This window comes from Glycine max, chromosome 15 (genome assembly GCF_000004515.6).
Source record: "Glycine max cultivar Williams 82 chromosome 15, Glycine_max_v4.0, whole genome shotgun sequence".
Taxonomy (NCBI): Eukaryota; Viridiplantae; Streptophyta; class Magnoliopsida; order Fabales; family Fabaceae; genus Glycine; species Glycine max.
The window spans coordinates 51,482,274-51,626,452 of record NC_038251.2 but is presented as its reverse complement, the minus strand read 5'-3'; the positions used below and the strand labels follow the sequence as shown (position 1 = coordinate 51,626,452).

At 31.6% G+C, this 144,179-nt stretch overlaps 8 protein-coding genes, 1 long non-coding RNA gene and 1 other non-coding gene across 15 annotated transcripts; 1 reads left to right on the top strand and 9 right to left on the bottom strand.

Moving 5' to 3' along the window:
- Positions 1–1,873: 1,873 nt before the first annotated feature.
- Positions 1,874–4,722, bottom strand: LOC100805664 (50S ribosomal protein L7/L12). Its single transcript, XM_003546779.5, has 2 exons — positions 4,601–4,722; positions 1,874–2,816 (listed from the first exon to the last, which is right to left on the bottom strand). The coding sequence occupies exon 2, from the start codon at positions 2,737–2,739 to the stop codon at positions 2,086–2,088; it is 654 nt and encodes a 217-aa protein (XP_003546827.1). The 5' UTR covers positions 2,740–2,816; positions 4,601–4,722; the 3' UTR covers positions 1,874–2,085.
- Positions 4,723–25,179: 20,457 nt separating this feature from the next.
- Positions 25,180–26,118, bottom strand: LOC100806726 (uncharacterized). The gene has a single exon (XM_006598583.1). It carries the CDS (start codon positions 26,116–26,118, stop codon positions 25,180–25,182), a length of 939 nt encoding a protein of 312 aa, XP_006598646.1.
- A 7,324-nt stretch (positions 26,119–33,442) lies between these two features.
- On the bottom strand, positions 33,443–37,575 carry IMPDH1 (inosine monophosphate dehydrogenase). Its single transcript, NM_001249198.1, is given in 4 exon segments — positions 33,443–33,855; positions 34,634–34,891; positions 35,387–35,566; positions 36,411–37,575. Coding segments are annotated over 4 exon segments (1,509 nt in total). The 5' UTR covers positions 37,410–37,575; the 3' UTR covers positions 33,443–33,783.
- An 11,007-nt stretch (positions 37,576–48,582) lies between these two features.
- On the bottom strand, positions 48,583–50,957 carry LOC102664721 (extensin). Its single transcript, XM_006598157.4, has 3 exons — positions 50,468–50,957; positions 49,152–50,111; positions 48,583–48,835 (listed from the first exon to the last, which is right to left on the bottom strand). Exons 1-3 carry the CDS (start codon positions 50,553–50,555, stop codon positions 48,804–48,806), a joined length of 1,080 nt encoding a protein of 359 aa, XP_006598220.1. The 5' UTR covers positions 50,556–50,957; the 3' UTR covers positions 48,583–48,803.
- Positions 50,958–69,615: 18,658 nt separating this feature from the next.
- On the bottom strand, positions 69,616–74,918 carry LOC100805124 (zinc transporter 1). Of its 2 annotated transcripts, XM_041009532.1 has the most exons (4): positions 74,031–74,918; positions 73,554–73,703; positions 72,421–72,694; positions 69,616–69,942 (listed from the first exon to the last, which is right to left on the bottom strand). In XM_041009532.1, exons 1-4 carry the CDS (start codon positions 74,652–74,654, stop codon positions 69,935–69,937), a joined length of 1,056 nt encoding a protein of 351 aa, XP_040865466.1. In that variant the 5' UTR covers positions 74,655–74,918; the 3' UTR covers positions 69,616–69,934. The 2 variants fall into 2 exon arrangements, with proteins under 2 accessions (XP_040865466.1, XP_003546826.1); XM_003546778.5 differs by lacking the exon at positions 69,616–69,942 and having other exon boundaries at positions 72,337–72,694.
- Positions 74,919–75,969: 1,051 nt separating this feature from the next.
- On the top strand, positions 75,970–93,656 carry LOC102664505 (uncharacterized). Its single transcript, XR_418604.3, has 3 exons — positions 75,970–76,111; positions 76,860–76,969; positions 93,285–93,656. It is a non-coding gene; the product is annotated as an uncharacterized lncRNA (long non-coding RNA).
- Positions 93,657–98,369: 4,713 nt separating this feature from the next.
- On the bottom strand, positions 98,370–100,701 carry LOC100804596 (uncharacterized). The gene is made up of 2 exons (XM_006598156.4): positions 100,163–100,701; positions 98,370–99,259 (listed from the first exon to the last, which is right to left on the bottom strand). The coding sequence occupies exons 1-2, from the start codon at positions 100,465–100,467 to the stop codon at positions 98,776–98,778; spliced, it is 789 nt and encodes a 262-aa protein (XP_006598219.1). The 5' UTR covers positions 100,468–100,701; the 3' UTR covers positions 98,370–98,775.
- A 5,431-nt stretch (positions 100,702–106,132) lies between these two features.
- On the bottom strand, positions 106,133–113,305 carry LOC100804065 (cysteine synthase). Of its 5 annotated transcripts, none has more exons than XM_003546776.5 (11): positions 113,169–113,305; positions 112,970–113,083; positions 112,782–112,891; positions 112,486–112,543; positions 111,842–112,105; positions 111,634–111,771; positions 111,490–111,541; positions 110,776–110,855; positions 107,126–107,185; positions 106,889–106,969; positions 106,133–106,587 (listed from the first exon to the last, which is right to left on the bottom strand). In XM_003546776.5, the coding sequence occupies exons 2-11, from the start codon at positions 113,000–113,002 to the stop codon at positions 106,498–106,500; spliced, it is 966 nt and encodes a 321-aa protein (XP_003546824.1). In that variant the 5' UTR covers positions 113,003–113,083; positions 113,169–113,305; the 3' UTR covers positions 106,133–106,497. The 5 variants fall into 5 exon arrangements, with proteins under 5 accessions (XP_003546824.1, XP_006598218.1, XP_040865468.1 ...); XM_006598155.4 differs by having other exon boundaries at positions 113,176–113,291; XM_041009534.1 differs by having other exon boundaries at positions 112,782–113,083.
- Positions 113,306–119,940: 6,635 nt separating this feature from the next.
- Positions 119,941–120,024, bottom strand: LOC112999669 (small nucleolar RNA snoR116). The gene has a single exon (XR_003264879.1). It is a non-coding gene; the product is annotated as a small nucleolar RNA snoR116 (small nucleolar RNA).
- A 13,550-nt stretch (positions 120,025–133,574) lies between these two features.
- On the bottom strand, positions 133,575–137,261 carry LOC100805118 (metal tolerance protein 10). The gene is made up of 6 exons (XM_003545887.5): positions 136,993–137,261; positions 135,956–136,068; positions 135,509–135,754; positions 135,236–135,316; positions 134,549–134,779; positions 133,575–134,114 (listed from the first exon to the last, which is right to left on the bottom strand). Exons 1-6 carry the CDS (start codon positions 137,168–137,170, stop codon positions 133,770–133,772), a joined length of 1,194 nt encoding a protein of 397 aa, XP_003545935.1. The 5' UTR covers positions 137,171–137,261; the 3' UTR covers positions 133,575–133,769.
- Positions 137,262–144,179: the final 6,918 nt, after the last annotated feature.

Sequence of the window (144,179 nt, the reverse complement as noted above, 5' to 3'; positions counted from 1 at the left end):
TATGATGCTTTACTTATGAAACCCCTAAGGAATGGGTTAAACTCTTACCTTGGGTCGAATATTGGTATAATACAGTTTATCATACTAGTATTGGCATGACACCATTCAAAGCTGTTTATGGTAGAGATCCTCCCACGCTAGTGAAATACATTCCTACTGGTAATGATTCAGTATCTGTTCATGATCAGCTCTTGCAGAGAGATTATGTCCTTGCTCGATTAAAGCAGAATCTCCACAAGGCTCAACAGTAAATGAAAAAGTATGCAGATCAGAAATGTAGGTTGGAAGAATGGAAGGTTGGAGACATGGTACTGGTGAAGCTCCAGCCTTATAAACAACATTCCATTGCTTTGAGGAAGAATCAAAAACTAAGTCTAAGATATTTTGGCCCGTTCCAAATTATTGAGAGAGTTGGTCCAGTTGCATATAAGTTGTTACTGCCATCTACTGCTAAGATTCACCCAGTCTTTCATGCCTCTCAATTGAAACTTTGCAGAGGTGATCACATTCATCCATATGTTCCTTTACCTATTACCACTGATGACTCTTCTCCGGTTATCAAACCCACTGCTATTTTAAAATCTAGAGTGGCTATCAAGGGTTCTCAATAGGTTCAGCAGCATTTAATCCAGTGGGAGGGCATGGATGAGTCCCAATCAACTTGGGAAGATCACAGCGCATTGCAAAAAGCTTACCCTAACTTCAACCTTGAGGACAAGGTTGTTCTTAATGGGGGAGGAATTGTGAGCAAGTCGGTTAGAGCAGGGGTAAAAGGGGCAGAAAATGGAATGACTGAAGATGGACACGTGGCAGTTGATCCATTGCATCAGGAAAGGAGAAAAAGTTCAAGGCCCAAAATAGCCAACACTAGGCTGAGTGGTTATGATTGGTCCAGCAAGTAGTATTTAAGTGTTGTTAAGAAAGGGGAAAAGGGTGTGAATGATGATGTGGTTTTCTCTCTCTCTTTCTCTGGGAATCATTCTGTTATGAGCATCAACTCCATTTCATTTCCTTGTTATTTCTTTACTGCTACTTATAATTCTGCTAAAGGAATTTCTGTCATATTCCACAACAATACAAATACAAAAGAAATTCATAGTTATTCATTTCAATTCTTTTCATTTACACTCTTTACAGCTTATCACTTAAGAACTCTACAGTTAAGCATATTTAACTTGAAGTAGTTATGAGATGGTGACTTTCTGGGAAGTTTCCTAGAAAGTATATAAATAAAGATAAAATACACAGAAAAGTCTTATATTAGTTTGTGGGTATAGTCAATGATCTTGAGAACAATAGAATTGTGTCAATTGTCGAGGTCTCAGTAAAGATTACCTTCGGAGGATTCTCATTGGTTGAGGGTTCTGACCAATAAAGATGTTGAATGAAATGTCACCATATGAAATATCGTAGAATGAGAGCCACCGAAAAATCGACAATTAAGGACATTACACTAAACTTTCCTCTTTTTACAAACTTCTTTAATAACAAAGAAGCTAAAATCAAATTCATTTGTCATCCAGAAACAATAATGCGAGAACTATTTGTTTTCAAGTAATATTACTTGATAGTTGAGTGTTATCAATAAAGATAGAGGCATAAATTCTAGAGCTCGACACAGCTATTTCATTGCCAGTATCTGTTTGCAGTAGGCATTGTTTGTCACTTTAGAAGATCTTTACAATCGATGTTTAGTTTCCTTCTATGCATGATAACGAAATAAAACTTTCCGGATACGAAATTTAGTTAATAATAGCTTCTTGTATGTTCTGTTCGTATGCTGTAAGTTAATAATAGCTTCTTGAGTTAATTCAGACAATTGGATTTTGCAAACTTGTAGAAAGTAATGTTAATAAATGTTTGCAAATGAATATCGCCCGTGGGAATAATACTTTTATTCCATTGAGAGGGAAATGATGAATAATGTTGCAAACCTGCATAAAATCAAATTCCAGTTTATGCTAAAAAATTAACACACAGTGACAGCACTAGCAAAATTTGCAGTATCCTTGGCCAGCAATCTGAAATTTTCAAAATTTCAGACAACTAAAATATTGAAAGCTGGAAGAAACAACATACATCACTTCATTCCATAACAACTTTTGCACCAAGAGCTTTCAATTTCTCTATTATCTGCTCCCCTTCTTCCTTTGAAACACCTTTCTTTATAACAGCAGGTGTTTTTTCCACTAAATCCTTTGCCTCCTTCAAACCTAAATCAGTAAAGCCCCGGACCTCCTTGATGATTTTAATTTTGGAAGCCGCTTCGTAGGACTCGAGTTTCAATTCAAACACAGTTTTTTCTGGCTTTTGCTCCTCCTTTGCTGCTGTTGGTGCTTTCGCTGCCATTCCAGCCAGGTTTCCAGCTCCTGCTTTCATAAATCCCACATTAGGCATCTCCTTCACTCCCATTTTCTTCATCAGAGTGAGACCCAATTCTGCAGCTTCAGCTACCGTAAGAGAAGCGACCTCATCAACAAGCCTGAAAACTCTCTCTGATGGAGGGCCTCGATGATCATTGGGATCAAATGTAGCAGGATCAAAATCAGCTGGGAGACTTCTTTGATTAATTTCCACTTCCTCTACATCCTCCTCCTCCTCCTCTTTCCTCGCAGGTTGACCAAAATGTCTTGAAAATACATTTAAGTTACTAGCGTTAAGCCGCACTACTGTTGGATGAAGAGGTTGTCTACATAAACCATTGGGTAAATAATGCCTTATTCTTGAAAGCAAGCTCATTCTTGGCCAGTAGTGATAATGGGAAATCAGTCCAGTTTGACACAAATTGTGAATGTCTAATCCAATAAATAATTATCCTGAAAGCAGAACAAAACAGAACAGAACATTTTGTTTAAACATTATCATCCAAATATATCTTATATTGATCAAACTTTCAACGAACATAATCAGAAAACCAGCAAAATCAAATCCTAGAATCACAGTATTTGAAAGAAAAATAGATGTGCAGCAAGAGTCCTCAAACATCGCAATCATTCAGAGCAAATTACTAAATCTAAAAGAAAGATGAACCCGATACCATGCATATTTTCTCATGGCATGGATGATTTCATAAAAGCTAACAGTTGTTGAAGCACTTAGAAACCACTGAAGTCAAATATCTTAACAAAATGAAAATATAAGAATAATGATGAGCATATAGGAAACACATGAAACCACAAATTACACAACGAACAAATTCCTAAACTTCCTTCCTCATACCCCCACAATCAAATCTTATGCAGCTTACAAGTTACAACAATTAACACAACAATGATTAGGTGAGATCGATTACATGGATCACACAATGCCATTAAGCTCAGAAGTAAGTTCTCAACCCCCACCTCTTCCCCACCCTAAAAAATGCACATACGAACACCAAGCTATGAAAATAAAGGGAAGAAAATATTTTTTTTTACTTACAAATTAAAAAAATAAAATAGAACCGACTAGGAAAACTAATACAAGCATAATCTGCTTGTAACTCGTTACAAATAAAAATCCGGAACGATATCAAAGACCCTCCTTTGAGTGGATGACACCATCCCATAACTTGCCATTTGATCTGCAACCTGATTTGCCTCTCTAAGAACATGCACCCAATGAATATGACCAATCTATTTGTAAATATCATGGATACTTATAACCAGCCTGTAGCAAGGACGATAGTAGCAACAGCTTTTTCTCAAAAGACTAACCACACATCTAGAATTCGAGCAAAAACACAAATCTTCCTGAAGCCCCTTTCCCAAGCCAACTTTAGACCATGAAAAATACCCCACAACTCCACGAAAAGAATCCATAGAGCAAGCACCGAGCTTAATTGCAAAGCCACAAATATAAACTCCATAGTCGTCCTGACCCCACAAGAAGCACTTCTACCCACATCTGTGACAGACCCACCACAATTAATGGCCACCGCCCCCCTACAAGGAGGTTCCCACCTTATACTCCAACACGCCTAATCGTGGATTTAGAATCCAACATGCTGACTTCAAGAGCAACCACCGAATCCTGAGCCAACCTAAAAACTTTGTTGATAATACCCTATACAGACAACGTGGTATTATTAAAAACCAATTGGTTTCTACTCCACCAAATTTGACTCAACATGATCCCAAAAAAAGTACTCCACCTCAAGCCATGTGTCACCTTCCCATTAGCAAGATTCAAGTGCAACCAATCCTCACAAACAAAGAAATTATCGCACACATGCCCCTGAATCACTAATTCCAAAATAGCTTTAACCGCAAAATACTACACAAATCATTGAACTTTTGCCACTAAGACAGAACATTAAACTTCAAAAGCAACAAATCATTGTTCCAAGGCGAGCTAATAGGAATCGATTAAACCAAATCCAAGATGCTTAAAAACATAATAAAAGAATAAATCCCATTTTTTTTATAATATCAATTTTTTACATGTAAAACAAACATCATACACCCCACAATCAAATACAAGAGGAAAAAAAAACATTTTGACAAACACCCAAAATTGTTTTCCCAAACTTATGGCTACCCAGAAAGAGAAGAGCTTAAAATCATTGAGCAGAACGAAGAAGCACTAATATGAGCTTAAAATGGAGAACCCCAATTCTTACCTTAGTCATAATCTGAGCTCTCAGTGGCATAACGAAGCCAACGGAAACGCAGTGAAAACTGAAAAGCCTCGTTTCAGTGTGTGTAGGTTTGCAGCAAATTGGGAAAAGAAAAAACCAGAAACAAAAAATTTGAAGACATGGGTTATGGGCTTTAATTGGGTTTTCATTGGGCTAGCCCGAGTATGTTGTGTCAAACAGTAGGGATTTTTTTCTTGCACCAGCCCATTTTTCTTCTACACCCAATATATTTTTATAATTTCAGCATTGCCCTTATGTATAGCCTATACGGATTTGGCAATCCGTGGAGGCCCATACGAATTATTAAAAATATATTTTACAAAATGATTTAAAATTAATAGTTCATGCAGGTTTCGAATTTGTGATTTTCACGTTATTAGCATTATGATCTAACCAATTAAATCAATAGACTAATTATGTTAAAAAACAAATAACGTCACTATATAGAACAATAAATTTTTAATGTATATTTAATACACATATAAGTTTACATGATAAATTTTGTAACAATTGGTACACATATAACCTGTGACTTTCTAATGTATTTTTTTACATATATAAATTTTAAATAAAAATCACAGGTTTAAATAAAAATCATAAATTTAATAAAAATTTATATATGTAAAAAAATACATTATTAGATCAAAATTAATTATTACAAAATTAATTATGTAAACTTATATGTATATTAAATATACATTAGAAATTTTAGTGTTATATGCAACGACATTAATGATTTTTTTTAACATAATTGACATATTAATTTAGTTGGTTAGAGTATCGTGTGAATAACGCAAAGATCATAGGTTTGAGATCTGCATGGCCTAGTAATTTTAAATTATTTTGTAAAACATATTTTTAATATAATAATGGATTGGCAATCTGTAAGCCTCAATCTGTATGGGGTTATATGTAAGGGTATTTTTTTATTTTTCCCTCTCATTGTTGGGTGTATTGGAAAAATGTTGGGTGTAGGAAGAAAATCCACAAATGGCAAAGGGAGTTGTTATTGACCCCAATAGTTTTTATTATTGGCCCCTACAATCCCTCAAAATTTCAAGAATACCCTTCCCCCAAAAGCATTACGACATTGTGTTTCCGTTGCATAAAAGGGTTGCGATTTTTTTGCGCAGCCCGAAGTAGCAAAGCCTTGGGTAAAAATAACACTTGGTGTTATTATTGTATTTAAATAGTAGTTTTTAGGTTTTTTGAAGCAATAAACCATCTACGGCCCGCTGTGCAAAACAATCACACCCCCTTTTGTGCAGTAGAAACACGATGCCATAATGTTTTTCAGGGAGGGAAAAAATAGACAACGAAATCATGATTTCATTATGCAAGGGGAGTTAAAAAATGATAGTACTACAAAAGTGTGATTCCATTGTACAACGTGTACAACAAAATCACAAATTCGTTTTAATTTTGTTCTTGGAAAAAAATGTACAATGGAAGTGTGATTCTGTTGCACATTTTTTTCTCTGAAAAAAAGTACTAAACATAAGTATGACTTTGTTGTACATTGTTTATAACATAATCACTTCCGTTTAGTATTTTTCCAAGATTTTAAAAGTCTACAGAAATTACATGTATTACATACAATTTCATAGAAATGTCAATTGCATATTGAAGTTCACACCATAAAAATAATGGAATACACATTCAACGTTTGTCATGAACAAAATGCCTACTACATATTTTAAGAAAGGTCTCCTACATATTAATACTACATATTTCAATCCTTGGAAAGGTCTACTATATATTGAGATCCTCTAACTAATTGAAATTGTATTGCATTGAAATCTTGTATGCGCTGATTGTGAGCCCTTTGCCATGAGCGGATTTCCTGTGCATAGTAGCTTCTTCATTGTGGTACAACAAGAGGCAAGGGACAACGATCCTTTAAAAAAGAAGCTTCATTATCATACATACAAAAGATGAAGTTAGCGAAAAAAATCAATATTAGCTTACAAAGGTAAATGGTATGTTAGTAGATATTATATAATTGCACAAAGTGATTTCTATTGACAAGTCCAATGGAAATGAGATGGGGCTTTGCTGGCAGGGACTATCAATACCAATGGTGTCAACCCGTTGCAACTCATAGAAAATCAAGTCTCGTGGTTCTCTTGATACAAAGTTGTGCAACTTCTTATACATTAGGGTATTAAAATTGTGCTCAACCACATTTATGCTTTTCTGAAATGAAGCCTTGAGCATAGTATGTTGCAAGACAAACATGTTATTTATTGCATCCCAACTACTACACAAATATCCCATGCTATCATGAAGCAACCTCTTCAATCTAGCATGTGCACCTTCTACCCTATGTTGTAATAAAATGAGATGTGAATAATTCTCGTAATTTAACAAAATAAAACTTAAGCCAAAAAATTAATGTCAAATAATTTTTGTACTTATTTGTTGTTGTGTTTCCAAGATGCATGACTTGATTAGCCTATGCTTGTACAAAATTCTCCTTGAAAGGCGTCAACCATGTTTGTTGGATATAGTCAACAAATGTTTTATAACATACACATTGGGTTGTAAAGCTCTTAAAGTGTGCATTATATGCTACTTCATATGAAGACTACAACAATAGTTCCCAAGCATCCATGATATTTTGTCACTCTTCACCGTTATCCATGATGACTTTGCATTTTGTGCTAACATTATTTGTAATATGGAACAAATATAACAATTTGGTTGAACAAGGAAACACAATTTCCAATGCATTCATTAAAGCAAGATCCCTATCACTAATAATAACCTGAGGCAACACGTTATCTTTCACAAACAATCCTTTCAGCTTGCTTAAAGCCCATTCAAAATAATTCATTCTCTCAGAACTTAAATAAGTAAAGGCAACAACAAATATCATTCTTGTTGAAGTGATACCAATAATTTCCAACAGTGGAAGATGATACTTGTTTGTCTTGTAAGTTGTATTACAAATCAACACTGTTGGAAATGAATTCAAGAGTTTGATGGAATTTGGATGTGCCCTCATTATATCTCCGACGACATCTTCATTGCCCAGTTGTCTAAACCAGTAAACATATTGGTCGCAATCTATCAACTTCATCAGATGTTGTATTTCCGTCCTTGGACCCCTTTCTTAGAGATGATATCTCCAACGTTCATTGTATATGATTTTGATGGTACTGAGATTTTTCTAATCTTGATCCTTGATTGTCAACAAAATTTGACCAGGCTTCACCATGTTTTTCGTCAATTGGTTAACCATAGTTTTTCTTCACTACCTAAATGATCTACATATGAATGATCAAGCAATGTTTCCATCACTTTATGGTTATGAAAAACACATTCAACAATAAGTCTTCACCTTCTGGTTCTCACAAACCTCAATTTTTAATTTAGAAGGACACCCACATTTTCTAGTTCTAGTGGACTTGCACACTAACTTGTCTATGTACTGCTTGTACTTCTTTGCCTCTTTTTCACAACCCAATATAACATATGTTTTCTTTTATTTACTTCAAACTTATGAATGACAATCACAAACCTGTGCTCCTTTCCTATACATTGAGCCCAATTTAACAAATCATCATGCTCTTAAAAAATCTAAGAGAATCGAAAAATTTATTAAATAACAAAACACAAAACACATACACATAAAAGTCTAATGAAATATACCTTATCAGACATGAAATAACTAGAAATGTCAAGATAGCTAGGTTGCACCTAAATATTAGTGTCTTCACCACCCACATTTTCATCATTATTATCCATCATACTATCATTAGGCTCAGCTCCACATAAAAAGTTGGGCTAGTAAAAGAATTGGCTTTCATTATCCATATTTCCCCATCCAACTTGCATTGTAACCTCGTTAGATATAAACATATTCTTATCTATTCACCTACATAATCAATACAAAAAATATAGTTATTTCTATAAAAAAAACATGCACAACAAAATCATGATTTCATTATTTTCAGTGTTATTGCACCACAGAATCATAGCCAATTATTACTATTGCGTAGGGTAAAATTTCCCTTGTATGAGCCTAACATACTTTACGCATCACCTTTCCCTTTTCTCTTAACAGGAAGGCATGTGACCAACTAGGTTCACTATAAGAGAATGGCATTAGGACATGAAATCAGTGCACAAGTACCTTATTAGGGAGGTATTTCTCTCTCATGAGGATAAATCAGTACATCAGGGACATTGGAAACTTTGTGCAGAGGGAGAAAGAGAGTCTTCCTGAAGCTTGGGAAAGATTGCAAGAAAAGATTAGAAGTTGTCAACACCATGAAATTACTCAACAAAGGCTAGTTCATAGTTTCTATGGTGAAGTGTCCTCACACAATAGGACAAGTTTGAATGTTTCTTGTGGGGGAAATCTCATGTTAAAGCCCCCTGTTGATGCCATCAAAATCATTAAAGACATGTGTTCTAACCCTTACAACAACTCAAGGGATATGAGGATTAAAAAGAGAGGTGCCCACCAGGTGGGATAGATGAATCCCAAACTAAATTAGGAAAGCAGATGCAAGCTTTATCATTGAAGATTGAGACACTCATGAGAACTCAAGCTCAAGTCCCCATTACTACACCTCTATTCCCAACTTGTGATAAATGTAGGATTATGCATGGGCCAAGAAAATGCACTATTGATGATAAGTTAGCTGCAACCATGAATGAGATCAACTTTGTTGGGGGTGAGGAAATGATTCTTATAACTAATACCATAACAATTTCAATCAAGGACAAAGCTTCAGGCTGATTCAGGGAATGTTTAGGTCTCAACCCATGCAAAATCATAGGTTTAGACAAGAGGAGAGATAAACCATGCTTTAGTACATGGTCTAAAATGATCAGAGAATGAAGCAGGTCGAGTCCCAATTGACCATCATACAATCTCTCTTGTCACAAAGGCAACTGGGCAATCTTCCTTCACAGTTTGAACCAAATCCTAAGATGGAGGATACCAAAGTTGTGATGATTAAAAGCAAAAGGACTATAAGGAGAAGGAAGATTATCCTCCAAAAGTTGTACATGACGTCCTTACTAAAGAGGACCGAGAACCTGAGAAAAATGAGGTTCCTAATGATGGGAACCCAGTGCCAAAGAAGGAAAGGGATAAAAAGAATGAGATATTAATATCTCATAAGGTAAGTATACCCTTTCCTCTATTGATGTTATGAGAAAAATGCACACCAACCTACCTTTCGTTGAGGCTATTTCATAGATGTCATCTTATGTCAAACATTTGAAAGAAATTTTATCAAACAAAGGAAAATTAGCAAATTTTGGTACTGTGGGTTTTAATGAGGAGTATTTTGTTGTGGTCCTTAGGAAACTGCCCCCTAAGATGAAAGAACCTGGTAAATTTACTATTCCTTGTTTAATAGGGGGTCTTACTTTGATAAGTGCTTGTGTGATTTGGGGGCTAGTATAAATTTGATGCCTTGTTTTGTCTTTAAGAGATTGGGCATAACAAACATAGAGCCTACTAACATCACTATTCACCTTATTGTTTGTTTAGTTTTCTATCCTAGAGGGGCGATTAAGGATGTGCTGGTTAAGGTGGACAAGTTCATCTTTCCAGGTGATTTTGTAATTATAAATGTAACATCCCAATTTTCGTAAACTAGATTAAAAATGATTGTTATTTATAATAAATAGAGTTTTAAAAAAATGATGAGATTTTATAAATAAATAAATAAGGAGATATAATTATTAATTAAAATAATGATTTGAGAGAAAATAAAAAGGGTATTTTATTTATTTGTTTGATAGAGAATAAAATAAAGTTTGTTTTTATAAAATAATAAATAAATAAATAGAGTAAATAATAGGTCGTAAATGCCCCTAGCTATAAATAGCAACATGCTAGGTCAGTTTTTAGACTGACTCCTCAGCCTCCTCTGTTTCACAATTTCTTTTCTTCTCTCTTCTCTCAAAACCCTCTCTTTTTCCCGCAGGCCACCTAACCTGTCTCAGAAAAACGACGATCTTGGACTCGTTCACTGTTGGATCATCGTGAAATTTGAGCACCATGTTTGCAGCTCAATTCCGAGCATTCTCACTGTTGGGAATTTTGATATCATCTTTGAGCTGAGAGAAATACCTTTCGCATTTCAGCATTTTCCTTTCCCGCAGAAACCCAGAATGGTTTCAGTAAAATTACGATCTCGGTTTCGTTAACCGTTGGATTTTCATGAAATTTGGACATGTTGTTCGAAATTCAATTAAGCACACTTCCACCGTTGGGATTTGAGAGATAATATTTCTGGAAGGAGAAAAAGGAATCGCATGAAGACAGTACAAGTGGAGATTTCAATCTCTTCTCCGTCTCTCTGACGTTTGGGAATTCTATCGGAGCAGTCGGAGGAATAACTGAAGGAATCTCAGGGGACCACTAGAGATGCTGCTATCGCTGTCGGAAGACACGTGAGTCCGCTTAGAGGTAAGGGATGAGTTATTTACAATTGGGAATTAGTGAGAACATGTGTAGGGATCTTTAGAGATATCAATTGGAATGAGTTTTGGGGTGTTTTTGCAATTTTCATTTTATCCTTATAATTATTACAGTGAATTATATATGTTTGACAGACCAATTTTTGTGGAATTGATATGCTATTGTGTTGAGCGTGAACCCTATAAATCGAGTACTTTTTCTAATTAATATGAATTGATGAAATAAAGTAAGGAGAAATTTAGAGAGAGATATTGATTTTGTATTTTCTCTTTTTCTTGTTGTTTAGGTTTTTATATATAATTTAAAAAATTAATATCATAATTGAAACTGACCAAAGTGTTCATATAATTATTTAGAATTTGTGCATTGAAAGCTTACTTTGAAATTTGTGATTCAATATGATGTATGCTAGTTTATAGATATAGAGGTGGCTATTTATATTAATAATTTATGTAAATAATATTGTAGAGTGTTATAGTATGATTCCAAAAATTATTAAGTGTTGGAGTTTGAGAATATTATGGTTAAGTTTCATGAACATGTGTATGTTGTACCTTATGAATATCATTGGGAATGTTATGAGATGGTTGATGTGATGTTATGAGATGTTAAAGTGTGGACATGATATTCGATTGTGAATAAGTGGATGTGTTAATACTTGATGTTACATTAATCATATCGTGAGCTATGAATTATACAATAACCCAACCAGTGTTTATGCACAGTGTTAAAGAGAAAGTGTAGGTTCCTAGTTAGGAACCAGTGTTAAATTGTAGCGCAATTGTGTTAAACATGTTTGAAACATGAGTTTGAGGTCGTGGTATTGTATAATTCATGAGCAGTGCTTATAAATGAAATATGTGATGAATTGTGGAATGATATGTTGCCTTGAGATTATAATATTGTTATTGAGATTGAGTAAAACTGTAAAGTAGAACAGGTGTTGAATTGTGAGATACGTGAAAACATGTGATGATGGATTGTGACATTATGAGATGTGAAATTGTGAATGAGTTTTGGTTGTGAATAAGTGTGTGATTAACTCTCGATGTGACATTATTTGTGTTGTAAGCTGTGAATTGTACAATAACCCGACCAGTGTTATCTTGAGAAAAGTGTAAATGCGCAGTGTTAAAGAGAAAGTGTAGGTTTCCTATTTAGGAACCAGTGTTAAAGAGAAAGTGTAGGTTCCTATTTAGGAATCAGTGTTAAATTGTAGCGCAATATGTTGTACGTGCTTAAGACACGAGTGTGAGGTCGTGGGTATTGTATAATTCACTAGCAGGGTCTGTGTGCTAAAATGATTTTAGGGGTTGGACCTGAATCAGGAGGGAGAGGCCCTGACGGACTCTTCGGAGTGTAGGCCTTGGGGGTCCCCGGGTTTGAGTGCTCCTTTAAGCCTATGCTGATCCCATATGGTTGGAGCATTCTCGCAAAACATCGTGACCCTGACTGGTCTCCCTATGATCTTACTTAGTGAGAGTGACCTAACAAACTCATTGTGTGGTGTGTCTTGTTATGTACTCCTAAGCGCCCTAGGGTGGTTTTTCACTGACATGGTACCACATTGCATATAGGCTTGAGTCTTAGCATAACTGTCTCATGCGCTTGCTAATTGTTTATTATGAAATTGATGTGTTATTATGTTTTGATCAGAGCATGTGATTTTTGTGTAATGTGATTGATGATTGAAAAGTGTGATTGATGGATGAAAAGTGAACTTTGAATGACAAAGTGGTGGAATTACATGAATTACGTGTAAGTAAATTTTATTTGGTTTATATGATATGTATATCTAGTTGTCTTGTTTCTCTATTAGTTAGGAATGCGATAAATCACTCCCCGTGTGTTGTTTGTATTTGGATCCTGTGATGATCTTGAACTTTGTGTTCGGGGGAGCAGACGACTAGGTGAATTGATTTAAGGAATCTTGTGTTGAAGGATGTGAGACACAACGCTCTAATAGGATGTAGCATTGGGGTATAGGGTTTTATATTTATTGTATGAAGTCTTAGACGGTCTTACTTAAACCGAGATAACTTTATTATTTATTTGGACAAGTTTGAATATGATGTAGAAGAAAGTGAATGTGAGTCTGTTATCCCTTTGAAAGACTTGTATTTACAAATGTAAAAAAAAAAATACTATTAATTAATATTTGGATTTTTATTCCTTTGTCAGTATATATGTGAGGGGTAAAGGGTGTCACAATAGACATGGAGGCGGATAAAGATGTTCCTATCATATTGGGACAAACTTTCCTTAGTACTTGTGATTTGCTTGTTGAAGTTAGCCTTGGTAGGCTCACCCTTAGATTAGCGGATGAGAGAATAATGTTTAACTTGCCTGATACTTTGAAACAACCTTCCTCATTTGCTTCTTGTAGTTACACTGAGTTTGTTGATATGTCTGATGCATTGATGGAGGGGGTGTTCTCAAGTGTGGGAATGCCTAACCCTTTAGAGAGAGTTTTCACTGATGAAGACCTTAACTGGGATTTGAACCCAGAAGTGCAGGAAATACTGATATTTCTCCACTCTCAACATAATCCTAGACCATCTAGTTTTGAGAGGTTGGAATAGGGAAATGGCCCAAAGCTAAAGCCTTCTGTTGAGAAACCTCTTGAACTGGAGTTGAAGCCCTTTCCTTCCAACCTCAAGTAGGTTTTTCCTAATCCTTCATCTTCTCTTCCAGTTGTGATTTCTACAGGTTTACATGAAACTAAGAAGGGGAAATTGTTGGAGGTTCGAAGAGACAATAAGGAAGCCTTTGAGCGGAGTATTCATGACATAAAGGGTTTGTACCCCATAACTACACCCATAGAATCAACACTGAAGAAAGGTTTCCACCCAAACGGTTATCCCAAAGGAGATTTAATCTAAACATGATGGAGGTTGTTAAAGGAGAGGATGCTAAACTCACTTTCACGATGAATGCACATAGAATCAAGGCTTATTATGAGGGATTCCAATAGATGCATAACATTGTGCACCTTTCCAACCTATGGGTGACTTAACCATCACACGTCTGGCTCTTGACATTAAACAAGCGCTCTCCGGGAGGTAACCCATGATTGGTATCCATTTATTTATGCTTTATCATATGTTTTCTTTTTAAATTATTAAGTCAAGCTACCTTTCAGTACAATGATTGTGATCATTTGACCATGACCCAGGCATTTAGTGTCAGGCATCGAGTACAATTGTGGTCATCTGACCATGGCCCAAGAAGTTAGCATAGGTGTCGAGTACGACATGATCAATTAGTTTTTCAATCTTAACACTTTCGTTCAGTTGTTATTTTAGTAAGCTAGTTTTTTCCATTAGCTTTTTATTTTGTTCTTATTCTATTTTGAAGCATTGAGGATACTGCATGTATTAAGTGTGGGGAGGAGAATCATTGCTCCCTCGACTTTGAGCTTTCTGTTATATATGTAATTTCTTGCATTGTTTTGGTTCTAGTACTATGAAAATCTCTTGGGTTTAGAATTTTGTGTTTTTAGTTATTCCCTTGATAAAAAAAAAATAAGTGTTTATATTGGGGTAATTGGAGTTTTCTTTAGGAGATAACATTAGCATGCATGATTGTGAACTATTCTTAGAGCTACCCTCAAACATGTGAGTTTTGAGCCATGATTCTCTTAGTGTGTGTGAATTGATCCTTTCATTAGCATTGTTCTATTCTCTATTTTGACATGCATATCCTTGAATGAATTTTCAGAAAATATGAGATATTGATAAGTTGTCTTGAGGCCTGTGAATTTTTTTATAAGTTTTTCCCTAGTTGACCACTTTGATCCTAAATGATTATTTCTTTTGGTCCTTGAACTAATGTACATTATAGGTTGTGTCAGTGAATGAATCCTAACTCCTTATCTCAAGTAAAATAAAAATAAAAAAGGGGTTGATGAAATTGTTTTTTACCCCAAAGAAAATAAAAAAAGAGAAGGAAAAAGGAATCAAAAGTTCAAGTGAAAAGAAAGCTCCAAAAATAGGTAAAATTTCCCTTGCTTTCTGAGTGTTTTCATATGATTGAGTAGAGTTCTTTGTTAGCTTGTTTCTTTTAGTACATACATTGCATTACAAACTTGACCCTATTACAACCTAATACGTCTCACTTGTTCTGAATTTTTGGGATTTATCTGAGTTGAATTGATTTATCTACAGAGTTGTGAACTTGTTCATTGAATTGTGATTTTGAGTATGACTGTCTATTTGTATGATACTAAGATATGGTGAGAAAACTAAACTTGAAGCTTTTTAGGACTGTTTGTGTGTTGATTAAAAGCCTGATGGATTCTTGAGTCAATTTCTAATACCCCAATGTATGAGTTTTTACTTTCGAATAAATGGGGGTTTCTGATACATGAGTTCTGACTTGGGAGAATTTATTTTGATTATAGAACTAGAACAATTGCTTGAGGACAAGCAACGCTCAAGTGAGGGGAGGTTGATAAACCATTTTTTGCAGTGATATTTTGTGTCATTTCATGCATTTTCTTGGTAGAACTCACATTTGGGTGCTTGTTTTGTCTTACAAAAGCATAACCTCTCAATTAAGTGAAAAAGTGAAAATTTTCACTTTTGACTGAAGACTTAAAGACTCTATCACTTGAACACGACCGTAGTACATCCAGCATAACCGTGATAAGTGTGATGGCTATGGTAATATGATGATGCCCATCTATAAATACTGTCAATCTTTCGATGACGGTCGTAGTGAACTCACTATAGCCGTAGTCACATCATGATGTCCATAATCAGTTCACTACGCTTTAGAACTTTAACGTCATAGTTTTAGACTATGGCCATGGTGAATTTCAGCACAACTAGTGTGACTCAAAAGAGTTTTAATTCTTAGGAAGCTATAAATTGTGGGGTTGGAGTATGTAAAAGAACCTTTTGTCACTTTTATGAATTAGAGAGCACTTTTGAGGGTTGTAAAGGGTAGGTAACACCGAGAGAATGGATCATGATCATTGTTATTCCCTTGTGCTATTTCTATGCTAATCTCTTATATATGCTTTCTAATTTTGCTTTGATCATGAGTGGTTAATCACCTAGTTAGAAGGTTATCATGTAATTGTCCAATTGTATCCTTTTCTCTATTCTTAATGGAATTCCTCAATGTTTTATGTTAATTAATTATCTTTGTTATTTTTATTGTTTATTTGGGAACTGATCATTAGAGTATTGATTTTAGGGAAAAAAACATCCTTCGACCTTGATCATTGGCTTTGGTTGACCTTAGGAATCGGTAATTAATTGTGGGAGGAATTTCATGAGAGTTGGGATTAGGGGAAATTGGTACTAGTGAATCATAATCCCTGATCTCTTTTAATATCACTTAAATCTTTCTTTTTTGCAATAGTTTATTTGTTTTCTTTTAAAAACCAAAAATCACAAAAATACTTTAATCTTCTTTTAAATTATTTTAACTATTTAGTTTAATAATTTTGACTATATGGGAATACAAAACCAGACTTTTAGTCCATTGTTACTACTACGTAGGGTACACTTGCCCTTGTGCAAACATTACTTTTACGCATCAAGTTTCTGCTGCCATTGTCAGAGACTAGTTGCGGAAATTCCCGAGTAGTTCAATTTTGTTTAATCGAGTAGTTTTTGTTCATATAAATTCTTTCATTATTTATTTCATTTTATGTTTTTTTTACTTAATTTTTTTATTTCTCGTTGCACTTGATCTTCTCCTCTGATTTTTAGTGCATGCAAACCAAGTCCCAAAATTCAATACTATAGTACAAGCCTGATATTAACAAGCTAATCTAGAGACTTCGAGCAAAACTCCATAGAGAGAGAGAGAGCAATGGCAACTGATCCGACTCACACCCTTATGGACTACCTCACTCCTACTTTGGGGGACTGGATTTACTTTGAATAAAATTATAAAAATCAATCACTTTGAATTATAAACTCAATCGTTCATTCAATTTGGTTTAATATTCAAATTTAAAGTGACTTAGATTAGTTGAATTTGTATTGTCTAATAATCTAAGAATTATAATGACAATGTATCAAAATTAAATTTATAGTTCATATATGACTGCATAAAAAATTATAATAAAAAACGTGTCCCTAAAATATTTCATTTGAGATGGATGCTCCCATTTGCCAGTCAATGGCTGAAGTACCTAAAACACACTAGAAAGGGGGAAGGGTTGAATAGTGCGATGGATAAAAACTTTTTCTTTTGAAATCTTTTCTCAAATAAATATCAATGGACGATGGGTTTTGTCCAAGGGGGTAATCACTTTGAGGTTAAAAACCAGTTCACAAAACTTGGACACAATAGTATAAAAGTAAACTATAGAAATGAACTAGTTATATAGAAGCATTAAAGAAAACACATGGGTTTTATACTGGTTCACCCCAACTCTTGGGCTACGTCTAGTTCTCCTTCAAAACTTGAAGGGTTCCACTAATCAAAACTTTGATTACAACCAAGTATTCTCTATGTCACTTCTAGCTACAATAAGTAATCTCTAGGTCATTTCTGACTCTACCCTTAATCTCCCCATGAGATTAAGACCCAAGTATTTTTTGTCATGAAGTCACTCCTGGCTTTCACAAAAATAGATGTTTGATAGAATATGTATTCTAATCACTCAAGGAATGTTTACACAATAAGCTCGGATACAATGGAAACTTGCTGCTTAGCAAAGCTAAGATTCACTCAATTCACTCAAGTTTTTGTCGTCCAACTAAACTGACAGCATTACAACACTTTGTTTGTTTTTACTCAGATGATTCTCTAGTGATTCGACAACTTCATGACAAACATCTTTGAGCTTTATATAGACATCAAAGCTTCAATCCATTGAAAGATCCTAGATAGTCGTTGTCTAATAGCTTGGGTACTTTACACTTAGCATTTTACTGTGCAGAAAGTGTGGGGACCACAGACATCTTCTGCAATGTATCTTCAGAGAAGTACATCTTGGCAGTGTCACCTTGTGCTTAACGATGACTTTCAGTGTACAGTTCAAATACAATGTTAATAGCGCACAACAAAAGGAATAAAAAATATCAAGACAAGACATTTCAGAACTTCCCTCTTGTGTGCTATGGCATGAATTTCCTACTAAACCATAGACATTACTTTCTTATGAAAACTTCTTAGTTCTTGAGGATTGAGTAATTGTTCCATTTCTATCGAAATATAAGCCAAGTGCTAAAGCATTTGTCTTCTTGGGATTGGATGTTGAGTCTAATGACTAATACTTTAACTATAGTCCAAAGCCTTTCTCCTCATGCTTTTTGTTTATATCTCATAGAGATAGATAAACCTGTAGCTTAAGCATGGAAGGTTAACACATAAAATTTATACTTTGTTAAAATCAAAATCTTAAGGACTTAACTGTTTGGTACAATCCAATGTGACTTGGATACAACCAGACTTAACAATGACAGTCAAGTAATAGTGGACTCTATCATAGAGGTCTAGATCCCTGAGAATCCAATCCTCAAAGTATTGAGTATTAGAGATCTGGAATTGCCTTTTTAGAATCTCATAACAATCTAGGAAGGCTGGAGGTACTAGTGTGTCATAGTGCTTTGATTCCTCCTGTGGATGTGGTATTGATGGTTGAGGAACCGAAGCCTCGAGGTTGGTTACTGAGTGTGGGCCATGTGGGGGCATTTGCTCTAAGCACATGAACTGCCCGCACTAGACACGGCTGGAGGAATGGAAATATTGCAAAAGAAAAAATATAAACACGAGAGAGAAGGTTAGAATTAATGATAGAGAAAAAGGGGGCATCACAACTGTCATGGTGGTGACTACGACTGCTATGCTAGGAAAATGGTCCTCGATGAAAAGTCACCATAGGCATGGTAAAGTATAATGGTCATGGTGCCAAGGGATGTTGAGGTACATGAAAAAGAACCACTACTATAGTGAACTGGGATTATAGCCAAGGTGACAAGTGAGGAAGAAGTCGAAGAAAGCATCATGACCGTGGTGAAATGTGGATCACGATTGTGATGGGCTAGAACTGACCTTGGTCAAAAGAGAGAGGGGGGTAATGGTGACTATGCCTATAGTCATTGTGCTTTTTATAGCACCCACCATTTTTATTTATTAAATGACCATGGCCATGGTGGGCATGGGCAATGATCATTATCATCATTGATCGTGATTGCCTGGGTCCTGGTCAATTGACCACGATCGTACTCAACTTTGACGGTGAATGCATGGGCCATGGTCAATTAACCATAGTTGTAGTACTGATAGGTAGATTGTCTTATAAACTAAATTAAAAATGGAATAAAACATAAATTGAATGGATACAAGTCATGGGTTTCCTAATGGAAAGCACTTGTTTAACGTCACGAGCTTGACATGTGATGATGGAATTTCTCAAAGGTTGGAAAGGTGCACATTGGTTTGCACCTATGAGAATCCTTCATGAGATGCCTTAACTCTGAGTATTCATCTTGAAAATGGCCCCATATTGCTTTTTCAGTTCGAGTACTCCATAGGGGAATACTTTTTCTTATTTCGAAGGGCCCACTTCATCTAGACTTCAACTTCCCAGGAAACAAATGTAAGTGAGAGTTATACACCATCACCTTCTTGCCCACTTGGAATGTTCTCTGTCTGATCCTAGCATCATGCCATCTCTTTGTTTTCTCCTTGTAGATCTTGGCATTCTCATAAGCCATAAGTCTGAATTCCATTAGTTCATTCAGCTGTAATAAAATATTCTTACACCCAAAATAAGGATCAAAGTTAAGAAACTTAAGAACCCAAAAGGCTCTATGCTCTAGTTCTACAAGTAAGTGATAGTTTTTACCAAACACAAGTCTATAAGGAGACATACCAATGGGAGTTTTAAAGGTTGTCCTATAAGCCCAAAGTGCATCATCTTGCTTAATTACCCAATCTTTCCTAGATGCACTAAGTATTTTTTGAAGAATTATTTTCAACTCCCTATTGGACAATTCTACTTGGCCACTAGTTTATGGGTGGTATGCAGCTGTAACCTTGTGAGTCACTCCATATTTAGCCAAGATTTCATCAAACAACTTATTATAGAAGTGAGTAATGTTGTCACTAATGGTTGCTCGAAGTGTGTCAAATATGGTGAAAATATTTTTCTTTATAAATTTTATTACCACCCAAGAATCATTAGTGGGGAGTGTTACTGCCTCCACCCACTTAGACATGTAATCCACAACCAACAAATATATATTCATTGTGGAAATGGACCCATGAAGTCTATCCCCACACATCAAACATTTCAAAAACAAGCATGTTATTTAGGGGCATTTCCATATTCCTAGATAATGCCCTGTTGGATCGAGTGGCCTCAAAATAATTAAGAAATGGGGGTTGAATTAATTATTAATGAGTCTTGACTAATTAAAAATTTTTCTTCTTAATATTACTAGATTCAATTAGGTTTTACTACTAAGTTATGAGAAAGTAAAGAACAGAAAAAATAACTTAGACAAAAGTAAAGTGGAAATAAAAAGTGCACAATGGAAAAATAAAGAGTGTAGGGAAGAAGAAAACAAACACAAGTTTTTATACTGGTTCGGCAACAACCCGTGCCTACATCCAGTCCCCAAGCAACCACCGGTTCTTGAGATTTCCAATAACCTTGTAAAATCCTTTACAAGCAAAGATCCATAAGGGATGTACCCTCCCTTGTTCTCTTTGAACAACCAATGGATGTACCCTCCACTTGAACTGATCCACAAGAGATGTACCCTCTCTTGTTCTCAGTATTACAACCCAAGTAGATGTACACTCTACTTGTACCACAAAGGATATACCCTCCGATGTGTTAAGACAAATAATTCTTAGGCGGTTAGTCCCTTAAATCTTTGTAAGCACAAACAAAAGATATCTCAGGCGGTTAGTCCTTTGAAATCTTTTGTTTAAAGGGAAGAGGAAGAATCAAAATAATTCTCAGGCAATTAGTCCTTTGAATCTTTTGGCAAGAGAAAGAGGGAATGAAGAAAAAGAATAGCACAAGTTTTTTGCCAATGAACTTTTCTTGAATAAAGAAAGTATTGAACAAAAACTCTTAGAAGAATGCTTTGAATGAATGAAAGAAATCTGAAAGTTCTTTTTTTTTAAAATTCGTGACATGGTCACATATTTATAGCCATTTGATGGCTCTTGAAAAAAAACAAGTTAAAAGTTGTGACTCTTGACAAATTCTTCAAAACTAGTCACTTTTTAAAAGTTGTGAATCTTTTGAAAACTAGTCACTTTAAAAGTTGTGACTCTTTTGAAAACTAGTCACTTAAAGGTTGTGACTTTTAAAGAAATCTTCAGAAATAAGTCACTTTAAGAATTGTGACTTTTGCTAATTTATTTTTCAAAATAAGTCACTGGTAATCGATTACCATCATAGTGTAATCGATTACACATCAACAGATGTTACTCTTCATGTTTAAATTTGAAAATCAAAACGTTTAGAAACACTGGTAATTGATTACAAGTATTGTGTAATCGATTACACAAGTTTGAAATGATTTGAAAATGTTTTATCACAAGTTGTGACTCTTGAAATTTGAAATCTAACATTTTAAAACATTGGTAATCGATTACATGATTATGGTAATCAATTACAGCTTTGTAAATCAGTTTGAAAAGAATGTTGACTACTGGTAACCGATTACTGCCTTATGGTAATCGATTATAAGAGAGTAAAACTCTTTGGTAAAAGATTTTTCTTTTTGAAAAATTCTATTGATCAAAATTGTGCTATTCAATATTTTGAAAAAAATCTTTTTATACTTGATGTTTTTCTTGAAGTTCTTGCATATCTTGAGTCTTCTTTTGAATCTTTACTTGAATCTTGATTGAATGACTCTTTGATTCTTGAAACTTGCTTAACTCTTGATTCTTGACTTGAGTCTTTGACATCATCAAAATAAACTTGGAAAGCTTTGCTTCCACATGCCCTGGTGCATTGACAACTGTCACAAGTAGCTACAAATGCATGAGCATCTGCATGAATGGTAGGTCAAAAGAACCCACACTAGAGTACTTTATGAGCAATCCTAGAAATACCTAAATGACCTCTAACCTTAAAAGAATGACAGTAATTAAGGATAGAAGATACTTCCTCATAAGCCACACATCGTCTTACCATATTGTCTCCACACACCTTGAAGAGGTATGGATCATCCCAAAAATATTTTCTAGCTTCATACATGAGTCTCTTCTTGGCTTGATAGTTAATGTTAGTTGGAAACACCTTGCATGCTTGCTAGTTCACAATGTCAACATGCCAAGGAGTCTCTGAAACTGCAACTACAATTAGGAGGCTTTCATAAGGAAAAACCTTATTTATTCTTCCATTATTTTTTGGCTGCATGACTAAGAGATTCAATCTTGATAAATGGTTGTTAGTCGTTATTTACGACTAACTTTTATATTGAATAGTTTCATGAAATTAGCATCTTTCCTCCAATTTATGGTTCATTTTTTAGGAATTGTACATATTTCATGTTTAGTTTGATTTTACTCAGCAGATACTCCTATTTTGTGAATTAATGTTGAAATCACTCCAGTTTCAGGCCAAAAGAAGAGAAGGTCAAGCAGCAGGTGTCTCGCTAAGCGAGGCTTATGCGCTTAGCAAGTGACATTCGCAAAGCGAGGCACTCAGCTCTCTTAGTGTGATAGGAAACCCTAGAAGAGGATTAGCTAGAGATATGCTCGCCCAGCGCGCCGCAATGCTCGCCCAGCTAGTCGTTTGTCTCTTCTCACGCTCAGCGCTCCCGACTCGCTAAGCCAAAATTCACTTACTCTCGCTTAGCGAGCTACTCGCTAAGCGAGCCTTCAGAATCTGAAACGTCATGGAGCCTTTAAAACACTGAAGTTGGCATAAAAATAAGATAGGAGTCGAAAAACAGAACCAAGGGAGAAGCTAGAGCGACAAAAACAAGCCTCCAAAGAGAGTTTATGTTAGAGGAGTGAGATTAGGGTTTTAGAGGTTGGAGGAGACATCCTCAACCATTCTTAGTCACTTTCTTCCCTCAAAATCTATCCTTTGTGCTGAAAGTTCATTACTTGTAATGGAAGGCTAAACCTCTTGTTAGGGAGTTCTGCTGAACCTTTGATGTAAAACTCTCTTACTATCTATTTAATATTGTTTTGATGTGTTCATTGCTTCTATCTATGCTTATTTTTGTATGCTTGTGGCTTCATCACCCATTTGTATGTATAGTTAGGTTTTTTAGTACTAGAAAGTGCTTTAAAACCTTAGAACTTGATAGAGCAAGCTAGAAAATTGTATGTCTAGGAATGGAGTGCATCAATCTAGTCCTATTTATGTTGTAATCGTAATGCAACTCTTTTAAACTAAGTTTGTTGAGGGATCAAGGACGAGGTTTAAATAGAGTTAGGCCCATTCACTCGAGGGATCTTGGTTTGGGTAATTTCTCAGCATAAGAACACTAGGATAACATTAAATAGAGAAAAATATTTAACAACATCAAAGGAAATTTAGTAGGATGACCCAACATGCTTTTTACTTGACTGTTTTTACTTCTCAACCTCTAGATATTTTAGTTTGTGTTTAACTAGATTTTTATACATAGATCCAACTCAACATTTACTTGCTTTACACAAATGTTTGCTTATTGAATATACATTTTCTGAGTGAAACAAGATCCCTGTGGATACGATACTCGGTTCTTACCATTTTATATTACTTGTGAAACTCGGTGCACTTGCCGATTAGCATCGCTGACCAGCGGAACAAGTTTTCAGCGAACAATGGTTAGCTACCAAATTTTTAGAACCTTTTTTATCTCTGATTTCCAAGTCAAACTCTTGCAGTAAGAGGATCCATCTGATCAGCCTGGGTCTAGCATCTTGCTTAGACATAAGATACTTAATTGCAGAGTGGTCAATATAACAAATAACTCAAGACAAAACCAAGTAATCCCTAAATTTATCAAATGTAAAAAAATGCCAAAAGCTCTTTTTTTGTTGTGGTGTAGTTCTTTTTGGCATCATCAAGGTTTCTACTAGCATAATAAATGGCATAAAGCACCTTATCCTACCTTTGCCCCAAAACTGCTCCCACAGTTGTATCACTAGCATCACATATAAGCTTGAAAGGTAGTGACCAGTTAGGGGTTGTCACCATATGAGCACTCACTAAAATTTGCTTAAGAAAATTCAATGCCCGTAGGCATTCCTTAGAAAATTCAATGTTGGCATCCTTAGTCAGCAAATCCTTAAATGGCTTAGCTATTTTTGAGAAGTCCTTAACAAACCTCCTATAGAATCCAACATGCCTCAGAAAACTCCTTACAACTTTCACACAATTTGGTGGTTGCAATTTTGCAATCACCTTCACCTTAGAAGCTTTTCCTGCTAACTTTTCAAGCATTCGATTAATAAAGGGAAAGGGAAAGTGGTCTTTTTGGGTGGCTTCATTAAGATTCCTATAGTCAATACACATTCGGCAGCCAACTATTTTTCTTAAAGCTATAAGCTCATTGTGCTCATTTTCCATCATAGTGGTGCCTTTCTTAGGGACACATTGAACAGGACTAACCCAACAACTTAATTACCTATCCTTTAACTACTTTCATTATGTTGGGATTTAGCCTTCTTTGAGGTAACCTTTTGGGTGGAAATCCATCTTTAGTGTTGATTTTGTGGGTGCCAAGAGTAGAGTCCAAACCCTTTATATCATGAATGTTCCATCCAAAGGCTTCCTTGTTGCCCTTTAGAACCCACAACAGTTTATCCTCTGTTTCATGTAAACCTACAACAATCACAACTGGAAGAGAAGATGGTGGGTTAAGAAAAACATATTTGAGATTGGAAGGGATGGGCTTCAACTCTACTTCAGGAAGTTCCTCAACAAAAGGCTTTGGCTTAAGGCCATTGCCATATTCCAACCTCTCAAAACTAAATGATTTAAGACTATAATAAGAGTGGAGAAACGAAAGTATCTCTTCCACTTCTAGGTCCAGCTCCCAGTCAAGATCCTCATTAGTAAGAATCCTCTCAAGAAGGTCGTACATCCCCACACGTGGGAATGCACCCTCCAACAAGCATCATTTATATCAATAGACTCTATAAAGCTACATGAAGCAAACGAGGAAGGTTGTTTCTAAGTATCAGATAAATTAAATACAACTTTGGCACCCCCTAATATTAAGGTGAGTCTACCAAGCCTAACATCAACAAGTAAATCACGAGTACTAAGAAAAGGTCGTTGCAATATGATAGGGGCATCTTCATCAGCCTCCAAATCTAAAATAACAAAATCAATCGAAAATATGAACTTGTCCACCTTAACCAACACATCCTCAATCGCCTCTCTAGAATAGACAACTGAAAGATCAACAAGGTGAATAAAGATGTTTGTAGGCTCTAAATCCGTTATGCCCAATTTCTTAAAGACAGGATAGGGCATCAAATTTATACCACCCCCCAAATCACATAAACATTTATCAAAATAAAATCCTTCTATCAAACAAGGAATAATGAATTTATCGAGGTCTTTCATCGTAGGGGGAAGTTTCCTAATGACCATAGCAGAACACTCATCATTGAAACCCACAGTGCCAAAATTTTCCAATTTTTCTTTGTTTGATAAAATTTCTTTTAAATGTTTTGCATAAGATGACATTTGTAAAATAGCCTCAACAAAATGGAGGTTGATGTGCAATTTCCTCATAACCTTAAGAGATTTCTTAAATTGCACATCCCGCTGGTCACTTTTAACTATATGAGGGAAGGTTAGACTTACTTGAAGAGATGTCAATATCTCCTTCTTCTTATCTCTTTCCTTCTTTGGCATTGAGTTCCTATAAGTAGGAACCTCAACCTTCTCTAGTGCTCGATTCTTTACAGTAAGGATGTCATTTGCAGCTTTTAGAGAAGAGTCTTCTTTCTCCTCAAAGTCCTCTTGAACTTTCTTGCTTCTGGTCATAACAACTTTGGCATTCTCTCTTAGGGTTTGGTCAAATTCTGAAGGAAGGTTGCCTAGTTGTCTTTGGGACCAAAGGGATTGTATGTTGGTAAGTTGAGACTCTACCAACTTCATTCTCTGATCACTTTAGGCAAAACCCACAGTGCCAAAATTTTCCAATTTTTCTTTGATTGATAAAATTTCTTTTAAATGCTTGGCATAAGATAACATTTGTAAAATAGCCTCAACAAAAAGGAGGTTGATGTGCAATTTCCTCATAACCTAAAGAAATTTCTTAAATTGAACATCTCGTTGGTCACTTTTAACTCTATGAGGGAAGGTTAAACATACTTAAAGAGATGTTAGTATCTCTTTCTTCTTATCCTTTTCCTTCTTTGGCATTGAGTTCCTATCAGTAGGAACATCAACCTTCTTTGGTACTCGATCCTTTACAGTAAGGATGTCATCTGCAGCTTTTAGAGAAAAGTCTTCTTTCTCCTTAGAGTCCTCTTGAACTCTTTTGCTTTTGGTCATAACAACTTCGGCATTCTCTCTTAGGGTTTGGTCATATTCTGAAGGGAGGTTGCCTAGTTGTCTTTGGGACAAAAGGGACTGTATGTTGGTAAGTTGAGACTCTACGAACTTCGTTCTCTGATCACTCTTGGTCATATATTGAAGCATGGTCTCTTAAAGAGTTGGTTATCTCTCCTCTTGTCTAGGCCTTTGATTTTTCATCGGTTGAGGCTTATATATCCCTTGATTCTGCTTGAAGCCTTGTCCTTGACTAAAGTTATTGGGGGTACTAATTATAAGAATTGTTCCTTCCCCAAATGAAGTTGATCTCATCCATGGCTACAACTAGCTCATCATCAACAGTGCATTCTCCTGGCCTATGCACAATCCCACATTTATCACATGAGTGTCTCAATCTTTAGTGTAAAGAGCTTGCATTTGTTTTCCTAATTCAATCTGGGAATCTTCATTCTCCACGTGGTTGACGTCTCTCTTCATAATCCTCTTATTCACTGAGTTGTTATACAGGTTAAAACACATATCTTCAATGATCTTGATGTCATCAGCAGGGGGTTTTAACATAAGGTTACTCCCACAGGCAACACCTAAATTTGTCCTATCGTGTAAGGACACTCTACCACAGAAGATGTGAACTAGCTTTTGTTGGGAGAATCCATGATGTGGGCAGCTTCTGATCATCTCTTGTAATCTCTCCTAGGATTCAAGTAGACTATCTTGTTTTCTTTACACAAAATTCCCAATGTCCCTTATGTACTAGTTTTTCTTCATAGGAGAGATACACTTCCTTAATAAGGTACTTGTGCATTGGTTCCATGTGGTGATAATGTTCTTTGGCAATGAACACAACCAATCGCATGCCTTCCTATTAAAAAAGAAGCGAAAGGCATAAAGTCTGATGTATTTAGTTGATACTTGATTTTTTTCATTGTGTTGGTCAACTTAATGAACTTCCTCAGGTGCTGCATAGGATCTTTAGGGGCAACACCACTAAATAGGTTGTTCTCCAACATTTGTAGGAACCCATGCTTGAAGTCAAAAGTGATTCCTTCTAGCATCTTGAGCAGTAAGATGGGATTGGTGTCTCGCAAGGTCGAGGTGAGGTAGTCTATAAAGGTCTGAGTCTGATTAGCTGTCATTGCTCATTCTCTCTCTTCACGGGCTTCTACATGAAGCTTTCAGATTAACTTGTTAATATCAGGTTCATATTGAAATGATGGGTTTTGGGACCTAGTTTGTATGTAGTAAACAACAAATGAAAAGATCAAATGCAATGAGAAATAAAAAAATCAAATAGAAATAAATAGCAGAAAATTAAGTAAATAATAAAAAATTTCTATAAACAAAATTGTTTGGTTTAACAAAATAAACTAGTTGGGAATTCTACAACTAGTCCCCGGTAACGACGCCAAAAACTTGATGCATAAAATATGTAACGCTCGCATAAGGGCAAGTGTACCCTACACAATAATAACAGTGGACTTGAAATTCCGGATATCGAATACAAAGGACCAATTGTATTTTCAATTAGTCAAGTTTATTAAACTAATAGTTGAGGTGATTAAAAAGTGGATGTAAATATTTTTATGGTTTTGGTTTTTAGAAGAAAACAAATAAACAATTGCAAAGAGAGGTTTTGAGTGATGTTAAGAATGACCAGGAGTTATAAATCACTAGTACCAATTTTCCCTAATCCCAATTCTAATAAAATTCCTTCCCCAGTTAATTATCGATTCCCAAAATCAACTAAGCCTATGATTAAGGTTAGAAGATGTTCTTTGCCTTAAATCAATACCCTAATGATCATAGATCTATCAATTTAAGCCAAAGGATAAAATCAATTCTATGAATGATTAATTAAAGATTAACTAATTTATCGGAGATTACCCAAACAATTTGATCATGCAATTTGGTGCAAAACATTCTCTACTTCCAGATGATCACTACTATGCAATTGATTAAATATTAGAATGGTCGGTTTCAAATAAACAATAAAAACAAGGAAGAGAATTAATTAACATTAAACAATGTTGAGTTTCATTAAAAACAAGGAGAGGAGTACATTTGGATAATTCCATCACAAGCCTCGGATTAAAGGGACTAGCTGCACATGATCAAAGCAAAACAAGCAATCTTATGTGAGATACACATAGACATACCAAAAGGTAGTAGCAATGATCAGGATCCATCCTAACGATGTTGTCCACACTTCAAATTACAAAGTTCTAAAAATATAAAAGTGAACCAAAGATCAAAATTACAAAGTCTAGAGACCTATATATAGTTTCCTAAAGATACTAGTCTGAAAAGGCGCACTACAACCATCGTAAATCCGCACGGTTGTGGTCAGAAGTGACATTGAAGCTCTGGGCCATTATGGATTGACTGTGGCCTTCTTGTTTGACCAGAACCCTCATGAATTGATCATGGTCATTGTCGAATCTTTGACGCTATTGATGGAGGGTTGTTGTTATTTTATTGTGGTCGTGTTGTCTACCATGGTCGTGATCAAGTGCGAGTCTCCAAATCTTCATAAAATCATGCAATTTCCAACTCTTTCATTCAATTAAGTGGTTTTACTTCCACAATACAAAACTAATGTCCAAACATGAGTTCTGTCAAGAAAATGCATACAAAATGGCACAACATCACACACAAAATACCACTCAGAAAGTAGTTCATCCCTTCTTTTAAATAATCTCAAGTATTTAGTTTAATAATTTTGACTATTTGGGAATATAAAACAAGACTTTTAGTCCACGGTTACTAATGCGTATGGTACATTTGCCCTTGTGCAGGCACTACTTTTATGCATCAAGTTTCTGATGCCATTGTTGGGATCTAGTTGCGGAAATTCTAGAGTAGTTTAATTTTGTTAAACCGGGTAGTTTTTGTAAAAGTTTTTCCATTATTTATTTAATTTTATATTATTTATATTTTTATTTCTCATTGAACTTGATCTTCTCCTCTGCTTTTTAGTGCATGCAAACCAAGTCTCAAAATCCAACACTACAGTATGAACCTGATATTAACAAGCTAATTCAGAGACTTCGTACAAAATTCTATAGAGAGAGTAATGACAGTTGATCTGACTCAGACCCTTATAAACTATCTCTCACCTACTCTGGGGATTGAATTTACTTTGAATAGAATTATAAAATTCAATCACTTTGATTTATAAATTCAATTGTTCACTCAATTTGGTTTAATATTTAAATTTAAAATGACTTAGATTGGTTCAATTTGTATTGTCTAACACTCTAAGAATTATAATGAAAATGTATCATAATTAAATTTATAGTCCATATATGTCTACATAATGGCAAACTTGTCTCTAAAATATTTTTATGATAGAATTTTAAGAGAAAATGGTGCCCGAATCAAAGATAAAGGAAATCTCTAAATTTAAAAATTACTAACCGAGGAATAACATTAATCTCACTCTAAAAAAACAACTTAAAGTTTGAATTTGTAATTTATCAAATTTGAAATTCTAGATTACTCCACTTAAATAATATTTTATAAATTTGAAGTTATCAAAATTAACTGGAGACAAACTGAGTTTATAAAGTAAAATTGTAATTGAGCTCTCAACCCATTAATTACTCACCATAGTTATACGAAATCGTTTTCAAAATTAAGGGGTATTGCGATTAGCACTACCTAAATTTTGTTATTGCGATTATCCATGTGGGGTGCTTTTTTGTGGTGTTTCAAAATTGCCCCTAGCATAAATCCTCGTTTTGTAAATGAGGGTGAAAAAAAAATTAACAATGAAATTATGAAGTATACAATGTAATTATGATTTCATTGTTAAATTCTTTTTTTCACCTTCATTTGTAAAAAGGAAACACATTTTCGTTCACATTGATAGTTACATGAAAGCATGTTTTCATTGTGCTATTTTTTTGCCAATCCCATTTGCGCAACGAAAACATGTTTTCGTTGTATAACTATCAATGTACAACAAAAACGTGTTTCCGTTGTTATATTTTTCTTATGCACTTTACAAAATGGAAACATGTTTCCATTGTATGCCTGCACAACGGAAGTATGTTTTCGTTTTGTAAATTTTTTTGCGAAAAAATAATGGAAACATTTTTCGTTGTTATTTTTTGTTTGTCAACCATAGTTAAATTGTTAAGTGCCTCATTAAATGACTTGCAATACAATATGCATGGCTTACAACAATTAACAAACTTTATATTCCACACTTACTGAATAAAACATTAGCTAGAGTTTTATCAAGTGTCAAATTGATACACATAATAATACTTAATACAAGAGGAGTTAACTAAAACAATTAATCCTCATTGATGTCTACTACATATTGAGATCCTACAGTTCAATGAAATATCAATGAGTTGAATTCTTGTATGCATTGCAAGTACAGTCTATACCAGACAACAAAATCATGACATGATTTTGTTGTGTGTGAAATTTCAGACAACAACAAAAGCATGATTCGATTGTGCATCAAAGTCGACACACAATAAAGTCATGATTCTATTGTGAGTTTTGGAAAATTAAATATTATATAGGTTGGGTGGTCTTAGGGAGATGAGAGAGAAGAGAAGATGTGGAGAAGTGAGGGAGGAAGGAAGAAGGGTTGGGTGTGTTGTGAAAGAGGAAGGAGGAAGTGAGAGAGGAAGGGAGAAGGGTTGGGGGTGTAGGAAAAAGGGAGAAGTATAGATTGGTCAAATTTCTAAGACTAGTAGTGTCAATAGAAATTTAGGTAGTGGGAATAGTTGTTTCCAAATTAAGAAGTGGTGGACTATTTGTATGAAAAGAACAATGTACAAGGCCCCCAACCCAATATTGATTATAGGACCAATTTGTTTAAACTTATTAGTTGAAATAAGTGTTTATTTTAATAAAAATAAGTAATTTTTTGTTTTTTAATGAGTTTGTCTAAAGGTTTTTGTTTGAAAAAAGAAACAGTTTTATACTTACATTAAGAAGTAAATCCTATATGCTTCTTTAAAAAGCGCTTATATAAAAAATATACTTATTTTAAAGTTATTTTTTTAAGATTAAACAAAATCACCCTAATCAAGAAAACAACCTAACTGGTTAAATAATATAACCGGTTATAAAACTGGTTATATAACAAACAAAAACCAATTATACTAAATTATAACCAGTTTTAGAAAACTAATTTTAGTTTTAGTTAAAATAATCATTTAAAATTTAATTATTTATTAGTTTTTGTTGTTGAAAAAACCAAACCATGAGCACCCCCTAACGATCTTAGAAGAGGAAGAGGAGAAACGGGTATGGAAGGAAGACAAAAACGGTATATATTCGATCAAATTGGCTTATCATGTTATAAAGGCGAACATAGGAGGAGCCAAAGATGTGTTATTCTTTGAGAAGATGTGGGTGAGAGTGAGAGGCATTCCCTTGAAGGTGTAATTTTTTTTGTGGTTAGCGGCTCTGCATAGAATACATTCTCTATAGAACCTAGCTTGGGATATAAGATATCATGGAAAATCTGAAATCTATCTTGAGATGGTGAGATATTACGAGTTTGTTTAAATTTAAAAAAATAACTTTAAAATAAATGTTTTTTATATAAATATTTTTTTAATAAGGAGATAAGATTTGTTTCATCCATAAGTCCCTCAAAACATTTTGCAGTTCAAGAGAGATTTTACTTCCTGCACCTCCCTTTTTGCTTCATGCACCCCAAATTTAAAATATCCCTAAATTACCCTTCTCACATTATAACTTTCCTTTTCCTCAACTTATTTCTCCTAAACTACCTCCCATGCTTACTCCCAGGTTCTTTCCACACGCCATATATACTATTCATTCTTTTCGATATTTACAAGTTTTTTTTGGATTATGCATTCCAAAAGAGGATTTATGGCAAAAAAAAAACCTTGGAATAGGCAATTTGAAAGCCTATTTGCACTGACGGTGCAACTAAACTTTCGAATTGTCTACTCTAAAAATATATTGGGAAAAAAAAAAAGAACTAAAATACTCATTCTAGAATGCATTCAAATGTATGTTGCAGATTATGTTTTTCAGAATGTATTTAAATGTGATGTTTTGTATATTACAAAATGCCACGATTCTCATCCCCACGATCACAATTAGGATGATGTTATAGCCTTATTCAATCTCATGGAGGGTTCCAAAATCAAACTTGTTGAATGGGAGGAAGACCATGTAAGATATTCTAGCGACAGCACAACAGGCAAAGAGCGTGGTGGGGATGATTGACATCATCTTCCCCACGTCAAGTTGGAGAAAGGCCACGTCGATCACAGTACACGTTATCATTGGGTTCAAAGGGTGCAATTGCTGCTCTATCAGAAACCTCTGCTACCATATTGTCGCTTCATCAAAAACCTACTCCAATCAACGCAAATGTGCAAGCCTAAGATCGTGAAGGATGTGCGAGTCCGGGATCCTTTCACAAATCCTTCCATAGTGTGGCTCATCCCCAACCCTAATTTTGCAACAACAGCGTGGTCCCAAGAATGGTTGAAGCAATGCAGGGGTATTCTTGACCGTTTGGATTTTTTGGGAGGTGATAAAAGCCTCCAAAGAGTTTATTAGCTCTAGAGGTCGGAACCAATGGCTTATAGTTTGGTTCGCAGTGGAAGTATATATGGCTGGCCCGAAAGTTGCTCACATTCAGAGACTCAAGAAGAGATGTTGATGAGGTAGCAAAAAGAGTGAAGATTTATCTTGCATAAAGATGTAGGAGATTATCATGCATACCTTATGCAAGGCAGGGCTGGAGATTATCAATAAATTTCTAATTTGCATATATAATTTTTAAAGTACTAAAATAAAATTTGTTTAAAAACTAATTTAAAGAAAACATTTTAAAAGACGAACATATTCAAATCTAAAATACTTCTAAAACTTTGTTAAAAGTCTTATATCAAGTACCATAATTTTTTTTTATAAAGTCTTATTTTCATAAGATAGGAGGAAATTTTTGCAGTACTATGACAGTAACATTTACTTAACAGGACAGAAAACATGCAAAATATATTTAGGAAAGTCTATGACACATTTGACAAAGTCTAATGGAGATGAAAAAAAACAAAAAAAAACCACGAAATCAGTGTTCTTCCTTCAGAACCTCAGGGAAGAAAATTCCCACGATGTTCTATTGGTATAAACTTCAATTCGCTTGACAGAGTAGCAACAAGTTGCCACTAACCAATAACAGTGTGTTCCCTTCTTTTATGCTGAACTGCAGCAAGGGATTATAGCACCGCTTATGATTTTGGATGGTTTCATACTTCAAAAGTATTTCTTTTCATAAGAAACCAGCCCATGAACTCCACCTTCAACCTGTGCTGCTCCACTCCGGACCTGGGAAGAGCAAACCAAATATTAAGAACATAATCGAGTAACACCACATTCTCGAGATGGAAAGTTTTTTTGAGCAATAATTTGGTTCTCTAAAAATTATGAATGACATAAATCTGATCCTTGAATGACATTGCTTTTTACATCAGAATAAACCAGAAAGCTATTGTTACTAGGGCTGCCATCATTCAATGATCAGTTTTTTGTTTGAGGACCAAATTGGGAGTTTACTCAAATGTCATGTCAAATGCACTTTAAACGAAATACTCCTATCAAGCAAAGTTACATGCATGCAAAACAGTCATGGCTTGTAAACATAGTAAACTCAGGTGATTTAAAATTTTACCAGAACACTCACCCAAATGAAGCAAAAGCAAAACAAGGTACTTTTCATCTTTTGTTTTTAAAATCAAGAAGTATTTAGGATCATACAGGCAAACACAGATTTATTTTTTAGTCCTGAATTGCTTTGGATTAATCATACCCGGCAAAGACAAGCTTAATAAACTGCTGCAGTGATTTCTTTTACTCCTTTTCTTGTTTTTCTGGTTTAAGAATGCAACGGCAAACAAAAGGGTTTTATTTTTACACAACTGCATTATCCTAGCTTTTTCACATGGTGAAAATAAAAAACTACTGAACAAAGCCAAATAGATGGGTGCGACAGGAAATAGGCAGACCCTCAACAAATAGCACCACCTTTTTTGATTGTGCAAATGATAAAAACTTCATTAATAGCCAGAGCAAGACATAAATAACTAGAAGAGTGGCTCAACAGTACCTCCAGTCTTAACTCCCTGGATCTTAGAAGGTCATGAGCAGACTGTAGAGAGGAGGCACCGATATCCTGAAACCCTTGCCTGACTGCTTGCAAGGTGTATGGTATGAAATTCAAGACAGAACCCTTATCTTTAACAGCTCCAACAACCCCCTGAGCAATTTTTAGCTTTGCTGTATCACCCAAGTACCTTGCATCACTCCCTTTAGTCATAGCTTCTAGGGAACCCATTCCTCTATACTTTTTGACACGTTGACCATTCTGGTGCAGAAAAAGGTAGTTAGTATTGCATATTAATATATTATTACCATATTTATTCTTGTTTGAGCATGAGCAGGCAAGAACAATTTAGTGAAACTAAGAAAGGAAAGAAAATAATATCAAAAAGTGAAAGTGAGAGAGAGAGAAGCATATTTTCATAAATGTAATAATATTAACATATAGTTCCTAGAGGAACAACAAAAATATTATCTAATTAGTCATGAATACAACATGTAAAACAGTCAGTTATTTACTTATTTGTTCAAATGGCCAAAAGCCAATAATAACAAAACAATGCAATCTTTTCATTTCTAACTAATGAGGTTTCCAATTTTCATCACAATAACTCACTTTTAACTACAGACATTACACAATCTTCCATGTTCTCTACTTCTAAAGAGATTTTCTTTGCAACACTATACTACAATATAAACTTTTACACAAATAAATAGGAAATCACAATTTATACAAGATTCCATCAGGCCATAATCATACCTGATATACATAAGCCCCAGGAGCCTCAAGGCTACCAGCCAAGAAGCTTCCCATCATAACAGTTGACGCTCCCAATGACAAAGCCTTAACAATATGACCAGAGTTCGAGATGCCACCATCAGCAATCACAGGAACACCACTTTTATAAGCAATGGATGAGACCTTGTAAACAGCAGTTGCCTGAAAAGCATAACTCCATAGTCAATATTAAGAATTAAAGCATTGAGTACAAGTTGGAATCAATTTTTACGCAAGAATATGACTGCGGAGAGCTGAAATTCCACAAAACTAGAAATTTAAAGCACAATATTTAAAGCCTACATGCACTTATGGTACTAAAAGAAAAAGAAAAAAAACTCTTTTGCATTCAATATGTAAATTTCATTGTCTAAAGCCAACTGTACCGAAAAGTTCAAATTTTAGGCACTAAGACCCACTGATCTAAAAAGCCTACGTTAAATAAGATTGGGGAATTTTTTTTATTTCTTTTGAATAAATAATAACAAAACACTAACTTACTTTCACATCATTTCCTGTTTTCAAACATCTTTACAAGTAACAGTTAAAATAGCTTCACAAATATTCCAAAAGGGGAAATTTTTTTTTCAAAAAGTAGCACACAGCAAGCATTTCCTTTAACTAAAAAGTCCTTTAGGGAACACCAAGGATCAGGCATGCCACACAAGCCCCATCAAGCGGGTAAGGTGGTAACCATAGACAGCTAGCCTCCTGACAAAGGATCATTGACAAAACTCATAGATTCAGCAAAAACTCATCCCAACACGAAGACAAACACAACAAACCAAGGTTTTAAAAAACCACCATTGATCATGATTTTATCTGTTAAGGTTTTTGGAGTCTCAGGGACCGCAATTGCAGTCACATCATCTCCATTTGTCTGCAATTTCCTAAACCACAACTGTGATCACAAATTAAGACCTAAGAACAAACCACACATCTAAATTCAATACTAAGGGCAACAAAGATCAAAACAGTAATCAATCAATCAACAAATCAAATATACCTGACCACGGCCCACAGCACAAACCTCCTGAGTAGTACAAATGGACCCAGACCCCATTCCAACCCTCAACCCATCAACCCCAGCCTGAATCAGATTCTCAGCCTGGTACATAGTCACAACATTCCCCCCAATCACATCAAGCTCAGGGTACACCCTCTTCACATACTTCACCATCTCCAACTGATAAATTGAGTTCCCTTGAGAACTATCCAACACCACAACATTCAACCCAGCCTTCACCAAATGCTCCAACCTCTCCTTATCGTCCTCCCTCGTCCCCACCGCAGCCCCCACCATAAACTCCCCGTCCGCCCCCACTGTAGCCGGCGCCACCAGCTTTGGGTATCCCCTAACCCTCTCCACCTCCTCCCTCACCACCAAATCAACCACCTCACCATCCCTCTCCAAAGCCACAGCACCACTTTTCTCACTCTCCATAATTTCATTAATTTTATTTAGGTCGGCGTTCCATGGCGCCGGCTTGGGAGGTGGCGCCATGTAGTCCCCAACTCTCAAGCCCTTGTCGGTTTGATTCGTCCAGTCGCTCCTCGCGACATAGCCGAGGAGTTTCCCGGCGGAGGTGCCAGTGTCGGTGACGAGTAGGAAGGGGGAGGCCCCGAAGGCGTCGTCGTGCTCGACCACGGCGGAGGGAGCGGCGAAGGCGGGGTCGGAGAGGATGGGGACGCGGCGGGACTTCGCTCTGCGGAGGATGGCCGCCTGGACGGCGGCGGGGACGTTGGAGTGGACGACGGCGATGCCGCCGAGGGAGGCCATGGCGGCGGCCATGGCGGACTCCGACACGGTGTCCATAGGAGAGGCCACAAACGGCACGGCGAGGGGGAGACGGCGCGTGAGGCGCGTGGAGAGGTCCACGGCGTCGGCGGCGAAGTCGATGTAGTGGGGGAGGAAGATGACGTCATCGTAGGTGTAGGAGAAGCCCTGCGTGAAGAGCTTCTCGGCGGTGAAACCGTCCTCGATCGGCGGCGTAGTGAAGTCCATTGCGGTGGCCGGAGAAGGGAAAGAGGGTTCAGCTAGGGTTTCGCGGTTTCAGAGTATTTAAAAAAAATAAAAAGAAAAAGACAATATTGGTAATTAATACTACTATTTATGGTTTTTTGGTTTACTTGAAATTTACTGTTCTAGAAAAAAAAAAATGGGAAACGCAGCAGTGCTGAATTAGTCAGAGGGATAAGTTCGTGAAGACCATGCTGGATTTTATAGCCAATGAAGTCGAACGAGATAAGTTTAAAATATTCTTTTTAATTTAATTAAACTACATAGAACATTCTCATCCAATGCGTCAATTTGTTTAAATTAAAAAAAAAAAACTAATTTTAAAATAAATGATCTTTATATATGTATTTTTTAAGAAGTATATAAGTTTTATTTTTAAAATAAACAGAAAATTATTTTTTTAAGTAAAAGTAGTTTAGATATAACAAAAAAATAAAAAGTTGTTTATTTTATTAAAATGATTGTTTATTTCAATAAATAAGTTTAAATAAATTTGGTTTACTTAATTATTTATTTTTACATTTGTGTCATCTTTTCATTTTAATCTATTCAGAAGAAAAAAAATCTTTTCATTTTAACCGTATGTCTAAATATTCGGGCTTTGGTTGCTTTTTATATCACCAAAAAGTTAACAAGACTAAAATATAGAATACAGAGACTAAAATGAGTGATTTTTGGTATAAAGAGTAAAAATAAAATTGACGTCGATTCAGAGAGCAACTATGAATTATTTTCTCATATTTTAATAAAATATTGTAATTAAACATGAAGAAAATAAATTTTTATTTAGCATTTTGTTAAATACATGCAGAAAAAATAATATGTAAATATTTATACATATATATTTAATTTTTATTTCATCTCTTTTTTTATAACTATTTTTTATCACATTGCTTAATGCTTATTATATTTAACTTTCTTTTTCTTTCACTTCAAATTACTCTAAAATAGAGTGGTTCTTAATTATTGGATAAAATAGGTTTCAATATGTAGGAAACAGAAATTAACATCGAATTTGAGATATTTAGATGGTAAGAAAACATTTTTTTAGCCTTAATTATTTTCCATAATCCGTTGCTAATAGATAGTGTGTAAAAATTTTAGTTGATATTTAACTTTTATAAATTGCAAAGATATGTGAAAAAGAAAAAAAAAAGAAAATTAATATATTTATTATTAATTTGAAATAAATTAAATTTACAAGATATTTTCATTTAAATGAAAGATAGGGTTTTTTTATTTTTCACTTTACGTATTATTTATTTTAAAAGAATTGAATCTACTTCTTTCAAGAAATTGAATACACGAACTCGTGCAAACACTCCCATCTCACACATGCAATTTTTTTTTTAATAAATAAAAATAAGATGTTAGTTTCACATGCTACTATATTCATAGCTTCAAAACTCGATATTGGGAAAATCACAAGTAAAATTATGTGTATCTTCTACGAGATTAGCGATTGAGAAAGAAATAAGTGGATTGGGAATAAAAAAAATGAGATTTTCACCTCATTCGTGTCAACTGTACGAAATTAACTTTTGTAAGATTTAGCATTTTTTTAAAAGTAAGTTGATTTTAAAACAATCAAATATTTTTTAGAGCATGTTTATTTCAGTTAATTTTAAATAAATAAATGCCTTTTATAGATATCTCAAGAAGCTATAATTAATAAATTGTTGTTTTCGTAAAATAGTTTAATAAATTAATATGAGCAAACACTTAATCCTAAATTCAGAACATCATTTTGACAACAATATTCGCTTTTTGTTTCTTGAAAGAATTTTAAAAAATATTTTATTTTTTTTCACAATTTAGATGTCCCCATGCAAGCCAGCTTTCTACCACTTTAATTTTACCACAGAAATTGACAAACAATATAAAATGTTTCTTCTTGAAATGAAATAAATTTATGGTGTTAAGCTTCTTTTTTTATTTGGTGTTAAACTTTATTAGAAACTGACTTCTACTCATCTTTTTTCGAATGAATTGTTTTTTATAAAAAGCATTTTTGTTTACTAACAATATCAATTTTTAAAAATTAACAAAATTGAACTCTAACGAGAACGGTTCGGGATGCAATTTAATAATTTCCAAACGTCCATTAGGCATCATGATCCTCACTTATCAATACTTTTTTCTTTTTTATGTAAGTTTATACATTTAAATATAAAGTGTTGTCTATATAATATTATAAGAATTATTCGAAAAATATAATATATTCAGAGGAGCAAATAAACGAATTAAGATAAGATCGCCACTGGAATTCCACCTCATCCAAAGGTGAAGTGATTCGACGTTTATACTTTTTAAATTTAAGCACAATTAAATTAATGTTAAACAATGCTTGGAAATTTTTTTTGTCAATATTGGGGGTTTTATAAGTCTAATAACATAGAGTTTGTCTTTGGAGTTATCAACCAAAGATACTTTTGCTTTCATGCCAAGAATAAAAATACAAAGATACTTTAGCCATTTTACCAAAAATGGGATATGGTTTTATATGTTTATTTATTAATTGTACTTTTAATTTTTATATTGTGGTTTATATAATTTTTTATTTTTTTAATTTTATATGTTATATTTCATTTTATATTTTAATTATTATAATTAAGTCTCTTACTTTGAATTTCATTTAATAATTAATAAAAATGTAATATAACTAATTATATAAATTTAAAATATATATAAAACATTTCAATAAGAATAATAACAAAAAAGGAATTCGGTCATAGCAGTAAATTTAAATATTTTATGTATCTTTATTTTATCAATTTATATAAATCATTGTTACGTTATATTTTCATTAATTATTTGATGAGGTTTCATGTAAAAGATTTGATTTGAACAATTGAAAATTTGATAATTAAAATTAAATATACTAAAAACATACATAAACTATAATGTAAATACTGAAAATGAAATGAAGAGAAAGAAATTATCCATTATTAAAAAAATTATGCACCAAAAAAAATTATAATATATATAATAATAAAAAATGGTAATAATGGGGACCACGGCATGAGTTACTGTAATAGTTTTTTTGTCGTATCAACATCCGCAACGGGCCACCACATAAATCAAAAGAGTAAATAACTATGCATTCCTTGGGAGAGGGATAAATTTTCGTTTTAAAGTTTTTAAACTTAAATTTAAAAACAAGATTTATCTAAATAAAAAGGGATTCGATTAATTTATAAATGAATTTTAAAATTATTAATTCATTCTTAGAAATTGAGAAATTTTTTTTTAAGTTCTAGTCTTTAGCTTTAACTTTTGCTATGGTTATTTTCATATTTTCCTTTACCCTTTCTTCATCTTCTAATTGGAGTAGAGATAAATTAGACTGCTCGATAGCCGTCTATGATTTAGCTTTTATCAGTTTAGGTCAGCTGGCTAAGTTTTTTTGGGGGAAAAAATATAATAGTTTAACTTTTTTGTAAGAGCCTATTTAGTTGGGGAAAAAAAGACAGACTTTAGGCTACTAAAAAAAGTCTTTTACGCCAGTCTATGCAAGTAGATATAAATATTAAATTTTTATTACTATTACTCTCATATTAGTTTTTTAATGTATTAAAATCATGTATTTATTTACCTTTTAAATATTAAGTATATTTACATACATAAAAAAGTCAAACTTATGAGTTTATTGAAAGATAAACTTATATCATATTTAAAAACCTTATCGCTAAATAAAATTTTGAATAGGTTATTGTGAGGGTCATATTAGACCAATAAAAAAAAATTTACCATATAAACAAGCTACTCAACTGTTATAAAGTTTAACATACCTTTTTTATATGTATAAAATAAGACTTTAAGAGAGTTAATAAAAACTTTATGCCACCTAATAGGTTAGTCTTGTGTCTTTATTTTTTTTATTGGAAATTTTTTTTTTAAGTAAAATCTTGTTTGACTCAATATATTTTTCTTCTCTCTTTCACTTCGTCTTCACCAACTCTTATTCAATCTTTTCACTAGATGTGAAAAAATTGGTTGAGTCGGTCTAACCAAAATAATTTGATAAAATATAGAGTTTGAATTTTAATTTTTATTTAACATATATTAAGTTCGAATCTTTTAGTGGGCTTAGCCCACAAAAGCCCATATAACTTGGATTTTTACTAAGCTTAGTTATATTTTTAGAAGTTTAAATTGAATTTGGGTATTTTGGCTCAATTCATTATAGCCCACGACATGTATATAAGTCTGAGTAATTTTAGCTTGATCTAATCATAATTTGAAATAGGCTTAGCCTATAAAGGTTAGAACAAATTGAGCTTTGGTCAAACTTAAGAATTCACGTAACTTTGTGGGAGCTTAGTAAACTTGACTCATAGATTCGTAAGAGTCTGTTTCGAGTTGATTGAGTATGCTCCGAGTTAAATTTTTTAATCTAACAAACTTAAACTCCTGAATCTATTGAGTCTGCTTCGAGTAGATTGAGTATGCTCCAAGTTTACTGAGTCTATCAAAAACGAGTTGATTAACGAGTTAACTCTAAACATGCATGTGAGCTCGTAAACTCGAACTCGTCCAAATTTACAAGTTAACTCACGAGTTTGATAATTATGATTACAACCCACATTGAAGTCGTAATGGGCTCAAGTCAAACCCACTTGATGAAATATTGGCATTAAGCTTTAAATTTTGAACATTAATTAAATTTGGGCCTTTTTAGTACAGTATGGGCATAAGCACAAAATGCTTATACAAATTTGGCTTTCAGTAAGCTTGGATCTCATTTTAAAAGCTTAAATTGAATGAGTTTTTTTTTTTAATCTCAAGTTGCATCAAGCCCACAATCTCAACTCTATCCAAATCTACCACAAAAATATAGAATTTGAATTTTAAATTTAAAGCATAAATTAAATCTCTAAGTCTTTTTTATTTTAATCTGATTTGGCCCTAATTCATTAAAGGTCCATACAAAATGGGCTATCACTAAATTTAGGTCTTATTTTAAAAGGCCCAATTAAATTTTGACTTTTCATCCTAATTTGTTATAGTTCACGACTTTCATTGAGCTCAATGTTTTCAATGATACAATAGTAAGTAAATGAATGAATGAATGGTCTAAAATACATACAAATGGTGAAAGACTTTTTGAAGCTTTGAAATGGGTGTGATTTAAGTATATGAGATAAGTGCAACACTTAAATTCCTGTTTGAATTCTCTGCAACAGTTATTTCTCTACAGCTCCCTGCTGCAATAGTTACATCCGTAGATCATACATCCCACGGCTTATAATGACAAAACAAGGAGTAGTATTGTTTGATTTGCTTGCTAGTCTGGTGTGTATGGGTGGTGGAAAAGAAAGTTTGTAATTAAGTTTATTAAATTTAATAACTATATTATATTATATAATAAAACATCAAATTATTTATATATGTATATAAATACTACATTAATAACATTAATTAAACACTAACTCCATACTTGTGCTTAATTCTATTTGACTTATATAAACAAATGTTTTTTTATTTTAAATTTGATTACTTTAGAATATGTTTTTTTATTCATTAAAATATGGATTATGAAAATAATAATTAAAATAAATATTTTTTAGTATTCAGAAAAAATATAATATTATATATATATAAATTTATCTCTTGCTTTATAATCTTAATTATTATTTTAAATAAAATTTCATAAATTATGCTATTAATTTAATCATACATTAAAATAGTTATGTTAATTATTATATTCATAAAACATATTTTAATGTAATCTAACTCAAAATAAAATAACATTTATGTATAAGTAAAATAGAATTAAACATAAGTACTAAGTTAGTATTTAATTAATATAAATATATAAAAAATTGATATTTTTATATACTATTAATTATTATATTTATTAAATATAATATATAATTAATTTTAATAATATTATCAAATATTATGTTTATTAAATATAATATAGTTATTAAATTTAACAAACATAAATGCAAACTTACTTTTCTACCACACGTACGCACAGGAGCAAGCAAATCAAAACAATACTATAAACTGTTTTGCCTTTAATAAACCGTTGGATGCCGCAGCAGGGAGCAACACAGAAACAATTGCAGCAGAGAATCCGAACCCCTAAAATTCTTCACTTCCATGTACTTTTGATATATTTTTCTATTTATTATTGGTAAAGTACATAGTTTTTGAGGCAATAATAAGTTATTTTGGTAACATTTTGAGGTAATAAGTTATATTCAATTCATTAAAAAAAAGAAGTTATATTGAATCATGCATTTAATGCAAATATACGTTACTTTTTGTCTCCTTGTAAAAAAAATGTTTTAAACTTGAGGAGTTCTAGCAACATTTTAATTCTAAAATATTATTTATTATTAGTTATGATTTAATGAAACTTACAAAATAATTAGTGAGTGCTCATTACATAAAGAGGGAAACCTATGTAATTTGTGATTCTCTATAATTTTTAAACAACAATAAAAACTGTAAGAAAATTTGTTACTAACATTTATCTTTAAAATTTTTTTATAATTTCTCTTAAACTTTATTTTCAGAGGTATCACTTTTGCATTGTGGCATTTACAAGTCAAACTTTTTATTTTGAGTTTGACATGTTAACTTTGTAAAAGTCCAACTTATCAGATCTCTTCTTTGGCATAAGATGTTCTTCAGCGAAGACTTTTTTTTTTTGAAAAGGCTTTACTTCTCTTATAGCATAATACCAAAGCCTTGAACCATTCTACTTGTATTTTAAGACACTTTACAAATCAAAATTAGTCAGACACTCTGATATATAAATGCTTAGATATGATGCTTTAGTTTTATCAGATGTCTTATTTTGCACACTTAGTAAATATATTAGTTTTTCATAAAAAATCATCTAATAGCAATGCTTTGTTATCCATCAAATTTTTGGAGTGTTAGTTGTCTTGGCTCTCACATAAACAGTTCCAATTTCATGCTTTAGATGATTCCTTTTAATCTTCATTTCATCCTATAAAGTTCCAAAGTCCATAGTAAGAGTTAAAAGTTAATTATTGATCATATGCAGAGTTACAAAAGGAGAAAAATGGACTCTAAAAGAGTTATTTGGATTAAAATATATATATATATATATATATATATATATATATATATATATTTTACTCAAAGTTAACATAAAACCCCTCGTGACTCCTTTAAAATAATTGTTTGAATTAAAACTGTTTTCTATAAAATACTTTACTAAGGGATCTTATGTTGGTTGGTGACAAGGGGCAATTCAAAATGAACAATTAAGAGACCTAATGTCGATAACAGACATGTTTGAAGTCATAAATGTATTAGAGAATGGTTCCAATATGACTAGAAAGACTAGGGGGAATGAAAAATATCTACCAAAGACGCGTTGATGCTCAACTCAATAAAAATCTCATTAGAGTAATGGAAAATATGAATTTCGTATCATGCACATTAATGGTATTTATAGGAATTATAGATAGGTTAGATTTTTCATTTGAGTTATCTTAGAATATACAATATTTTATATGAGTGTATCATATGTGATCCTATTCTCAATTAAAGTATATGTACCTTACATTTATATGTCAAGGGATTGACTAAAGTCAATTCCTAGCTTAATGTACTTTAGTTGTCTTGGGCTATTGGGTTTTAAATATAAATTGTGTCAAGTGGCCTGTACACAACAAAAAGGTTAAATTAATTTAAAGGTTCTTAAATTATTTGATAATTTTTAATTAAGTTTTTAAATTTTTCTTTTTCAATTGGGTTCCAAAACCTCTATTTGTTTTTTAATTAGGTTCTTGTAGTTAATTACTATTAACTTTGTTAATGGAAGAGACCTACTAAATAAATAAATACAAATTTAGGGATCTAACTGAAATATTTTTATGGACCTAAATAAAAAATTGCAAATAATTCAAAGACCTATTATGTAATTCTCAAATTCAACCCAACGTTTCTCAGGATTCTTCTCAAGTATCTAAAAATTACTTCTAAATCTGGTATTGTCAACTATGTAGGTTTGCAGTATTTTTAGCTCTCTAGGTCAATACCCCTTCAGGGCAATATTCTCACTATTACAGGTTCTAAACTCAGAATTCTCACCTTCAACAAGTTTTTCAACTAGTATTCCAAACTCCTGATTGCACTTCCAGTTTCCCCTTATAGATTTTGTTTAGATAAGCCTAATGCTCTCTCTCTCTGAATGCATTCTTCAATTAAGTGGTATTTTTTGTATGATTTTAATTTACTATTAAATTATTTAGTAGGTCCCTGAGCCATTAGAAATTTTATAATTCCTATATAATTTTTTTTTCAATTGACTCCTTAAACTTCTATTTGTTTTTTAATTATGTTTCTACCGTTAACCATGTTGATCATAGAGACTAATTAAAAATCAAATAAAAATTTAGGGACCTAATTGAAAAAGAAAGATTTAAGAATTTAATTAAAAATTATTAAATATTTCATGAACTTGTAAATTAATTTAACCTCACAAAAATAAATAAGTATAACCCATATAATATCTTTTTTTAAGGGACACATATAATCTCTTAAGGAAGAGATGTATATATAATTTTTAAAATAAAACAGAAAAAATTTAAACTTATTTTGAAAAATAAAATTTAATTTCTCTTATTTAAGAAGTAACATATATTATTAAACTATCTAAAAAACACATTTAAGACAAATTAAATATATTCTGAATTTGTCCAACTATGCTGAATCCTAACAGTATTCTATTTGACTAAAAAATTAAATAGATTTTCTTCTATGATTTGGGGGAAAAAAGGTCAAGGTAATGATGAATACCAAATGACAATAGACCTCAAACGCTCAAAAGGTTGTCAGAACTGTATAGTTAAAACTATATTTCCTTTTTCTTCATGAATAACAAATATTTCCTTTTTCTTTATAATATCTTTATGTTGCAATACATGATCGATACGTGATTTAGAATTTAAATCTTGATTGATTATTAAGTAGGAAGATAATATCATGATAAAAAAAATCAATTTTAAATTTGTGAATACAACCTTTTAATAAGAATATGATTGAAGAAATGGTTTGGCGCGGTTCGTTGCTCTCTCATTTAAAACTAATATAACTTTATCGCTTTATATTAATTGAAAGGAATCCTTATACATTTCGGGAAATTTTTAGATAATTTTTTATAATTATAAATTGATTATTATCAAATAATTATGATAAGTATTTAAAATTTTGAATAATTAAATTAATTATCATCAATATGATTTGAAATTCTGAAAAATTAAGTTTATGATAACTAATAATTATTATAAAGTAATTATGATAGGTATTTTAAATTTTGAATAATTATATTAATTATTATCAATATGATTTAAAATTTTGAACAATTAAATTTATGATAACTAATAATTATAAATTAATCATTATCAAAGTAATTATGATAAATATTTGAAAATTTTGAATAATTAGACTAATTATCATCAATCTAATTCAAAATTCTAAATATATTTTAATTAATGTAATTAAATTACTTTAAATTAAGATAATTCTATAATTTTAGATTAACTAAAATAAGAAATACGTAATCGAATTATCTTTTTTCACTATTTTTACTATGGATCTTATATGATTACTAAGATATTTTTTTCAAATACGGTCACTACATTTCTCACATATATTTTGTTACATCTTTTTTATTTATCTTTGTTACATATTTTGTTATATATTTGTATTTATTTATTTTTCATTTATTGTGTACTCTATATTGAAAAATCAATTCTGGTTTGGTTTTAATATAAATATAGATGAATGTATTTATCTTCTATTGCCAATTTGTTATGAATTTTTCCTCAATACTTCTTGAAAAAATTATACCAAAGATGGATATGGTTTCTGATATTATGTCTGGGAAGATCAAATATAAGAATTTCAAGTCATTTGATTGTGGTTGAAACTAAAAATTGGTAAGAAACATATATCAATCTTCTTGCATATGTAATGGTACTCAGTTGATAACTATCTAGTTAGGAGCTTATGTGCTTGAAGCTAAGGTCATTTCTAGAAATAATGCTGGCAAAAAAATATTTATCTCAAGGCTATCATTAACTCCTTCACATAATAGGATTCCCTTTGAATTTCAAAGAAGAAAATTTTCAATAATTTTATCTTTTGTAATGATAATTAAGAAAAAGTTAAGAACAATCTTTTATTATTATCTATTTTTCTAAGATCAATCTTCCCTTATGATCAATTATAAGTTACAATTTGATGAAGAACAAAATATTTTAATTGCTTCAAATGTGGTGTATAATTTTTTTTAAACTAGAATTATGTTAGTTAATGCATGTAATCATTATCCTAGATTTTATATTTCATATTCTTAAATAATATGTGATAAATATAAATTGACTGATTTTGTCAATAGATTTTAACACATACTACAGTGGATGCAACTGAAGTTACACCCAAAGCCAACTTTATTTGTTCCTAATGAATTAAGGCCAGAAGCTTCCATCACCAAACCCATTAAAAAGGTACACTGGAGAAAGACTTTTAAGATTGATCAACCTTAACATTATTCATTATGAAATTTTTATGTGTTCTTTATTTGATTTAGTACTATATATTTTCATGAACTTTGAATGTTATTAACATTTGTTGTTAACCAACTTAAGTTATCATTTTGTTAAGTATTTTTTTATTGTTAAATGTGTTTATGAAGAAGTTTTTTTCACTAAAATATATTGAATTAAATGTAACTTGAAATAACAATTTTAATTTTTTAAAACAAAATAACAGGTCCCTGTCAACGTACTAGTATTATTATACCAATTGTAACGAGCGAATATTTTACGATAGTTATAAGATGAATAAGTAACAAAAAAGCTTAATCCTTTTTATCTAATATTAAAAGAATTATACAACAATTTAATTGTATTTGTATGTTTATTGGAAAACTTTAATACTGCAGAGTGCAGATGAAAAAAATTCACAGAAAATTCTTACATTCTGTACTGGATTAGTTATTTTTATGCCGTATGTATGGATAAGACGGTCTCTCTATCATTAATTGCAAGTCTTTTAAATATACAAATTAGGCATATCAGGTAGAAAATGAGGTCAATCAATATTTGTATAAGGTGGTTTTTTTGAGTTAATAAAGGAGTTAGTTTGATTAATTAAACGATGACAATAAACTACAAGTCAATGGTGATATACATTTGTTACTTACAAAATACAAAATCTTTGTGTGTAATTCACTGTGGCATACATACGTAACTTATTTGCACAAGAAAAAAAAAGGGGGAGATTATGAAAGAAAGAGTGTCTTCACTCTTCAAACATTGGTGGGATCCAAAAGTTGCTTTGTTCTCCTAAAGGTAAAAACAATAAACAAAAAAAAAAAACCAATGATCAGTTGTAGATGAAGTAGCACCCATCAAAGCCTGTTGAGAAGCAAAAGAAAAATAGCATTAGTGATGGCAATACACGTAATGTGACCAAGAAAATTAAACCTTAGTTGATTATGAAGTTCTTTGAATTAGTGCATGTTTGAATTTTGAGTATTTAGATATAACACAACAACATCACTCTCAACTCTTGAGAAACATATGACATAACATCTCTAAATGCAAATGTTATCATAAAAAACTAATTTCAATTAAAAAGGACAGTGTTTTTTTTCAGAGCCTTAGAAACATATTAAGCCTTTGATTGATCAAAATTATGAATCTAAACCCATTTTATGACAGTGGTACTCACTAGGATCAACTGCAACCAGCATGGCTGTGCCTCCAAATTCACAATTGCCACCAGCCCCTTTAGTCCTTTGCCAATAGCTATTGAAAGCGTATGATGCATGTGCATACACAGTGTTGGGCTCATAGCATGGCCCATTGGGCTGAATTGAGGTGCAATCCGCTCCTGACCAACAAGCATAGTTCATGGCCTCTTGGATGATTGGGTCTGGGACTGAGGGCTTAGCCACACACCACAAGGTGGTCCTAGGGGCATAGTTGGGTGGTGGTGGCACACTTGGTGGAGGGTACACCACAGGTGGCTGAAACACGCTTGGGCTTGGCACAGTGCCTTCAGTGGGGGATGGTGGGCCTGGGGTGATGCCACCTGTGGGGGAAGGGATTATGAGTGGTGGGGTGGGCTCAAAGTAGGGTGGGCCCATTGAGGAGTCAGGTGGGCTTGGAATAATGATGGGAGGATTGAGTATGGGCTCCGGCGATCCTGGTGTGATCCTGGGTGGGCCCATGGAGGAGTCAGGTGGGCTTGGAATAATGATGGGAGGGTTGAGCACGGGTTCGGGCGAGCCCGGCGTGATGCTGGGTGGGCCTGGAACAGTTTCTGGGGTTGGTGTGGGAAAGGACACTGGTGGGCTTGGAGGGCCTGGAAAGACTGGTGAGGTGTCATAGTATGGAGGTGATGGTGTGGTTGGTTGAAAGCCTGTAGGTGTGGGAATGGTGGTGGAAGGAGTACCTGGTGGTGGAAACACACAAAATGGAGGGCTGTTTTCTGGCAATGGGATTGGAGCAAGTGATTCATAAGGGGGCAAAGAAAATGGGGAGCTGAGACTATAGGGTTGTACATTTGATGATAATATGGTTGGGTTCTCATCAAAATGCTTAACCGTTTTCAACTTCTTTGGGTTCTTGTTGGTTGTATTTCTTCTATGTTTAGGGCCTCTCAATAGTCTCATTGATTTATCTGCATCTGGAAAGGAGAAAGCAAATATGCTTTTGAGCCATGAACTTATTGCCATTGATGTCAATGATATTATAAAGCACTTGTTAATACATTCTAGTCCTTAATTATGCTTGATTATGAGTTATGACTCATGACATTGTAAATGGATTCCAACAAGCAAATGCCTATATATATACAATTTCTTCCACAAGTGACCCATTTGTGCATGATCATGGCTAATTATAACTAGCTATAAATTCAAAATTTGGGAATAATTGGGATGATATAGATAGTAACACCTTGTTTAACTTAGCAAAATTGAAAAGAAAGAAAGAAAAGCATATGGGATGAAACATATATTTACTTAGGTAAAGAAGGCTTACCACAATGAGTGAGAGAAATAGCAGCCAAAGTGAGGTAGAGGAGAAGTATCCCGACATTCTTTTTCACTCTACTTGTTTCCATGACCATGACCCTCTTGCAGTTATGGTAACTGCAATGCCACAAGATATAAAGAAAAAGAGGCTTCTGATTATAGCCCCGCTGTTGCACTCCAATGCCAGTGCATTGAAAGACTCAAAGGTAGAACAACGTGAGGTTTTTATATAAATGCAGTACTTGGAATTATTGCCCAGAGTAAAGGAAGAGTAGACAAGGGGGGTTCTGTTTGGGATAAAGATTGATTCTTTGGGTGGACACAACTTTGATGCACAGTCATCTTTGGTTGAAGATGTGAGCATGAAGGAATGCCAAAAGTGCAGAAAAAAGTGTCCACAAATGTGAGTATTTTATCAGAATTGGTTCACCGGCTCAAGAATGTCCTTTTTCTGGGAGTTTTTATAAGTTCATTTCATGGTGGTATATATGCTTGCTTCGCCCTTGGAAAAAGATGAAAGTTTGGTTTTATAAACCCCTTTTTCTTTTGCTTGCTTTCTACTCAAAGCTCTCATGGAAATGCTAACACTTCCCATGTTGTGGCGTGAGGAAGAGGTTGGTTAGTCCATAACCATAACCATAAGCAAGAAGGCGTTGGGTACAAGTTAATTAATTGTTAGTTAGACATAAGTCTCAATTGGTCTTCATGCATAAAAGTTTTGTCAAACAGAAAAGAAAAAGAGTACAATAATGAAAAAAAATTGTTTTAGATGAATGGACAAGTGATTTTTAGGAATTTTTTTTTATCAAACTACACATCCTCTCTCCTATTAAATCCTAATATACACATGTTTCAGTTTTAATTCCTCAATTGCACCACTTTGTTGGGACAATTGAAGTCAGGATTTGCCAAACCGACTTCTCAAGGTTTTTTTTTTAAGAAAATTTTTAGTTAAAATTTTAATTATTTTTTTGAAAAAATTTATTGACTTTTTTTTATATTATTTTTGCATTAATAAAAAAATTAAAACTTTTAATATTATTATTTTATTAAATATAGTTTTTTTGTTTGTCATTTAATTTTTTTAAATGATAATATTTCTTGTTTAACAATTTATTTATAGAAGAAAATTATATCATAAATAAAATAAATAATAATATTTATCTAAGGGAAAGATGAAGATGAAGATATGTTGAGACAATTATTTCTGTTATGACTTTGTTGACAGATTTCACAATTTTTTTCTAGTTTTTCATCCATTTTCTTCTTCGTCCATCTCAGTAGAGATGCGAGTTGAAACCATACACCCTTTGCACTTCTCTTTGTCCTTGGATTAGGACCCCACTGATCTCTTTCATTGCCACATTAATTTGTGTGACATTAAACCAAAGGAGTTGTCGTAAACATGCATACAATGTTCTGTAAAGTGAATAGCGGCAACACATAGTTTATGAGATCAACATTGACAAATTTATAGACAACATGACATGATAACACGATAAGTGTTTAGCCTAATATTCACCACAATCACAATTTGGGATTGTAACATGACCCAGGTGGTCTAGGTGTTTGAAGTGAGGCTTGGGTATAAATATGTGGTTGTATCTGTCGAATTTGTTAACAATGTACATATTTGATTCTTGCTGATCGTTATTCATTGCCTCTTCAGAATACTACGAGCCCGAGTTGACCTGGTTTTGTCCGCTTCTAATGGCAAAGAGTTTTGCGGTCTTGAAATACGTCTCCTTAACCAACGATGACACTAACAAATGTCTTGTGCTTTTGAACATGGAATTGATCCACTTAGACAAATTTGTAGTCATATGTTCCAACGTTTCCCCTCATCGAAGCATTGTACCTAATATGTAATTGATCAAGCCATTTAGCTGCACTTGGCTTATTCGCATGGATATCCCCAAGAAGTCGTCATTGCATCTTTCTTGTGTATGTGTACCCTGTAATTATTCAATCAATTTAATACGTTATGAAATTTGATTCAAAGTAAAGTTTAACAAATAAATAAAATATTATAGATTCTCATCAGCTTGCATGAGTGATTTCTTCAAATGTTTGCAGTTTGAGTTACCGCGAAGGAAATTTTGTGCAATGTGGCACAATCATAAGAAATGGAATGTGTCATGAACCCATACGTTACTTACTTGGGTTGTTGTAGGCACTTATAATGGAGGGGTGTCTATCTTAAATGAGAGAAATGTTACTTTACATGTCTTCTCAAATTCTTTAGACAAAACACCACGCTGAAGTTGTCTCCTCTTCTACAATGACATAGGCAATCGGGAATATATGGTTAACACCGTCTTATGCTGTAGCTATATCTATCAATAATGTGCCAGTGTACTTCCCGTAAAGCCATGTACCATCTACTTGTATTATGGATTTGCACATTGCAAACCCATTAATGCATGGACCAAATGACCAAAACACACGTTTAAGCATTTTTCCCATGTACGATATCTTCCTCCTCAAACACGAATTTTGTTTGAGCAAGGACCAAAGTCCCGGGAACATAAGATTGCAAAGCTCCCAAAAGTTTTGGCAGCTTGACATATGATTCTTCCCTGTTTACATGAATCATCTCCAACGCTCTTTGCTTTGCTAACCATGTCTTTTTGTAGGATGAAATATAATTCATGAACATTTTGATCTCTGCCATCAACTTTTTGATGGAGACTGATGGGTTGGATGATCTGTGATATGATGTGTTTGTTGAGTTATCGATGATCTTGTCTGAGTATTGACACGAGACAAGTGCGATGACTTCTGATTGATAATCCATTTCTTATGTCTCTTTGAATTGCATGCGCCTAAGCTCCATGTACAACCATTTTCATGTGATTTACACACGAAGTTTAGCCTTCTCTAGTAAGAATATATTATTTTGTAGTCAAAATGATTTTTGATGTTATATTCTTTGACTGCTCGAATACATTGTGCTTTTACATTGAAGGTCATGCCAACCTCGAGTGCACCGATTGGTGGTTGTACACGGTCTTGTTGTTGAACAAAATGGTGTCGATCAATGTATTGTGGTAGACGGTCAAGGTTCAACTCCACTGGATACCTAGGTTGGTGATATTGCAATAGAGGTGACGTTGGTACGGCAACACCTTCGTCATCGCTTTGGTCATTGTTGTGATGAAACAACTCTTAATCCTCATGCTCACTAAAATAATCCATGTTTTCTTTGTGAAATCGTATAATGGGATCTTTGTTAGTGATGGGATGTTCATTTCGATTTGATGTTTGTGCTTGTGGTTGTTGTGATGAGGGTGACATAAAATATTATGATGAATGATGATTTTGTTGGTTAAAGGAGGTTTGTTTGACATCAGAAAAAGAGTCATTTTGGAACAATAGTTGTGTGTATGAAGTATAAATGTCAAAGACGTCTTCTGTTTCAAGGTTATTGTATGAAGACATTGGATCATTGAGGTCCAAGTTATTGTACGATAATTGTTGTGGAGACGGTAGTTGTAGTTGTGGACACAACAATTGTGGAGGCGGTAATTGTGGTTGTGGGGACGATGATTGTGGTTGAGGAATAAGCTCAGTAAAAACATACAATTCGACATAATTCAATTTTGGATTTTGGACAATTGTTTCCAGCACACCTTTGAAATCATCTTTGCCAAGTAATTGTGCTAAAATAAAACGTGTCTGACGATGAAATAAAATAGGGACCGATATAACAACTGAACAACTATTTTAGTTGCCCGAGTAGGGAGACAGTTGTTAATTTTCTGAATCAATAGTGTTAACGTAATAGACCGACTCACGTATAGAAATATTGGATTCGCACATGAGTACACCAATCCCTAAATCGGGTCGTCTGTAATCTGACCATAGTGGTAAATGACAATCGATATTTCTTTAGGTGGAGCCATGGGTGGTGTTTGTGGGATGTGAGTGGGAAGACTGTGAAAGTTAGGAACAAAGGTTTGTTTCGTGAGAATGTTGTTGTGTGTGATGTGTTGTGAAATTGTGGGATTATATATAAGGTGAGAAAGTTTGGTACAAGAGTTAGGTGGGAAGGTTAGGTGGCAAAGTTAGGTCAGAGGGTTAGGTGGGAAGGTTAGGTAGGAGGGTTAAGTGCAAAGTTAGGTAGGAGAGTTAGGTGAGAGGCATATGTAGGATAGTCAGTGCATGTGAGTGAACAGTGTGCAACTGCGCACATTAAAGACGACAGTCTGTCTGTTGTATGATGACTGTTGATCGCATTGTTCCGCATTGCGCACCGAGCGGATTATTGAGAACCGCATTAATGCGGTTCTCGGTGCATGTGAGTGAACAATGTGTAGCTACATACATTACAAACGACAGTTTGTCTGTTGCATCATGATTGTTGACAACACTGTTCCGCATCACGCACCGAGCCCATGCAGATTATTGAGAACCACATTAATACGATTCTTGGTGCATGTGAGTGAATAGTATGCAGCAGAGCACATTAAAGACGATAGTCTGTCTGTTGCATCATGATTGTTGACCGCACTGTTGTGTATTGTGCACCGAGTCCACGCAGATTATTGAGAACAATGTGCAGTTGTGCACATTACGCACGATAGTCTTTTTTTTTGCTTTGTGACTGTTGACGACATTATTTTGCATTGCGCACCGAGACGACACGAATTATTGAGATCCTTATTAATGTGATGGTTGGTGCATATGAGTGAACAATGTGTAGTTGCACACATTATAGATGATAATCTTTTTTTTTTGCATCATGACTATTCACGACACTGTTATGCATCTCTGTAATCAAGCATCTAGGCTAATATTATTGAAGTAAATTGAAAAAAACAACTGAAAAACATAAAACAACTACAAATAAATAATAAAGACTGACAAAAACTTAAACACAATATGTTAAATTATTGATTCTAATTTCAGGGAATTGTGCTTCTTTTGCTCTATCTCAGCCCAACTTAGGCCATTAACTTGAGAAGGTGATAATGAATTATGAACATCAACTTTAAGTTTCATACATATTACACTTGCCATATTTGCAAATGTATCGAACATGCACCAAACACCTTCTTCATCAATAATTTGAATTGCCCTATACTGAACACGACCATTGAATTGGTATACAAGACAATGATACCAAAGTGCAATAATTATAGGCTTAACATCATTGTCTCTAATTGATGACTATATTGTGATGATTATGTTTGACAATGTCATTGTTGGATTCAATAGTAATGATTTTGTCTTGTCACTTATGAAAATTGCATTTGCACTTGAACTGTGAATGATCTCACCATTGATATAAACATACACACAAATTGGCTCTGAAGTCATTTTGCTTGCTCTCTCTATTTACTCCTACAATTTGATTTGATGCAACTATGCAAAGTCTATAGTGATATGATGTCTTTATATATACAATCAATCATGGGTCCATGGTTTGCATGAATTAGAATCTCGATGCGTGATAGTAACACAGTCGTGTTAACGTGCTTTTGAATCTCGAGGCCTTACAATGAGACAAAGTGTAAATGTGCTTTGGAATCTTGACATATTTTATACTATAAATAGATGGGAGGTGCATGTCAATACCACATTTTCATCACCTAACTTCAAATTTTATATCATTTGTACCCGATTTACCATTTAACCTCGTTGTCATGACTCATATACCTTTATTGCGTCATCAACATGTTCACCATTCACATACCACGATTAACGACTTAATCAATTCGTATTACCATACAATACCTAAACCACAACCACAAATTATACCATTATTATCGTCTACTGGGTTCCAACATATTGCCCTAATCAAACAGTGTAGAATTGATCTTGCATTGATCACTGCATTGGTTGAACGATGAAGGCCTGAAACATACACCTTTCACCTGTCATGAGGTGAGTGCTCCATCACACTCAATGTGACTGGACCTAGCTTCTTACATTGGGATGAGTTATGCGATGAGTTACTAGGCGAAGTCCCTCCAGATAATGCACGTTAGGGAGCTGCACTGAAGCTGACATGGTTGCTTAACATCTTGTGCACACCATGACCTAAAGAAGTAAAAATACACCAACTATAATGCAGGTGTATAGCTTACATAATGTACATGATTGGTGGTGCTTTAATACCTAATAAATTTGGAAATAGAGTTCATCTAATGTATTTGAACCTATTACATGACTTTGATAACAAAAAAATATAGTTGGTGTTTTGCTTGTTTAGCAAACCTTTACAAAGAATTGTGTTGGGCATTATCGGAGGTTGGTAGAGTTATGGGTGGTTATGCCATACTATTGCAATCATAGGCTTGGTATCGCATGCCTTTTATTGTACCAAGAGTCCCACAGCTCGAAACAACTTATTCACTCGCTAAAAGGGTTATTACAAATAGTGAAATCTAAAGTTTTAATTTCAATGACGTGCATTTTAACATTACAATGAATAGTGGTTTTGTTTCGTTTATATTTCAGATGGAGTGGTGGTAGATTAGAACATAGGGGCACACCTCATGGTGACTTGGTCAGGTATAGACCTCATATAGATCATATGGAGAGCCATTAGGTATAATACTATCATCAACCACACCATCAATATGTACACATTAACATTTACTAATGTTGTATTGTTAGCATATATTTCAGTTTTCTTGAAGAACACCTATCGAGCATGCATACAAAGACAGAGAGATTTGGTTTGCATGTACTGCAATTATTTGTTCTCCCATTGTGGAATGACATCAAACAAACTAGGTCAAGCTACAATTTGAACTGCATCAAGATATCCCTGTTGATCCCATGAATCATGGTCGACTTCACCAGATTGACATGCGAGACAATCATTACAGTGACTGGATGGAATATCATGCGGAGTGGATTAATATTTAGAAAAACAAACGCAATGATGCTTTAATTGGACAATGGGTTGAAGGCTTAGTGATACATACATCGGAGTATATGGAATGGTATAGGAAAAACACTATTATGTTCTTGTCAGTTGCACAACAACTAAATGATCCACGCATAACAATTACCCATAATGTTGCAGGGACAAATGCTGAACAAACACATTTCCAAGTTCCACATCCCCAGTCAATGTTTTGTACTCCTTCACCTATTCGTCAAACTTTTGGCTAGACTCGCGAATCAGTCAATGCAACTAGCCATGAATGGACGACCAATTTATTTGGTGTCGATTTGAATACACCAAATTTTGCGGCATCATATTGAGCTTCTTTACAACAGTTCGATGCACCATATTCATTTGGAGAGCAAGAACAAAGTTCTTCAGTTGTAGCAACCCACACATAATACACTAAGACAGAACAACAACATCATTATCATGAGGGAGAATTAGTCATACAGAAGAGAAGAAATCCACGACATAATCGTCGTCCACCACCCTGTGTGACTGATCATCGTCTTGGTCATTGAAGTATAAAATATTGTGATAATGAGATCAACTATGTTTAACTACCCTTGTAATGTAGATTTCAAAATTATGTTAAAGTGGGCATGCTATGTTATGTTATGTTTAAATAGTCATCTTATGCAATTTATAAAATTTATCTCCAATATATTAAAAGTATATGTGGCAAATTTATTTCATAATTTTCACATCAAAGAATATATAAAAAAATATCGTCTAACAATTTCATCAACAAAGATCTCAAATTAAGAGTAAAAAATAAAAAAAGTATGTTTTCCACCCTTAAAACAATGTTTAAATGATCATCTTATGTAATTTATAAAATTTATCTATAATTCATTAAAAATATCTGTGACAAATTTATTTCATAGTTTTCAGGTCAAAGCATCCAAAAAAATATATCGTGTAACAGTTTATAAAATTTATTTCCAATACATTAAAAACATATGTGACAAATTTCTTTCATAGTTTTCACGTCAAAGAATCCAAAAAAAAATATTGTGTAATAGTTTCATCAAGAAAGACGTCAAATTAAGAGTAAAAAAAGCAAAAAAAGTATATGTTGGACAGGCTCACATGTCATTTACCAGTGCATGTTACTAAATAGTGAACACCTGCTTGCAACTAACAAATTCTATAAATATCACTACCAGCTGAAGACATTTATAGAACTTTCAAATATTTATCTCAACCCCTACCACAATGTGTCACCTAACTGCATATGTTTGTGTTTACTACAAAAGTCAAATCTACAACACTAATGAGGGTACCACCTTTATTAGTAACAACACAAAAACCTTCATGGTCAACAAGGCCATGACCCTTACACAATAACTTGAACTTGTTCACCAAAAAATAAACATTGAACCACACCAACTTATCCAAGATCTCCGCTTTTGATGCCCTATATTTGAGTCAGGACAACCATATATGTACATATGTTTTATTCTGAGAGATGATCTTGACGTTCAACAAATGTTCAATATTTTTTACAACAATCCAACTCTACCATTTGTGGAGTTATTTACCACAATTTGTGACAATAATAACTCACTAAACAACCAACATGACTCAACCTCCAATGTTGAGGACCTGTTATCTGAATATGAGAGTTTTTGGGTCAAAGACTATGGTGGTGATAGTGACTCCTCTTCCAGGTTGGAAGGATGAAACATGTCTCCTTCCCACGAACCAATATTCAAACAAAGTTGGTAGTCTGGGGATGATCCATGCGTTAGTTGTTTTTGCTTTAAGGTTATCCAGTGGTGTGCCATGTCGGTGGTTAGTGCTTTAACATTAGGTCATTGTGGGTTTACGTTGCCTACTTCGTTTCATATTTGTTGTTTGTAGTACTTAATTTAGGTAATGAAATAAATTATTTGTTTCAGTTTATGTTGACAATTTGGTAAAAAAAATGACAACTCACTAAAACGCAAACACTTGTTTTCTATAAGTTTGTGCAAATTAATCAAGTCTCTATTATTTACAAAAAAATGACGTTGAATTGACAACTCAATTTAAATTTAAGTCTGAAAGTAATAATAAATGTCTGATGTACTAGATAGTAGGGTAAAATCACAATCAAAATTGGCAACTCTTTGCAATTTACCTAGGTCTCTAAAAAAACAATACATGCTTCTCCAACAAAAACTGACATTGAATTGACAACTCACAGTTTAAACTTATGTTTGAAAATAATAATGAACGTTTGGTGCACAATGTAGCAAAGTAAAATCAAATTCAAAATTGATAGTATTTTTCAATTTACCCATGTCTCTAAAAAAACAATATATGCTTCACCAACAAAACTGACATTGAATTTTGTCAACTCACAATTTAAATTTAAGTATAAAAGTAATAATAATGGACGTCTGGTGCACCAAGCAACAAGGTAAAATCATAGTCGAAATTGGCAACACTTTTCAATTTACCCAAATCTCTGAAAAAATAATACATGCTTCACCAACAAAACTAACATTAATTTGACAACTCACAATTTACATTCAAGTTTGAAATTAATAATGGACGGTCTGATGCACCAACTAGTAGGGTAAAATTACAGTCGAAATTGACATCACTTTGTAATTTACCCACGTCTCTGAAAAAATAATAGATGTTTCACCAACAAAAATGACATTGAATTGATAACTCACAATTTAAATTCTAGTCTGAAAGTAATAATGGACGTCTGATGCACCAGATAACAAGGTAAAATCACAGTCAAAATTCACAACACTATGCATTATATCAACAGGGCAAGTATTCAAATAACTATAAATAACACCAAACACCCTCAATAAAACCACACACTTTCACACAACATACCTTCATAAACCATATTCAATCTCAATACTATGACATTCTTGGGAGAAACAAACACTCAGACCATTTCTAACTCGAGATTAGTATTCATTTTTGTAAATGGATCAATCATTCACAATCAAACTAGTGTTTATTTTCAATGTCCTACTCCTATACCAATGCAAGTTCCTGATGAGTGTTCTTTTGAGAAACTGAAGAGTAGAATTTACAACACCTTTCGGCTAGCCAATGACCAATTTGTGGATGAAATCTACTACCGACAATCATCCATAAATGTAGGTCAACAATTTTTTTTCATTCTCTGCAATTGAAAAATGATGATGATGTTTGTACAATGTTAATGTGCAATGATCAATACTCATGTGTTGACCCTATAGAATTATTATGTACCATAATTAGAATACTCGATAGTATACTCAACCTACTTCGATCCATCATCACTTCTACTCATGATGCAATGTTGTATTACAATGGCAAGTGGAAGATACCACGACAAGGCGAATTTTTGGGTTACTCCTTCATTGGAACAAACCCAATAAGATTAGAAATTCCTTCGGGATGTAGCATCGAAAAATTCAAGGATGTCATCAAGCAAGTTGTGCCTATAGGGATTTCCCTTATGGAATTCACGAATCACAACTAATCAGACAATTGTTCTTTCGACAACTAGGCCATACAAAATATTCAGAAAAATTAATCGAATATCAAATAATATAGTTGAAAACCAATGAAGATGTGTTAAAGGTGTTAATAGAATCCAATTACTGGAAGCGTTTTTATCCAATAAATTTTTTAGCTATTTTTAACAAATCAATAATCAAACTATTGGAAGAAGACATGTCTGCTATGTAACACTTTCCAAACTATGATTAGTTTTGTCATTTTTTTTGTTTGAATTGTTATTGTTAGTACATTCCATTATTTTTGTTTTATTATCTTCTGTTTATTATGTTTCAATTATATTTTATTATTTTTAATTGTTATTGATAGTATTTTGTGTTATTTGAAAGTTTTAATTTATTCATAGAATATAACTAACATGTAATAACTATATATTCATTGTGTTCTTTATAAAACATATTTAAAAAAAAATAAAAAGTTACAAAGTCTTGTATAAATTAATTATTATTAAACCAAAAATATTATCAACTTTTAAAAATTAATTAATATAAGAAAAAAATTATATTTAATAACATCATTTCCTTAGCATATAAATATTATTTTTCAAAAAATTATTTTTTAAAAATTAAAAATTATTTTTTAAATCAATAATAAATATATTTTTATAAAATAATGTCGGAAGTCGGGTACTCATTTAGTGTGGTGTTCCAACTCTATATACTAGTTAAGATGCCTTAGGGAAAGTGTGCTTTAGGCTACCATGTACTGGGATTGCATTATTGCCAATGTCTCATGTTTAGAGCCTAAAATCTCAGGGTGGCCTTTTTAATGAAAAGGAAGGAGGGAAATTGTCTCTAGCAGGGAAAAGAGAGATTGTTGATGTGACATAGGACTAATATAGTATTTGATCACCTTTATGATGATATCTTTGAAAACTAAATGTAATAAGAGTCAGCGCAATAATTGTGAGGAAAGAGTTTTTGTATAAAAGTTTCTTGATTAGAATTTGAATGTCTTATGTATTGCTTCTTCATCCTGGGTTTTGGTTTGTGAACATTTCCTATTCTGTCACAAAAATTAAAATTTGCTATTTTGACAATGACCAAGAGAATAGTTTCACAAATTTAACGTATATATGTTATTTTAAATTATGAAATGAACCCATACTTTAGAGTATAACAAATGCTAAATTTTGTCCACCAAATGAAATCACGAATCAATCATCTCGGCCTTGCAAAAATAAGGTGTGCTTTTTTTTTTTTGAAAAGTTATTTCTGGTTTTTGTTATAAGTGTAAAAAGCTTAATTTATTTTCTTATTTTCAAAGTTCTGTAGAGATTTCCTCTGTAAGTTAAAAAAAAAAACAAATAAAGATAAAGTAGTTAGTATTTTAGTTATTATTAATAAAAACAGATAAAGTTAAACAAATAGGTCCTAAAATAATTTTAATAAATGAAACTAAAGTAGCTTTCAGATATATTAATTGACATCTTTTTCTGCTTCAGCCATCAAGCTCGTGTTCTTCTGTGTGATGTGAACGGGGCAGGGTGCATTGTGGATACTTTGGTTGATATATCTTGTTTGCTCTGTTTTCTTTTTATTTGTTAAATGATTGATGCTTCTGATCATCAAATTGGAAGAATCAGAACAATGTTATGGGCAAAAGAACTAATTTTGAAAAGGATATCTAGTGTTCCAGTAAAATTATAATTTTGGTCTTTTTATAATATTAATTTTATGATTTTGATTCTTCTTTTTTAAATTAAAATATTTAGATTCTTTATTTTTTAGAATAAATAATTTTTTTTCATCAATTAATCCTATAAAATTAAATATTAATTTGATGTGACATATACTAAGACATTTGTTGTATTTAATTAATTTTATAAATACTATTTTGTATGTATCATTAGTCAAAAATTATTAATTTATTTTGAATTATAAAAATTTATAAATTAAAAAAAATATTTAATATATAAATATTTTTAATTTAATTTTATATCATTTTATATAATTTTATTTTAATTTTACCAAATTCTAATTAAATTTCATAAATTAATATATAAATTATTTTGTAAATTAATTTTAATACACATATTATTGTTAATCTAATTATATAAATCAATATAATTACGTCAATTAATACATAAATTATACAAATTAAAAATATTTATTTTAATATGTAAATTCGTTTCATTCTAATTATAGAAATTAATAAAATTTTAATATTTAATTTTTTAGAAAACTTACATGTTAGTATTTTTTTAACTATAAAAATTTATTTAGTAAATAAATTTTTAAATACCAATTATATAAATCAAGAAAATTACATATGTAAATTATTTTATATAATTTAATAAAAAATATGTAAATTTATTGTTACATATTAATAATACAATTTTCTATTTCAATTATAAAAAATAAAAAAAATTAATTTTTTAGATTAATTAAATATAGGTAATTTGTATAAATTACACAAAATATTTTTTTTAAATAATCTATATATCAGTTTATGTATTTTTATAAAAATTATAATAAAATAAGAACAAATTTTATATATAATAATTTGTTAATTTATATTAAAATAAAATTTCATAATAAAAAATGCATGTAAAATTATATATTAAATATTATATTTAGTTTATAAATATTTATAATTCAAAAAAAATTAATGACTCTTAACTAATGATACATGTAAAATAATATTTATAAAATAATTAAATAAAACAAGTGTCTTAATGATTCATTATTTTGTCTTACAATAAAAAAAAGTCATTTGTGTAACTCCTATCATGGCCTTTTTTTATTTTTACTTTATTTAAAACTAACAAATGTCTTGATTTAGAAATAAGGAAACCAAAATCATAGATTTAAACTTATACAAGAATTAAATTTATAATTTAACCTAGATAATTATATTGTTCAAGATTTAAACTGTTTTGTCGGAAAAGAACTATCTTATAACTAAGACAGGGCGTTAGACAAACTAGATAAAGAATTTAAAAGGGGCACAATATATTTTTAATCCATATAATTTTATTGAATCTTTTTTTTAATCTCCAAACTTTTATATTGGATAGTTTAGTCTCTGAACTTTAAAAGAAAAATATTTTTTTAGTCTCTCATCCCAAATTTGTGTAACATGTAATTGAGTTTTATTAAAAATAATAATAAACTAAAAAACTCAACTATATGTCATGAAGAGATTAATTAATATCATAGATACTTTGTAGTTTCGAACTATTCAATAATTTCTCCAGAAGATAGAATCTTAAATTCTTGAGTTGAGTCACAAGGCTAAAGTTATAAGGTCGCTCGAGCTTGAGTCCAAGCATTGAAACACTTCTTCAGGAGGGAGGATGAAAGTGAGAGGCACAAAGACATTTAGAAATAGAGTCATAGATCGAATATTTCAATTTTCAATAATGTAGCCTTGGGGAATCATTTCTTGATGAAAATGACATCATTCAGGAGTTATTGCCATAGAAAGGCTTCAATGATATTTTCAAAGAACAAGAAAATGTCATTTTCTATAGATCACACTTAAGAGATTAAGAGCCATTTTTTGTTGTTGCTGAAGTTGAAATTTACGAATGCGGTTGAACTTCCTGAGGCATGGCAGTGTCCTATGCAAACCTCTTAGGATACAACATGAACGTCATAGCAGAACTAAGGTTACAAAACTCCCAAAAAAAAATGATTGACCCAAGAGTAAAGAGGATGAAAGCTTAATAGAAGCAAGAAAACAGTTGATCCTATCTCTTTTTAAAATCACGTTCAAAGTCATCAGCCAACCTCTTTTTTTTTATCACCAATTATGAGCCTATAATTGCCATTGTCCCCCTCTTGATTCTCACTTTTATTGGCATTAATATGAAATTTGAATTTCAAAATTTTGAATTTAAATGTCATAACTTTCCTTGACCATTTAATTAAATCTTTTTTTAAGAAAATTATTTTGAAATAAATATTAAAATTACAACAACCCCACACATATTTCAAACTAATAAATTACATTTAATAAATAAAAGAAAATTCCTAGGTCAACATGAGGTGTAATGCATCGGACCTGATATAGCAAGCTATACGAACTAGACCTTGATAGGACTTAAACACACAGTGTAATTGGTGTAGTAGCTAGTTATATGAACCAAAGAAACTTGGCATGTTATAGTGGTCTACCAATCACAAGACACGCCCACGGTCTTTGTTGTTATCGTTATGTTGCTCTGCTAGGCCATGCCTGTGCCCAGTATTCATGAATGCTCTAGAGTTCTCGCCAAGATCTCATGCAAGTGGCCACACTTGACACTCATATAGGTGATTTCATCAAGTGCATGTTGCAAATCATACACCACCCATAAGGGATATGAAAATCATTAAAAACTTTATAAGATGTAAAGCTTCCTCAAACACATAAAGTTTACTATAAAGTTTATCATCTCATTAATGCAGCGCTAACACTTTCTCACATCATAGGAAAAAACTAAAAGTAAATTGATAGAAATCAATTTGAGTGTTAGCAGAACTGACAAGTGACTTGTTTTTATCCATATGAACCTTCTTCATGGGGTCTCCAATCACAAAGGTTGGGTTACCATCACTTGTTTGTTTTCAAGTGGCTTAAGTCTCATTCCCCTTGATGTTTCTAATCTCATATTCATCCCTAAGGGTTTTGTTAAAGGATATACTAAGTTTCCTTCTGATTTCACATAATCTATGTAAATTGTTCCATCTTTTAGTAGTTGCTTAACCATATTATGTCTTAGTTGTATATGTCTATTTTTCCCATTGAATGTTTTACTCTTAGCTATAGCTATCGCTGACTGAGAATCACAATGCATAGATATTGATGGGGTTGGTTTCATTCCCAAAGGAATGTTAGCTAATAAGTTTTCAACCACTCAGCCTCACTACCAGCCATTTCTAGAGCAACAAACTCTGACTCCATTGTTGATCTAGCAATACTAGTTTGTTTGGTTGATCTCCAAGCTACTGCACCACCACCAAGATTAAACACATAACCACTAGTGGATTTTGTCTCATCTGAATAAAAAATCCAGTTAGCATCGCTATACCCTTCAAGTATTGCAGGAAATACACTGTATTCAATACCATCTCAGATATTTCATGAGTCTAACAAGTGCATCCCAATCGTCCTAATTAGGACTATGGGTATATCTACTTAATCTACCTGTTGTATATGCAATATCAACTCTAAAAAAGTTCATCAAATACAGTAAGCTCCCAATGATTTGGGCATATTGAGTTTGAGCAATTGGTTCTCCTCTATTTTTCTTTAATTGAGAGTTAACATCATAAGGGGTACTCATTGACTTAAAGTTATAATATTTATACTTCCTAAGAAGTTTCTCAACATAATGCTCTTGGGATAATAATATACTATCTCCCTTCCTTATAATTTTAACTCCCAAAATAACACTTGCTTCATCCATGTCTTTCATATCAAATTTAGATACTAAGATTTAGTTTTAAAAACTATATCATTGCATGTACCAAAAATAAGCATGTCATCCACACACAAGCATATAATAACATGATCATCATTCACAGACTTTGTATACACGCATCTATCAGCATCACTACTAGAAAAACCATCAACAAGTAAAGTCTCATTAAATTTTTCATGCCATTGTTTAGACGCTTGTTTTAAACCATATAGGGATTTCAAAAGTTTGCACACTTTGTTCTCTTGACCATCCACCACACACCCCTATGATGAATCACTAACTTATGGATTGCAACTAAGGCTATCAAAATCCTAATGGAGGAAATCCTTGTAACAGGTGCAAAGGTATTAAAGAAATTTATGTTAGGTTTCTAAGTAAATCCTTTAGCAACCAACCTTGCCTTGTACTTATCTATAGATCCATCAGGGTTATACTTCCTCTTAAAGATCCATTTACATCCAATTGGATTTGCACCCTCAGGTAGATCTACTAAAGTTCATGTATTATTCTTTTTAATAGAGTCAATATCAATCCTAAACATCTGAAGAACTAATAGCTTTTGAAAAACTTAAGGGATCATCCTTAATAAGATACGTATAAAAGTCATCTCCAAAAGATTTCTTTGTCCTATGTCTTTTACTTCTCCTCAAATCCTCACTTATAGGTTCACTATAGGTTTCAACTAGTTGTTCAAGACTAGAAACGGTATTGGAACTAGCCCTAGACTTAGGGAAAACATCTTTAAATAATTCAGCATTCTTAGTCTCCATGATGGTGTTGCACTCAATCATATCACTCTTAAGAACTAGAAATCTATAGGCAACACTATGTTCAACATAACCAATAAACAGACAATCTGAAGTCTTAGATCCTATTTTCCTTTTCTTTGGATTGGGTAACATCACTTTGGCTAGGCACCCCCACACTCTCAAATATTTAAGGTTTGGTTTATACCTTTTCATAACTTATAAGGGCTCAAACCAGTTTTCTTATGCGGAATTATATTTTGTAAAAAACAAGCAGTCAAGAGGGCTTCAACCCAAAGGTTGTTAGGAGTAGAGGAACTAACAAGTAAAGCATTCATCATTTCCTTAAGGGTTCTATTTTTCATTTCAACTACTCCATTTGACTAGGGTGAATATGGTGGGGTTATTTTGTGAACTATACCTTCCTTTTCACAAAAGTCATTAAACAAAGTGTACTCACCACCCCTATTAGATCTTAGCCTCTTGATTTTTCTATTCAATTGATTTTCAACTTCAGCTTTATATGATAAGAACATATCAAGCGCTTCATCTTTGTGTCTAATTAGATAAACTTTAGTATATCTAAAGTAATCATCTATAAAGGTTACAAAGTAACTTTTACCTCCCCTTGTCATAGTTTGTTTTAAATCAGCAAGATCTGAATGAATTAAGCCTAGCAGTTCAGTTTCACATTGTACAAAAGGACATGATTTCATAGTTAATTTTGATTCAACACATATTTCACATTTCTTTGTTTGTCATGCATATTAATTAAACCTAGTCATTGCAATTTCATAACATACGTTGGATTAACATGTCCTAATCTAGCATGCCATATATCATAAGAATCAATCAAGTAAGCAGAAGAAGATGCATTCTCATTAATCACTTCAAAAACATTGAGTACAAAGAAACCCTGATCACAATAACCCTTCCCCACAAATACATTATTCTTAGTCATAACTATCTTATCATACTCAAAGGATATCTTTACCCCAACCTTTCCCAATAATACTACAGAAACAAGGTTAACTTTGATAGAGGGAACGTGTAACGCATCATTCAAAGCTAGTGTTTTCCCAGATGTGAGCTTGAGAAGAACTTTCCATTTTCCTTGAACCGGAGTAGTTCTTGAATCACCAAGATAAACTTGTTCTTCTACATCCCCCACAAAAGTGTAGGAGGTAAACATACTTTTATTAGCACTGATGTGCCAGTAGCCCCAAAGTCTACCACCCATTTGTTCACATTGGTGACAACATTCACTTAAGAAATGACCACAACAATAATGTCATCTCCTTTAACCAGGTTAGCCCTAGGCTTAAGAGGATTGTCATTTCTCACAACTCTATACCTGCACTGAGGAGCAAAATGTCCTGGCTTTGCACAAACAAATCAAGCTCTCTTTTTCTTGAAAGAAGGGTTAGAAGCAGAAGCATGTGGGTTATTATATTTGTACTTATTCTTGTTATTGTGATCAATTTTGTTGGCTTATCTCTTATGAATGGTTTGTCTTGTACTGTGTTTGCCTTGGTAGACATTGCTTTGGTCCTTGCTGCAACACTTTCCTTCCTATTTGTATCTTCAATGATAATATGGGTGATAAGGTCTAGCAGTGATATCTGTTTGTGTCTGTGCTTTAACTGTTGTTTAGTTTGTCCAGGATTCCATCAACTTCACAATCAGGAGTTTAGAAATGAAATTGTCGGGCAGAGATATGTTTTTAGTCTTTAGGTCTTCCAGCAGCTTGTGGTATTTGTTGATTTGTACCTTGATGTCTTTTTCTTCGTTCATGATCCAACGATAGTAGTTGGCGATGATAAATCTCTGTCTGACCACATCCTTGACAGTGTATTTGAGTATGAGAGAGTCCCATATCTCTTTGGATTCCTTGTAGGAGCAATAGACATTGAAAAGATCATTAGACAAGGCACTTAACAAAATGTGATGACATACCTTATTGGCTTGGACCTATTGTTGAAGTTGACTGGCATCATTAGCGGTATCGGGTTTGATAGTAGTAATGTAACAAATAATCTTTTCAAATATGATCTCAATCCCCAATGACTTGCTTCAGTAATAACATCAATACATTTTCAATCATCATTTAATAAACCTAATGCATAACAAATCCTTAAATGTGGGAAAAATGACATTATTAATTGTTCGCATATCAAGATATGACTATGGTTCTCTTGAATAATTAAGCAAAAATCTCAAGTAATACAACTCTCCACTTCCTGGATGAGTAAATTACAATCTTTCATCTATTGTTTTTTTTTCTAGGACACAATTGATTTTCTTGTTGCTTCCAAACAAATTGAGACATAAACTGAGCATATAAAATATTTCTAGCTTCCAAATAAATTTTATGTGCATTCATCCATGCCAAAAACTTAGAAGTGTTTTTTTTAGCTTATGAACAACATCTTCAATGGCATATTCATTAAACAAAACATGTCAAATTTGAAATGTTTTTCATCTTTCTAATAGTAGAAAATTATACAAACTTGCTAGATTAATCAACACAACACAATCTTCTAAAATATGTTGTTGTGTTGTTTCTCATGCATTACATTAAATTAAAAAAAATAGTAAATAAAGAAAAAATATTCCCTTAAAAGATTGAAAACAATAAATAAAAGTTGAAGTTTACCTTGCAAATTTGTTATATTTATCATGTGCATGAAAATGTTGTCCACATTATTAGAAAGTGTTATTCTTTAACCATTTAAATCCAAACTGGTATTACATAAACACAAAATGTGTCCTTTCGGGGTTCTTTGATGTCCTTGAGGTATGAAGCTTGCACGTAATGCCACAAACACACAATATGTCCTTCATTTTCATTGACACGGCCACACTGCTAGACTTGGAAGAAGCAGAATTCTCCATTTAGTAACCTATAACAAGCAGATTAAATGAATGAATCAAGAAAAAATGCATTTAATCTTACATTCATATGTTAAACGTCACACATTCACATTCACCTTAAGATGGAACTTAAAATTCCTAATAATCTATTTCTTCAAAAAATTCATTGCATAATCATGACTATCTAATGATGTACTAAACAATTTGAGGAACAAATCACTCCATCTACAAATCCTTCACAAATAGTTCAAACCCTAATCTCAAAACGAAAGATTATTACATAGTCAATCATCATTCGAAAGGAGTAACATTCCATTCATAAAGAAGAGACTGTAATATATCTGCTTCCAATAAAACCCTTACAATAATGCCGTACAAACTTTATTGTATAGAATACTTAACAAAACAAAAGCAACAAAAGAAAAATAACTTACACAAATCAATAAAGCCCACTAAAGAAAGTGCATTGGTTATTCCTTCAACGCGCCTAAATGGTTCAACTACGCTTAGGTGACCAGTCGCACACACAAAAGGTGTCCCACACTACTATGACGGACTAGACCCACATAAAGAAGAACAAAGAAAATGATTGTCGACGAGCTTAGAAACAAAACCAAAGTAACAACTGTATCAGAGCTTCGTCTATGTTGCTATTGTCAGAGACAACCTAGCAGGAAGCAAAACACTTGTCCAATGCTTCACTGAAGGTAGCACAACACCCTTCATGGTTGGGCAATAAAAAAAAATCAAAAATCATGTTAGTTTTTATTTGAAAATACCAAAATGCCCCTACATAACATCTCTTGTCCCCAAGTTATTCAAAGCCCCAACAAGCGGTCAAACACACATGTGGCATGACATGGTTGGTCCACGTCAAACACTCACAGGTGCCCCTTATTCACAATGTGCATCAAAGGGAAGACCATCTATTTATGACACCTAAAGAGTTTGGCCTAATGGAAGCGCATTAGGTTCACAAGGCTTGAGAGTATATATAAAAATATTTCATAAGAAGATTTTTGACTCAATTCCTATGAAAAGCATTCCCTTGGATAGGGAATTTACCCATGTCACTCCAACCCCTTAGACCCTGAAATTTCACGGTTTTTCGGAATAAAACAAAACCTACAGAATAAAAAAAATTATATATCTATGCCGATTTAATTATCACATCATGGATTAAGCTTGTGATCAATTTTGCTATAGAAAGTGTTTTAACAAGGACATGATGCATTTTTACATGCATGTCATGCTCATTTAGTTATTATCCTAGTAATCTATGGTCAATTTGGCTTAGGTATCATTTAAGTTAAGGCATATCGTGATCTTTTTAATTGGGGAAACAAATTTGAATGTGGGGTGCTTATAAGAACTTGTTCTTTAGTGGTTGACGTCTGACGAACCACTAGTCCACAAGCTACGTAATCATTGTTTTTATTCCACTTGAATGTATCTTTTTTCTTTTACTAATTTGCTAATGACTACAAATTCGTTGTATTTGGACCTATCTCTACAAATACAACTATATTAGGACCTTCTAAATATTATACAAATATTTTAAGAAGAATACTATCTTACTACTATAAGTTGAGTTTTTATTTTTGAAAAAAAATTGATCACAAGCTTAATCCATGATATTTGTTAAAAATTAATAAATATTTATATTAATAATAATCAATAGTTGGTATAAGTCATACATTAAATAAATAAGCAATTTTTATTAATAGAATAAATGTAACATAAAAAATATGAATATGAATATTATATTTTAAGATTTTAATATTATAGTAAAATATTAATAAAATGATAAAATGTTTTTTAAAAAATTAATAAACATATAATAAGCATTTTAATGAACAATTTAATTAAAAGTCTCGATATCATATAAAAGTTTTTTGAGGGAAGATATGTTGTTCCAATTTAAACAGAAAAAGGCTTTCGACTCAAAAAGAATAAAATATTTGTTTAATACTAAGTCATAAAATTCATGTTGACTTTCTAATTTAATTTATTCATTTTGTCAAAAAAATTATTTTACTTTTGAATACTTAATAGATATTTTTCGCTTTTTGTTCCTCATCATCAATCATTGAAGGGTATAACTGAAAAAGCATTCAATACTCTATTTCTAATGTTATAAGTTCCTTGTAATTTGCGTTTGCGTTGGCGCATAAACTGCATTTCTATTTCTAGCTTCTCTGGTTGTGGTGCATATTTTGATGTGACACACTCTTATAAAGAAAATGAAGACAAAGAAATACCAAAAGTGAAGGGACAGAAAATTAAGCCAAAGAAAGAAAAGACTCTCTATTTGCTGAGTGATGTAAATTATTAAATTTCTATTTAAAATAAATAAATGATGAGAAGTAAGTGGTGGAGATATTTAAGTAAATTTAATAAAAAAGATAGAGAAAGAAAGTATATTTAATAATTATGAGAGATATATTTAACCATTAATAAAGTAAAACACCAAAATTAAGCCCATTTGGCCAATAGAGACATGCAACCTGCTCCTAAGAGAAGGGAAATATTTGCCCCTAGTTGGAGCTTCAAATTTTTCTGCAACCTTGGGCTCATAAAATCAGCTGCTAGCAAATCCACCAATGCCATGTAAATCAAAATTCCAGCAGAAGCAGAATTGAAAATCCCTTCAACAGTTAAAGCAGTAGGGCTATTCTCTTTGTACACACTTGACACCCCCATTCCAATTGCTATCCCAATTGGGGTTGTCAGTGAGAAAAAGGTTGCCATAATTGCCATAGACTTGGACTCAAACTTTGCCTGTCACAATTAACATAATTCTATTTTAGCATTGATGCTTATAAAAACATATAGGTGGTGTTTTTAGTTAGTCCCTTAAATTTAGAGTTAGTCTTTTTTTTTTATAATCACAAAATAATTTTTTTATCCCTCCTACCTTATTTTTTTGGGTTTAGATGCACAATCTGTAACGGATTTTGACAGGCAAGAGAGACTAAAAAAGTATTTCACGAATTTAAGGAATTGAAAAATATAATTTTAATTTAAAAGTTAAAAAGACATACTCCTAAATTTAAAAAATTAAAAATATATTTAAGCATTTTCTTTTTAACATAGTAACCGACTTTAAAGTTATGTGAATAATTTAATGTCAGAACCAACCAAAAGCATGTCTTTTAAATCACTAGTGACTGTTTGGTCTTTCTCTTTTTCTTTCTTCATGAGCTAAAAAGGTTGGTTAGATGAAAATATAAGGATGTTGTCATCATGGCAATATTTTACAAGCCGGTGTGCTACTTTCCAAACTGGACAAAAGACTCCACAGTCCACACTGAACTCCATTTTCTCTTCAGCTTGAAATTTATCTCATATTAGTAATTTATCTTATATTAGTAAATGAATTCAACTTCATCTTTCAGTGTTTGTTTTCTAAACTACATGTATCGTTTGATAAGAAAAACAAAGACCTGAAAATTTAGTCCATGTTTATTAATAAGTTTTATCCTGAAAAATACTCATTTATTATTTTGTAAAAAAAAATCTAAAAGAAAGTTGGAAAAGAAAAAAGAGATTATTCTTTCAAGATAAAAGTAGGGTCTTAATCATTTTGTAAGGAGCATGTAAGATGTATGAAATTATTATACCAACCAAATAGCAATACCTGAGATATGCAACCACCAAGCCCCATACCCTCAAAAAATTGATGGAAAGACAGGGCCACGAGGAGAGGCTTTATGGTATCAATGCTGCCTGCAGTACCCAATGATATTCCAATGATCACTGAATGGATCACTATTCCTATCTCCAACACCTAGCACACAAACCAATAAACCAAACTGAATATTGCCAACACAAAAAAACTCTAGTCCAACATATATAGGAGTATATAAAAAAAAAGGTACATATCAATAACTAAGGACTTGTTTGATTTTTAGTTAGGAAATTTTGAGCATACATTTAAAAAGTAAAGCCGAAAAAACTTTTTTAGCTTTCAGTTGGATCCCATTATTAATCAAAATTTGCTTCAATTTGTCTTAAAACTCAGAAGAGTTACTTTTGCAGACTCAGTTAGCAAAATAAAGTTGTTTCGAATTTAAGTTTGTAAATTTTAATCCAAACGTGCACTGAGTGATCTTACTTGTGATATGATGCGCTGCCTTATTACATCAGATGTAATTGAACCCTCAGAGGACACAGCTGATCCATGAGCATGACCATGTGTGGCATGTGTATGAACATGTATGTGACCAGCATGTTCATCTCCCATTTCCTCATCATCAGCAGGAACCTGCTTAGAGGGGTTAAAATGTTGCCTATGATAAAACCCTGTGGCAAATGAGTCCACCATTAAGGTCCCTATGGAGGACAACATGGCAACAAATCCAGTGAAGGGAAACTTTCCCCATGGATTTTCCTTAAGGCAAGGTGAAGTTAGGCTCTCATATGCCTCTGGAAGTATGTGCACAAACCCAGTTGCAAGAATCACCCCTGCAGCAAAGGCCTTAACCATGAAGAATATGTCATTCTTGGGGTTAAGTGTTGGGATTCTCTTGCTCAACAATGGGAGGCTCACCCCAAGAGCCCCAGCAACAAGCACAGAAGCAATTGAGCCAATTTTGTAGTGGAGGACTTCAATTGAGTCACTCTTTGTGGCCTCTATTGTGTCACAAGTGCAATCTCCTAAGGCCATGGTTGGTAAAAGGACAAAACAAACATAGAACAAGTTTGAGATGGTGTTTGAACATGCTTGAAAGTTCATCATTCTGATGGGAATTGAATTGGGATTGTCACAATTAAGTGAGTGAAGGAAGCTAGAGAGAGGGTTATGGAACTGTTGGTGCTACTAGCTATAAGTCTTGAGAAATGTTTTCATGATTGTTATTTTAAAGGGGGAAAAGCTAAGTTTGTACATTGACATTATGTTCGTTGGATGGGATCAAAGATCGCAATATATAAAAGACAAAAGGAGAGAAAATAAAAGCCACTCTGAGAGGCTTAAAACTTGAGCATCTTAAACAGCCAATGTCATCATATGTCAAACATAAGTCTCGATAAAAGGCCACACGCATACTCTCTTTTTCTGGAGAACACAGGTATTCTATACGGTAAATTTTGTTCAAGTAGGATTTTTTTTTTTTTTAAATTTTGACCACAGATATCCTCTTGAAGGCTATCATGCATGTTGGAGTTGGGTAAGATTATTATGAGCAACAAAACTCTTATCAAATTACATAAATAATCTGGTTAAGCTGAAACAATCTAGCTCACATCAGTTAATCTGACACTCTTATATGTTCAAGTCAGATTATTTTGATTATAAAAAAGCATAAACATTTCAATTATTTAGTACATATCATTATTTGGAACCAACCAGATATTAATGGTCTAGTTGAAAGAATTTCAATGGCTCGCAAAGTTGTATATACGTATGATTCTATTTTTACTGAGAGAGACACTTTCCTTATTCAATTATGCTTCAAGTATGATTCTCTTCTGTCATTTGAAACTGTTTATGAAAAAGCATTAGTAAATCATTATACTTTCCTTAAATATGGTTGGTTTATAATGATTCAATTATTATTTAATAAGATATGTAAATTACTTAAGTAATAACTTTATTTTGACATACTTAAGGAATAACTTTTGTTCAACTAATATTTGAGGTAATGATCAATTAAAATATATACGGTTAGTATTTAAAATAGTTAAATGTTAAAAGCTTTTTTTTAGCACCGAAGGGCATTTTAGTCCTTTGGAGTGATAGATAGAGGTAGAGTCAGAAAAGCAAAAATGGGGTCATAGAATGGAATGACGTGCATCCATAGGGGGAAAAGATGTCGTCTTACCTATAAAAAATAGACTGTGTGGACAATATGTTGTCATGCAAAGCCCATAACATGTGTAATTTACCTAGGATTGGTTCATTCTTGGTCTTAATTTACCTAAGATTGGTTCATTCTTGGTCTTAATTTGGTTAATATGTCGATATTATGTCCTAGCACCTCCAACATCTTGAGCCTCTTCCCCATTATATAAAGCTTCTATTGTTGATTTGATTATTCAGTTATAGAGAAAAAGTTGATGTAGCACGGCTCTTTTTGGATAGCTATTAGAAAAGTTATCATAGCAATTTATTTTTTCCATTATTTTCACCAAATATTACTTAAAAAAACATTTTTTAACGGAGGGAGACAAGATTTTCACTAGTTGATCATACTGGTATCATATAACTGAATTTGAAAGCACTTTTAACTTAAATCTTCAAAAGCATTAAGTTTATGGGTTTTTTTTAATTATATATTATTCGACTTATTATTTATACTAAATGTGAGACTTCATATTTACATTTGTTTTCTGATAATTTCTTTAGTGAAATATAAATGAGATTTTTTTGTTAGTTATTTTTTTCATTCTCAAAAAGATATACAAGTGAAAATAAATATCCTCATATTTATTAGAAGTATATGAAAATATATTTTTGAGCATATTTTATTTTTAAAGGAGTCACGTTCTCATGTTTAAACGGTTGTTATTTCTATGAGAAGAAAGTAAGTATCTCATATTTTCATGGACTGACATTCTTGGTCCTATAGTAATTGTCGTATGACAAGTTCATATGGGAGTCGGGTTGAATGTTGGTAACATTAATTTTTTTTTCCCATAATTTCGCAGAAATGGATGTTATTTTTTACAATAACTATCTATTCGTTATTTTATGTTTCATATTTCTTTTTTCACTTTGATTTTATATTCAACTTGTAATTAAATATATTTTATTTTATTTTATTTTCTAAAATTACTAAATGCTAATTAAATGTTTTCATGGGAATAATATTCCTATGACATAATATTTTTAAGAATGTGATTTTTGATAATGTTAAAATTTCTCCCATCCACTGTTCTTCTTTTTTAATAGTTTTAATATTTTTAAAATTACAAATTTTTAGATGGTTATTCATAATTGCAGGATGGAACCTGGCTTGAAGAACGTGAAAGAGGGGTGGAAACGATGGATTTGCTCTCATCCAGTGATCACTATTCCTTATACGAAAATGGATGGTTCACAGCTTCCCAGAGGTATAGTATCAAAGCAAAGTGCTCCACAACGTCTATGTTTCTTTCATTTTCTTTTTAATTATAATTTAATTAAATTCACTTAAACATATTAAAGTTTAAAAACTACTTTCTCTTTTGATTAAAAAAAAAAACAATTATAGACCAAAAACACTCTATACATTAGAATTGTACAAAACTTGATCCAACCTGATAAAAACTGTTTTGACCCAAAGATTTTAAGCGATGTATGAATTGAACCCAAGAGAAAAAGGAACAGAAAGACAAGACATATTGAAAATCTGTCCTTAAGTTGGGTTAGGAGCAGATTAAGCCTCAGGTTCTCCTTTATTTGCTCCTTAAGTTATTATTTAGCAGGATTGTTCTAGTTCGATTTTTGTTGACACACATGATAGAATTTTATGATGTTAAGGATCAAGTTTTTGAGTCTAAAAATTGTTTAGCTTAAAATTTAGAGTCTGGTAAGAGATGCACACAACGTGCCTCAATTCAACCTATATGGAGTATGGACACCCCTACATATACATGTAACTTTATTTTATATTCAGTTTTATATTCAGTGGTTCATAAACTATTATATCATGCAATCACCCTTAAACAATAACTCATCTTTTGATTGGGTTGTGTTGTGTCCTAATTTGGTTCGTCAATATTAATTATGTCTTTGCTAACCCAATATCTCACACTTCATGTTCATTATAAAAAACTTTTATGGCATAAATATTTTTTTCCCTTCAAATTTGGGTCTAGTTTCCTGTTTGGTTTTCTAAATTTAAAAGGATTCTTTTTGTCTTCCTAATTTCAAAAGAGTCCCTTTTGATCCTACAGTGTTATTTTTTGTAATCATTTTGGACTCCCGATAAGGACTACAAGGCTATTTTTTTCCAAATTATGAAAATGAAAATAATGACTTTTAAATTTTGGAGACTAAAAAAACTTGGCCCAAATTTGAGAAATCAAAAGATGTTAAGTCAATTTTTTTATTATTATTCAATTAGTATTGAGTTAAAGCAGAAAAAATAAAGCATCTGCTTATAAAATGAGTCAAGTATCATAAAACATATATCTAAATTTGCATTTCACCACACTTCATGATTTACTTAAATACTTACAAAAACCTACTAATAAAAGTAAGATTAAATAGTTCATTTTGATATATAGAATATATTTATGATTTATTTGAATTTATCTTTTAACACGAGTAGTTGTATAAATATTTAAAATAACTTATAAAAATCATTTATAATATGTTCATAAGTTGTCGTCAACTTATTTTAACAAGTTTTTCGGTATAAATGATGAAAACAACTAAATCTTATAGGAAAATAGTTTAACTCTATTTCATTTTTTATTATAAAATGAAATTACGAGTAAATGCTTACATAATAAATACTTATGCAATTAATAGTCCTTAAGTTATTCTATAAGTTACAACAAATTTACTAATTTTTGTAATATATCTTTATAATTTTAAAAAAAAGTTTAAATTACTCCATAGATCTCTGAACTATTTAAAAAAATTTAATTAGTTAACTATTTAAAAAAATTAAATAGTTCCTTTAATTATTTTTTTAATTGAATTCTTAAATTTGTATTTGCTTTTAAATTAAGTCCTTCCATCTAACTGTAGTTATATAAAATTAATTGTTTGAGACAGTTGTGTGAATTCACAACAAGATTATTGTAGAGTGGAGCCTCGAGCGGAAAGACTTATAAAATAATATTTAAGTTGAATGAACTTGTACGGATGATAATACATGTTAAAGAACTAGATTGAGAATACTTGATTTAGAACATGTAGAGGTGACAATATTATATTTAAGGATTAATTATGCTTTAATAGTTATTTTTTGTCATGTCAAATAGACGAAATGATTTAATTAAAAAAATCAATGACTCATTTTTTTTAAATAGCTCAAAGACATAATTAAAAATTGTCAAATAGTTAAAAAATTTACGAAATAATTTAACTTTTTGATTTTTTAATTAACTCTTAATATTTCTAAAATTTTAATTGAGTTCTTACTCATCAATAGTAGTTAAAATTCTATTAACTTAAATTATAAGAATCCATTTGAATATATGTGTGTGGGTTTTGCTAATATATATCCTTATTTTTTAATATGTTAATAAATGTTTGTGGAATTTGTTAATATATATACATTCTTATTTTTTTTATATGAGTATGTTAGAATATCTTAAAATGCACCAATAAAATAATTTGCTAACACACTCATACTATAAATAATAGTGTATCCTTCAAAAAAAAAATTGTTATTAATTTCTATAAAGCAAAAATAGTCACATATATTAATAACAAAAAGACCTCATGGTAAAAAAGATTTAATGTAAATTTCTCTTAAATTTAATTTAAATCTCACTTGCTGTTGCACCATTCTTGCAAAAGTTAACATGTAATGAAAAGATGCCTCATTAAAAATTTAAAGTATTAATACGATATATATATATATATATATATATATATATATATATATATATATATATATATATATAAAGTAAACATAGCTTTATATAGTGGGAGTGATGTATGAGATGTTGGAGTGGCAAAGACATAATGTCGGCATATTAACAAATCTAGCTAAGATACATATGAATCATTTTATTTAATGAAAATGGTATCACCTCTTTTATTTTATTAATGTTGTATATTACATTATTATTGCACACATCTAATTAAACATGATATTCCTAAATGAGTTTAACTTAGTTGGTTAAAAAAAAAGTGTAAATTATTATAAATATTTTAATATTATTTTGGATTTCTATGGATAAAAAAATATAAGACCAATTTAGGCAATTTAAAACTAATAAATTTTAAGTTATCATAATTCATAATATAAATGAATATCATTTATTATAGTAAATGAAAAAATAAGTGTTAATATAACATTTATTTAACGGAAATTATATAAATTAAACAACATAGAAATTAATTCACTGGGTCCATTATTAGTAAGGGAGATGAGCAATTTACATGAGATTTTATCTCATGGCTGTCATTGTGCTTCTTACTTCTAGTTAGTCTATCATATTATTGTTGAAATTTTATATTTGAATAATTAATATAAACTAATATTATAAGATAATTATATTAATTATTTATTATTAGCATAATTTATTTTATTTTTTCAAATTAAGTATGTTAGATTACTAAATAAGATGATATGAATTTAAATAAATATATATAAGTGTTGATCCATTGAGGAGGTTAATATATTATAAGAAGACTATGATATCTCAATATACTAAGCCATCACACGTAGTTTCTCTTCTCTCATTTGATGAGCTACAAAGGTCTTGTTATTGAATAAAGAGACTTCAATTCAGAAAGAATCTCAAGGCTGCTAGCTATATTATTCATTATATTATTCATTGGTTGTTCATGATTCATATTGTTAAAAAATACTTAAATCAAGAACAACTACAAATTCAAGTATTAATCATAATTCTTATCTTTAATAATCAAATATGTCATAGATCTTAGGACCTTTGGTAAATTGTTCTAGGTTTGCACTTAGGACCTTTGGTAAATTGTTCTAGGTTTGCACTTACATTCTTTTATTCTTTTGACTTTTTTTTATGATTTTTAATTTCACATGAGAACTAGATAAATCTTTATTTCAATCATTGCCGTCACTCTTTTTATTTTATTTGTTGGGAAATGAGGCCCAATAAATAAGTATGAAAGCTATAATTGTAAATCACAGTTAAATCTATGAAAGAATTGGTTTATACATTCCTCTTAATCTCAACATTAGGAATTATTTTTTTCCTTATCTTTTTTAGAAAATCCTCTAAAGTTTCGACGAAAAAAGGTTAAATAATTTTTATTTTAGTTTTCCCATAAAGAACAAAGAATAGTAAAATAAGGATTAAAGATTAAGATTTCTAACCATTAGTATCAGAAGATGTCCTCATTGTTTGGTGTTTAGGATTCAAGTTTTTCAATTTGATACCTGGATAGTATTTTTTTTTTTTCTTGAATTGATCCAGCTATGAATACGGTTTCGGCATCGAAAGCTTTTCTTTTACATTCCTAATAAGTCGTAAGGGACTGATACAATATTTGAAGTTTTTTTATAAAGGGGCTATATACGGTGGTAATTTGTTTTTTTCCAGGGATGTGCGATTCCTTTTTTTTTTATGTTATATTAATTAAAAAAAGGAAAGAATTAAAAAAGGGTTTGATGAAGGATTGAATCTTTTACAGATTATTTTTGTACCATCCAATCTTATAAATATTATATTGAATCAGGTAGGTGGATTATGCATATGGAAAACATATTTGCCATTGGGAAATTTATTGTTTTTTTTTCCATCGCATAAAGCATGTTAATTTTCCATGAAGATTGCTTCCACCTTTTATTTACAAAAGACAATTAGTCATTCTGTATAGCAACTATTTTATGAAATATCAGTGAATATTCTCTTACGAGATTTACGATTTGGTAAGTATATATCGTTTATATGTAATCACAAATCTGTGAAAGTGTTTTTCGTGATTGATAAAAATATATCCAGTATATTGTTGATTCTATCTTGTAATCTTGGAAATTTAGTTCGTGGTGTTTTTCTTACTGCATCCCACGAAAAAAAATATTTAAGATAAATATTTTTCTCTTGAATTTCCTTTTTTTTCTATGATTTCAGTATTAAGAAATTGACGTTAATGGATTATGATATATCACATTAATTTATAATAAGGTTATTTGTGATCACCTCAATGATTTGGGGTGAAATTGAAAATAGTTTTTGAGATATATCTCTCACTTAAAGACGGTTAGATGATGATGTGTGATCTTTGGATTGTGATTCATATATACAATTTTGGGTTTTGCACTTACCTATAAAACTTGTATAAATTTAAGACCTTTCATTTTAATTAAATTGTCTAATATTTTTTGTTGAATTAAATGAAATAATATGTTGTCAAAGTAACATTTGTTGTGTAGGTTAATTTGATTGAATTTACATAGATGATGCAAGAAATTATTTATGCGAATTGTGCTCGGCCTAAAGTAAGACGTAATTTAGACAGATAACTACATGTTTGCAATGGTAAACATGTAATGATTATAAGAATTGATTTTTCTTGTGAATAATGAACTATCCAAAGATAGTCATTATTTGACCGGATTTATTACCTAGTTAATTTTCCATGCGAACAATGGAGTGTCCAAAGACAATCATTGTTTGATAGGACTTATCACCAATATTTGATCATTATGTTGAGAGAGCACCACTTGCAGTTAGGCCTTTCAATTCAAAGATTGGAGAATTAATGGGGTGTTAGACATCTTGTTTGAGTCTTTAAATTTATCATAAAGATAAATTATGCATTGTATGTTTATTGTTCTCTCATTAGTAGTTGTTGCTTCCACTCTTATTTTCACAACTAATATTTTTGGAATCTCAAACCAATTTTTTTTAAGGAATCAGTTGAGAATATTCTCAATTGCATGGGATTGGACGAAAAACTCTAATAGGGTTTTATTTATCATGTGCTAGATCAAACTAGGTTGTTCTTTATCGTGATCCTAGACCAAATCAAGTCATTCTTAGAATAAGAAGAGGAATAGAGTTGATGATATATATTGCATAAAGTTGTTCTCAATTAGAGAAGAAATAGAAGTGTAGGATAAGAAATCTACTTATTACTTTTGTAAAAAGGTTGGACATATGAAGTAAACTTTTCCCAAGTGCACTGTTTTGTATGTGAAGAAGGATAAATTTCTCATTTTGTGTTTGTTCTAAAGTTAATTTAGTTTTCCTATCCAAGGATAATTAGTGGGTAGATTCTGATGCTATTACTCCCATAAGTATGTTTTTGCAAGGTTGTTTATGGAGTCATTTGCCAAGTGATGCTGAAAGAATAATCTATATGAGACAATGACAATAAAGTTGCAATTGAAGTTATAGGAACTTTAAGGTTACTTTTAAAGACTTATTATTTGGATTTAGTTGAGATGTGTTGCATATAGTCTGTTAGACAAAATTTAATTTCTAGGGAGATATGTGAATAATCATGGTATGTGACACTAAAAGGTAGTAAAGTGCATAATGTGTTATTTGAAGAGAACAAGAAATTACATGTTTACATATCGAAAGTCTAAAAATTTAGAGATCATAAGGTATTTTGACTCTGATTTTGTGGGATGCCTAAATAGTACAAACTCCACATTAAGATAAATCTTTAACCATGATGGTGGAGTTAATATCTTGCTAAGGCATCAAATCATATTATATGATTACTAAATTTTGTCATTGGCTTACGTATTGTTACAAACATCATGAGGTCATTAAGTAGTTATTGTGACAATAACTCAGTAGTGTTATACTTCAACAATAATAGGAGTTCGAGTAGGTCAAGATTATTGACATAAAGTATTCTTTTTGTTAAAGAAAGAATTTAGAAAATAAATATTTTTTTATAGAACATATATAGGAAAGGACAATATGCTAGCCCACTAACTAATAGTTGACACTTAAATCTGATCATATGTATTGCCCGTATGGTCTTATTTTAGTTGTTGCCTTGGTTTAATGAGAGTTTTTATGTTCTATGTTTGGATTCAGATTTCATGTATTTGATTTTCCACATAAATAAAGATTACAGTTTATAAGTTTATTATGAAACTTGTTTATTTACGTGCAATATTTAAATTGTACTTAAGGACTTAAGATTGATTTCGCTATGGACTTAAGTTGGACCAATTGCAAATAGACATCATTGAGATCAAATTGCATGTAATTTCCATGTTGTTCATCCATATTAATCTATGTCATTGACTGTATTAATGTGGTGGTCATTGGGGTCTAATCACATTTGTTGTAGTGATGAAAGCCATAGTGATTCCATTATTGATATATGAGATAGAACAAATTGTTAATGTGGAAGTTTAAAGATAAATAGCATATAAATGTGCGCCTAAAGAATTATGATATAACTGTTATAATATGTAGCCCAAGTAGAAAATTATTGGATTTTCTATTCCAATAATTAGTGTAAGCTTATATTATAAGACAATTATATGAGCTATTTATCATTAGTGAGCTTTATTTTATGTGGTCAAACTAACTGAACCCATTAGATTACTAAATAAGATGTTATGGGTTTAAATGAACATGTCAGTGTTGGTTCATTAGAGGATAATGAAAAACCTATTAGGTTAACACGCTATAAGAAGGTTATGATTTCCAATATACTGAGTCGTCACACATAGTTTCTCTTTTCCCCATTTGAAGAGTTACAAAAGGTTCTATTATGGAATAAAGAGGCTTTGGTTGAAGAGGAGTCATAAGGCCGCTAACTACATTATTCATCAGTTGTTTGTGATTCAACAATTGTCAAATAATGCTTAGATTGGAAACAACTACAGATCTAGGTATTTATCTTAATTCTTATCCTTGATAATCAAACATGTTGTAGATCTTAGGACCTTCGGTAAATCGCTTTAGGTCGACACTTACATTTTTAGCTTCCACATAAAGAATAAATAATATTGAAATAAGGACTAAAGATTAAGATTTCTAACTATTACCTACCTACAAGGCTAAGAAAATATGACTTCTTGAAGAAAAAAAAAACACTTATGACATGTTTGTCGGGAGATAAATTGGATAAAACTTACACTGCAATTGGTCCTTTGCATGTTTTGTTCTCCTCTCTAGTTAGGTGGATGCAAATTCTTAAATACAACTATAGTTGTATCACAAAAAATCCTTGTTTGTATGTTAGGAAAATAGTTACTAGACATAAATTTATATCACTTAGTCTTAGACATTTGATTAGGAAATTTAATGAAATTGTGTGATGAATGGTGTCATGACATGAGCCTTGAATTAGTACCAAAAAAGAAGCGAATGTGCAAAATCCACTGAAAATGTTGATTATTGTGGTTGTGATGTTCTTCAGGTTGAATACAATAGTGAGAGTGAGATAGACTAAAAGATTAGCTAAGGTGCTAATGGCTCTAAATTTCTCAAAAGTTTCATTTCCTAGCAATTAGTCATGCCATTCAAAAGATACAACTAAAAAGTAAAACACCCCCCCCCCCCACACACACACAGAACACTGGCAATAACCAAGCCAAAAAACCTACTGCAATAAATTATAAGAATGCATATCACATCCATGTGTATAGATGTATAGAGAGAGAGTGAGAGCAGGGATCCACTTAGAGTTACTCCTCATCCTCACGTTCATTCTATTAAAATCTAATTATTGTAACAAGTAGCTAATCTTAATCATCAAATCTAAAAAAAAATGAATGGTGAGGATAAGGAGTTATTCTTGGGGTAAATGAATATCCTCTTACACACACACACACACACACACAACTGAATAAACTATTGCCTTATGGCACTCCATCATAACATAAATTTATACAACATCAGAGCAACAAAAATTTCTTTAAAACATGCATATAAATGTAAATAACTCTATACAGATAAACTACCTAGACTTTGAGTTGGTTAACATTATACAAGATGCTAAGAAAGAAACAACATACAGAATCATGTATTCTCATCTAGGTACACAAATCCACGAAGTCTCCAAAGACACGAGATTACCTCTTAGCCATTTGCTTCCCACTATGTCAGATACGGGATCATCACAGGCACGAACCACACGTGCAACAATGCAAGGGTAAGCTTACCAAAAATAAGCATACTAAAATGGAATAAAACTCAACAATTAAAGCATACACAATTACCATCATAAATAGAACATAATATTCAAAAATCATACATAAAGCATAAATTTTATAGTTTTCATGACAGGACATCTCATAAGAATCATTAGTTCATCAACCATCACATAAAGATTCAATCATCATACACTATCAATCAATCAATCCTCATCACCATGATTTAACCATCATCCATCATCATCATCATCAGTGATTGAGCATTTTTAGTTTAGTATTTTTTTTTTCTATTCTTCATAGCTTATTTGACCTCTCTTTGACTTATATTTTCTCACCTTAACTCAATTTTGGTCTTAGGAAAATGATTGAGCTCAATTGATAATTGTGGCTTATTTTTGGATTTTTGTGCTTGCTTTATATATTTGTCTTGTGTAAGGCCTATAAGACACTAAAGAACTCCAAATGGTGCGTGTGAGTAATCCCTAGAAAGCTAAGAAAAATATCTTTAATATTGTCACAATAAGCTTGGGCCAATTATGCCATTTTGAGGGCCAAATTGGGCTTGGAAGTCAGAACCTCTGCACTTAAATAATAGGGCTGTGAATTTGGGCTTTGTTTTGTATAATTAGTTTAATTAGATTAAATGAGCCTAATCAAGGCCCATCTCTTCCTTCTGGGTAGTAACTGTATATATTAGTGGAAGTTAGTTAGTTAGTTAGTTAGTTACTTCATTTTGTACAAAAAACAAATTTAGTTACTTGTTGTGCAAGCTTTATGATTAAAATCTTTTCTCTCTTTTTCTCTCAATTTCTCTTCATTCTTCTCCCTCTTTTCACTTTTGTTCTTCCTTTTTCTTGCACAAATTTCATAGCTTTTCCACTGGTGATGATCATGGAAGGCTAAACATTCAATCAATCCAAGGATCCACTCTAAGCAAGGCTGAATTTGAGTTCTGGTTTAGTATTTCAATTCTGTGTGAATGTTCATCTCTTTCTTCAATCTTATTTTCTACTTTCATGATTATGAATAGGTTTAGGATTGAAAACAAATTAGATTATGGATTCATTTCTTAATTTTGAAATTTAATCACAGGTTGTTTGGATGATATTCCAACCTAATTTGTGATCTCAATGAATTTAGGGATTAATGCGATTGAACTAACTCTAATGACATTGATTGAACCTTCACAACTTGATCATTCTTTGCAGAACTATGATAATTCGATTAGCATTGGTTTGGTGAATTGGATTGATGATTTCGAATTTGTTTTACAACCTATTTGTGCAATTTTATTTGTGTTCTACAACTAAAACTCTATTTCAATTTAGATTTTGCATTTTTGTTAGGTGTTTTCGCATTTCTTTCAAGTTCCTACAAACTATTTGTTGAAATTTCCCTTGTTGTTTATAAGTGAATTAAAGTACTAGAGCGATTCAACAGTCATTATCAATCAGTCAATCAATCATCACCATGATTCAACCATTAAACACCATCATCATCAGTTCATCCATCATCGACATCAAAGATAGACTCGACTCTATGGAGATTTTCACCACATGAGCGATTAACCCAAATGCACCCCTTAACATAGTCATCTTCCTGACCTTTGAAGAGACCCCGATTTAATCCTATAGAGGACTTGTAGTTTTATTGAAAATAGATAAACGTGGATAGTGGCTTATCTCAGTAAGGTATGCATTAACCTTAAACCTCGTTAGGAGTTTACCCACCCATCTATTCTATAGGCCTCTTCGAGACTAACCACCATGAAAACCTTCACCACTAGGTTAAGGGCCTACCAAGCACCCACAACTTATGTGCCTACACAAAACCAATAATTACACTTAGATTCCTTGAGGTTTTGAGATCTCACAAACCCAAGTTTTACCATCCACAACATTTCATCCCATATGTACCAAAAGAGTCTCTAAACCCCTTGGAAGGTAGTTCTATATACTTTAGCACACCATTTCAAATCAAAGCATAGAGGTGATATTAGGGAAGATATCTCACTAGGAGAGACCCATGGGTCACTTTAGTGAAGCGGTGTTCTAGCATGGAACTCACCCTCCCAAGTATACCATTTTCTTTTCAAAAAAAAAAAAAAAAACCGTCCCAAAGACCATAGTTAACCCTTCCACCATGTAAGGATGGTTACAAGGAAAGATTATCCTCCATTATCATCGTCTTATCAACATCAATCCATTCACCTCATTAAACAATATTCATATCATCATCAAGAAATCAAACAACACAACTCAAGACATTCATCAATTAACATAATTACCTCACCATCAATATAATCATCAAAACTATAACAATATTTCATCAAATTATCATATCATAAATTCATCAATAATTCATTAAGATCTCAAAACCCTTGAAGTTCCTTCAATTATGAATAACGAGAATCCTTTTCAATACCAAATTAAGAGCATTTCATACTACAATAATTAAAACATACAATTGTATCATCACTTCAACAATTAGCATTTATAAGTCCTTATGTACATACATTTACTCAAACATAACACAATCATCTTATAGTAGTTCATAAAACAATGTTAATTACATTTGTGTTCCATTTGGGAAATCATATTTAAATATGTAAGATAAAACTAATTTCACTTTAAGTTTTGTGCTTAAGCCCCAAAAATATCATGCTTAAGCATCGCACTTAAGTGCCAGCTGCTTACAACCATCCCCTTGTTACACTTAAACACCACCCTAGGTGTTTTTAAGCGCGACAGGTCTGCAAGGTCGCATATTCCTGCAAAATCTCTTCCAAAGGATCCCAATTGAACTCCAACTCAAAATCTTTCATTGTTAACACAAATATCAAATTAAAACACATCTAACGGACATATATCAACAATCAAACTCATTAAACATAAAATAAAGATGGTTTAAGCTTCCCTTACCTTTACAAACCTAGGATTTAACTTAGAGAAGGAGAAAGTTAAAAAAAGATGACTTTGGATCCAAGATGAGGGTTTTCCTTCACTCTTACAATAGCACACACCAGCAGCAACACCCAAACCCCAAAAACAAGTAGAATCAACATCAAAACTTCAAATATGAGCACTTTTATGAGATCTCAAAGGTGCTCATGGAAGAAAAACGAAAATGAAAAATAAGAGGGGAAAGAAGAGAGTTTCTTACTACTGACTAGCCCACAAACTCAAAAGAAACACAATCGCAAGGTACCTTGAGCAAGGGAGATAAAAATCTCAAGCTTTCAAATGGAGGGTTCAATTGAAGAGGAAGAAGGAAGTGAAAATGAGAGTGTTTTAGAATTGGTTCAGATTTATGAAAGGTTTGTGAGGGTCATAAGACTATGTAACTTCCCTTTCCTCACATCCCATATTTTCTGAACTCACCACCCTTTTTCATGACCCAAGACCCATCCACATAAGTTCAAACGCTTTAAAACTCATCAAAACACTCATACAATATGTCATATACATAAACATAACAGACCATCATCTCATAATGCACTTAAATTAAATTTAATTACTCTTGCAATCTAATTAAAGACACTTAATTAAGCATTATGAAAAAACACAGTGTTACAACTTGCATAGTGTAACACCCTGAAAATTAGAACTCATATTATAGAAAGTTTTGCGTTGTGTGATCTATAGAAATATAATTGACATTGATAATTAATTACAATGAGAATTTAACTCAAGTAGTTAATTTAAAATTTTCAATTATACATATGTTATTTTATATGATAAGTTTAGTAGGAATTAGAATTGCATTAGAACATGATTTTTACACCGAGTAAAATTACATTATGCAAGCTTAAACAGTCTAAATTCACATTCTGTAGATTTACTCTGTATATGATTATTTGTGTTTACTCCTTGATCTGTCTAATTAGCACCATTGTCTAGGTTAATTAGCTAGATTTTTACTTTTTTTGGTAAAAGCAAAGTTTCCTTTTATGCCTAATCCTATCTTAACCATCTATGGCAACATTTTCAAAAGTGAAACTAGCCAAAAAAATGGCTAGAGTTGCACGACCCACTTCACTCTTTCTTCTTCCATCATATTTCCCCTCAATCAAAGTGACTTGGTGACATGAGGAGGCTTAGGAACCAATGGGCACTTGAGACCCTTACATCTAGGGTTGTCCTAGACTTCCTTAACACTCCAAGTTCACTTCATTTGTGCCTAGATTACTATCATTTTAATTTTGGTCTTGGATGAGCTTTAGAGAAAAAGAAGAGAGTGCTTGCTAGGACTGCTTGTTTTCTGAGTTTTGAGCTTCAAGTCCTTCATCCTCCACCATTTTCATGCTTCAAGCCAAGGTATGGAGGAGTTATGTTTCTTGCTCTTGCTTGTTCATGGAGTATTCTCCATTAGATGTGTTGTAGGAGCATAGGAAGTTAGCTCTCCATAAATCAACACTTTAGGTCCTTTCTTTTACATGTGTGGAAACATGTTTGACATGATTGGGGTCCTATTTGGGTTGATTTGGAACCCATTGAAAATGAAAAACTACATTTTTGAAGCTCTGGGAGGTCGTGACCTTAAGTGAAGAGTTGTTCACGATTAAGCGAGATGACCAGTAGGGAAAATGGGATATTCTTTTTCAAGCTTAAGCGTTGTTTGAGTCAGGCTTAAGTGTGACCAAGCCTAAGCGTAGGCTGGACCAAGCATAAGCAAGATGACCTACAAGGGAAAATGAACTACTGGATTTCAAGCTCAAGCATGGAGTAAGCCAAGCTTAAGCATAGGCAGAGCCAGGCTTAAGCATGAAACCTTGTAGAATGTGTATGAATGGCTTCCAAATGGATTTCAATTGGAATTTTCATAGTGTATAAGAATTATGAGATGCATAAATAGGTTTTTAAGGGTATGTTAGGAGAATCTACTTTTACTAAGTATTTATGAGTTAAGAGTTGAATGAATTTAAGTATGAATTCATTGCACTTTAATTGATATTATTGAATTGTTATTGACTGAATTAAAGACCAGGATGACTTGTGATCCTCAGGAAAATATTGTGATGGAAACCTTGATTGGTGTGCGCTTGTATAATGACTTTGAAAATTATTGGTGTGACTAAAGATTATGAAATCCTTGATAGGGGATCAAAATGACTCAATGCATAGGTGCATTTGTAGAAACTAGAATTCAATTCTAGTATTAATAAAGATTCATTATGATGAACAATGAATAAAGATTTAACAAGAGTGTGAATCTAATAAATTAATTGAACTTAGTAAACTTTAGATACCCTTGCATATTGGAGTACATTATTATGAAGTGGACTTAGAATGAGCCTTAAGTCTTTCTTGGAGAACATAAATTACGATAAACCCCACTTAATATTAAGAGAAGAAACGCTTGCATAAAACTTAATAAAACGTGGGTTGGGACATGGATACAATTCCTGGAAATGTGTGAGAATGCCTTGGGCATTTGCTTGTGGTTTGTGATGTGTTTGAGATTATTTAATGTCTTGGTTGGAGGGAAAGAAGGAGAAGTCTTCTTTTCCTTAACGATGTGAGGATCATGGTGGATACACTATACCCATGAATGCATGACAAATTGGGTGCCACTTAGAGAGGACGCGTGGAGGTAGTCACATGGGAAGTTATGCTTATGTTAACTGTGAATGATGAGAGGTGGTGTTGGAATAATCACCTAGTGTGGTGATTCTTTATCTTTGTGTTAAGGAGTCAAAGGAGAGGCTTCAAGCTCATATTCTGTTCTCCAACCACCCTAAGTACATGTGATTGAAGAATACCACAAATATTAATAGAGATAATTCGAGTGAGGAGGTTTGTTAAGGAGTTAGTCCTCAGAGATTGGATGACCAAATAGATTGTTACCTGAGGGATTAATCACTGGCTAGTTGTTTCATGGGGGTGTGATGTTGAGTTTGTGGTCATGTTTCCACAGTCCCGACTTAGCAATCCCAAAAAATGCGTGAAATATCAACAATCACACAGAAAAAGGGTTGATCGTCCACTGGAGTTGTGAAATATCAATAATCAAAGATAAGAACTTTTTCATAAATAAAGAGCTTTATCACAAGTTCAGAAAGATATATGCACTGGTGTCGTCCACTGATAAGGAAAACCAAGTTTGATCAAAATAAATGTTGATCGTCCAGTAAATATAAAGCAATATTTTCAAAAAGGTTTCAGATAAACACTTGATGAGAAAATAGTGACAAAGTAGGCTAAGAGAATACTTAATAAAATTGTTTAAGAGAGACATAGAAATACTTTATTTATTTTGATTCACTTAAACAAAGCAATGTTGGTTCTTCTTTAGGAAACTGTAAAGGGTTCCACTAATCAAAACTTTGATTACAAAATAAGTATTCAATCATGTCACTCCTAGCTATACAAGTATTCTTCTAGCCACTTTTGGCACACCGTTAGACTTCCCTTGAATCTAAGAATACCTAAGTATTGTTTAACACTAAGTCACTCCTGGCTTTCATAAACAAAATTTTGAATGAATACAATGATTCAACAACACTCAAAGAGTGAATAAACAATTTTAGCTCAAATACAAATAACTTTTCTTAGCAAAAGATAGACAATATAATTTCAAGTGTATTGTCAGGTGATTTCGTAGAGTTTCGCTTCAAAGATTTTGTTTGTTTCTTTAATGATTTTTCTATTTTTTGCTTTTGAGTACAAATTTCCTTTTATAGATTTCAATGAAGGATCCCTTATGGGATTAGCGTTGAGTCTTGATATGACCGTTGTCTCACATTTGGAGACGAGCCAATGTGGCACGCTTTGATTATAAAGGAAAGGAATAATAGTACAAACAACAACATGTGCTCTTATTCCACATCGAAGGCGCCTATAGAAGAATATTATGTAAATACTTTTTATTCTCTTCTATTTTATCCTTTCCTTAAATTCAAATGTTAAAAATTCAAATAAAGAGAGACAAAACTGAATTTCGTAAAGAAAGATTGTGCACTTTTGTTTGTGTCTAACATGGTCTTTTCATACTTGGTTGGATGTCACTTTTAAGAGTATAAAATGAGTAGGTAAGTGATATATATTAATTGGATGCGAGTAATAAACAAATCAGTGTATAAACATTGGTTTTCACAATAAGTGGACGCGATTGATTTTACAACGCATTAGACACTAGATATATTAACAAAATGTTTTTCACTTTAAGTTTGAACTCAACTTACTAGAGTTGTAGATGTTGATATAATAACGATTAAGCTCTTTTACAAAGATGGTCTTGTGCACCTAACAACAACTAATCAGTTTATCAATAATTTATACTTTTGTAAACATCAAAACTAAGGTGTGGTAGGTCGTCCAATTTAGTGGATCATCCAAACCTAACAATGCAAGTCATAACCATGTTAGTGAGAACCCTAACCCTATCATTGTACCTTGACAAAAGGTATACTCTGAATAGTCATCTATCTTAAATGTGTAAGACCACTAAGTTTTGGATGTTCCAGTGGCAGCGGGCCCAAGATACGATGAAATAAAAATTAGTTAAACATGAGTCAAGTGACAAGTGAAACTGTGAAAGGACTACCTTATGGTGGTTATCGCATTTGTGTTTGTGACCCGAAGGTCATTTATGTGTGGTTTTAGAGGAGATGGGTGACTCACTCCATACACTCTTTTGTTTTTCAGAGGAAGATAAAGGACTTGATGTCAACAATAAAGATCGGGTGAAAAAGTTACAATGAGCACTAAGGAGGTGATTGTACATGTTCCAGAAAAATAAGGATCCATTGAGGATTCCTTGAGGGTTTTGAAATGGGTATAAAGGGTTGGGGTTTCATTGAGTCATTACTTTGAGTCGTAGTTTTTTCTTGTACAAAAGAGGGTAGATTAGGTTTTAATCTTATTTTGTTATCATTATTTTGTATGTGACTCAAATCTATTAAGTACATAATTTCAGGAATGTAAACATGTATTATAGTTGTATAGTGTAGTTGTTTAATGAGGTATTATCGAGCATGTACAAATGAGCTTTTATTGTTTTATATTAGTTTAATGGAAATCAAGTATTTTATAAATTAAATTATTTCTTATTGAAAGATATGATGTTGATGGACACCTTATTTGACTTATAATGGGTATTATCTCAATATGACTTTTTTTTTAAAGATCCCAAGTGATGACTTTTTAAAGAAAAGGAAATAAAGTTATTCATGATTTAGAAAAAAGGTAGTTGGAAAATTTGTCTTAAGTAACTTTTTTATTCCATAATTTTGAAAAAAAAATTAAGAAAAATTATAATAGTAACGAAGGGTGTTACACAAACGCTTAGAGAATACTGGTTGTAACAGCTTGTGGAGGCTTCAACAAAGAAAGAATATGACAATTGAGTGCTTGGTCCAAGTGGAGAAAGCCTACAGGTACAGGAACTGGACGTAGCCTAAGTTGAGTGAACCAATATAATTCCTTGGTGTGATTGTTTTCTTCCCTTCTACTTCTTGTTTATTTATGTTTTGTTTGCTTAATATTTGTTTATTAAAAACTTTGTTTTGAAAATTTTAAACTTTATTTTTTATCAAAAGGTTTTCATAAAACTATTTTATTATTTAGAAGCAACATCTACATTGAGAAAGGAAAGTAAAAAACAAAAATTGTTGTATAACAGAAATTGTAGCTTTGAGAGTATGTTCTGAAGCAATAGAACACAAGATTACTTGGAATTATTTACCTTAAAATATTATTTTATCCATGTACTTATAAAGGAAAAAAATTATACTCTTGTAAGTCTTCTGATTTCCAAGCACGAAGCTTAAGAAGTAGAAATAAGAAGCAAGTGTGCTTTCGCAAAAAAAAAAAAAAAAAGAATAGCCTGATCGTTTATTGTGTCACTATTCAACCTCCTTCTAGTGATTGAATGATTCACTTCAGTAGGTATTAGAGCTTAACATTTGTGAGTTGAGCACGCCTAATAGTGTAGGACGAAAGATCCTGAAGAAGTGATGGCTAACACAAGCACAAGAGTATTCATATTAGAACTCTAGAAGGAGCATCCACAAATAGACTTCCAAGCTTTGATGCAAGAGAACACTATTACTTGAAAGACAAAATGAAGTTCTTCGTTGAGCCTCAGTACATGGACATATGGAAAATTGTCCAAGAATGTCCATATATTCCAACGAAGAGAAATGCATAAAGAGTAATGCAAGAAAAACCTAAGGCCGAATGGAGTCCATATGAGAAGTAGAGATATCTTTTCAACTCCCGAGCCAAATATTTTCTTCTATATGCACTCAATAGAAGTGAGTAAGATAAACTTGTTAGCTGAGACAAAACAAATATGGGATACACTACGAATGACCCATGAAGGGACTAAGTGAAGGAATAAAAAATAAAAATCTTAACACAACAGTATGAGTTGTTGTTAGATCCTTGGCAAGCATACCAAGTTGCACAAATTGTATAAAATGAAAGTCCAAGTATCGTATCCACAGGGATTCGTGTAATACTCAACAAAATAGCAATGTTCACTATCTATGACTATCAGAAGAATGATTTAATTGGAATGCAAATAATGTAAAAAGCAAGAACATGAAGAAACATGAAATTAAAGAGCAAAAGAACAAGAAACTCTTTTTGGTAATTTTTACAATCACTTGGAATGTAGTAAAAAGTGGTAAAATAACAAAGAATAAAAGAGTTGGGGTTAATTTCACTAAACCACCCCCTCATGCATGCAAAGATCACTCTGCTAGTTCAAAGTCCAATTATTATCATCAACTCACAAAAATACTCAATTCCTAATCCATTTCTAAGTTCATTGGCATTTTCCAATAACAATTCAAACCACAACATCAAGCAAAGGGTGATCAAGCCCAAGCAAGCATTAATGCATAGAAGAGAACACTTAATAATAAACAATAAACATAGATTAATAACCAAAATGTATACACAAAGATGGGGAGCAAGGGTAGAGCTTCCTAGCCTCCACCATAAGCCCTAAATAGTCTCCCCAACCAAATTTGTCTTCAAATCCTTAAAAATTTCCTTTAAATAGGCTCTGACATGTGCTGATTTGAAAATTGTCACGTGCAATCTGGTGCTTAAGCATAATTTTTTCCATGCTTAAGTGCTACTTTACTACTGAAAATTTGAGTCTATGAAGCATGGGGCTTAAGCCCCCACAATAGCCATGCCTAAGCTTGACATGGAATGTCATGCTTAAGCCTCAAAAAAGTCATGCTCAAGCCCCAAGTGATGTGTAGTTCTTCAAGATTTTCTTGCTTTGGTCCCACCATTAGCTATTGCTTAAGTCCTCTTGCTTCTTTATTCAAAATAAACAAAAAATTAAGATGAGAAATTACCAAAATATGCATGTTAAGGTTATTCTAATTTATTTACAAATTAAATGTTAAAAAGGGCAAATAAAGTTTAGAAGCCCTAAAATACTAAGATAATTGCCTCAAAATCAGTCAAACAAGGTTCACTAGGTAATTATCAATTGTTTAAGATGGAAGAAGCCAAATCTATTAATGAGATGTTCAGTAGATTTACAATGATCATAATATAAGTATTACTCCCTCAAATAAAATTTTTGTACTAGTCACTGGGTACAACTTTATTATTGTACTCTTTAAAAAAAACTTTATTAATGTAAATGTCTAAGATTTTTGTTGAAAGTAAGATATTTTCATAGCTGGAAGTCACAAGACTATCCTCAAGACGTATAGATCACTCAGGTGGATTATGTCTCTTCCAATTAAGTCTTCTCCATGCACAAGGTCTAAGAATAAATCTATGTCAGCAATTTTTTTAATGTAACATTCTTCTTTTTTTTGTCTAGACCACAAGTATTCCCTATCGGATAGGACAACTACATGTAACTCTCCCTCTATGTAATTAACATAACTGCATTCAGCAAGACCACTAGTTAAGTTGAAATAATATCTCACAACAATTGATCCACGTGACATGCTTGGTGGTATATATGTAACATTTTCATTACAGAGTATATTGATGAGATAACATATGTCAATACCCTGGTTTCATAATAAAATAAAGACTTACTATCGAAGATACTTTGTCCATTACGTCTTTTATTTGGTTAATTTATTTTGTGTGTGATAATGGCGTCAATGGGATTTGGATATAAGAGCTTATACAAATGACCTAAACTTCTATTATTAGGCCGACTCTAGTGATTGAATTATATAAGAGGCAGTAATTTTTAATACTAATAAGAAATGAAACAAGAGAGCAAATTTCCATTTAATTTCTCTTTTTTGTCCCTTAAAATGTGATTCAAAGTAGAGAAAAGTTTCGAGAAAAGAAACCAGAAAAACACTTCAGAAGCTTAGAATTCCTCAGCTTTTAAGGAGTATGCATCTCTTTAAAGTTAATTGCATTAAATGAAACCTAATTAGACATTTCTTGGCATTTTCATGGTAGCAAGCTCACACGCTATCTCTTTGTTTTGAGACTGAGTCTTGTCTGGAGTAGAATGCATCTCAATATATAAATGTCCACAATTTCTTATCCTTAAATATCCTACAAGTGAAATTATCTACATCAAAAATTAAAATTTGTAGTAATTAATTGCAAATAGTTTCTTATATTGTTATGCAAAAGCCCAAATATTGTGACCACGAATGAGACAAATTTCATTTTGATGCTTTATCCTACATATTTAGATAGTACATTGCATTATTTTATTAAAAAGAGATGCTGCAATCTTGTTTCTCTACTTCTGTCCACTGATAAACTTCACGAGACCTCAGATGCAAAATCATGTTTTGCAACCATGTTTTGTTTCACATTATCATACATCACCACAAAAAAGTCAAAAGCATTAAAGCCAAAACATGAAAATAGACAAATTCCAAATAACCATAAGGGAATAAAAAATGTAAAAAAAAAAAAAAAAAAAAAACAGAGAGAGGGAGAGAGAGAGAGAGAGAAATTCCCAAGGTGCTTATGAAAAAAGGAAATTTAATTGTCCATTAGGAACGTTCGAAGAAGCTGCCGTGAAAACCAGAATAATAGTTAAGATTAGAGAATGCATATAAACATTCAAGTTTGAAAATACAGAAGACTTTCATGTAAGAGTAATGATTCAAAGATGACATATGTCTGGGTTTCCATTTAGAGAGTGTTCAATTACATTTTGTTACAAGTAAATAGCCACTTTACTCCTTAAACTTTCTCACTGTATTCAAATCAGTCCATGTACTCAAAACACACCATCTCAGGTCCTTGTCACTAACATGACTTACTGTTTGATAGTTTGAGGACTTAAATGACCATTCGCTCATTACATTTTTTACTTCTAGATAAGTTTGCACTCTTAACAAAAATGCACACACCAATGGATTTCGAAGTAATAAGTTTCTAAACTTTTCAGAATGAAAATCGACAAACCATTTTTTGTTCTAACTATATGCAGTCAAGTGAGATGAAAACATCCAAATCATTGTGATATACTATTTTATAACAGAATTGCAAAAAATGTGGATAATGTACTGTTTCAGGTTATATCATAGTCAAAATAGGTATACAAGTTCTTTGACAAGTGAAAGGAACTATATGTGTGGCCTATGTATCAAGTAGAAAATGGAATCAGGTGTACATATCTGACCAACAATAGTCCAAAAGAATTTGGAAATAGGTAAAGATTTCTACAGAACAATTTATGTCGTTTTACCATTTCTAAATAAAATTTTATTAAAGAACAAATTAGTGTCCAATCCTAAGTCATAAACTGAGTTTCAAACATTCGAATGGAAATTGCCAATACAATACCAATATAGTACAAGTCTAGAAGAGATTATAGAATGTCCCCTTTAAATAAGGGTGATCCATAATAAGGTCCAACCATTATATGAGAAAAAAGAAAGACAAGATTCAATTCTGTTCAACAACTATTAAAATTAATTTCAGAAGATTACCGCATATAGATCATCTGTATTTGGCTATAAGCTTACCAAACATAGGAATCCCCATTTCCTCCAACAACAAAGTGTGCAACTTGAACAATTTTGCATCCCTGCCTTTCTATATACACTCTTGTCCTTGAAGAAAAACCATTTTATGCTATGGATCAAATTCATTATATTTATACCTAACCTATTAAACACTAATGTATACATAATAACCTATGAAACATTAAGTGCTAGCTCATACATAGCTATGAACATGTAGCTAGACCATCTTGTGGTAGCAAACTCCTTTCTTGATCCAATGTGTCCCTAACTGCCTTGTAAAAGGCTATCCATGAAGAAGAGTATGCATCAACAGGACCCCACAAAAAGGTAGGATTTGGACTTGCAGGGCATGCAGTAACCAAATCCAAAACTGAAACTGGTTTAATATTCTGAGGGAAATTGAATGCCAAATTATCAACTTTGTGTTCATAAATTTTTCCATTTCTGTCCAATTTGTACCTTGAGGTGCCCTGAAACTCTCCTTTGGCCTCCCAAGGAACCCGTGGCACACCCCTAAGGTTCCACCTGACCAATATCACATTCTCTGATGGCTGCCACACCCTGTACACATCAAGTGCTATCTCACGGAACAAGATTTTGCCATGAAACCTCAACGCCCAGAAGACCAATTTGTACTTCTCAATCCCAGTAAATGTGTTCAAGGGATCCATGAATGTTATGTCATCCCTGAAATGACCAAATTTCAATGAAAACCTCCTTAAAAAGCTAAAGCATTCAGAAAAAGACAAAGGATAAAAATCAGATACATTACATCTATAACAATTATAGCTATGTTTGGATTACTATTGGAATTTCATTGGAGGGTGTTCAACGTACTTCTGGAGAAGGAACTCTATTGTATCTTTTACTCTCAACTTTCTTTTGGACTTTTACTCTGTATAAGCTCACCAAACATACACTATAGCAATACTCTCTTTTGGTCTCTATATTTTCTTGGATCTTTTTGTCCCTTAACTGATATTGCAAATCATTCCACTATTCTGTTTCAACCTCCCACTTAATTAATTTTCTTTAATTGAACTACTCAATATAAAAAAAAAAAGAAGAAAATTGCACTAACTGCATATAAAGTCCAATTCTAAACAATAAAGTGTGGACAGACAGACACTAGTGTAAACAATTACATTTGAGATTTGGCTCCTCTAAAGTTAAAGAGGGTAACGTATCTAATTTCAGTGTTGATGAATTAATAGTTAATGGTCTAACATGTTTATGATTTATTATGCATATGCACCTAATATCAACTGTTGATTTTTTCTTTAACGACTGAGATTACTTATTTTAACTCTGGAGCTAATTGTTCAAGGGCCCTTACTTTTGATATTATTTTCCTATCAAATTCGTTTTTATATCAAGCTAATCACGACCAAATTTAGTTACCAAAACAAAGACAATGGTTGCCAAGATTAAATGACAAGTTTAATTGAAAAATGGTCCTAAGTCTTAACACAATCCTAGAAACTGTATTTGAATTTTGTTTTTTGTCCAAATAAGAAAGAAAAAACAGCACAGAGAAGAGAAATTGAAGACAAATATGGTCACATGGGGTGAGAAAGAATGAAACAATACCTATAAATGTCATAATTGAGGTCTTTGACGAAGACCAAAGGAAGGTCCTCACGGATGGTCCTGACAGCAAGGCCAAGGTTGAGGTAGAATTCATCCTTTGGCTGTTGCTGCTGCTTGTCTTGTGGTGTGCTGACCTGTGCAGCTTGTGCAGTTTGGAGAGAAGAAGAGGAGCATGTGGTGGAAGATATAGGAAACTGAGAAGTGGGTTTTTGAGGTGAGAGAGTTTGGTGAAGGTTTGCTTTGTCTTTGTTGGATTTGGATTGAGCTAAAAGTGAAGGTTGGAGGTTGGGGAGAAGAAAAGCCATGGCCTTAATGGTTTGCAGAGATATTATTATTGCTAGCTTTTTTTCATTTGTGTGCTTGTGTCTGAGAGATAGAGAGAGAGAGAAGAAGAGAAGAGATTTGAGTTTGTGTTGTTCTGTTTTGTGTCTGTGAGCTGTTTCTGGTGCTGATGCAAATTGAGGCTGTTGTTAACTTAGTATTTTGTGTTTGAGTGGCTTCGAACATGGCCATGAAATTTAGATGAATAGAAACAAATGTTGCCAATTTTGCGTATTGACCCCCTTGCGTTTTATAATATTGCATTTTATTGGCCAAAACACAAAAGGTTAAATCAACAATCTTCTTCTTTTTTTCAGTTTGCTATTTTATCTTTTAAAAAATTTAATTTGTCATTTTTTTTATTTTTTAAAAATTTATTTAGTCTTTTATCTTATCTTTTATTCAGTTTGATCTTTTATTTTTTATTTTTCAGTTTAATTCTTCAATTTATTTAAGATTAACTTTGTTAATTATTTAAAAATGATTATTTTTTCAGTTTTCTCTCCTTTTTCTTCACTTCGTTTTTTAAATATATATATATATTCTTAAATGATTAACCATGTTAATTTTAAATAAATTAAAAAATAAAACTGAACCAAAAGAAATTCACAAAATAATTTTTTTAAAAAATAAAAGATTAAACTGAAATAAAAAATAACATAAAAACCATTAGACTTTTTAAAAATATAAGATTGAATAGGGGAAAAAAACACCAAATAAATGGTTTGGCCACAAAAGCATGTTCTTATAACTTATAAGTAGTGTTGTTAATCGTAACTCGTAACTACTTAGCAAGGACTAAGGAGGGATATATTGAGATTGTACACGGCCCACGTGCGCATTTATTTACCAAGTTATACCAATTCTTGCCTTATTTATTTGATAATTTTATTTAAAAATATATTATTATATCAAAAATTAGTATATAAATTATATTTATAAAAATTTATATTATTTTAAAATTATTTAATACTCCATTAATATACATTAAAATTGAAATAAGATATGTTTTTAAATATATAAAAACATGAACTAATAATTTGATTATCTATTTATAATTTCTCGATTTTAACAAAATATTGTACAAACAATCAAGAGAATACATATTTATAATTTAATTATTTTTTCTTTGACAAAATTTATAATTTAATGATAGGATTAAAAAAATCACACTAATTAATGATGTGTGTACCGTAAGAGATGCTCATCTTAATCATATAATCATTTCTATAAAAAAAAAATCATATAATCATATATAAATAATTAAAGTTGTTGAAAGTGTGAATAAAAACCATTCATTAAATAAAGATGGACATATTGAAAGTTGAATAATATACAAATGGTAATTAAAGAAATATATATATAAAATATGTCTTGAGGTTTAAGTTAGATATGGTGTCAAATTTAGTAGCATTGTTTGCTCATGATTCATTAATATGTAGATTTTCTCAATATCTTACCCCCTTTTCATTCATAAAAAATATTTTATTTAAATATATATATATAATCTTTATCATTATTTTGATTATATGTGCTTTCTTTCTTTAGTTGATATGCTTAGAGACACACGTTGTTTTGGATGAGCTAGATATATAATCACACATAAATACTGCATTTTGGATCCATATATATAAGTGCTAGTTCTTTAGGACGGCTCAAGCACTCCATAAGTAGTAAACATAATATCATAAATACTTATTTATGCGCGCAGCCACGTAAGTTAAACCTAACAAACCTTCTCGAAATCTTTAAACGTGATTCACAAAGTTTGTGATTAAACCAATATAGGTTTAAAAATTACTTTTATATGGTAGTACAATTTAATAATTAACCCATTTTAAAATATGGTCGATTAATACTACACGTGATAAACGTTATGTTATTATTATTGTAATTTTATTCTTTTGAGAGCGTAGGTTACACGTAAAAAGGGTAGCAACACATTTCTATCTCTAAATCCTTATCCCGTAATTAAATAAAAAATGAGGGTTCATCCCAAGTTTTTACGATCAGTTCAAAGGTACTTTTAAGGAAGGAACACGTACATTTTTCACCATCATAATATCATTCTAGTACTTGTACAATTAGTTATGTTCACATATTACAGAACTAATTTCAATTAACTGTTATATTTGACCGTTGCTTGCTAATTCAAATCGTCTTTTTGCTTCTTTGTCTATATAAATTAAGTTAATATGCAATATATGTGATCAAAGTGTTGGACATTTTAGTGTAATTGATCTCTTTATTATGTTAAAATAAGAGTGCACGTTTGTTTTAATGTAATAACGAGATGTTCGATTTAGGCAAAGGTTGGAAGTTACATGGAAGTTATTAAAACTTCCATCAACGGTTGGAAGTTACATGGAAGTTACTAAAACTTCCATCAACGGCAGTTTTTAAAAAGATAAAACTTCCATTAACCGCCAACAATTTTTATAAAAATAAAACTTCCAACAACCGCCAATAATCACGTGTTCTTTGATCATAAATAATCATTCTGGTTCAGAAAGCATAACGGTGTGAAAAAACATACAAGAACAAAATAAAACTCTTGAATTATAATCTTCTGATTTTATCCGATTGAACAATTTTGGTTGAACCCCGAAATTTGATTCAATTTGAAAGTGTTATACACGACTTCACATTTATCCACTATCATCTCGATTTTCAAATTAACCAACACAAAGCACTACATAAAATGTTAAATTCAAACTTCAACACCGGAAACTTGTATCCTTATTCATACTTCGAGAAACAAGAATTAGGTTTTGCTCCTTTCTTTACTAGGACATCATCATAAGTATTGTTATTGTTTTATGTATGAGACTAATTTAGGTAAGGTTAAGATTAGTAAACCTTTATTTTTGTTTTGGATTTAGTCCTTAAATTTATTATTAAAAAAAAAGGGATCAAATTATACTGATGTAACTTTGATAACTATTACATTATTTTTATAACTTGATATAAAATGTAATCTTTATTGATCCAATTATTGAATTATATTTACAAATTATCAAGATCGTTGTGTCAAATTTTGTCAAAATTGAACAACAAAAAGAAGATAATCAAATAATTCATATTTTAGTATATTTTGAAATGTTTATATTAATTAATTTTAATCTATCCAAACAAGATAACAAATAATTTTGAAATAATATAAATTTTTGCATATATGATTTATGTGAAATAAACTTTCAATCCAACGGTGAGTTTTAAGAAAACATCATTCAATTAAAAGTTATAAAATTATGTAATAGTTATCAAAGTTACGCACATATAATTTGATCATTCTTCATACAAATATATTTTATAAAATATTATAAAATCATATATTTTAGTATGTTTATTGTATTTTCCACTATATCCATTCTATATAAAGAAGAGAGTGTGTTTTGGTATACACATTTCATACTCACTTTATCTCTATGACTACATTTATAAATTATTATTTTATCCTTATACCTTTACAAATCATTCGCTAATTTTTATTATCTTTCTTTATATTTAAAAAAATATATGAAAAAACAGTTAGACCCGGAATGTCGGTTTTCCTTAGTTAACGTATAAAATGAATGGTATTTAATAATAATAATAATAATAATAATAATACACAAAATCAACGACTAAAACAAAACTTTTGTAAAGTTAAAAGCTAAAATGACTTACACTTTTTTAATCTCTAATTCTAAAGTGAATATTTACTATTTTACCAATAATATTACACAAAGTATGCACTTTGATATTTTCCTTGGATGTGTGTCGTTTATTATATGTCCAACTCTTGTTGGTTTTTCGCCTTCTCTCCTATTCAAAGGTGGAACATTTTCTTCTAATTCGTTTTCTTGACTTTGATACTTTAGTGCTTAGAAATTAAAATAATTCACATGTTTGAAATTCTTTTTTGATTTCGTGTTGTGGATCAACAAATCATCAAAAGGAGTGGTGGATATAATATTTGAAGCACGAAATTCTGCTCTACAGTTCATACGAGGAAACAAAATCTACATCATTAAACAGAATAGCCACTTTTTTGGTCTAAATTAGACAGAGTCAAGACATGCATGAATTTGATGTTTTGCCCAAAAGCTAAACATCCCACAACAGATTTCGTGAATCATTTTGTTTAAAAAGTAAAGAACGTGTTCTTTTTTTTTTTAACAGCAACAAATAATTTTATTAAAAGATCCAGTTGAAACATAAAGACTGTGTTCTTTGATTTAAAGGAGGAAAGAAAAGAATCTGAAATAGTCAAATTCAAACACGTTCTATAACTATTATTATCCTAAAGATAAAAGTAAATAATGTTTCAACGAGTGGTGTTGAGTAGAAAAAGTATTCCTCAAATATGAAATAAATAAACACACACTTCTGATTTGAGAGTTTCTTCGACTAAATTGTATAACTACTCCCCAAATTCCAAAAAAGCTATCTTATGCTAAAATGTCAAAGAAAGTGCTAGTAACGCTTTTAAATATATTTTTTCATTGGTTAAAATTCACATGAATCCTACTAGTTTACGAATGAGATTCATCAAATAAAGAATGAAATCCATGTAAATTTCACTTAATAAGAAAAAAAATGTGTTAAAAAAGAGTGTGTGTTATTAGCAATTTAGCATTTCTTATTGTGAAATAACTGTCATTGATTTGTTGATGTGAGGGGTGGGCTCCGGTTGCATGCTGTGTATTGGATTGAAGGGTAAGATGCATAGCATGCTAATGCTGTTTTAGATAAGGTTTCGTAGTATTGAAAATGAAATGACAAAATAAACAAAAATGTAGCAGAGGGAAGAATACAAAGAGGGTCCTTCCCCAAAGGAATTCTGAAGTGGATATTCTTCAAGGTTCTGAATTCTTTTCAAGAGCCAATACAAAAGAGGGAGCACATTCCTTTTCTGGATACCACGTATTATAGCATCTTCCTTTCTTTTGTTATAGCATCTTTTTCTTTCTTATAGGTTCTAATGGAACTCTATTGTTATTTAATGGTACCCAAGAAAGAACGAGAGAACAATATAATTTATAAGAGTACAATTATATGAACCTATTTCAATAAACATCTCTTAATAAAAAATCCTTACATAAATTTAAATTAAAATAAACTTATACATCTCAACTTTTTCATAAACTCATTCGTGCAAATTTTCCGCAAACTCTAATAATAAACCTTGGCAAATTTAAGGTAGAAAAAAAGTCTTGAACAATGGGATATTACAATAGAAAAGTTCTGGTGAGTTAGAAACTAATTAGGGTAATAGGGTGTGTTTGGTACGAAGTTTGAACACCTAAATTGAGATCGACCCTCATGAAAAGTTATGTTTGCTTGTTTGACAAACAATTTTTTCAGTTTGGTTGAGGTGACTTTCACCCAAACTAAGATTTACCTTAAAACTACTCTCTTCCTTTTCCCTTGAACTTAGAAAACTTCAAACATAGATTAAGTTATATTAAACAACTGAACATAAGTTTACAAAGTTCAATCATACTACACTTCCATAACCGTAATCCAAACACACGCTTAGTAGTCCATCTCCTAGCACATTCAACGTCAAAACTCAAAACTGCATCCAATTCTTGAATTGGATGTAACTAGGGACACCTTATCTCTTGGGCCAAGTATACATGTGTTTTTAAATTGTAGTTTTGCATCAGGTGTCAAGCTTCAGATTTTTCGTATTGAAATTGCCTCCAGCATTGATATTGTACAACATAATTTGTTTAAGCAAAAGGACTTTAACCAGGACCATTACATAATCATGATCTCTTTGTAAACTTAGCTAATGCGACAAATATTTTGATTAATAAGAAATCACCTCATGCAACCAACTTAGCCATGATTTTGAAATGTCCTATGTGCCAATATATGAACAGAGCTAGTCCCTACTTTACAGTTCTACACAGTACGGATGAAAAATGAGTTATCAGCACAATTCTTTATTACTTGAATTTCGTAAATAAAACTCACAAGTGAATCAAAATCTCTTAACCAGAAACAGGGCTAGTGACAGTTCTCTAATCAAATGTCATCTGTTCTGCCTCTTGTCTAATGGACTCAAACAATGGAGAAGAGAGGTAGCGCTCTCCAGAACTAGGGAACACCACCTGCAGCAACAAAAATTATTAGAAGATGGATTAATGAGGATTCATGATACAGATATGATTAAATTTTAATACATCTGTCCCCAGTGATATGACTAAAGACCCTTGTCACCAGATCAATGCACATGAAGGTTCAAGTATTGTCCGTGGTGTGTGCCATTATAAAAACATACAATGCACCATGCTTTTCCAAGTAATATATACAGAATAATGACATGAAGTTGTAGGGTACTTTAATTGAATGCTAAACAATATATCATAATCATAATACATGTCAATCAAGAATCCAGATAAGTAGGCCTACAACGATGAGTTTGTCAGCATTTTCTGGCCTCTTTCCCAGTTTAATTGCTGCTGCTGCTGCTGCTCCAGATGAAATCCCTACCTATTAGAAGTGAAAACAGTTTACAGTCAGCATAACTAGATAGAAATAGTTGAATAGCATTGAAGTTCCACAGTTATACACATAATGGCCAAAAGAAAAATATCGTAATACAATATTTTAATTTTTTAAAAAAATGGAATATAGCTGTAGCCATACCAGCAAACCTTCTTTCAGGGCTAACAGCTTAGCAGTTTCTATAGCTTCCTCACTTGATACCTGAAAAATATTAACAGATAGAAAACCAAGGGTCAAATCCTTCCACAGAAAAATAATCATAAGGAAAGTTCCAGAAAATTATTTGCAGTTTTATGTTTTATAAGAATTTATAACCTTCAGTGAACATCTAAATAATGAAAACAAATGTATAAAATTTGTTTGAATCTCATTTACATTTGACAAAGGGCTAGGAAAAAATGAGATGATCTTAGTGAATTGCTTGAGTGATTTGAACTTAGCAGGCTGTATTTGTATGCCTCAAAGAATAAGCACATCCTATATTTACAAGAGTGAAAAATAGGAAGGAAAATATTTACGATCCAAAATTTTCAATCCTTCATTTAAACCTATTCTTTGTTATTTTTTACAATATAAATTTTATAATCCTAATACTTCATTCACATTACTAAACACTAGTTCAAACACCATCACAGCTAACACTTTCGCATCTCTATATAATCAATGTGAGACCTCACAACAGTTCCCCACAAGCTGGTGAATGGATATATTCCTGGATTGCAGCTGACATTCTGAAACTTTTAAGTGACATGCCTACTAATTGAAAATTTGAGAAAACAAATGTAGTAGCAATCAAAACACTATTTAATTTCTACTTTATGAAGCAGCAAACAATCTCATTTTTGTTTTGTCATGTTGAACTAGATTGTGAATAATACAAATAAAAGATTTATTAACAGTCTCATGGGAACGCATTTTATCCAAAGTAATTCAAAAATTCCTTGTGCCATGGCTTGAAACTCAGCCTCTACACTTGACCAAGCCACAAAGTTTAGTTTTTCAATCCTCTAAGTTTGTAGGTTCCCAAAAAGAAACATATAGTAGCTGGAGTTTGACCTCCTATTTATAACCAAGCCATCATAACAAGTGTCAGTATACGGTATACCCATCCATGGATAAATCCTCAACCCTTCTTGAATAACAACCAACTTTCAGGGGTAGTTTTAAGATATTGAAAAATTCAGTATACTCTTTCTAGGTGCCTTTCCTACATATCATGTATAAATTGACTAACAACTACAATAGCAGTGGCTAAATTTGGTTTGTCCTAGACAAGTAAATTAATCTTCCAGTATGTCTCTGACAGCCTTATAACCAATATGACTTTCTGTTAGAAACCAAGAAATGAAATAGCAAAGAAAAGAAAGAATTTTATTGAATAGGATGAGAAGAACAGAAAACGGGAGAGATAACTCTCCTCCAAGGGTTTCCCCTTCACAAAGGATTTCCCCTTTCACAAAGAGCTACTGCTCAATCTACAAATTAGCAGATCTCCCTCTCTCCTATCCATCCTACCCTATTTATATCTAATAATGCCCTCTAACTAACTAACTAACTCATTAACAGACTAATTATCTTTACTAATCTTTCCTTCTCCTTATATCCTAACAATACACCCCTCCTAAAAATTGACCTTGTCCTCAAGGTTGGAATTTGAAAACTGGAACTACACACCGAAATGACACACATCCTCAAGTTTTCCCCAATTGCACTCATTATAGCTTAACTGGGAATGACCTACTTCCTTGCATGCGGGTAGAGGTGGAGGTTGGGATGAAAGCAAATTCTGATTGGACCTCCATGGCTGATGCAGCAATCTTTTTCCACCTCTTCTCTATAATCATGTCATCAGCTAAACCGGCATCCAAGTTTAGTGGTATAAATCTTGCCACCCATTTTAAACTCCAAGTTTCTGGTTGGAAATGTGGAAGCTGGATCCCATGGCTCATCTTCATCACCATGATCTTCATCTGCCTTTCCAGATAGCATTTCGGTGCTTTCCTGCCATAGGCTTGGGATCTTCCAATTAAATCCCAGAATGAGTTTGGTTGGCATATTATCCAATTTTCTGCTCCTCTTTTATGTATCACATATCTACAACCCATTTAACCCTGACCCATTATGTAAAAAGTTGGACATACTTGGTAGAATTCCAAAACTTCCCTTTCCTCTTTCTCATCCTTCAGAACTCAATCATTTATATGAGCCTCTTTGCTGTCCCTCCATGGGGATCAACTATGAACCTGCTGGCCACTTCATGCAAACTCAAATCCGGTGGCTTCGATAGTGGTGGGGATGAGGGTGAACTCCCAGGAAGTTGAATCATCATGACTGTCTCTGTACCTCCCTTCTGCCTTGGCTCCATTGTCAAGCTATCATCCATAGACACAACAAAATTTAACGCTAAAAGCTCACCCAGCAAGTTGACATTCCAAGATTCCAGCACCATCGATGTTCCAACCACCTTCATGAGCGATTTATGCTTCATCATAACAATCTTTGTATGGAAATCTGAATCTTGAAAACAATGAGGCTTGGTTGCATCACCAGCTTCAACTTCCTTCTTGATCAAATCTGTTATTGGGTTATCAAGAAAACCGTCTTCGCACCCACATTCGTCACTCTATTTTCCTTGTGCTTCTCCCTCTTTATCAATGGATCAACTTCTTCCTCCATAACCTTTTCAATCTTTGTTTCTCTTGCTAATTTTGCTTCATCATCTTTGGTTTCTTCTCCACCACAACGGGTGTGGTTCTTGATTATTGAACCTTCTTTACTTCTGTTTTCTGATTTCAAGAACTGCAATGGGTCACTGTCACACTCAAAACTGCTACCCTTTAAATCAGTTCCCCCTTCTATGCTTCTATCAAAGCTGGGTAGTTCCACCTTTCTTGTCAAAGAACTAGCCTTAGCTCCACTGCATTCTGACCCACTTCCGTCCATGCTATTTCATTCAATATCTTGCGCACATGTGTTTCAGCTCTGAAATGTTGGTCCTCTCTTTCAGGAACTCTATAGAAGTCTCCCTTTTTTGATGTGGGTTTCCATTTCAATTTGCTCTTCTTGATTCAAGATACTCAATCTTTCAAAGACATGGTTACCATAGCGATCTATGAATCTTTTGATCAAAGATGTGGAAAATGACTCCCAATCTGAATCTGGGCTCTTTTGGCTCCAAATGTATAACCAATGTGTCACAGCACCCTCCATTCTCATTTTTGTGGAAGATCGCATCTTTAGATTTGAAAACCTGATGACTAGAAGGGTGATCAGTTACACCCTTTCTTGGAAGGTGAATAACCAAGGACAACACACTTGACACTAAGTATGCCAAACTTACTGTGATGCTGTTTGCAAAAATGAACAAAAAGCATTTGAGCAGATTGTATTAACTGAGCAGTCTTGAGTTATACCCACTCAGCAGACTGTATTCACATACATCTAAAATGAATACATATATCTACAAGAACAATAAAGGGGAAAGATTATTTCATATGATCCTAAATTTCCAACGCTTTGTTAACCCCTATTTTTTGTTGTTTTTTCAAACAGTGACTGTTTCATGATCGTAATACTTACGATGTAACACTAAATACTATCTCTATTTTCAACACAACAAGCATTAACAGTTCTGTATCTCCATAATTTATAGGAGACCTTATAACGTTTATCCTTCCACTACAATATATGATAATCTATAAGAATCATAACACTCATGTAACCAATTCCATTGGCAATTACACAACTTTCAACAGAATTGTAGTACTAAAATCCAATATATCTATAGTAACCTGAAGAATTTCATCAAGCAGATTCACATCCAGCACAGCAGGAACAATACCAGCACCAATTCCCTGAATCAGATGCCCTCCTTTTACACATTCATGCAACATGTCCAGTTAGTATAGCATTAGCATAATTCAGATGTCAGTCTGAAAGTAAAATACTAAGTGGTGTACTGCCTCACAAAGTTGAAAAGAAAGGAATACCAAATGAAATTTGCCTCAAAAAGTTGATAGGGGAAAAAATTAATGCTCTTAAAAAATATCAGGAACGAAATCATAATTTTATTTGTGATAGAAGTAATGATGCATAAATGGCATCACTCTCTATAAATGATACCAAAGAATATTAGTAAAACGTTCCTAATCCAATTAAATAGATGAAGAATGTGAGAGGCAGTAGGCTTTAAATAGTCCACTGTGAGCACAATTTAAAGGGACAACTCACTGAACTCAGTCAATTGCACCAACTGTTGGCTGGGTCATGGGTGTTCTAACATACTAACTAAGATACATACTGGCTTACAATCTGAAGATCATTTGAAATGCAGATATAAAAAGTCAACAAGAGATTAAAATCTTATGAAGTGACCACATAGAAGATTTTGATGATTTCAAAAGGTAAAAGAGTTGAAGTGATGTTGTAGACGTTACACATGGAGAGAAAATGGGACAAGAAAGAGCAATAAGATAGGTACACCATTTACAAAGTCAGTAACATACCTGGCTGGCCTCCACTCAAGACTGCACTTTCAACTGGTTCCACTCCATAAACCTTGATGAAAACACACAGCATTAGCAATGAAAGTAATTACATGCATTTAGACTCTCCTCCATTCACAGACAAGTGTTCACAAGAACAGGAACCTTGATTTTTGGGTTTCTCTCCTTGAGGAATTTCCCTGCACCTGTTATTGTACCACCAGTTCCTATACCTGCTACAAGGGCATCAACTTTACCTCCAGAATCTGTCCATATCTCAGGGCCAGTGGTTTCATAGTGAATCTACAAGAACACGACAGATTTGTCATCAGAAGATCACATACTATATCTCAATACATTCAAGATAAATTACCTTTGGGTTTGCAGGATTTTCAAATTGATGAGGCATGAAAGCATCAGGTGTCTCCCTCAGCAGCTCCTCAGCCTTTTGAAGACTACCTTTGAAGCCCTTAGCAGGATCAGTGAGATGCAGCTCAGCTCCCAAAGCACGGAGCACAACTCTCCGCTCGAGACTCATTGAAGCCGGCATTGCTAGGATTAGCCTATAACCTTTAAGTGCTGCAATGAATGCCAATCCAATGCCAGTGTTTCCACTAGTAGTCTCAACAAGCACAGTCTTCCACCAGTTTAATTTAACCATGTCCACAACCATAAAAAAAAAAAGAAAAAACCTCATTGATTATTTGGGGGAAAATGGCACAAAAACTATGGGTAAAATTTCTCAATAAATACTTGTAGGAGAAGAGAATAAAAGGGTAAAGCAAATTAAATTTCTTCCATAAGTTAAAATTAGCTTATACAAAAGTTAAAATCGGCTTTTGGAGAAGTTAAACGAGAGGACTTCTATAAATTAACTTATGCATAAGCTAATTTTAACTTATGGGAGAAACTGAATTCAATTTACCATATTGTTTTTTTCTCAAATACTTACTGAGAAATTTATCCAAAGAGGACCTAAATTCATAAATAGTGTCATGCTAGAGTTCTATTACCAACCTTTCCTGGTGTAATCAGTCCCTTGTCCTCAGCATCCTTGATCATACTTAATGCTAACCTGCACCCCAAATGAAACAGTTAGAAATTCTATTTCTAAATAAAGTCCCAATGATAGTAAGGCATACCGATAGAACAGTATAGCCAGCCTCTTTAGCATTTCACAAAGAAAAATCACTTCACCAACATCTATTCCCATTACACAACGATAATGCAGGAAATTTTCAAACATCTTAAACATAGAAAAGAAACAATGCCTCATTATTTATGACAGAGAAAAACAGTAAACTCCTTTGCACCTGTCTTTGACACTTGAGCAGGGTTCCATTGATTCCAACTTGGCAGCAATGCGGGCCACACAACCTTCCACAACTTTGTTCAGATACACCATTGGAGTGTTTCCAATTAGCTTCACAAAGCAAGAACTAAGGGTGAAGCAATTATGTTCATAACCAGAAGAGCTAAAAGAGAAAGAAAGAAAAATTACTTCAGTAACATCTTGTTTTATTGCACACTCCATTTCGATGTTATCTTGGTATAGATAAGCACTTGAAAATCGGATTTTGATGGTACAAACTGGATTGTGAGAACGAATCCGAGTCTGAAAGTAAAGTTGAAAGAGAATCACAGCAGAGTGAATATTATTAACAAGTTGGTATGTTGAACATGAAAATACTGGTACTTACAACTTACAAGAATTTAGCTACAACAAGAGGAGCTTCCTTCTTTGCTTGAAATAGATCTTGTTTCACTCTACTTCGGACCTGAGGTTCAACACGGTTTGATAATGCACACTTGTCATTTCCAACTTTTTCATTTTTATATTTACTTGTAATTTTATTTTATTTTATTCTTTGGTTTCAAAGAGAAAACTTGTAATTTAATTTAAGCGTATTTAATTTAAATTAAACGCAATTAATAAAATATGTGAATATGTCAATAGAAAAATTAGGAAATATAAATCTTCAACATAATTAATAATTATTACTTTAGAATTGTTATTTCCAACCTACTTTTAATTATTTACTTAAAAATTAACTACTTGTTAAATGCAAACTTTATTTCAAAATATCCTTTGCTCACTTAAGTTGATTAGGGTTTTTCTTATTATAGTTTTCCTAGTGTTTAGCTCCCTGTAACATCCCATTTTTTTCGTAAATAAAATTTTAGAGAATAATGATGTTTTATACTTAAATAAATAAATAAAAATAGATATAATAAAATAATGATTTGAGAGAAACTAAAAAGGATATTTTATTATTCATTTGATGGAGAATAAAATAGAGTTTCTTTTTTTATAAAATAATAAAAATAAATAAATAGAGTAAAAAATAGGTTGTGAATACCCCTAGCTATAAATAGCAAGCTAGGTCAGTTTTGAGACTGACTCCTCTACTTCTTAATTTCTCTCTCTTCCTCTCTCAAAACCCTCTTTTTTTCTCGCAGACCACCAAACCTGTCTTAGAAAAATGACGATCTCGGACCCATTCACCGTTGAATCGTTGTGAAATTTAAACAACATGTTCGCAACCCAATTCCGAGCATTCTCACCGTTGGGAATTTCGGTATCATGTCTGAACAAACAGAAATACCCCTCGCATTGTAGTCTTTTCCTTTCCCACAGAAACCCAGAGTTGTCTCGGTAAAATTATGATCCCGGTTTCGTTAACCGCTGGATTGTCGTGAAAATTTTCTATGTTGTGAGAAATTCAATTGCGCACACCTTCACCATTGGGATTTGCGAAATAATATTTGTGGAGGGACAAAAAGGAATCGCACGAAGATAGTACAAATGGAGGCTTCAATCTCTTCTCATTCTCTCTAACGTTTGAGAACCCTATCAGAGCAACCAGAGGAAGAAATTGAGGTAAGGGATGAGTTATTCACAATTGGGGATTAGTGAGAACATGTGTAGGGATCCTTAGAGGATTAAATTGGGGTTTTATTTTGAGATGTTTATTAAATTGTAATTTTTCCTTTATAATTATAAATAAAATATTGATGTTCTGATGAGAATTGCTTGATAAATTGTGCTCTTGATATTTGTATATTTTGACCTATGATTTTGATATAATTGTGTAATATTATTTGAGGGGTTTTAGTCCCCAGGTTGTGATAGTCTTTTGTATAAATTGTTATATTGAGGATATGAAATGATGATTCAAATTATGAGTATGTGGTGAATTGAACATGTGATGAATGACGGAATACATGTATATTGACATGTGTATTGTGTTGTGAGTTATGAATTGTGCAATCACACAACTGTAAGACCCTTTAAGGGCGATGAGTATTGTGATGGGATCCATTGTGGAAACCCGACGAGTTTAATCACAAGTGCGACGAGTTAAAATGATTTTGAAAATAATTGAGTAGTTGTGTGTATTGCATAGTTCATAGGTAAAGTGAATATGATTCATGAGGTGTGATAACATGCTATTTTGAGATTATACCATTGTAATTGAGATCGAGTGTATGTGATAAACTGAGTATGCACGTGATTGAGATGTTGTGTCTATTGAGATGTTGTGTGCATTGAGTTGTAAACTATGGATTGTACAATCACACGACTTTAAGACCCTTTAAGGGCGGTGAGTTAATTATAAGACCCTTTAAGGGCGGTGAGTTAATTATAAGATCCTTTAAGGGCGGTGAGTTAATGTTAAGACCCTTTAAGGGCGACGAGTTAAAACTATTTTGAGAACAATTGAGGAGTCGTGTGTTTTGTACAGTTCATAGATAGAGTCTGTGTGCTAAAATATTTTTTGGATTGGACCTGAATAAGGAGGGAGAGGACTCTTCGGAGTGTAGGCCTTGGGGGTCACACGGTTTGAGTGCTCCTTTAAGCCTATGTTGATCACATATGGTTGGAGCATTCTCGTAAAACACTGTGACCCTGACTGGTCTCCCTATGATATTACCTAGTGAGAGTGACTTGACTTGCTAGTGTGTGGTTTGTCTTGTCATGTACTCCTAGGCACCCGACGAGGTTTTTCACTGACATGGTACCACATTGCATATAGGCTTGAGTCTTAGCATAATTGTTGCATACGCTTGCTAATTGTTTATTATGAAATTGATGTGTTATTATGTCTTGATCGGAGTGTTTGATTCTTGTGTATTGTGATTGATGATTGAAAGGTGTGATTGATGATTGAAAAGTGAATTTTGAATGACAAAGTGATGAAATAATGTGAGATGTGCTAAGTAAATTGTATTTGGCTACTATATGTTGTCTTGTTTCTCTCTAGTAGTTAGGAATGTGATAACACACTCCCGGTTTGCTGTTTATGTTTGGATCCTGTGATAATCTTGAACTTTGTGTTCAGGGGAGCAGATGAATAGGTGGATGACTATGAAGAACCTCATGCTAGAGGACACAGGAACACAACGCTCTGATAGGATGTGACATTAGGATATAGGTTCTATATTAATTGTATGAATCTTAGACGGCCTTGTTTGAGTCAAGATGACTTTATTATTTATTTGAACAAGTTTGAATATGATGTAGAAGAAAGTGAATGTGAGCCTTTTACCCCTTTGAAAGGCTTGTATTTAAAAATGTTTTAAAAATACTTTCAATTAATATTTAAATTTTTATTTCTTTATTAGTATATATGTGAGGGGTAGAGGGTGTCACATTACTTGTTTGGGCCTCATTCGGATTCATCTGTATTATCACATTAATATTAAGTAGTTTGTGACCCATGTAATGTTCGATTATAAAAATGAAATCATTGAAAAGTTTATATATTATTAATAATAATATTATAAAAATTATTTTACAGAATATAAATAGATTTCGTGTAAAATTTATCAAACAGTGATTATGTTGATATTAATTACATTGAATATTTAGTAAAAAAAAATATATTTTTAGCTCTTCAATTTGATTTGAGTTGTGTGTAATTTTGGTTTTAATGTTTTTTCAAACCAAATTAAGTAAATATGCTTTTGAGTATCATTAATTTGTTTTGCCTAGTAAAATATATAGATTTGCAAGATATTTATACTTCTTTTCACATACGGAAATATGAAATTCAGACTCATATGACAAGCTATGGTTATGAAAGAATCACTAATAAAATTCCACATCTAGAAGCCCATTTACTCAGAAATTTAGACAAAAATGGAATTGTGATCATTTTTTTCTACTCAAAATTTTCATAAATTAAAAGGTAAACTAAGTTTTTAGTCCTTGGACCTTTTCAAATTTTGGGTTTTAGTTTCCAAACAAAAATTTGATTGATCAAAGTTTCTAAATTTCTGTGTTGTTATAACTTTTAGTCTTTTCCATTAGAGTGCATTGTTAAGTGATTATTGAAAACCATCATGTGTCTTTTTTTAGTTATTTATTATGGTTCATTTTCTTGTGGCTAAAAGCAGCTAGAAATTGCTTCTCCAACATCTGCAATCCTTCACCCTCACATTAAACCAAAACCATAATCACATTCTCCAAGTCTTCTATGCTACAGAAGCTTTAATACTCTTTATGTTGCTCATAATCATATTCTCCATTACAAGACCAAGTATGTGAAACTGGACTATTTTTTGTAATTGAAAGACATTCAACAAGTTATTGGTCATTCAACAAGTTAGGATTTCACATGTTAGGTCCTGACATAGAGAACGTGATTATGAGTAGAAGAAAGTGCACTATAGAAGCCAAGTGTATACTTAAGAGACATTGCTAAAGTAAAAGATGGCCTAAACCAAAGAATAGGTACCTAATCTTCAAGATGATGTATTGAATGAATTGCATTAGTTTTCCTTAAGACTAATAAATAATTTATAAATCATGTATGTTAATTTTAAACAAAAAGAAAATTTGTTATTTATTGAATACATTATCTTAAATTACAGACATCTATATTCTCCTATAGGTCATCTTTTAATTTAAGTTCATGAAATATATGTTTAGCTTCTACAACAATCGTGCTATCATCCTCATTGTTATAGATGCTTAGCTTCTAAAGTACTATTTCCCTAGCTCATAATCACATAGGACCAAGAATGTGAAGTTGGACCATTTTTTGGGTCTGGAAAGGCATTCAACATATTGTTGGTTGTTGAACATGTTAGAATTTTACTTTCTTGGTCCTAGCATGAAGAACATGATTATGAGCAAAGGAAGTGCACTATAGAAGCCAAGCATCTACACCAATGAGAATGGTGCCATGATTGTTGTAGAAGCTAAACTTATACCTCATGACTTTTGATGGATTAAAGATGGCCTAAACCACATTATAGGTACTTGTTCTTCAAGATGATGTATTGAATGAATAACATTGATTTTCTTGAAGATAATAATAATAATTTATAAAGTTTGTACGTTAATTTTAAACTGAAAGAAAATTGTTTTTATTCATTAATACATCATCTTAAATTACAAGCATCTATACTTTAGTCTTAGTCATCCTTTAATCTAAGTTCATGAAGAATAAGTTTAGCTTCTTCAACAATCTAGCTCATGATCATGTTCTCCATGCTAGGACCAAGCATGTGAAATTGGACTATTTTTTGTGTGGAAAGGCATTTAACATCTTGTTCGTTGTTTTAACATATGTGTAGAAGTTAAGCTTATACTTCACAAACTTTGCTAGATTAAAAGATGGTCTAAACTATTTTTTCATGAAGACAATAATAATACTAATAATTTATAAATGTATGCCTAAACTAAAGTATAAATATTTGTTCTTTTCCGTAGACAATACTAATAATTTATATGTTAAATTACTATTTAGGTCTTTTAATTTATTTTCAATATTCAATTAGATCCTCTATTTATTAAGTGGTTTAGTTAAGTCTTTTAATTATTTAAAATAATTCAATAAGATATTTTATGTCAATTAAGTGTTAATGTTAACAATATTTATACTTAATTGACAAAAAGATCCCAACTGAATCATTTTAAATAATTAAAAGATCTGATTAAATCACTTAATAATTAGATGACCAAATTAAATATTAAAAAATAAATTAAAGAATCTAAACAATATTCCTTATTCTCTGCAATGGCTCAAGAGGGATTGAGAAAGTCTCTCTCATCAAAAGAGATAAAATTGAAGTCCCTCTCGTCAAAAGAGATGTGTCTTGCCTTTAGCCCATTCGTGCATAATCTATATATTAATGGTAGACTTCGTATTCGTATTAGAGAAGATCTTCTAAGCAAAGCATAACAAAAGGTTGATGAACTTAATACACAAAACTGTTTTACATTTTTTATAACTTATACGGGTTATAATTGGATTATTGTTCGAAAAAATTTAATCACATGCAATTATCTCTATTAATTTCATTCTTAACCTAACACAAAATAATATAAGTAACATTCCAATTAACCTTTTATATAATCTCCATTATGTTTTTATTTTCTACTTTATTTTTTAATTACAAAACTATCTTCTTTTGTTCCATTTTTAATTGTATATTGTTTCTAATCCTTTTAAAAAAAATTGAAATAAATAATTAATCTTTTTCCTATTTTTAAGACTTAGATCCGGTCTCCGATCCTTATAAAAGGATATTAGGTTAAATATAATATTAATCTTTCAATTTTGTTTAATTCCAAATTTTAATCCATCAATTTTTAAATAAAAATAGTTGATCCCTCTATTTTAGAGATAATTAATCTTCTTATTTTACAAGATATCAACAAAAACAATTTAGTAAAACATAAATAAAATTGAAAAGTGGACTAAATTAACATTTAAAAAAATATAAGGATCAAAATTAAGATTTTTTTAAAATAAAATGACCAAATATATTTATTTGAAAATATGAGAACTATAATCATATTTTTTAAAAAAAAGTAGAGAAACCAAACATTTTTATTTTAAAAATAATAAAATCAAAATTGTTTTTAAATAAAAAATATTTTAAAAAATAATAATATTTAAGTACTAAAATAAATTTTATATTTAAAAATATAGGATTATCACAATAATGTAAAACTTTATTTCCATTCACATATAAAAAATAATCTATTGAAGAAAATAATTCAATTCTCTTCACGAACAAATAAGACTGCAAACAATAACACAACATGAGCCGATTTAGTCTACGGTGGCCTCTAACACAAGACAAATGGGAATAATTTTATTAAATATACTAACATAATAAAAATTAAAATTTTCAACGCAAAATAGAAAAAAATTATTCGTATATTAAACAAAATATTTTCATCAAAAAGTAAAAGGAAAAAACACTCGAAAGGGAATTTTAAAGGAACAATTGAAAATATAGGAACATCTGAATGCACAAGCCTAAGAAAAATAAATGGCCAATGCCAGAATCTCAGTTCCAAATCGTTCTCGGCAACGTACAGCACTGAAAGCGCCATGGGTTGGGCGAATCAGAGACTCTAATTTGTTGCCTTTTCCCTGAAAATGAAATTCAATTAAATGAAAAAATAAAATCGAAAATTGAACACAAAAAATTGAAGGTACAAAAAAAAAATGGCTCTGCAAAAATAGATGGCATCAACGAACTCGATTTAGCTCTCATAGTTTGATGGTATGTATAAATTGGTCATCACTGCCCCAAAAATCGAGAGAAGAAAAGAAAAATCAAAGCTTGGAACAAAAAATAGAGAGAAATTTTAGGGATAATCTGCAGGGGTTTTGGAAATCTTTAATGAAGAGAGATTAAAAGTTGTGACTGAACGAATTGTAGAAAGAAAGAGAATGCTGGGAATAAATAGGGAATAGCAGCAAAACCCTAATTTTTCTAATTCATGAAATTACGATTATGTCCAATATGTTTTGGGCCATAAGGCCCACGACATACAATCGACGCCTCTGCTTTGCACTTTACAACCCGTAGAATCCCCACACAATAAATACTAGTGCTAGAAAATATTGTAATTAAATTAGGATTTTAATTTCTACAAACGTGTTTGATAAATATTTTTTTGTATCTACAATTACTTAATTGGATAAAATAAAAATCACTTTATTATATTTTTAATGAATGAAAAAATATTTAATATGACTTAAATTTAAAAATAATAATGATATTTTAAATAGAATAAGATTTATTAGAACATAAAATAAAATAAATTTAATTTGGATTTTAAAAAATTATAATAATAAAAATAAATAATGTTTTTCAGTTTAAATTTTAAAAAATAAATGTTATAATCAATTATTATTATTATTATTATTAGGAAAAACACAAATGTTAATACATCAGGGTGTCTATATTTTTAGTGAGTTAAATTTGTTATGTCGTAACATTTTATCTTATTGTGTATTAACATTTATATTTATTAGTATAATATGAGAAAAAAATTAAATTATTAAATAAAGAATAACATAAAAAAAGTAGAAATAAGTAAAAATAAATTAATACTTCAAAATTAAGATACATGTCAAATGTGTTAATAAAACAAACTATATACACTAAATGAACATTTTCAAAATGTGTCCCACCTTTCACCAACTGTAGATAGATCTTATAACTTTTTTCTTTCTATAATTTTACATCATTCATTTGCTTTGTATCATACAAGAATATTGAAGTTCAATTTAAAAATCAAAGTTATATCTTCAAGTTCTTGTAATTCCACCTTTTTGTATTTAAGAGTCTGAAGTGTAAACGACACACAAATACAAAGTAGAAAATAATAAGTGTGTGTTACTTATTACTGGTTCAATTCTTCCACTCCAAGTTATACAACTCAAAGCTTACAAAAATGTTACTCAAAATTTTTCATGAGAGAGCTGTGATAAAAAAGGAAGGATGTTGTTGACCACTTGAACACTATTAAAATCCTTCTTCTCTACATAAAAATACAAAAAAAAAAAAAAAAAACCTTCTTTTGCTTTGGCCATTCTTTCATTGTGCTTACCTAAAATAGATCTGTGAATATTTTTATTTTCCAAGGAAATTAAGTAAAGGCCAATTTATGACAAAATTAAATATAAAAAATAACTTGATTGGAAGATAGTCTTCTAAAGAATTTAGAGAGTTCAAATCCTTTAACTTGCTCTAAATCTCTTCATCTTCATTAAGTAAAGGCCAATTTATGACAAAATTAAATATAAAAAATAACTTGATTGGAAGATAGTCTTTTGAAGAATTTAGAGAGCTCAAACAAACCCTTTAACTTGCTCTAAATCTCTTTGTCTTCATCATATAATACTAAATGATGGTTATTAGTATATTCAACACAATCAAAAACGTTTTGAAAAAACATGAAGCATTACACAACCCGAATGGACAAAGTTGATTAACATTAAAAAAATTAAAAATTAAATTTTTAAAATCAAAATTTGTTTTAAATTTTACAAATATCTAAAATCAAAATGAGTTTCAAAATTAAATTATTCAATCTTAAAATCAAGTATCCTCAAGGAAGCTAGTGGAGCGGGAGGTGAATATCAAGAGTGGTCGTAGTCAAGGAAAATCTAGAGTTCACAGATCGCCTTGGTCCAAATTAAGTCGTTATACTTTGCTAACAAAGATTTGAGGCCAAGTACTAGAGGAATTTTGTAGCACCAAGTTGATCTAGTTGTCGACTAAGAATCGACCTCCACCTGGAGCAAACAAATCCAAGTATTGCTTATATCATTGAGTCGCTGGTCATAACACTAAAGATTGCACTATCCTTAAAGACAAAATAGGAAATTGATCCAAAAGAGGCACCAATAGATGTTCGCCAAAGACCCATCACATGATCAGGACAATGAAAGGGAGCAAGATAGAAGCCGAGAACGCAACAAGACTCATGAGACAACAAAAGCACAGTGTCATAACGAGAATCCCCACCCGAAACTTGGCTTCAAGGGTTTACCTCATGTTCTACTTCCTTATTTATGCAAATATATTTGCTAAGTCTTTTGCGTGAAAGGTGGTGCTTGTTTTTTTAACCACCATGTCATCTACATAGACTTTCAGGTTCCTTCTGAGTTCGTTCATGAATATCTTGTCCATCAGCCTCTAATAAGTTGCTCTAACATTCTTAAGACCGAATGGCATAACCAAAAAGAAATAGTTAGTCATATTAGTCATGAACACAACCTTCTCCTTATCCTCCTTCAACATCGTAGTCAGGTTATACCCAAAATATGCACCTAAAAAGTTGAGGATATAGGAAATTTGGATGCTCCGTCAACTAGGCGGTCCATACTCAGAAGCGAGTACGAGTCTTTAGGGCAGGCTTTGTTTAGATCTATGTAGTTGGTGCACACCCTTCACTTCCCATTATATTTCTTTACCATTATCACATTAGCTAACCATGTGGTGTATTGCACTTCTTTGATGAATCTTGCATTCAAGAGTTTCCTTGCTTCTTCAACCATAGTCTTTCCTTTTTCAGGGTTGAGTTTCCACATTCTTTGCACGAATGGTCTAGCCTTTGGACAGATGGCTAGCCTGTGACCATGGAACTCGAGATCGATTCCTAGCATGTCTTATGCTAACTATGCAAAGAGGTTGGCGTTTTTTGTCAATACTTGGGCTATGGATTTCTACCTTCGTACTCATTTGGCATCCTAATTTGGTGTACAAAGATGGTTTTTTACCGACTTGGAAAGGATTCGCTTCTTTAGTGGGCTTTACCTTCAACTCTACCTTTCTTAAGTCGAGCGTTGTATTACCTAAGTTGTTGTTGATAGAGGTGCATGCTACTAGCTTTACTTGCAGTTCTACCACCTTCTTTCCTATAGAAATATTAAGGCCTGCAACGTTACATTCCAATGTCTTTATCTGGTAGACTCTAACAGCGTTAGTTTTGTCATCCTTACTTAAAAACTTCATCACCAAATGGGAAGTCAAAATGATGCTCCTTAACTCGTTGAGCAAATGACATCCTATTAATATATTATAAAAGGTTAAAGCATCGACTCTAAGGTACTTGATCATGATTGACTTTGACCCCCTTCCATCTCCAAAAAGGGTTAGCAAGTACGCATATTCTATCGTGTCAGTTGTCTCTCCTATGAAACCTATGAGTTGCTCCAGGAATGACTTAATATGGCTTTCTAGTATGCCTAGTTGTTTAAAGGTCAACTAGTATAGGACATCGACCGAGCTCCCATTATCAAGTAGAACTTTGCACACTAAGTTAGCAACCTCTATCTTGACTACCATGGGATCATTGTGACATCACTCTATCCCCTCAAAATCCATGTTTGTGAAAGTCATTAGGGGGTAGGCTCCTTGTGACCTCATTTTTGGCCACGACTAAGTTGACAGACTTATGATCAATCATAAGTGTTACACATGAGCCATATTGGGCCTTGATCAATCATTAGTGTTTCTCTTAGGCCTTGGTTAATGATAAGTGTGTTTGGGGACACTGGAGAATCAAAGGATCAGATTCACAAGAAGCTTCTTTAAAGGATCATATGTAGTTGAAAGAGCTTCAAATTTGCTACCTTTTATTTTTTTATTGAAAACAATAGAATATTGGTCTATTGCGTGTCGCAGTGTATAAGAAGCAGTGCCTGCAACATGTCATCTTCCATTTTGGTGAATCAAATTTTTCTTTACAGCATTGTCTGAAATTTCAACACACCCTATTCAGCTAAGTTCAGAAAAGCTAGAACCCTACCATAGGGTAATAAGCTAAGAGGTATGAATTTGACTAAAAAAAACTAACTTTATTGAAAATTGGGTCCTAGTATGACTACGGTAACCAAAGCATTGACAAATACAGGCTTCAAACTTAACCTACCAAAGGAGTTACTTTTTGAACTTAATTTTAGGCATAAGTATCCTCTTGTAACATTAACCTGCCAAAGGAGTTCTTTTTTGTATAGTGATCTTCACAAATGAAAAAAATCATATGATATGGAGTTAGTTAAAAAAAGGTGCAATTGACAAAAGAATATCACTCAAATTATCATCAAGAGCACTCTTTATTCAAAATGTCAACCCGTTAAATGATTTTGAACACCAAAGACACTTACCCTCAACCTGTTTCATCTCTCAATCCCTTCTCAACAAGGCTTGTGTCTCGGAATGCAAAATTTGCACATCGGTTGCTTCACTTACATGAGCATAATGCTATTTAAGGTGTTCATGCTTTTATGGTGCACTGTGCGAGAAAAGTAAAAGAAAACCTGTCATCCTAGAAAAATGATTGGTCAATTGAAGAAGAAGGACAAGGATAAGAAGAGTACAAAGGTGAAACAAGTCGTTGACATAAACTCATCTAGGTTTGATTCTTATTTTCAATTTACTTGAAATTTAGTTGAATTTGTTCTAAAAGAAAAACATATGTGTTATACTTTCGGATTCAATTGTTAAAGGCTTATAATATAACAAATACACATACATACATATATAGTGATTTTGGTATGAATATAAGGAGTATTAACCCCTTAATAGATATAGTGTTAGGTGTTTTGAAATTTCAGTTTATGTGTTCGCTTCATTATTTACTTAACCCTTTTAAAATCTTTATTTTTTTTCCTATTAAGTTATATATGAAATGTATTTAATAATAACCCCTATATGTCTCCATCCCTCAATAATATATTTTTTTTGGCTGAATGAGTAGAAAGATACAAAAAATTACATAAAATGAAGACAGAAACAAGGCCAAATATAACAAATGATGTAATAAAAAATATAAAAAAGATAAGAAGAAAAATAAAACGAACAAGAGATATATTTGCACTGTGGAATCTTTTTATTTGATATGCCTGTAATTGTTAGTACAAAACAAATGATTTTCAAATGTTTTTATTAATATTCATTTCAACTGTAATTATTAGCAATGTGAAGACAATTCGCAAGGCCAACATGAATGATAACAATTCATGTAAATCTCCAATTGTTGAACCAACCCCAAAGAAGTTTAAGGTGAGCCTTCTTTTTGTTTCACTACAAAATGATTTTTTTAACATAACAAATATTGTGATTGAAGTTTTAATGTTTTTGACACAACTTTTAGTCTCATATTTTGAAATTAAATGACTTTTAAACATAGGTTATATCAAATGATAAGATGACACATTTCATGGAGATCGTGCTAAAAGGTATCAACAACCTCACCAAACTAGTTGTGTCCCAATCCAGTTTGCGTAGTCAAATTACTATAGGTGAACAACCCAGTGTGTTCTTCACTCCGACAACTAAAAAAGAAGCAAAAATCATTGATTGAATCTTATAGGATTCAGCAACAACCCAAAAGTTACTGGTGAAGAAAAAACAATTGGGTTGAATGAAGAGGACTTCAAGAAAAAATTGTTTTCATAAACAATCACTAGGAAGAAGTTTGGATTTTCCCCAGTTATGAATCATTTCCATAATGTAATTTTTGATGGCATGAAGAAGGTTGCTAAAATCACAAATGTATTAACAACCATTTAATAAGTAGAACATCTCATAACTATTTAAGTACATTTCCACATCATGCAATGAATGTTGTCTTCATTTTTACAATTGATTATTTTTTGTCACCTAAATTGCAATGGATCCCCAAGTTGTTCAGACCTCCCCTAGGGATGATGATTGACCAAATTCAAGCAATAATAGTAACATATTATTGGGACGAACAAAGATGAAAATAGGAATGGGTAAATCCTTATCTATGAGTTTGTTTAAATTATTTTGAAAATAAGTTGTTACTCACTTTAATATTGTTATGAATTGTGCCACAGTCAGGAGATCCTTGTGACAACAGATGTAGATTAAGTAGGTTATAGAAATACCTTGAAGACTTTTTTTATCAAGAAAAGAGATGGATCAAGAGGTAAAATGATACAACTAGTTATAAACTTTGTAACATCTACATTTGTCCTTTAAATTCATACAACATATTAAAAAATTCAACTGGAACTTCTATTTAATTTTTGTTTAATAAGTTCTTAACCTCCTAGCCACCCATCTCAGAAACAAGGATAGGTCAATTCATTCATATCCTAATTTCTAGTATTTACTAACCCATGTTGCGATAAGAATTATCTAGCTTTACTAAATCATTTGAGTAATTAGTTTCTTAAAACAATGTTAAAATGTGTTTCCATATCCCATTAATTTGGAATAGGATGGTGTCATGGTCCAGAAGTTATCATCAGTCACTACAACCACAAATTTTTAGGAAAAGTTGACTATCTCTTTAAGGTAATATATATTCAACAGTCCCAATATGAATACAAGTTGTTATTTACAATTACAAATGACTTATCTAATGTACTAAACATGGTTTCCTTTATATCTTTGTTCCTATTAATGACACCAAGAAGCTCCCTTATCATAATTTTCTAACTCTATATACAAACATTTTTATTTTTTATCAAATGAGACACACAAATGTTAATAAAATAATATAATTGCTATAACTCGGCTATGTATTATGATTAATAATGTTTACTCTCATTCTTGTTCTTGTAGAAATGATTATGGCATTTGGGTGTCTAAATGGATGATAGCCTGCAGTTGGACTCAAGATTATCACATTGATGTAAACTTTGTATTTGCGCTATCCATGATTTGTCAATTGATATTAATTGACATTTAAACCCTTGGTATGTATCCCTAATTTAATGGTTCCATTTCAGGTGGATGATTCACGTAGAATGAAGCTTGCACTGTACTTGTGTTCAAAAAACACAACAACATGAAGGATAAGGTCATCCAACTATCAGTGGCAAACTGGCACATTTGGAGGAAAAGAAGAAAAATCTCGAGCTTCCCAATTGACACTTAATTTCCACAACTCTGATTTTGGTTTTCATTTTTTGTGTTTTTTTTTTGGTGAGAGCGACCATATTGTGGTTGTAGGATACTTCATTTGATTACCACTTTTATTTTGGCTTGCTATTTTGACAAACTCTTAGCCCTAGTTCATCTGGTTCATAGACCTATTTTTGAATTGTTTGTCATTGTTGTGATTGCTACTATTATAGAATTTTCATAGATCTATTTGATGATGTTTTTCTAGTCATATCATTTGCAACATGTGGTTTTTTTGCTGGTGGATTTGGGTTACTATTAAATTTGATTTTTGATATATCACTATAGTCGCAATAAATTAAAACGGGAACCTAAGATCATACAATTTTTTAACTTAATACTCATTAACAATTGCCACCAACTCCTAAATTAAAGATAACAACTTAATCATGAACACATCAAACAAAATAACAGCTTAATCATCCTTAAATATGCATTCGTGGCTAGAAGACAAATTCAAATTATTCCACTTGGAGGAAGTTACACTTCCAAATAAGTCGTAACTCCAAGGATGACTCCCACAATAGTCTTCCTTTTCATTAAGTAAATCCCCTGTCAGTTGTGCATTTGGTCTTCTTCATCTTCACATTCTATTGATTCAATTGGTGTTGTTGGGTCGCCTACCACTTTTGCAATTGCCTCAGCATGTGGTTATGCTTGGTTGTCTTCCAAAGAGGCATAGATCTCTGCACATGAAACATAAGGTTTTTTTTAACCATAAAAAACATGTTATGCACATCACTATCATCACAGAGCTTGTAAGGGGTATACTTCAAACGACCACCAAAGGCAAATATTGGGCATCGCCACTAAAAGGCAAATACATGTTATGGATTGTTGTTGGAAATCTAGCTTCCAATCACCTCCTTAAGCTCGTGTAGACTAATGTTATTAGGAATTGTAAAAGACTTGGTGTTACCACTTATGAATGTAACACCATCTTCGGGATTCATGACGATTTCCCCTAAAAAATGAAATAAAACAAAGCTCGCAGTGTGATCCATACAGGTGTAAGTGAAACAAACTCTTAGGCTCAACACCTCCTTCAAAAATGGAAATGGATGAATGTGAATCATGTTGAACAAGAAGGCTTAGTATATATACTAAAACACAAGTTAGCTAAGAAAGTAGTTATGATGTTAAATAAAATAAAATGTATAAAGCATTACAACTTCATTCAATGTTCCACAACCTTAAAGATATATACAACTAAAATACTATAATAAATACACTTTAACATTTTAAAAAAATTCAAATATTATAGTACTAGTAAAAAAAATTATATTTAATTACAACACATAATTGATATATATTAATGCACTTTCACTTTCATTTGTCCATAGTATCCCTTATTGCATGTTGTTTAATAATTTTTCATTAAACTTTCCCCACTACTGTCTCCAAATCTAAATTATTTTCATTTGAGTATAAAGATGAAAGATCATGCATTCATACACAAACATAAGAACTACACCACCATTTTCAAAAGACCAAATCTGAACTACAACGCACAACAACATAATAACAAATTAAAAAAATAATGAAGTCTTTCAACAAAGTTACATGACAATATAATAACAACTTAAAAATAAATGAATGAATCTTGCGACCAATATGCATGTCATGAACAACACAAGTAACTTCATTTTCTTGCAACCAACATACATGCCATGAACAACACAAGAAACTTAATATGCCTAACAATCTTCACAATAATTCATTATATAATCATGACTACCTAACAATGTACTAAACAATTTGTGGAACAAATCACTCCATCTACAAACCCTTCACAACTAGTTCAAACCCTAAACCCAAAACGAAAGATTATTACATAGTGAATCATCATTTGAAAGGAGTAACATTTCATTCGAAAAGAGGACATTGTAACATATATGCTTCCAACGAAACCCTTACAATAATGTCATACGAACTTCATTGTATAGAATACTTAACAAAACAAAACTAGCTAAAGGAAAATAACTTATGCGAATGAATAAACTCCACTAGAGAAAGTACATTGCTTCTTCCTTCAACGTGCCTGAATGGTATAACTACGCTTTCGGTGACCAATCACATAAACAAAAGGTGTCCCCCACCGCTATGCTGAATTAGACCCACACAGAAAAGAACGGAGAAAATGATTGTCAATGAGTTGGAAAATGGAACTAGAGTAATAGCAACAACAGAGCTTCATCTATGTTGCAATTGTTTGAGACAACCTATCATGAAGCATAACACTCGTATAATGCTTTAGTCAAGGAACCACAACACCCTTCAATGTTGCGCAAACAAAAAAATTCAAAAATCATGTTACTTTTTAATTGAAAGTACCAAAATTTTCCTACATAACATCTCTTGTCCCCGACTGATTAAAAGCCCCACCTAATAATCAAACACACATGTGGCATGACATGGTTGGTCCATATCAAACACTTACTGGTGCCCGCTAACCATAACATGAGCCAAAGGAAAGACCACCAAAAAAAGGAAGAAAGAGAAGAGGCTAAATGCAAAAAAAAAAAAAAAATCAAAAATCGGATGAATAAAAATAAAAAAGAATATGCAGTCACATGTAATTGTTAAAGCCTAAAAGATATCCCACGTTGCTCTAAAGATTAATGGGAAATGGAAAAAGATTAATGGAAGTCATTTTAAACCATTGTATCATTTAACTAATTCATATATTACATTGCACTTCAAAGAAAAAAGTTTGTTGCAAAATAAATTAGGGACAAAATTGTATAAAATTTGTGTGCACCAAAAGAAAATATTTTCTTTATATTGTTATAGATTATTATTATAAATTTTTTTTACCACATTAAAAGATGTCACCTCTGGTAACATCACATTGATTCTTTTCATATAATTTTGATTAAGATTGAGTTGGTTGAGAAATGAAAATTAAGCATATTTACGGGTTCTAAAGCTCAATCACTCCACCAAAATTGATTGGTTGTGTTGATTGTCTCATCAAGCTAGACCTATTTTTGGGTGTTTTTTTTTTAAATACATCTCTCTCCTACTTTTTCTCAATCTACACTACTTTGTAATTTAATTCCCAATATACACTACCTAGGACTTTCTCTCTCCTTTTTGCTTTTTTTAATTTAAAATATTATAAAATATAAATATTATATTATATAATTTTTTAATTGGTTTTAAAATTACTTATTTATTAAATTAAATTTTTTTATTTTTTTATTTTTTTAAAGAAAATGATATTATTAAATATAATTATTTTTGTTTATGTCATTAAACAAAAATAATTATATTTAATAATATCATTTTCTTTAAAAAAAATAAAAAACAAAATTATAAAATTTAATTTAATAAATAAGTAATTTTAAAACCAATTAAAAAATTATATAATATAATATTTATATTTTATAATATTTTAAATTAAAAAAAATAAAAAGGAGAAAGAAAGTTTCAAGTATATTGAAAATTAAATAACAAAGTATTATAGATTAAAAAAAAAACAGAAAAGAGAATACGAAGAAAAACAAACCCTATTTTTGCCAAACTTGATTATATCATTTAGTGGTAGTTATTTTTGCATTTTAAGATTATTCATGCACCTTTTAAACCTTTCAGAATGTAAATTACATTCCAAATTAGATACAGGAAGCAATTATGGAGGGCACGAAGCAATTGCCTGTACTAGCATGTGTATAAAATCAAATATCATCACGTGCATATAATTAGTTGATAATATTCATGGGAGTCTCAACTGCATAAGGTATGCGCACTTCCAATTTCTTATAAAATCACATCAAAATACATAAATCATCAAGATTTAAATAAATGATCAATAAGTAACAGTATAAATGAATTAACACACCTTCCTTATTAACAACACAAAAGAAACTAGTACAATTTTTTAAAAATGTATGTAAAAGAATAAAGTAGAAATCAATATAGATATATAAGAAAAGATATTTAAAACCATAAAAGAAATATATATATATATATATATAATATATATATATATATATATATATATATATATATATATATATAGTTGAAGATGAGGAGAAAAATACACACACTCTAGAGAGAAAAGAAAAAAAAATCTTATGAATCACACAATCATTTTTATTCCCTATGTTACATATAGCTATTTATATACAAATCACTTATATTAGATAGCATAACATAAACTTAGTATATATCTAATAGAGCTAACCACTAAACACATGATTTAATATTTTGAATTTAAAAACTTAGAAATTAAATTTGACACTTATTATTTTTTAACAGATAATTGATTAAGAGATAACTTTAAGAAAAATATAATCTAATTTAGCTTCTTGTTTCTTTCTTATATATATTTATTGAAAAAATATACAAACATGATTTCAAACTAAAGGAACAAGATGCTTTGGCTTAGTTAGACTTGAGAGCATATTCCCTTATCAACTCATCAATGTTGCAGTCAAGGTTTATACTCTTTTGTTTGTATTTGCCGCGCGTCTTTTATAAAAGTCAGTCATTTTTCTGCATATATACTATATACTATGCACTATTTCTAATTTTTTAAATATATTTTGTAAATTATATTATATGATTCGTGATATATTAATAAAATCCTATTTATATATTCATTTTAAAATACATATAAAATATGTTAATAAAATTTTATTTGTTATTAATAAAATTATTTAACTCGTTCAACAAGAAATTATCCGTATATAGAGTTGATAAAGACTGTGATTAGATATTAATTATAATAAATATACATATATTCTTATTGAATGATTTTAATAATTATCAGTAACTTAAAAAATTTAATTAATATCTTTAATATAATACCCATAATTTATATATAAATTTTAAATGTATTTTAAAATGAACGTGTAAATAGCTTTTAAAATATATAATTTACAAAATATATTAAAAAAATACATAGAAAATATATTTCTAAAATTTCCCGTTTAGTTAGTTGCTTACATATTATTATTTTATTTACATAAACAAAAGGTAATAAGAGAAACTATATTTTTTTTATTTAGCATATTTTTATAAGATCAAATATTTATAAAAGAGAAACTAATTATATCATTTCCTTATTAGAAGGAACAAATTAACACTAATGAAGATAATTTTTTCTTTATACTTTTCCACTTATCAATTATATATTGATTGTGTATAAGAATGAGGTGTAATATCTCTCTACACAAAAATATCTCCAAACTTAATAACATTCTACGCCATCACGAATCATAAAGAAATTGACGTCCGCAATATAATATTTGACCAAATGGGGTAGGCACTTTTGGTTATGGATGAAATCTTCAATATTCTTTGGATTTAATTACGGTTAAAGGAACAAATATGTAAAATGAGAAAACCAAAATATTTTTATTGTTAATTTAAATTAAATTATAATTTTAACCTACTTTGAACTAAAGATAAATTTACCCATAGGATGCATTTGGTACAAAAAAAAAAATCATGTTCCAGAATCATGATTCTTTTTTTCTTTTTTCTTTAACAGAACCAACTCATTATTAAATCATTCCAATATGACTCAACCATACAATTTGGATGATGAAAAACATGAGGACTAGCAAAATCTCTAGATGCCCTAACCAAATAATAAGTCACTAGATTAGCTTGCCTTGGAATAAAACAGACTTTGTAGTCTGGTTCAGAATGTAGCAACGTTTGACACTTATTAATGATGCTACTAAACTCATTAATCTCCAGTTTCTTCCTCCTGATTCTTAAGACTTATTAATTCGAGAAAATGATTCTTATGAATAACTCAAATAAGTTTAAATTATCATATTTATTCATAAAAATATTTATATATATTTCTGAAGAATCAATAACTCACATTTATTTTTAATAGAAAATTTTTATAAACTTCAATTATTTACCATATTAAATAATATACTAAGAGTAATATATAGTGTTTTTACCGCAATAAAACTTCTTTTCAACCTAAAAAAAGTAAGATTCTCACCTTACTAGCCTCGAATAGGAACAGTTTTGTAGAAAACCTAAGAAAAATGCACTCCGAAAAATAATATATCCTCATAATGCCATTTTTTAAATAATACACCAAACACGAGAAACAAACGTTTATATTTTAGATTCATGAAAAACTGAAGTGTTCTTATACGAAACACTCCCTTATTTGTTTTCATTAGAAGAATCAAATCCTCTTAATATATTTTACCGTAAAAGCGTAGTCATTGCATCACACACACATTGGCTAAAGACAATATCAACAATATGTTTTTCACATTCTATTTCCGCCATCACCATTTCTCTCTTTGCTTCTGATCAAATTACTCGATCATCACATTTATAACTTTTTATATATCTCCTACTCTAATGGAATATATACCCCATTTGAGTATCAAGAGTATCATTTTGCAAAAACAAAGCAATTATTTGAGTACTTATATAGTTATATTCTAACATTCATATTCTTTTACCCCCTACCCAGTGCACCCACCAAAAAAATATTCTGAGAAAAACATAGTATATTTCTAATTATTTTGAGCCAACTAAATGATGAATCATAACATAGAAAGTATCATTCAGGGGTAGCAAGTATAAACACCACCATTGCCAATGGCATATAATCATACCATGGTATTGTGCTCTGGCCTATGAGTGAACTCAAAATCTATGTGCACAAAAGCCCTTTCAACTTCTGGAAGCTGCTCTAGCTTCACTTGGAGTGTCTCACCAATGTTGTGTGCTTGGTGGAGAAGCATGTCTTCTGGCAACACAATGTCAACTTCCACAAAGTAATGTGCACCAAAGGTGTATGCTCTAACAGTATCTATGTGCTTGATCTGCTCATGGTGATTCCATATGAGATAAGTTAACTTGGCCAGAAAATCAGGTGGTGCTGTTCTTCCAATGAGTGAACCAACATTCTCAATGACAGTCTTGGTCCATGTATTAATTGTATACAATGCTATCTGCATTACACATTCAGGATATCATAATTAGTAGTTCAATCAAGCAGTTGGCTTGATGTAACACCAACAATCAATTAACATAAAGACCTCCCTTCAAGATTTTGAAATGGCACATACAAGGAGATTATGGCCATTGAAGTACAATAGAGAAAAACAACTCAAAGGTAAATATGTTTTTAGTCCTTGAAAATGTAACAAATTTTTATTCAATGTAGGGACTAAAACAAAAAATCATGATATTTTCAAGGACCAAAAATATATTTAGATCTCAATGCAAAAAAAAAAGAAAAGAAAACACTTGTTGAATATGTGAATCTAACTAGAAAATCAAAGTACGATCAAGGGAGAGAATAAAAAAAGCATGTTCGCAATTATCTGTGAAAACAAAATAATGAAAACCAAAGGCAAGCACTAAGCTGTAGTTAAGAACTCACAACAATAGCTCCTGTTGGATCAATCCACCAGTAGAACTTGACAGCTAGAACAGCAGCAGCTAATCCAACAGAATTAGTAATGACATCAAATAAGTGATCCTGTGCATATGCTCTAATGATTTCATTTTTAAATCTTCGACAGTAGACCATAAGAATGAACTTCACTACAGTCACAAACACCATAATCCCCATCATCCAATGCAGTTTTGCTGAATCCATGTCAGGCTTGACCTTTAAGAAAAAGAATGACATGAAAAATTAAAAGCATGTGTCAAGGGAATAATTACATTTGCAGGAAAATTGAAAAAAGAACTACTTAAATTGCTATAGCTAAAACAAAAGACTAGAATTAGTTTGGATAAAGTTTTCAACAAGCACTTATAGGAAAAGAAAATAAGGAGGTAAAATGAATCAAATTTCTTCAAAAATTAAAAATAACTTATGCACCTCAATTGTTTAAGAAGTTAAATGAGAGAGATTAAAAAAAATTGGGGTGGACAAGTTAATCATAACTTGTGGAAGAAATTTGATTCATTTTATCTTATTTTCTTCTCCTTTGAATACTTCTTGAAGAGTTTATCAAAACATTTCCTAAATTCAAAATCTTAAACAAAAAGAAAACATGTGTTGAACCCAAATTTGGGGATCAAATGAACAAATAAAGAACAAAAAGCCTATCTCAATTACCTTGGAAATAAGTTGTCGACCAGATTCAATCAAAATCTGCAGCCCCAAGGTGGCCATCACTGATGCAAAAACAATGATACCCTGCCCAGGAAATCTTATTAGTATGTAGCTGTATTAAGCAACCATGTAATGGCTGTTTTGAAAATATCTAAAACAACCAGCTACTTTCATTTCCACTCTCAGGATATTATGAAACTATAGCATTAGACTGCATTTACTAAAACTTTATAGGACTAAATCACCTTGTGCAGTTTAATTTATATTAAACCTTACCACAGGTTGCATGCGCTTCTTTCCAATTGGATAGCGATATTGGTTTGGGTTTTTCATGGCATGAGCAGTAAACCACAATATGAAGCCTGACAAGAGATCCAAGAGAGAATCCATGGTTGAAGCAATGACTGCCAATGATCTGCTCGCAACTGATGCATAAACCTTTGCTACAAACAGCACCAAGTTACATATATTTGATACATGAACAGCAATCCTCTCACTCTTAGCTAGTTGCTTCAGTTCATCCTGAGAAACATTGAGCACGTTTTTTAGAAGAACTCTCTCAAGATATACATTAATCTTTCATCTCCATGTGTTTAAGACTTTGAGTCGATCATGTTTAATGGGAAATCATAAAATTTTCACTGAGATATTGTTGTCAAAACAGGTTAGTGATGCTTCATGTATGAAAAAGTATATGTAAATAATGGTGATAGAACAATCTACCTCAGTAAGCGTTCCTGGGAAACCACCCGTTTCAGTCATTGTCTCCATCTCATTAAATCCTTCAAGGAGACTCTCCTGTTTCTTATAATATTCTGCCACTTTGCGTTGCTTCCCTACAATACAAGTTCACGGTGGGCTATAGAGTAAGTAGTCAAATCAACAACATAAAATATAGCCAACTAATTCCTGAGGCAAAAAAAAAAAAAACCAAACAACTTCAGAAACTAGATCATGGAAGCCACATATCATGCATGTAAGTAATAAACACGTTGAACTTAACATTCCCATTAAACTTGATCATCTCAAATGCATGGAATTATTCCAAACTAACAAATACAAGCACCAATGATGCACATTCACGATGAAAGGATCTTCCTTTATGTAAACATTCCCAGTTTCCCACCATGGCCTACAATAAATAACAAATAAAGACTAATAATAACACCACTGCTCTGACTTCTTCGGTGTTCACTAGCATCACCACTAAGAGGGAAACAGTCACACAAAGCAAAGACATTAAAGTTCAAAGCTTGAACATTCAAAGGAAAACTGGATTTGCAGAATTCAACACATGCATAATAACCACAGAGACCAAAACAGACCCACTACAAAAAAAAAATAGAGACTTTATCACTTTAGAAATCAAAGAATGAGCAAAGACACACACTGAAATTGCACAAATCAACATACATTCACTCACAATAACAAAACCAGACCCATCAAAAAGTCCAAAAAGAAAAAGAGCAAGTTACACTAACACTGGGATATCCCTCCCTTTTTAAAGCCTACAATCCTTAATTGTTTAAAACACATTACACTGTGTATCAAGCGATCAATTTTCAAGAAATGTCACATTCCTGTTTCCACGCAATTCAACACATCACCACTATAAACAAACCATAGCCATTTGCACAAAACAGAAACTTTAGACATTCAAAAGAAGAAAAATTAGAATTAGGTGACCAATGGCTTACTGGGCTTGCACACCTAAACACATAACATGCAGAAACAATAAAAGGGAAAAGAGAATGACTCACTGGGCTTGCGGAGAAGGCCGCGGAAAGTGAAGGAACGGTGCTGTTGATGATGATCATGCGTTTGGTTTGGCAAACGAAACTCCTCCACGTTAAGTCTCCACGAAGCATTAGCAGCATCTTCCTCCGATGACACCGGAAGCGGTTCCCTCCGACGGTGTCTGCCGTCGCTCTCCGCCATGCTCGTTCCCTGAAAACAACTTTTGAGGGATGGAATAATGATAAATATTAGTGTTCTGAGAGAATGAGAAGAGAAGAAGAGAAGTAATAACTTTGTTGTTTTTTTTTTAATCCTAGGGCTGTATGTATTTGTAGTATGGAGTAGAAAACAAATTTCCAATACAATCGAAATCATTATTTACATTATCTTATTTTTAAGTTATTTTAAAATATTATTTTTAGTTATTTTGTGTGGTTAATTATTTAATAATTTAACATTTAAATTATAAATTACCAAATCCAATTTATATGTAACAACTTTTTAAGTTTAATTTCAAACATAAGATCCCCTAGGATTATTTTTTACCAAATATTTTAAATTTCAAGAAAATATATAATAAAATTTCACTTAGAAAATTAATTAATTATTTCATCATATTAAATTATCTAATTTAATTAATTCTGAAATATTAAAATAATTTTTTTAACTGACATTAAAACACTCTTTATATGATCATTTGTAGGTTTAATACTAAAATGATAATATATATTAACATAATAGGCATCGTTAATTATTATGATAATCTCATGTAAAAAAATTATTAAACCTCTTCTTAAAAATTTTAATCATTAGAAAAATTCAATTGAGTCTGTTTAATGATCACATTCACATGTAACTCATTCATATATATAAATTAATCAATGAGATATATTAATATTTATCCAATAAATATTATCACATAAATATTAATCTATTTGGATTATTGGTGTTCTATTTATAATAATTCTATGATCAAGAACAATTTATTTTAAAGTTAAAAAAAACTTGTTTTTCATTATCATAATCTCCATTATCATAACAAGTCTTTAATTTTAATCAAGAATATTATCAAAACTATTTAATCAAATTGTAAAAGATGATAATGAAAACAATATAATATTTTATTTTTAAAACTGAAATTGATTACATAATGACTTAAATAGTAAACATACAAATTCATCCCCAATAGAACACTTATTGCATAGATGAGGAAAAGTACAATGTGGGTGTTTAAGTTAAAGCATGTGATGGAGCCTAAGTTGTATTTAGTGCGAGCAAGGTTCATATGTCAAGAATCAAGATTATCATTTAGAAAAAATGAAATAAATAAATAAATTTATCCTAAATTACTCTTTTGACCTCTTTATTTTTTATTAATTTGAGCGACTTAGTCTCCAATTATTAAAATATTCAATAAGATCCTCTAATTGTCAAAATTATATTTTTAAATAAAATCTCATATTAAAGTCTTATAAATAGAAAAAAGGAAGTAATTAAACTAGAAATTATACTAAAAAAACTAATTAAATTCTCTGGTGGAGATTAATAATTATCAAAATCAATAAATATTTGACACTAATTATGAGGTGACCTAAATAATACATTTTTGTTGTTTCATAATCGATGCTAGAGTGGTGATGATGTCTCCATTTCTCATTGGACTAGGCTATAGTGAAAAAAGACAAAAGGTTCTACTTTGCATATATTAAAGTACTATATTAAATATTTTCATATAAAAATTAAGTTGAAAAAAATTAAAAAATGGAAGGATTAAGAGTAATTTAGCCTTGATTTTATTTGAATTAAAAAATGGAAGGTTCCACTGTTGCAATGAATTTAATACTTTATATAATTGAATAGTTTAATAATTAATAATGTAAATTATAAATAAAATAATATGTTAACATATCATTAAAGATGATCGATCAAATTACACTAGTGTAAATTTAACAACTATTACATTATTTATAACTTTCATCTGAATAATATTTTATTAAAATTCATTGTTGGAATGAAAGTTCCTTTCACATAAGTTACATATGCAAAATTTTATACTAATCCAAAATTATTTGTTACATCGTTTATATAAATTAAGATTAACATAATATAAACATTTCAAAATATACTAAAATATGGATGATTTGATTATCTTCTGGTTGTTGTTCAATTTTTGACAAATTTTGACACAAACGTTGTTGATAATATGTAAATATAATTCAACAGTTGAATCATTAAAAATCATATTTTATATCAAGTTATAAAGATGGTGTAATAGTTGTCATAGTTACACCGATATAATTTGATCTCTCTTCATCATTAAATGTCATTAAGTTAACCAACATGTCATTAGTTTGAGTAGAACTAAGCACAATAAGCTTATATCTCTTAAGTGAATTCAAACCTTATAAATAGAAAAAATATGATGGGATGGAACATCTAATTAAAGGTAGTTGGCCGGAGTTTTTGATAAAAATTAATCATTTATCAAGTTGATAAATTTTCCGCACAAAACATGATGATCTAAAAAATATCATTAAATTAATTTGGGCTTTTTAATTTATTTTAAACAACTAATTTAATTTTTACTATATAAAATATGGAATGTTTATCTATTAATAATTGTCATTATTATTATTATTATCATCCTATGTTTTTTTGTATATCAAACTAACATGGTTTAATTACTTTTTTGTCATCTAAATTATTTTTTAGTGTCAATTTGATCATGTTATTATTTAAAGGTTCAATTAGGTCATGTGCAAAGTTAATCCAACGATGAGTCAGACCAAAGAAAAATTTAAGAGAGTTTTTTGGATAAATGATCTTTTGGTCATTGAATGTATAAATCAATGATAATTTAGTCCTTAAAATAACAAATTTTTTGATTTAGTCCCCAAATATATAAAAAATACGACAATGTCTAAAGTTTTGTGCGGTGGTGATTTCAACATCTCACACATACCTAAAAAAATCAGAAAAAACTATAATCTACACATCGTTGTATCCACATTTTCCATATATTGGATCCTCCCTATTGCATATTATTCTTCAATATCCCTTTTTTAAGTTTTTTTTTGTTTCTTCGTCATCTCTTTTTACTTCTTCATTTTATCTCTCCTCTTTCTTTTGTTATTTTTTGTCAGAAGAAGATAAGAGACAACCTATTTTGCTCGCCATCATATATTTAAAATATGATGAAGGATCATGATTCAAATGTAAATAACATTATTGTAATCAATCAAATGATTGAGCACAAATGATTAATATGTTAAAGTTAAGGTTGAATCATTTGGATAATACATGAGTTCAATTATTGATGGAAAGAATTGTTGATCGGGCTTTACTTATCTAAAATTCACCAAAAAGTAAAAGAGTTATAGATAAAAAGTAAAGTTATTTTAGCATGTTACATCAAGTCAATAATGGAATGTAAAAATTATAAGTTTTTCAAAAAGTTGAAGATAAAATATATCAAATTAATTTGTTGGGAATAAAATTTGTTGGGAGTCCAAAGAGAAGTGGAATGATTTTTGTATGTTCATAGGCTGGAAGGCAACATATATCGGGTTGGGAAGGAGCACGAAAATGATAAAGAAATCAAAATAACACATGACAATTAAAATATTTTAATAATAAATGATAAAGAGTTAAAACCAAAATCATGAATCGTCATCTATTCAATAAACTTTTCAAATTCAAATAATTAGGTTAGTGTTATGTGTCTTACATGACTCTTTAATTTCACACTTTACACTTTATAGGAGTAAATTTTTTATATTATTTTGAATTATTAATTATTTAGTTTAAATTTTAATAAATATATATTAGTAGGTATGTCAATAAATTATATATATTTTTATTGCACATGCAACAAAAAATTCTTTTTACTAATAGTGTTATCTTAGGTAGGATTCTCTTCACTTTAGTGGTGTTTTACATGTCTATTTTTTATTTTCTTTTAAAAAAAAATTATATAGTTCATTTTTTTTTACACAATTGACTTGGGATAAAAAAAGTTGAGTAAAATTGTTTAATTATAATATATTTAACAATTAATTTGTTTGCATGAATTAAAATTATAAAAAAGAAAAATGAGAGAATTATTTTGATGATAATAAAAGACTTGAGATTTAATAAATAGAAAAATTTATTTATATATTTTCAATTTTAAAAAATTGAAATATTAAACACACTACCATGTAAAAATATTAATATAACGACACATATTCTTTGACATATTATTTTATACAAAATGGGGTATGTGCGTAGAGAGCGGGAGAAAAAAGTTATCTAGCATTGACTTAAGATTTTTTTTAAAGTCTTTTACCCATCTTAATAATTGAAATTATAAAAATTAAAAATAATGTTAGCATACAAACTAATTCAAATACTAAGATATATATTTTTTAAAATAGTCAACGAAATAGAAAAGAGGTAGAAGATTATTTTATAGAAAGAAAATAAAACAAATAAAATTTTAAAAAATAATAAAAGAAATACATTTGGAGAAGAAAAGAAAGAACTAAGGGATTTTATTGGATTAGAATTTTAAAAGATTATTTTAGCATAAAAAAGTCTTGTGCATTTTTAAGATTATTTAGGTACTTATCTGATTTCTTATGATAGTTTAGATTTTAATGGGTTTATATCATAAGATTTGAAAGGATTATATGAATTTTTAAAAACTCATTCAAAATTATAAGAGCTAATGAAAAAAATAATAAAAAATGATGAGATTTGGATAAAAAAAAAGTAAAATCAAAATATTTTTTTTAATCTTTTAATAGCTATATTGATTCTAGCTTTATGTTATCCTATATTAACATTTTTTTCAATAACATTTTCTCATTCTCACTTTTGAATTTAAATCATAAATTTAAAATTATACATTGATTTTCTAATTTTTTTAATAATTATAATTATTGTATGATAAATCTAGTGACATATTTAAATGGGATGCAATAATAAGCATATACTATAAGGGATTAGTGAGGGTGAAAAATTGATATAAGTGTTCTGAGTTATGTGGATAACGAAATTAAATGTGACAATCACGAAAATAAAATATTACATCAAACAAGTCATGGGCATAGTCAGTATAAAGAAAATATGGTTAGTAACACATAAATATTAATTTAATTTAGAAAATAAAGAGACAAGTGTAAATGAAGGAATATATTTGATTTTTTATTCCAAAAGAATAAGAGAATTACATATGACACATTAAAGAGTATTATAGAGAAAAGAAGATACGAGAGAAAAGAAAGATGGGTAGTCAATAGAAAAAAAAATCTAGCAAAATTTCAAGGATTTTAGTAAGATTGTTTGATAAATGTTTTATACTAAAAAGTCTAATGAAGTCCATTGAAATCATTCTTAAAAATTAATCCATCTCAAAATTTGTATATTTTGAATACTCAAAGAATTTTTATAAGTTATAAAAAAAATCATTGAATACCATCAAATTTTGTTATCTTTCTTAAAAATCTTATAAGTCTTAATTGAATAATACAAGACTTATTTATACTATTTAAGAATCTTGATTCAATACCATAAGACTTTTTTTTTTTTTTTATAAAAAACAAACTTGTTTATTTAATTCATAATATGCAATGAAACAAATTGATATCAATTCATAAAATAAAAATTCATCAAACAAATTTATGTATTAATATCTGAGTATTAATTAAATTTATTAATGTTTATATTATTAATTAATTAGAATATTGTAGTCATGATTGATTGTCATAATTAAATATTAAAAAAATTAAATAATTATCTTAATTATCATAAATGATAAATAGATTTTTATGAATTTAAAATAAAATAAATGAGTTTAATATTTTTGGAAGGAATAAATGAGATTGTCAAGTAACGTCTCCTTAGAACAAAATCTTTATATATATATATATGATCTTCAAAAAAACTTTTACAAAAACTAATAAAACATTTTGTAAAATATTCCAATAGTCCTATTTACACGCGTGTAGGGGCAAATAGAACGATTTGCACTACATTGTACCCGCATTATCTGATCTCACGTGGTCAAAGACTCATGTCTCTTGCTAACTACTTAATTTAGGGATGACAATAGGTAATGTCGGAGATGGATAAATTAGTTTTACATATTAGTTCAATCACCGATAAATTTATTGATTTTTAAAATAATTACGTTAAAACTATTTTACACCGTAGATAATAAACCCATGTTATAAACTATAAAGAATATATTGTATTTAGTTTAAGAGATTTGAATTTGAATTAAAAAAATAGAAGTTAAAAATGACATGTGTTATTTTTCAATAGAGAATTGATTAAGGAATTTAACTTTTTAAAAAAATATACTCTAATTTATTATATAAATAAATAAATTTAGATTTTGATGTAGATGTAGATTAATTTTCAAACTTAGTAATTTTATTATATAAAAAGTGAATGAGGTCCAAACTGAAAGAACAAGAAGTTTGATTCCTTTGACGCGATCAATTAATTCATCAATGCTGAAATGCATTATCAAGGTTTCTATTCTTTTGTTTGCTTTTGCCGTATGTTTCTTACAGAAGTCATTGTCCTTTACCTGTATTTATATCCCTCAATGTTCCACACGGGTGTTTAGCTAAACTTACAGAAGAAATTGACGTGCATATTTGACTATATGGTGCACTTCCATGCACGTAAAATTTGATTTTGGATGGAAACATTATTTGGATTTAGCTATTCTAAAATTAGCACATACCCAAAAAAATGAAAAGGTAAAAATATATTTATTATTGATGTTATAACTTTAATTTATTTTAAATTTACGGTGAATTTATTCTTATTTTCTTAATTTACACGTCTGTGTTCAACTTATTAGAGGATTCAAATCCTCTTCACATATAGTATTCAGAAAAGAAAAAAAAAATTCTCTTCAAATATTTTCTCCCATTCTTTTATGTTATAATTTTTTATGTTCTAATAAAAAGTTTAGTAAACTCCAAAGAGTTGGTTTAATGAAATAAAAACAAGTCTCACAGAATACATCACATATTTAAACTTTCACTCATCTCTTTAAAATAAGAAAAGTATAAATTATTTTATAAATACTCTTTAAAGTTAGAGACTTTATCTATCTTAGACTAAGGCTAAATCATCATCTCCTCCCCCTAATTCTCTTTTTGTAAATAAATAAATAAATAAATAAAAACTAGGTAGTCATTGTACCTTATAC

Bases quoted from the DNA above. Each gene is read 5' to 3' on its own strand.
- LOC100805124 (XM_003546778.5), bottom strand. From the start codon at position 74,654: ATGATGAACTTTCAAGCATGTTCAAACACCATCTCAAACTTGTTCTAT. The intron at 73,704-74,030 runs GTAAGATCACTC...TTTGTGTGCTAG, and splicing joins GGCAGCGCATCATATCACAA to GTGTTGGAGATAGGAATAGT. The intron at 72,695-73,553 runs GTATTGCTATTT...TAATTGTGACAG, and splicing joins TTGGTGGTTGCATATCTCAG to GCAAAGTTTGAGTCCAAGTC.
- LOC102664721 (XM_006598157.4), bottom strand. From the start codon at position 50,555: ATGGTCATGGAAACAAGTAGAGTGAAAAAGAATGTCGGGATACTTCTC. The intron at 50,112-50,467 runs GTAAGCCTTCTT...TCTCCTTTCCAG, and splicing joins TATTTCTCTCACTCATTGTG to ATGCAGATAAATCAATGAGA. The intron at 48,836-49,151 runs GTGAGTACCACT...GCTTCTCAACAG, and splicing joins GCTGGTTGCAGTTGATCCTA to GCTTTGATGGGTGCTACTTC.
- LOC100806726 (XM_006598583.1), bottom strand. From the start codon at position 26,118: ATGAAGTTGGTAGAGTCTCAACTTACCAACATACAATCCCTTTGGTCC.
- LOC100805118 (XM_003545887.5), bottom strand. From the start codon at position 137,170: ATGGCGGAGAGCGACGGCAGACACCGTCGGAGGGAACCGCTTCCGGTG. The intron at 135,317-135,508 runs GTAAGGTTTAAT...TTTCCTGGGCAG, and splicing joins AGAAGCGCATGCAACCTGTG to GGTATCATTGTTTTTGCATC. The intron at 134,115-134,548 runs GTGAGTTCTTAA...TGTGTAATGCAG, and splicing joins ATCCAACAGGAGCTATTGTT to ATAGCATTGTATACAATTAA.
- LOC100805664 (XM_003546779.5), bottom strand. From the start codon at position 2,739: ATGAGCTTGCTTTCAAGAATAAGGCATTATTTACCCAATGGTTTATGT.
- LOC100804596 (XM_006598156.4), bottom strand. From the start codon at position 100,467: ATGGCTTTTCTTCTCCCCAACCTCCAACCTTCACTTTTAGCTCAATCC. The intron at 99,260-100,162 runs GTATTGTTTCAT...TGGTCATTTCAG, and splicing joins CTCAATTATGACATTTATAG to GGATGACATAACATTCATGG.
- LOC100804065 (XM_041009534.1), bottom strand. From the start codon at position 113,002: ATGGAGTGTGCAATAAAACAAGATGTTACTGAAGTAATTTTTCTTTCT. The intron at 107,186-110,775 runs GTTACTATAGAT...AATATTTTTCAG, and splicing joins TGCTTGATGAAATTCTTCAG to GTATCAAGTGAGGAAGCTAT. The intron at 106,970-107,125 runs GTATGGCTACAG...CACTTCTAATAG, and splicing joins CCCTGAAAGAAGGTTTGCTG to GTAGGGATTTCATCTGGAGC.